This window comes from Meriones unguiculatus, chromosome 9 (genome assembly GCF_030254825.1).
Source record: "Meriones unguiculatus strain TT.TT164.6M chromosome 9, Bangor_MerUng_6.1, whole genome shotgun sequence".
Lineage (NCBI taxonomy): Eukaryota > Metazoa > Chordata > Mammalia > Rodentia > Muridae > Meriones > Meriones unguiculatus.
In genome coordinates this window covers 114,683,680-114,826,976 of record NC_083357.1, presented here as the reverse complement: position 1 = coordinate 114,826,976, position 143,297 = coordinate 114,683,680, and the positions used below count along the sequence as shown (strand labels likewise).

Genomic DNA, 143,297 nt, shown 5'->3' with positions numbered 1-143,297 from the left:
CAGAATCTTTTCTAACACCATGTACCACGTCAGAATTGTTGTCCAACTTCATTTTTCCTGGCAACTTCCCTAGGTAAAGGAAAACACATTTTTGTCTATTTAAATTCTATTTTGCCATTTGTGTGTGTGGATCGCTGTGCATGTAGAGGTCAGAGGAAATTTGTGGGTTCTTTGTCTTTGTGTGTGGGGATTGAACTCAGGTGGTTAGGTATGCACAAGCCGTCTAGTCAGCCTGAAAACCATTTTTATAAGCTTCCCGAGGCACTGTTACATACCTTCCCTTTCTCCTGGGCTCCCTGTCATCTTGTTATTGTGACAGTAAAAGGTGTAGCATGCCCATGTTCTCCTTATGCTGTCCCAGCATTGCTGCCCACACTACCTCTGACCCCACTAAACACTAAATGCTTAAATCATTGTAACCTTTTTACCATCAGATATTCTTTTGGGCTTCCTGTGCAAACTCAGCTTTCAAAACAAAAGTCTATAGTCACTTGAGAAGACCTTTGGTAAATGAAATTCCAAATTAAATTTAATTCTCTGGCTGGGCACAGTGCTCCTGTACTTAACCCCTACACGGGTAAGGTGTAGGTGGATCTCTGTGAACTTCAGGCCAGTGTCAAGTACATGAACCATCTCAAAACATGAATCCAGTTCTCAGCCTTCAGGGGAGGCCAGCAACTTCCCGTCCCTCATCTATACACTGTTGAACTCTCACCACTACAGCACTCCTAGCGAACAAACTATTTTGGTTACCCGCACATATGAAACTCTTTGAGGACATAAAACTTGCAATTCCTGGGGTTACAGAAATAGCTCAGTCTTACATGTAAGGACATGAGTTCCTACAGAACTACAAAAACACAGTTTATTGTATTTTGTTAAGTGTATGAAGTTAACCAGAGCGACGGACTTTAACTTAATCTTTTCTATTTCACACATGTACACATGAATTTTAGTCTGTTTTCACCCCTCTTTACCTTCTCTCATCCCCTCCCTCTTCTTCCCAACAGTCCCTTCTTCTCTCTCTCTTTGGTTGGGGGTAACCATTATTAGGGGTGCTTGCACGGGTGGGAGGCTATTTACTGACGCACGGACATCCTGTCAGCAGCTGCACCACCACATCAACGGTGCCCCTCCAGGACTCACTCAGCACCAATACCAGGAAGGACTGAGTTCTCGCCCTGCAACTCACAATGAAAGAAAGCTGGCTGTGCAAACACGTGCCTGTGATCTTATACACGCAAACACGAATGTACAAACACACACACACCCTCCCATATGCTCATATATCCCCATGTTTCCCCAACAAACATGCAGCACACATACAGAAAGACACACAGACAGACACACAGACAGACAGACAGACACACACACACACACACAGCGCTGTTACTGAAGCACTAGTCCCTCTCTGAGGTTAAATTATACCTATCTGGTTTTTAAACACACTTCTAACCCTGAATTTTACAACAAGGAAGGAGGATTAGAAACTACCGTTTTTCCTGAAAGCCAGTCTTCCATATGTGAGCTACCTGTTCACACACACGCGAGCAGCACGTTAACGGCTCCGCGTGTGTTCATGCTCTCACGGACTGCCTGTCTCACTAGCATGGCTGTCTCACTGGCATGGCTGTCTCACTGGCATGGCTGTCTCACTGGCATGGCTGTCTCACTGGCATGGCTGTCTCACTGGCATGGCTGTCTCTCTGGCATGGCTGTCTCTCTGGCATGGCTGTCTCACTGGCATGGCTGTCTCACTGGCATGGCTGCCTGTCTCACTGGCATGGCTGTCTGTCTCACTGGCATGGCTGTCTCACTGGCATGGCTGTCTCACTGGCATGGCTGTCTGTCTCACTGGCATGGCTGTCTCACTGGCATGGCTGTCTCACTGGCATGGCTGTCTCACTGGCATGGCTGTCTCACTGGCATGGCTGTCTCTCTGGCATGGCTGTCTCACTGGCATGGCTGTCTCACTGGCATGGCTGTCTCACTGGCATGGCTGTCTCACTGGCATGGCTGGGCTGTTACTGAAGACGGCAGCTGTGTCTAACACCAGCTTTAGTTCGCTCGGTGTTCAGTCCTAGTACAGTGCCAGTCCTAATCACTGATTGGTTGTTTGTGACAAGGCATTAAAATTACAACGAAATAAAGATTAAAAAAACGGAAATTAAGAGAGCTATATTTTGAAAAATGAGAACTTAACATTTTAAAACATCGTTGATTTTAAACTTATTTTATGTGTTTTTTGCCTGCAGAGGTCAGAAAAAGCTGAGCCTTAGGAACTGGAGTTGGAGGTGGCTGTGAGTCATACATGGTGCTGGAAACTGAACCTGGGTCCTCTGGAAGAGTAGTCAACACTCTTTATTACCGAGCCATCTCTCCAGCACTAAGAAATGCTAAAATCTTTTTTTAAAGTATTTTTAAAAACAGAAAAACTAGGAAATGGCTTTTTAAAAATCCAGCAGGAAGTGTAAGCCCAACCCTTGCTGTCTATACACACCAGCACCCAGATTTGGGGTATTACTTTATCTGCAATCTAAAATCCATACCTCAGGGTTCCTCGTGGGACCTGAGTGCCCGGCTCTGCATTTCTGTGCTGCTAGCAGCAGCAGCAGCGAGCATCAACGCCCCCGCGCTATGACTATAACAATGACCACTGCGATGCCTGTGGGTGTGGGCTGGCAGCACCAGCAATCAACGCACCTGCGTTATGACTATGACCACTGCGATGCCTGTGGATGCGGGGGTGGCGTCCCACTGCAGCGGCCTGCTCTGAGGCTTCTTCATCCTGACTACTGTCCAGCCCATGCACAGGCTCAGAAGCAGGTATAGCATCTGAATCTGGGAGGCAATGTCAAAAGCTACAGAGACATGAACATCAGAGTCAATAAAGTCCCCCCATTCACAGCATTTGGCACACTATATTGAGACAGCATGCCCCTTTTTAAACCACAGAAATAAACTAGAAATTTTAATGCGTTAAATATTTGGCATAAAATTTGTAATTGGTTATAAAAACAACTAAAACAAGGGCAATACTACCATTTAAAGACGTAGACACATGGCTATATAGTCCTTAATATCTGTAGTAGTCCAACATTAAAGTCATTTTTTCTTCTCTTTAAAACTTTTATTGCTATGTACAATTTTGACAAAAGAAATAAATTTTAAATATAATTTCGGCAACATGGAAATATCAGTATCTGTTCGGCAGTGCTAATGATGTTTGATGGAGGAGCTATAATATGGGAATATTTTGTAAAACTGTTAATGAGAAGCTATGAAATTTCCTAGCCATCGTGACATCTATTATGTCAGTGTCCTAACGGCAAATGGCGAGCTCCATGAACTAGCGCCATGTGCCCCCAGGTGGCTGGCGCCTGCACTGCAGGAGAGCCTCACTGTGTAAAGAGCCAGCAAGCAAAAATTTTTGTACCCATACGTATAAACATCTATAAACGCTTCGGGTTCTACCCATAATTATCTTAAAGTGTAAGCTGCTTGCTTACAATAAAAGGTATTACTTTTTATCAGAGTGTATTTGTTATCACAATTTAACAAACTGCAATCCAAATAGCTAATGCTTTCTACTTTCACTGCTTTGAGGTAAGAGATTCCTGGGGTATAATGTTTACGTTTCTGAGCTGCACATCAAACATCTATCAGCAACACACATATTATACCTATTTTGACAGCTTTCCTCCTGCTGTCATCTGTATTGAAACAGGCCACTTAACAAGCATGACATCATGGCCACTGCTGTGCCGCCCTCAATGCTCAGCAGCTGTGGTTAGCTATAGGGACCCTGCACAAAATCGGGCCCCTACCTTCCCAACAGGCCAGGTGAGGAGAGGCTCACAACAGCCATTCCTTTCTGACAATACACAGCTCATGGTTGCTGGGAGTGGAGGGCACTTTCCTTAGTGGTACAGGGGCTTGTAAGCTGTTCCTGCTACCAGAGGATACACTACCTAAATCACAGGTTTACCAACCCAGACTTGGGGGGAATCGTTTGGTCTGTTGTTGGTGTGCTGTCTGGGGTAAACAGATGTTTGCTGCTCCCCATGAAAAGTCCACGTATGTGTGCTTATATATGCATGACAGTGTATGCTTCTATAAATGTATGTATGACAGTGTATGCTTCTATATATGTATGACAGTGAATGCTTATTATGTATGATAGTGTATGCTTATATGTGTATGATAGTAAATGTTTATATATGTATGACAGTAAATGCTGATACATGTATGATAGTGTATGCTTACATATGAATGATAGTAAATGTTTATATATGTATGACAGTGCATGCTGATACATGTATAAGTGTATGCTGATATATGTATGATAGTGTATGCATAGAGATGTATGCTAGTGTATGCTGATATATGTATGATAGTGAATGCTAGTGTATGTTGATATATGTATGCTAGTGAATGCTGATGAGTTGTCACTATACTTGAATTACAGACTGTCAGATCAAGCATATTTTTCTTTCATTACAAATGTTTAAGTGTGATGCCAATTAATTTCATTAAACATTTCAGAAATACAGTTGGTTAACTAGAAGAAGAAGTTGGCTGAAGGACTCCTATATAGGCTAAGTAGCAAAAACGAATACCTGAGGGAACCTCCCCTTAATTTTCCAGCTTATTTCTTTCTATACCAGGTTACAAAGCATGAGGAAATACCGTTAGTGGATAGAGAAGCCTGTGTTCATTGTTACTGAAAATAACTGCCTGCTACTTTAAACACAGGCATATATTTAATAAAATCATTTTATTTTATAACATAAAGTATCTATAAATACATAGACAATATACATGTTATTTATACATGGACAAAATGCAGATCACACAGGAACCAGCCAACTCTTCTGATGGAAGGATCACAGATGCTTAGGAACATCAACTCGTTGTTAAAAAACTAGTGCCCAGAGCAAGCTGGCACACACGGCACAGTAGCATGCACAGGACTTGGGAGACACCGGAAGCCCAAGCAGTCACAAAGTAAACCCACGCTGGAATAGCAAAGGGACACAGCTCAGTGGTAGAGCCCTTGCTTCACAGGCAACAAGCCGTTGAATCCCCAGAACTGAAGGGAAACAAAGTCTGTCAGTACAGTAGACTGACTGACCCTCAGTGACCCCCGACTTCAGGAGCTTGTGCTGTGTGCTCTGACTCTGCAGGTGTCACTCCCCAGCGGCCCAAGTGATTGCTATGGCTCGGTCCCACTTCAGCACCCTGCTCCCATTGGCTATCCACATAGACCCAAGAGAAAAGCGAGGGAGAAGCCATGGTCTAGACAGTGTTCAGAAAGGAGAATGCCTCATTTATGTCCAAGGTGAACTGGAACCATGACTTTCACAAGGAAACAAAGAACCTCAAGTTTCTGAAGAAAATTGGGTGATTGATCTGGATGAGTATGGAAAGACATATTGCTAAAGAATAATGACCTAAGAGAACCACGGGGAGAAAGAAAAAGTAAATTCTAACATTGTTCCATATTCACAGTTTGTTGCCTATTAAAGCAAATCATAATTTCAGAGTATAAGGAATACAAAAGACTTGACTTCCCTAAGGAGTTCTTTGTAAAATGTCCCGATTATCAGACCTTTAAAAAATTTTAAATTACGTACTAAAAGTTTTTCTTATAAATAAAAGAATGTAGATGTGAGGTCAGCTCAATTATAGGTGTGCACCTGGTCTTGAATCAGAAACAGAGAACGTCAGTATAGGAGAAACCCCTTTACCTATGGGATGAGAAAACTTGTGTCTGAATCTGGGCTCTGCAGCCATCAGCCGGCTGACCTCTGACTGTGCACTGAACATCTCTGAGCACAGATTCTGTTAGGTGGGGATTGGCAAAGCACACCTACTGTTTATTGAGGGTAAACTGAGGAAGTGCATGTGACAAATGAACAATGAAGAAGTAGGTAGTCTGCATCACCTCTGAGGAAGATCCACCCATTAGAAAGAAAAACAAGAAGATGGCAAACTCAGCTTTGAAAGAGGACTCAGAAGGATACTCACCTTCTGCCAAACTTCCCATAAGAGGTAGCCCTATTCCATCTTTGGAGTACCTAAGGAATTGAAGAGGACAGCATTAGTGTAAATTACAAATGTGAAAAAAAATGTTCATAATCAAAGCAAGCAGAATTTTTTGTGGCCTAATTAGGATTAATTAGCTGTAATGATGAGCACAGTGGTTTGAGTTACCTGGAGAAATGGATGTAATTAGCTAAGGCTGATGCGGCCTGGAGCAGCAGCGCAGTTGTCAGGACCTTTAAGATGGTGCGCATGGGTCCTCCCTTCTTAACGGCCTGCCACAGGGACTGCGCATAGACGCAGGCAGTCACAAAGTACACTAGGACTAGGAGGAAAAAGAACTCATGTAAGCCTGTGAAGAGAAGAGAGGAGTTGGCTTCAGTAAAACAGGGCAGTGGCGGGCGGCTCCCACACCTGCTTCTCAATTTCCCTATGCTTGCTTTTGAAACTGGACTCGGCATTCGTTCTTGTACGAGGAAACATGGAAATTACTAACTTTACCACTTGGGACCAAGTTTTACCTGTAAGAAGACCCTTAAAGAAAACCAGTTAAAGTCAATCTGTGAAGCCACAGTCACTCCAGGCAGGGTGAAGACTCTGTAAATCAGACCTGTTCCACCCAACAGCAGCCAGTGGTGGCTCAGTGTGGAGTTAAGACACCTTTATGAGCTCAGTGCGTCTCTTTTGAGAAGGCCAGCAGCGTTGTCACCACAGCCTAGCGGACCTTGGCCACACTTGCCCAAGTGCAGTCTCTGATCTAGCAACTAGGAGAACCTGTGATGCGCATTCGTGGGTCCCAAGTCAGACGACTGAATCAGTCACTGGAGACGAAGCCCCAGGGTGATCCTGATAATAACTAACAGGTGGGATCACAGTTCTGGAACGTTCCAGCTTTAAGACGCCCAGGACCACAGCCCCTCTCTCTGGTACGTTCAGTAGCCATTGCCAAAGAGGAAACCCTCAGGTGACTGCGCACTACTAAACACAAGTATGACAGCAAACAAAGGGCCAGCAGCATGAGTGGCCAGGAATAAAGCTAAACGAATCACTTGGCTCCTCAGAATTTAAATCACAAAATATAGAAAATAGGCATCAAAGCTGAAGTTGAAAAGAGCTAACGCTATCCTCGGCCAGCAGAGTCACACGGCAGAAACTATGCGCAAAGGAGTGGGTGCAAAGACACGAACAAGGAGGAATGCGGGTGCTGCACTGAAAATAAGGACACTCATGATGTCCCCTCTCCACGGGTCTCCCGCAGTGTTCACAAGGCCTCAGAATGAGCATTTCTGGAATTGAGTCTTTATTTGAGAAATTTCAGAAAAAAATTCTAATACACTTCAAGCTAGAAGTCTGGGAATTTCGTAGTTTTGAATTTAAGGAGTTAATTTAGTCTTCCTTTTCAATCCAAGGGGAATTGGTCCCAGGAACCCCTTACACATGAGGCCATGGATGTTCAACTTCCTCAAATTAAATGATGGATTTATGTATAAAAAAGAATGCATATCCTGCTATAACTATAAATCGCGGTACACTGTCTTTAGCAGCTAATACAATGTAGATGCTACATAAACAGGTCTTATACTGTATTGTCTGGGGAACACTGAGGAGAACAAAGCTGGCATGTTTTCAGCACAGAGAAATTTCACATGATACTGTCCATCTGCAGCTGGCTGTCTCCGTGAATGAGGCATTTGCTGACATGGCTGTACTACGTTAAATTCGCAGTGGCATCTAAGAACAGGCATTTACATTCTACGGAACACCAGTGTGCAACGCTGCGTGAGCACGGAGAGCTCTCTACTGAAGACTGTGGTCGGACTTACATGTGTTCCCATTCCAGTGAGAATCCTGAGATGCTCTGGACAATTAATGAAGAAAAAAGAAAATAAATATAAAAAAGCCGTTTTGGAAAAGCAAACCAGGAGACAGATATCCCAGGAAAAACAGCAAACAAATAGCACAAACTCCTCCATTCTGGGGGCACCAGGAAGAGAACTAAAAGCAGCATGAAGTCCTTCTGCCACTGGGTGTCTCTCCTGTTCTACCACACAAATGATGGACATGGTTCTGACACAGTGAAGAAGCTGGGTCAGTTGGCAGGGGAACCGCCTCAGGCTAGGAGGGGACAGTTTGTCGGTGCCCCTCATAGAAAGAGACTGCACTTCAGAATAGTGGCCTGTAATCCTGAGACTACACAGTACAGGAACAAGGCAGGAGACACAGACGCTGCCAAGATACTAGCAGCTGTGGGTCAACAAAATTCCTTACATTAGCCATGTTTTGACCTTAGTTTTTAATTTTTCCTTCTTTGCATTAAATAATTACACAGCACACAAGCATCTATTTAAAGTTTTATTTATTTATAATACTTTGTAAAGTACCCATTACAGGATCAGGTTTCAGGCCTCATTATGTAACAGATCCATCATTAAAAGAAAATTGTGACTATAAGGACAAAGGGACGTTATTCAGTGGTAAATACATCTCCCAGAAAAAGCTAAGATTATAAGCAAAAAAAAAAAAAAAAAAAAAACAACTATAATTATAAAACAAAAAAAATATTTGGTTGGATTAATATATTAAACAGACTAAAACACTGACTCAAAATTTGTTAATTAAATCTTTGATAAGTGAGTCTAACCTTGAGTCTGTCCACAACACACTTTAAAGATAAAAACGCTGGCTCTCCACTCTGGGATTTATTATTATTTTTCTCTTTTAAACAGATCAGCTCTAAGACATACCTCTGTTTTCTCTTTAGCTATGTTTTTTTCTGCTTCTAGCAGTCACAAGAAAGCAATCTGTGTTGTTCAAACTAAAATTAAAATCTAATTTTAAAACAGGTGGGTAACTAAAAGTCAACACACACTAAAGAAAACTTAGATGAGTCTGTGGCAGATGGTGAGCGAGCACAGGAAACGTGTAGATATTAAAGTCTTAAAGAAGCGTTGATGTGACCGAGTGGGGAGAGTGCTTAGAGAAAGGCCCCTCGGGCCTTCACCTCATGTGAGCCAGGGAGCAGCACCTTCCTGTCCCAGAGCACAGCGACGCCCCACCCTCAGGTGTCAACTCCAACCATGACTCCAAACCACCTGACCATTTTGTCTACCCTCCTGTTTTCTAATACTGAGACTGATGGCGCTACAGCACAGATGTGCAAGCCTGGTCAGGACAAAAACATGCGAGGGGAACTTCATCCTTCTGGAGAAAGAAGCCTTAGACCTTCTTCTTAAGACATTCCCCTATGGGCTGGAGAGATGGCTCAGAGGTTAAGAGCACTGGCTGTTCCAAAGGTCCTGAGTTCAATTTCCAGTAACCAAGTGGTGGTTCATAACCATCTATAGTGAGATCTTCTGGTCTGCTGGCACACATGCAGGCAGAACACTAAATAAATAAATCTTTAAAAATATATTTACTTCCTTACTATCTCATCTGTAACATTAAGCCCCACAGTTGCAATATTTCATCAGTGATGAGTGGGCTGTCCACTTTGGACCATGAAGGGAAAACATAAATGTGCCTGCTAAAATCGGGACAATATAGCAAAGCCTATAATGTTCTTTCAATGAAAACTAGCCATCTGCTTTAGATGATAAGCTCTCAAGATTCCTGGTACTTCAAACAAGAGCAGAAAACGGTTACTAAGATTTTTAATATTCTAATTTTTTATATTTATTTAGAGAATTTCATGAGTAATGTATTATATAATTTCCACCCTCCTTTCCCCCTCACTTGTACCCACAATTCATGATTAATCCTTTAAAGAAGCAATTCCTTTTTTCTACCTGAAAAGCCTTATATCCTTACTTAGTAGTATGATGTTAAGTGGCATCCAGTTTGCCTTTGCTAGTTTAGAAAAGTAAGACTTGCACTGCAAAATCAGGGATTAACTGTAGGTATAATGCTATTGTGACCATGTAAAGATTCAAATGCTGATTCTGTGCCCCCATAGCCAGCTGCAATTCTTGTTCTGAGAATCTCCTGTTTAAACTTGGCTCCCCAATTGTCCCTGACATGTCAATAAAACAGTTCAACAGCCAATCACTGAGCAGGGACGAGAACTGGGCTGGACTTCCTGCCAGCCAGGGGAGAAGAGAGAAAAAGGAAGTAAGAGATTGAGCTAGAGGCAGAGGTCCAAGAGACAGGGAAAAAAAGAGCAGTTGGAGAAGAGAAAGCCATAAAATGGAAGTATCTCGGGGATTTTGGCAAAGAGGAAAACAGACTAGCTTAGAGTATTGATAAATACTGCTCAGTTCTTGTGCCGGGAAACTGCTTAAGTAAATAACATAGTTCAGTCTCTATTGGTGTTGGCCAGGTTAAGAGAGAAACTGCAACACACAGAGTTTTAGAACAACCGCTAACACTAACCTGCAGTTTAGATTTGGAAGGCAGTAACTGAACCGAGAGAAACATGTTGTAGAATTGAAGGAGACGAGCACGCCACATTAACTGTATATTGTAGTAACTTACTTAATTTAAACTTCTCAGTTGTGGAGTCAGTTCTCAATAAAAAGCACAGAAAATCAAATTTTCTTACCCAGACTACATAATTAGACAAACTAACAGGTTTCTAAAAGATCTGGAGACTATTCCTGGAAACAAATGTTGTTCAACAGGACGAACCCTCTTAAGATGTAACAGAAAACCTGTAAATTACCTACAGGATGTGAAACACAGCCTTTAAACATTAAAAGCAACTTCAGAGCTGGCTCAAAAACTAACTTACTTCCCAAAACAAGCTTGAGTCTCAGTGGGGAAACAGGAATTTTTTATTTTATTTTATTTTTTCAAAACTTGATCTCACTACAGAGATTTAGCTGTCCTAGAACTCACAATGTAGATCAGGCTGGCCTTGAACCCACAGAGACCCACCTGCCTCTGACTTCCAATTTTGTATTATTTGAAAAATAAAAGTAATGATAATAAAAACATAGAACAAAAAGCTTCTCTAGATTTGTAATGATGGGTTACAGACTAACAACTTAGACCTATTCACAGGGGCTTTTGAGCCTTTTCATCAATAGAATGAGGTACCTTTCAGAAAGTAAGCCAACACAGACTGGTTTTCAATAACCCCAAGACACTTCGGGCTCTTCTGGATGTTAAATAACCAGTCCCTGCACAGGGGCTCTGCACAGAATCTCACAAATAATCAAAGTTGCAAATATTGTCAGCGACATGACCTGTGCAACTTCCCCATTTTAGAATGAGCTTTGAATACCCAATGAGTAACAAAAGCCAGAAAAAGTAGGAAGGCCAGAAAGCCTAGGACTAACACAGGTATTAGAATCAGAGAAAAGCTGGCAATAATTCTGGATGCTGGGAAACACAAGAGGTGTGGGTACAGCTCAGGAAACGTCAGGGCAAGGATGACTCGCATTTAGAGGCCTCAGCACAGCACATCAAATGGGATTACTTTATGCTGTAGGGTTGAAGTTTAGATGCCAAATTAGGGATGAGGAAAAAAAGAGAACTGCAATGGGAGCCAGGACGAGGAAAACAATGCTTATCAGGACTGGGAGAGCAGAAGGTCTAGCTGTCTGCCAGGGAGCAAGGGAAGCCTGTGGCCCAGCAGGGCACCACTCATAAGGCCCAGGAGTCCTAAAACAAGTGTCACAGGAAATAACGGAGGCTTGTTTCTTTAAACCACGAGGGCTGACAGTCCAACCTCACCCCCATGGTCTCCATCCTCCTGGGTTTCATCAATGCCGGCTTATAGTACTCAGAACACTGGAGTTGCTTGCAGAAATAAAATACAGCACACTGACTTCCAGTAATGAATACTCTATAGCCTGAGGTGCCATTAGCCAAACATCACCTAATTTGTACCCCCAACCATATTGAATGGCTGTTACTTCCTTTTCAGAAGTAATGTTTTATAACTAAGACATTTAGTATCTTCTCTGTCATCCTAAATTTTTTCAAATCAAAAGATACTTTCAGAAAAGGTTCATCCTTCCACACTACATTCATGACCTGTTATTACACGTGATTTGTTCTTCCAGCTGCAGCATAATTATACACTGAACTCAACAGCCGATTAAGTCTAATGTAGCCTCACTCCTCTTAAACTCTCCTGCTTTACGGCCAGCAAGATCCCAGGGCATTTCTTTATTGACTCTTCAAGCTGCCAGTGACTCATGACAAAGTGAACCCTAGTTATCCCAGCACTCAGGGAGACAGAGGCAGGCAGCTCTCCCAGCGCTCGAGACCAGCCTGGGATGTACAGCGAGAAAGGACAACCGAGACACAGAGAAACCCTGTCTCAAAAAAACACAAACAAACAAGGGAACCCTGACCCCTTTTCCTTTGCATATGGCCACATACATGCTTACTCCAGCATGTTAACTGACAGACACACCTGTCAGAGCTCATGGATCGTATTCATGCCAATCACTTCTATGTGGCTGGAATCTACACATGGGCAAGGCACATGACTTAAAATTTCAATGAAGACTTGCAGAAGTAAATATGACTCCGGAAAGCACCACAGACTTGATCATTACTATGTAGGAACTAAGTGAAATGTGTTCAAAACTAGTGGAAGGAGAATTTCTACCAAGTAGCTAGTTTATACTTCAATGTAGATTGCTCAAATCATTAACATTTTTCTTTATAAAAATAATGCCAAAATATACTAAAAATAAGACTTAAACTGTATAAGGAAACTAAAAAACACACAACTCTATTATCCTGTATATACAACTACTTATTAATATTTTATCATTTGTTATTTTCTGTCTTTAATACATTCAAAGCCAAGCTATATAAAATTTGCTTTTAAACTTCAGCTGCTTTTCATTTCTAACATTCTGAAAAGGCAACATGAAGGTATCCATGTACACATCTCATTTTGTATTTAGAGGATATTTAAATGCACATCTTACCAGATTCTCTAGCGCTAAAATGATCAAATGGATTTCCTTCAGCATCCGGGTTTAGTAACATCATTTCAAATGGGATGTCTTCTGCCTGGGCGCTCTCCATGTCCTCTTGGCATGTGTACTTGTCTGCATAAAACACGTGCCACGTTTGGGGAGCTGGGAGCTGGGACACGGTCAGGTTGTGCTCAGTCTGGTTCATTGTCACTTAGAGAGAAAGAAAACAGCATTCTTCAAAGCTAGGCTCTCAATATTTTAGTTAGAGAATCGATTTGAGTTTAAAATCTTTTTTTTTTCCTCAAAAATTTAAGCCCTGGTGTACTATTAAAATAAAGCATAAAGATTGTAAAGCAGAGTAAAATGACCATTTTAAGCAATAAAATCACTATAAAAGTATCAATAACATACCACAAAAGAAAAATGGTTTCATTGGAACTGAGCTTTTAAATATTTACAAAGTTTCCAGTGGGTTAACAACATTTATACTTTATTTTATGTGGTAAAGTACATACTAAGCAGTCATTTCTCCCCACATCATGCCATGCAGGCGCTGCAACCACAGATCTGGAAATAACTCCCTTAATTTAAACCTTTAGCTTAAATCCTTACAGCCAAAAATATGCCTGACCATTTAAAAATGTTTCTTCTAATTGATTTTTCTTTTTAAAAGATACCATTAGTGGTAAAAAGAGAAATGACAGCAAGATTGGCAATACTGGCAGAACCACACCTGGCAGGAGGACACAACAGGATGATAACTCAGGAATGCTGGTACACAGAGGTCTGTATGGGAACATGGATTCAGTATTGTGCTGCCTAGTTTTATGTCAGCTTGACAAGCTAGAGTTATCTGAAAGGAGAAAACTTCAGTTGAGAAAATGCCTCCACAACATCTGGCTGTAAGGCATTTTCTCTTAGTTAATGATTGAAGGGGATGGGCCCAGCCCATTGCAGGTAGTTTTGTAGAGGAAGTTTAATTTAGAACATGGCTGCTCTGGGAAGAGATCACATCCAAAGACCTCCTAGGTCTATATGATCCAGATAGAATTAAAACACATGTTTAATCCCAGGAGACAGAGAGGCAAGTAGATCTCTGAGTTCAAGGCCAGCCTGGTCCAGAGCAAGTTTCAGGTAAAGAAAAGCTTAGGTCCAGGCATGGTGGTACACGCCTTTAATCCCAGCACCTAGAACAAAGAGGCATGCAGATCTCTGAGCTCTGTTCTGTCAGTTTGGTTGAGTCAGAGAGTTGAGAGACAGTGCAGCAGAGTTGAGTTCATGGCAGGTCAGTGCATGGAATTCAGAGGCAGTTTGACCAAGAGAGGTTTACAGAGACAGGCTGGAGAGAACAAGCTAGACACAGCTGAAGACAGAACGAGCCAGAACACATTGCTAGAGTTAGTGTGAGGCCAAGCAGAGCTATTCAGTGAGAAACTGGGAGATGCCAGATTGAGTCAGTCAGCTAGAAGAAGAGTTTGAGCTAGAACAGTTGAGTTGAACCAGCCAGCCAGAGTTCAGAAAGATCAAGAAAGGATGAGCTTATTCAGCAGTCTCAGAGGCTTCCAGGACTAGGCCTAGGTTAGCAGACAGGAAGAATGCCCCTGAGGCAACAATTAAATCAGGTGAATAAAAGTTACTTTTTACACTATCCCAGGGCTGGTGGTCCTGGGTTCTATAGGACAGCAGGCTGGGCAAGCCATGGGTAGCAAGCCAGTAAGAAGCATTCCTCCTTGGCCTCTGCATCAGCTCCTGCCTCTAGGTTCCTGCCCTGTTTTGAGTTTCTGTCCTGACTCCCTTCAATAATGAACACTGATTTGGAAGTGTAAGTCAAATAAACTTTTCCCTCCCCAAGTTGCTTTGGTCATGGTGTTTTATCACAGCAACAGCAACTAAGTATGATGCTGTCATTTTTGTGTGTGCAACATAAAGAAAACCCACTGCAAATAACTCATGCAAAGACTAAGTTCTGTGATTCTGCTAGTACAGTATTTGTCACATATCCTGGACTAACTAAATGTTAACTCTCCTCTTCCTTCAGAATAAAGTAGTTATGCTAATAAGAAAATCTGAACATGTAGGGCAAGATACCTGGAGAGAGTTTTAGTGAATCTCAGGAAATATAGGCAAAGGCATGCAAAAAAAGAACCATCTATCCCTAAAATGCAATAGTATGCCCTCAAGACGCATAAAGTAATGTTTTCTTACGTAATAAAGACCAGATTAAGAACAACACTTAGCTGAGCAAATCAACAAGTGAATCATCTTTCTGTATTTCTTCAATGAACTTGGAGACTCCTGCCCTCACTAGCACAGAGCTCTCCTTCCAACAAATGAGGAAGCATAGGAAAACTTCATGTAAGGCATGCGCTTCTATACCAAGCAGTCTTGAAACAAGCCAGGCCTGGTGGCACTTGCTCAGGAGTCTCCTGAGGAAGGACCACAGGCTCAAGGCCTCAGCTACAGAGTGAACGCAAGCACATCCCCCAGCCCTCCCTCCCAAGCTTCACAATAAAAGTGAAGAGATCGCTGGGTATTGAGGGGCTCAGCAGACAAGGGGACTTGTGTACCCAAAGTCTATCCCTAGGTCCTCAGCCTGGCTGAGAACACCTGTACTCTAGGACTATGGGATATGGATCATTAGGGCTTTGCTGGCTGCCAGCCTCACCCAGACCTGTCTCAAGTCACTTAAGGGGAAACTGACAGCAGGAAACCTGACATCCTTCTCTAGCCTCAGAGTCTGCAACCCATCCACAGGCACACACTCATGAGAACACGCACCCTTAAAAACAGAGCTGAGGCTGTAGCTCTGTTTAAGTGTTTGCTTAGTATGCGCAGGGCTTCAGGTCCAATCCCAGCATCAGGAAGAAAAAGGTTTTAAAACAAAAAGACGCTGGGCAGGGTGGCAAAAGCCTTTAATCCCAGCACGCAGGGAGGCAAAGGCAGGCAGATCGATGTGAGTTCGAGGCCAGCTTACTCTATAGAGTCCAGGACAGCCAAGGCTACACAGAGAAACCCTGTCTCAAAAACAAAAAACAAACAAAATGCCTGACTCTATATCATTCTCACAGCTCGTCAATATTTAATAACAGTCTTATCCGTGATGGTGGTACACGCCTTTAACGAGGAGGCAGGCGGATCTCTAAGTTCAAGGGCAGAGTGGTTTGCAGAGCAAGTTCCAGGACAGCCAGTGCTACCCAGAGAAACCCTGTCTTGAAACAACAACAACAAAAGGTTTAGACTTTTTCTCAACTATAAATATACAGATTCTGAGATGGTACCGTGGTGCATATCTTTAATCCCAGCACTCTGCAGGCACAGGTAGGAGGATCTCTGAGCTTGAGGCTAGTCTGGTCTACATATAGTTCAGGACAGCTACACAGAAAAACCCTGTCTCATCCCTGCCCCAATGTGTATGCATATATGTGTGTATATGTGTGTGCGTGCATGTGTGTGTGTGTGTGTTTGTGTATACTGACTCTGAAAAAAAAATTGTGGCTAAGGCCCACGTTAAATACCTGAAAACTCTTATAAGAATGTAACATGCCATCAGTCAACGGCTCAAATGAGTCTGCTCAAACGTGAGCCACTGTTACGTGACTCTAGATCTCAAGCACAAGTCCAGCTATGATGCTGTTTTAGATTTATACTTTCCCCACAACGACACAACACAGAGCCGGTGTACTTCACTCTGGTGCAGCCTTTGATGCCTCTTTTTAAACTGTGTGCACTCAGCATCAAATGATCTCGGCAGTGCTTCCTAACGTGGGGCTGGATCTGGCTCCCTCTCGCTGTCGTTTGCTGCGAGTCTCTGGACAACACTGTGTTATTGTTTCTGAGACAAAAGACTACAGCACAGCATGCATGTTCAATGAGGTGTAATTAGTATCTCAAATATTAACCAAATGTGAATCAACGAGGGAGTGTTGACTAGCTAGCTGTCCAGCCATTACAAAAAGAAGTGAATGTTAACAAGACACTCAGAGTGAAATACTAATGCCTAAAATGTTTTTTTATTTTTATTTATTTATTTGTTTATTTATTTATTTATTATGTATGCACCAGATCTTATTATGCACCAGAACTCATTAGAGATGGCTGTGAGCCACCATGTGGTTGCTGGGAATTGAACTCAGGACCTTCGGAAGAGCAGTCAGTTCTCTTAACCTCTGAGCCATCTCTCCAGCCCCGCCTAAAATGTTTTTAAAGTATATCAAATACACAAAAATCGCATGTGTGAGATATAAAGCAACAGAGTGTCCTCTTTGTAATGTTGTATTTAACTACTTAATCTGACAACAAATTATTTGGCATCACTTAGTGTTTAAGAGAAATTTATAGTAATTTTCAGTGTCTTTAAATGTCTTGCATGCTTCTTTTGAACTAAAATGAACAAAGTTTCTAGCATTAAAAAACAAAAACAAAAATATCTGGGCTGGGGGCATACCTTACAGGCAGTTCACTTACTGAGCACCAACAGGACTCGGTTCTAACAATCCCTTACACACACCCATACCCCCGCCCCCAACACACACAGAGTAATCTTATGTGTTGGGAATGGCAAGATGGCTCAGTGGTTAAGAACACTTGACGCTCCTACAGAGGACCTTGGTTCAGTTCCCAGCACCCAGTGCTCACAAGCTTCGTAGCTCAGTCTCAGGGGTCCACTAATAACACTCAGCACAGGTACTTCAGATTGCTGATCATTTTCACAGTATGTACCAGCAGTAAGGCTTTATGTGAGCACAGGGCAAAATTAACAAGATATTTAAATTGCTACTTTGTAAAATAAGAAAATGCACCCCTTCCAAAAGAGTCTTAAGTATGTGGCTCTATTACAGTGTCATGTAGGCATAAGGTTATTGTGTAATTCAAATGCTGATTTCTGTACCCCCCATATCTGGCTGCAAGCCTTGTTCTGGGAGTCTTCTGTCTTAATTTTGTATAAACTCTGCTCCCCGGTGGAACCCTGCTATGTCAATAAAGCAGCTTACAGCCAACCACTGAACAAGGGACAGAATAGGGCTGGATTTCCTGCCAGCCCAGGGGAGGAGGAGTTAGAGGATAGGAAGGAGATTCAGCCAGGGGCAGAGGTCCAGTAGGTCACTTGGAGAGTGAACTCAGCAGGAAAGCTACAAAGTACAAGTATCCTGGGATGCATGCTGCAAGGAAACCAGATCAGGTCAGAGGGTTAAGACTAGAGTTATAACTGCTCAATTCTTGTTTTGTGAAGCTTATTATAAACAAATATAAAGAGTCTCAATTATTTATATGATAGTCCGGTTAAGAGTGAAACTAAGAGAAACCAACACAGGTACACAAAAATAACTAACACTCTTTGAAGCGCCCAAGCAGCATTACATTATAAATATGACCACTAACTCAGAAGATTAGAACTGATGAAATTACATATAAAACATTATATGTCGGTCTGCCAACTTGACACAGGCATAGTCATCTTGGAAGAGGGGGCCGGGGTTAAGAAATTACCTCCATCGGATTGGCCTGTGGGCAAGTCTGTGGAGCATTTTCATAAGTGATGATTGATGAGAAGGGCCCAGTCCACTGTGGGCAGTACTCCCATGAGCAAGGGGCACAGGCTTGCATAGGAAAACAAACTGAGCAAACCATGGGGAGCAAGCAAGTAGGCAGTACTCCTCTACCGTCCCTGCTTTAGCTCCTGCCTTGGCTTCTCTTGATGTTATCTGTTATCTGTAAGCTGGAGTAAGCCTGTTCCTACCCAGGTTACAGCTATGTAACATGTCTTATTGTTACCTAGACAAGGAAACTAGGACACAATGTTTTATAAAAAAAAAAAAAAATATGTACTATATGTATTAAAACTGTATAATACATAAGCTTACTTCTTTAGTAGTTTATTTTAGGCTCCTAAATTTAAGAAAATAAAACTTATTCTTCTAAAATTCCTATTTCCTGTTTTCTTTTTTTAAATTTGTATATGTGCAGGTACCCTGAGATGCCAGAAGATATCAGAGTCCCAGGAGCTACAGTTAAAGGCCCTTATGAGCTGCTGAACTCAAGTCCTCTGCAGGAGCAGCCAGTGCTCTTACCCACTGAGCCACCTCTCCAGCCACCTCTGTTATTTCATTTCGTACTTCCCCTGTCTGCGAAAGGATAGGAAAGGGAAAGCAGGTGCACAACAACAAAGGCAAAGGATTCCTTTAGTTCTAGTGCTCTCTCCAGCTCCACCCTAAAAAGTGACACTCCCAGCCTCAGTGCTTCCGAGCAGCAGCGGCCCTGGCGCAGTCCAGCTTGCCCGTCTTACCGACAGGCTGCCACGGGTCACTAGCAGTGCTTTCCCGCTTAGTGCGCTTGTCCTCTGGCAACATAGGAAACTGTTCTGCAAATGGATACACGATATGGTGCAATTCGAACTCTGGGGTGTGGAAAGCCACATCACAGTCCTCCCGCCGGAGGTTTTGAACTAGCCGACAAGGTTTTACTGGGACAAGAAAAAGTCACTGCAGGGTCAGATGAAGAACCATGTAAACAACGTTTATCATGTGAACAACATTCGCTGCGCTTACTGTGACCGAAATTTCAGGGAGTATTTTTAGGTTTATTAATTTTAAGTTTATGTGCATGTGTGTGTATGTGTGTGTCTGAGAAAGAAGCGGGGGAGTTGTCTGTAGAGATCAGAAGAGGGCGTCAAATCCTCTGGAGATGGACTTACAGAAGGCTGTGAGTACCCAGGCAGTGTGCTGAGAACTGAACTCGGGTCCTTGGCGAGAGCAGGAGGCACTCAACATCCATGCCATCACTCTCGCCCTAACTCTATATTCATGTATGTTGATCTGCTTCATTCCTGTCACATTATCCTTACGGACTGAGAAGATGTCTGTGTTTTGGTCACTGATATGTTAGCAATGCCTAGCACTGTGCATGAAAGCACACACTCCTCAGTGAAGGGACAAATGGACAGACACACGCGTGATTCACTGAGCTTTGGAAAACAGTGAGCGGGACCCATGCTACCTGCTGTACGCAAACAGGAGGATTCGCAGGGGAGAGCTGAGGGAACAACTGAGAAGGAAAAAGCCTGTGCAAAGGCGAGGGAAGTAGTAATGGAGCATGGCCAATCAAAGGAGGGAGTGAAGAGGCACTGGAACAGAAGGGGGTGCATGGTGGAGATCTGAGGGCTCTGCTGAGCACTAGAAAGCCTGAGCGCCTCAGAAGAGCAGGAAGAAAACATCTGAATATGTTAATGGTCAGTGACAAAGCAAAGGCAATAACCAAAGGGGCTATTTAGAAAGATCACTGGTGACCAGGAACAGTGGTACACACCTGTAACCCCAGCGCTCTGGAGGCAGAGGCAGGCAGATCTCTGTGAGTTGAGAAAGCCTGGTCTACAGAGCAAGTTCCAGGCCAGAAAGCAGGTGACTTCAAGAGGGATTTAGAATCAAACCCTCAGGACTGAGCAGGTAGAAGAGACTGATGGGCCAGCTCCTAAAACAAAAGGCAGTGAAGAGTGGGCTGGAAAGCTGGGTGGGGGCAGGCAAAGGAGGAGGACTTGTCTATGCGCGGGAAATGCAAAGATGAGCAAATGTGACAGCAGGAAAGCTGGTAGGATTTGTACAGATTTCCAGACAAGTTCAGAAACTAAGGGCTGAAGTACATAGTTATATAATCTCTTTCTATCTGAATCTACCACCCAGATCTCTTCAGCAAACCACAGTTGTCATCTAACAACCTAGTAAGCAAACATCACAGTGGGCAGTGGTGTAAAGGAACTTGCATTTTCATCCCTGCTCTGGTTGCTGCCTCATAGGTATCCAGAGAGCTGATAAGACTGGACAGTTGGAAACAGGCATGCTCTACCTGGCTAGGCTAAGAGGAGACAGCGGTGCGACCCTGCGTGAGGATGCACTTTACAAATACAGCAGAGAAAGGGAAGACGGTATCTGCTACTTCTTCCTCGTGGATGCCACAGTGGCCTGAATGGGAATGTCCCCCATAGGCTCGGATGTCTGAATACGTGGTCCCTAGCTGAACTGTTTGGGAAGGATTATGAGATGTTTGATGTTTGTGTCATCCAAGCACACCCTCTGCCTCCGGCCTGCAGATCAATATGCCAGTGCTTGGCTGCCCCAATTGCCTGATGCCACGCATTCACTCTGCCACCAGGCACTCTATCCCTGGAACCACAAGCCCAACTAAACTCTTTTGTAAGTTGCTTGGTCATAGTGTCTTATCACAGCATCAGAAAAGAAACCAATATAGATGCTTTCACCGTGTCTCCTACAACCAGGTAATTTCAGTGGTGTGATGGGTAGAACTGCAACATGTACGTCACTCACAAATGGCAAGCCCCACTCTAAGCCCCACTCTCTCTCAGTGGGCCACACCCTATCGTGGGACACTGTTGATTCAGGAAAAACCGGAAGAGACTAATGTTTGTAAGTGGTGTGGTACTCTGCCGTCAGACCACTCCGTCTCAACAGCATGCTGTCAGACAGCATCACTTGGGATAAGCTGTATGAACTAACACATGCTTGGTATCTGGAACAGTGCCGACACAGAGTATCTGTGCAACCAATGCTGTTCACTGCACACTACAAGCAGATAAAAATGTATCTGTCATATTAGCTTGAATTACATAAACCACAGAGTATGAATGAAGAAGACTCCTTTATAAATTACCTGGATACCCAAAAACTTTTTGAATGATAAAAGGGGGAAAGCATTCTATCCTTTGAACAAACAAAAGGGTAGCTTTTGAAAAATGCAGCCATAAACATAATAACCAAAATATCATCACAGTTACATGTATGCAGTCACAAAAACATCTTAACAAATACATATATGTACCATGTTGTAGTAGACTTCAACAATAAAGGGGGAAAACTCACATCTAATGGTCAAAGAAAGAAAAACACATACTCACTTGTCAGCTGAGCTCTGGATAGCCGCTCAGTGCAGGTGTAACCAGGACTGCTCTCCTGCAGCTTGAGCCATTCCTGGGCTTGGAACAAGTACAGTTTAGCTTCTTTCCCAACAGCTACTGCTATGTTGTTGATTCTGACACACAGAAGAGCATGGTCACCTTGACATTAAAACAGAAACCATCAACTAGTTTAGTTTTACAAAGGACTGAGACAGCAGGACAAACCCACACCTGCAGCACATACCAATACAGGGATTTTGCAGAACAAGCATTCTTAGGTCTCATTTACATAAATAAATCACAACATGATGAATGGCTCATTGAGGTGGAAGAGCTTACCCATCACGGAGTGTATCTGTGTAACTGTGGTGGTAAGTGGTAACATTTCCCGGAATAAGAGCGGTCTGGGATGCCTGAACGTCCGTCATCATACAACTCCCGCTTCTGATGCATGAGTCCATCAGTCTTATATACTTGCTCCTACTCTATAGCCTTTTGCTGAAGTATACTTTTAACACAACATGGGGATTTTAATGTGAAAATAAGTGCAGGTAATAAGTTTAAATATCTGTGTTTGGGATACCTATTTTAAACTCAAAACACATTTTTATACCTACAACTTTTTGGTTTTTCTTTCTTCCTTTTTTTTTTTTTTTTTTTTTTGAGACAGGGTTTCTCTGTGTAGTCTTGGCTGTCCTAGACTCGATCTGTTGCCCAGGCTGGCCTCCGACTCACAGCAAGCTGCCTACCTCTCTGCCTCTCTGCTGGGGTTAAAGGTATGTGCAATCCTGTCAGCTTATACTTACAACTTTTACAAATTTTTAGAACAATATATTGGATGAGTAATAGAAAGCGAACCTGGCTGCACAGAGAACTAAGTAACACACAGTGTCAGGGCTAAGTGTCAGGGCACTTGCTGCTCTTGAAAAGGACTGTGAGTTGGGCTCCCAACACCCCTGTAGCAGCTCATACCACTGAAATTCCAATTATGGAGCATGTCTCCCTCTAGCCTCCAAAGACACAAGCATAAAAGCGACACACAAGGGCTGGAGAGATGGCTCAGTGGTAAGGAGTACTGTCTGCTCTTCCAAAGGACCCAGGTTCAATTCCCAGCACCCACATGGCAGCTCACAACTGTCTGTAACTTCACAGATCTGACATCTTTACACTAATGTATATAAAATAAAAGTAAATAAATCATTTAAAAGAAAAGCGACACACAAAACTCATGCAGGAATGAACACTTAAACAAAAAACAATATTTTTTTAAAATTTAGTATAGTAATAGTGAGAAGCAGTTGCCTGTTGGGGAAGAGATGCTAAGTGAAGAGAGGTGAAACAGGAGACTCATTTTACAGCTTTTTATTCTCTTGGTACTTATTTTGTTACTAAAATTATTGCTTTGGTTAAAATGATACATGTACATAAAAAAGATTCTTACATAATTTGGTACACTACATCAACTTTTACAAACTCTAAAGCACTATTAACACTTTAAATTGTAGTAAGTCAGAGTTCTTTCAGCACGGCTTCACTGTATTGAACAGGAAATGGATCCAAACCTGGCAACACCTAGGCCTAAGAGTACTAACTGTGCATGACATACGAGAGGGGAACTGTGCATGTGGTACGTCCCAATCTGCCATGAGACTTACACAACTCAATTCTGCTGATGCTCCGTAACATTTCTGAAACAGCATCCAGAGTGGTTCATAACCTATTTTACTTTTTTTGCCCTTCATGCTCACAAGGTAATCCCAGGCAGGGTCATGTGGGGACATGAACAGCACAAATCGCGGCTTCCACGGTCCTTGGTTTACTGACTGGACCTTTCCAGATCCTGGTGACAGTGCTATCAGTTCTCAAAGGACCACCACAATGAAACGGTCAAGAGACTGAAAACACGACAATACAACAAAACTGTTTACTTGGGAGCCCTTCTTCCTTCATCCAGGTATATTCAGGTTCTTGAACTGACACGTTTCTCTCAGATTTTGTAAAACCTTCAGTTTTTGTGTTTTAAAAGCCTTCTTTTACTCATCAACTGTATGAGTTCCCAGGACTTGACACTCTTTCCCATGCCCAATAACTTCTCATTTCTGCTATATTCTCCTAAACCCCTCTTAAGCAGGTACATGAACATCCGCAGTTTCTTCTCTAATGCAACTCCATCACCTAAGCTAGCAATCTCAGCTTCAGGATAGAAATCACTCATTTGAAATGCAATGTCAAATTCATGGTACCAAGAAAACACTCTAAGAGAGCAAATAAACGGGGCAAAATTAACAAAATTAATCCCGAATCCGTCAACTGAGAACTATTGATTTTCCTGGGAGATACCAAGAAGTACGAATGAAATGCAGCTTTCTGACACGCCAGAATGTACCAGTCGCGAAACTTTCTCAACACTTAGACGCATATCCACTAACTGAACTCTAGGCTCGCAGTTTGTAGAGTGGTACCCAGGCTGCTGAGGCAATGACAGACCCCAAACCCGCTCCAAGTGGGTTTTATGCAACCGGTCTTACAAACAACAGGAAGCCAAGTTGCTGGGCTGACGATCACTCACAACTTCAGGGCCCAAATGCATACAAATCAGGCCCAGTGAGGAGCAGGGGCTCTGGGAAGATGCAGCGAAGCGCTGCACAGGGGGCGCTGGGGACTGGAGACCGCTTGCAGGTGCACTAGGCTGCGGCCCGGTGAGAGCGCAGGGCCGCGGCGACGTGGCGGGAGGGAGGGGAGAGGTGCCCGGCCGCCGCCTACCGACCCCGGGCCTGCGGGAGGCCGCGAGCCCGCATCCCTCGGCCCGCCCCGGACCTACCGTGGAACTCGAAATGGCCGATGCTCTGGCCCTGGGCGTCCCGGGCCGCGGCGCTGCTGAAGCTGCCCCGCACGGTCTTGGCCTGGCCGCCCTGCGGCCACCAGCAGCTGCACGTGAGGGCTACCGCCAGCAGCCGCAGGCCGCCCATGCCCGCCGCCAGCTCCGCTCGCGCGCCCGGCAACCGCCTGCGGCCTGCAGCCCACGTCGGCAGCGGAGGGCGGGGCGGGGCCGGAGGCCGGCGGCCAATGAGACGCGGGTTCGCCGGCCCGAGCCCGAGGCAGTAGCCAATCATCGGCCGCGGTAGGCGGGACGTGCAGGTCCGCGGTGCCCCCGCCTGCAGCCATGCTGCTAGTTCCCGCCTGTTTTAAATGGAGCCCTCCAGGGATGTTGTTTGGGGATGCTGTCACCCTAGCAGCCTTTGCGCGTTACGTCACTGCGCACGCGTGCGCTCGTCACTGACGTCTGAGGCTTTCCAGGAAAGAACTGACGAGTCCGTAGCTGAGCGATCGCGGCGAGGAAAGCGCCCTCAAGGCTGGAACGCATTCTTTGCGTGTCCTTCCCCGCGCCTATGCCCATTTTAATGTTACAACGATAACTCACACGTCCGAACGGAAAAGCCCGACTTCTCTTGGCACAAACCGATGCATGTTTAATTCCTTGAACAGAGGTCTTGGTCTGGTTGAATTATATCATCCTCCAGCAGGCCAGATAGCTGCGAATTCCAAGGACCACCTCCGTTCACATGTAATCAGATATCATTGGCCCTTTCTCGGGTGATGGCAGGAAGCGGCAGCCACTACACTGGCTTGCGGCAACTGACCTCCCTCCAGTGTTAATTCTGCTTAGCTACCATCCACTTCTGACTTAGAGTTACAGAACACTTCAGAAAATACCATTTCCCAGCATCACTTTCCTTCAAAGCGCCTTCATCGCTTTTAGTACACAACCCACTCTCTTTAGAATTTCAAATACTTCGAATCTCAACTAACGCCCATCTTAACACTATCAATTTTATATACTCCCCAAGCCCCTGTGTTGGTGAGATTCACAGACCCCTCTGGAGTACTTACCTCCTCATTTGCTTCGCTTTGCTTTTTCTGTTAGATTCTCTTTTCCCAACACACTTCAAGAAGCCTTTCGGACACCCAGAGTCTATGTCAGGTTTCGGTGAAACCAAAAAACCTTACTTCCCCTGTCAGGTCACTGACTACAAAATACTGCAAACACCTGGTTCAACTGAATTTCTCACTCTATTGCAAGGTACAGACAGTCAGAGACTGTGAGCGTCTTGAAAGCACATGTAGGAACTCAAAATTATTTCATTGAATAAGTGCATGCAAATTATCTTCATTCAACAAGATGTCTTTATAACATAGAAGCAAAGGCTCACAACATACCTCCTCACTTAGATAAAGAAACCCACCCCTTACCAGCATTTCAACACTCCAGACTTCCCAGGATGAGAAGGGTATTGATAGTGAGATTTTTTAAAATTACTCTAGTTCTTTTTAAATATAAGAGTAATTCAAACAGCTCAGAAAAACATTCATGGTCAAAAGTATATAGAGCAACATTTTCAGTTCCAACTTCCTAATTTCCTTGCCAATGCCCAATACTGAAAGGTAGACTCTGTTAGCATTTTCAGGTGCATCTTTTCAGATAAACCTCTGCAAATATATATGGTATTAAGCTAAATGTGCCAGGAGACCGTCCCCAGGATTCTGAATTCCTACATAGGAGCTGCAGCCTAACTCAGTAAGCTTTAGCCAGTCAACAGGCTCCCAACTGATCAGCTGTGTCTGTATATGGAAGAAGCATTGTTCTGCATCAGGATTCCCTTTGAGAAGGCACAAATAGAGCCATAACCTGTTAAGTGTTTCCTAGACATTACCTCCAGGATTTATTTCCTGTGTATGGAAATTTTGTTTACATATGTTTATGTACCATATTGTACAGTGCTCGTGAAAATCAGAGCACAGCTTCCCTGGAAACTGAGGTTACAGACGGTTGTGACCCACCATGTGAGTGGTGAAATCCCCGGGGTCCTCTGGAAGAGAGGCCAGTGCTCTACCACTGAGCTGTACTGCCTCTTCTGTTTATACCTTCTGACTGCCAAGGGGGTTTGCTGGGGCTCTCTGAACCTTTCTTCCAGAGTGTTGCTTGGGGTTTCATTGTTTGCTGAAAGAAAACTCTACTAAATTTAATTAATCTAAATTTTAATAGTATTATTGATACGCCCAGAACAGGGGTGAGGAAGGAAAACAGGTGTCCCTGAAGGAAAAGCAGAACATACAATAAGCACTTTCCTTTTGTCTCATGTTGTCATTGTCTTCCTCCTCCTTCTCCTTTAGACCAGGCTGGCCTCGAACTCAGCTTGCCTCTGCCTCCCAAGTGCCCAAGTGCTAGGACTAAAGGAATGTACTACCGCTGAAAGGCTTGATGTCTTTCTTCCTGATCACTAATGTTCTTTCAATGAAGACAAACTTCTAATGCCTTGGTTCGTAAGAAAGAATATGATGGCCTACTGTTCCCAATTGGTAGAGCCTCAGAATTCATAAAGAGCAAGCAGACTATATTAGAATAATTCTAAATGGCAGTGAGCAATCACACAATATGCTTTCTTGTTGATGAATGTTCGTTCTGTGATGCATCCATCCCAGTGAGCAATTACATCATCGGCCTATATGTTAATGAATGGTAAGAACAAAGATTTTTTTTTTAATGGTTCTGGGCCGTTAGGGTGGTTAGGTTGCTGTTTAAATTGAATCAAGGAAAGACTCCAATAGATATGGATAAACACTAGTCAGACATCCCAGGAAAGGGTAGTTAGACCAGGGAGGAAGCAGGCCCTGCAATAGAAGAGAAAGGGGGACCAGGCCTGGGACACAGTGAGCCAACGGGAAAAATGAGTCAGAGGTATCAGGGAAATCTACGAAACACGTTTATCATGATTGCAAGGAGTCTTCGCTGTCTGTGATAATATTAACAGCAGTAAAATATAACTGTGAGATGCAACTTTCCATTTCCATACTGCATACACTCCGGAAATTGCTGCTCAGCTGGGGGTTAGTCTACGGACGTAGTGAAGTACAAAAATGAAAACATCCATCCATAACTCCGAGCCTCTAAGTATCAATAGCAATAATCCCTGTTGGTGCCATTGCCTGGAAAACGTTCCCGACCCTTGTTCCCGAGTGACCCCAACTACTCCCAGCGAGGTAGCCCGGGAACCGAGCCGGCGTCCGCGCAGTGCCACCGGCTCCGCCCCTCACGCTGTGGCCCGGGAAAACCCGGAAGACGCTGCTGACTTCCTTTGAACGTGTCGGGGGTGGGCCGTGTCGCAAAACGTCGTGAAGGCGCGTCCCTCGGCTCCTCGGCCTCCGCGCTCTACGGCTCCGGCGCTGCTGAGCTGAAAGATGTCGGCTGTGGGCCGGGAAGAGCCGGCTTGCGGTCCCGGCAGCTTCGTGAAGCGGGTCCTGGTGACCGGCGGTGCTGGCTTCATGTAGGTAGCGGTGCTGCTGTCCAGAAGTGGCTCCCACAGACGCTAACCTTTTCCGCGGCTCTCCTTGACTCTGGGCCCCCGGCTTTGACGATCGGGTGCGGGGGCTCCGAAAGCTCGGCTGGGACATCCTCCCAGTGCCCCTCGCTTTCTGGTCGGCAAAGACGAGATTGCTCCGAAATTGCGACTGCTTTACCACCTGCCTCCCAGGAGGGGGAAGCAGGAGTGCTGCGGAAGTGTCCCTCCGGCCTGCCTGGGGGCGTTTGCCATCTCTCACTGGTTGAGGAGCACTCGTCAGTTTCTTCCCGTTTTCTTCCTGACCTCTCTGCCAAACTAACCACCAGCACGTACAGGCCTTTCAAAAGGTCGCCTCGACACGATGTGAGGATCGTGATGGGTTCTCTCTTTCTTTCTCTCTCTTTCTTGCTTATTTTTTAAGAAAACGTTTACAAATAGTCCCAACCTGTTTGAGGCTCATACCCATGAGCCCGCCCTTTCTTTTGTGTCAAAGGTTATCCTCAGTTTGACGTTTCACCACTGTCCTCTGAGTACTGTAGATACAGCCTTCTTTTGCTTGGTACAGTGCTGCTATACCTCTCCTGGTTGAGCTCTGTGCATTTTCTTTAGACCCCTTAAAGTATGTTTCTATACAGAAGTCAGTGTTTTTAAGGAAGTGAGGTGCTCTTTAACAGGATTTTACACTCGTGGTTTCTGTGAGATTTGAAGACTCAGGTGCTCAAGCCCTTCTTTCCAACCTAATCTTTTGCTTCTCTGTACCCAGCACAACCCTCTCAGGGTTCTTGGAGCACAGCAGTCAGTGCTGCTTCCTGACTGGAGGTGTTTGCGAGTGTTTGCGATTCTTTCTTTGCTTAGGCTCTTTGCACTCTGCAGTTCAGGTGTTAATTTAACGACATACCAACTGGAGAGTGCTTCTCGGATCGCCATAGGCAACTGGCTGTATTAACACTACCCGAAATTACATCGAATATTTATTGTTTATGGCCTTGCCCTCCCTCTAGAATGTAAACTCTGTGAGGGCAGACATGTTCATTGAGCACCTGCAGAAAGGAAAGTCACCTTCATATTATGAAGGTCTTCAGTAATAGTTGAGTGGATGAATGCATGAGTAATACTATCTTCGTAGAACTCAGTGTCTTCTGCATGGAGAGGGTACAGGGTTTCTTGTTTCCTGACCACTAATAGGCAGTGCACCTTGACACCTTGCTAAGGCACCAGGAAGCCAAGTTTCACTTAAATAACAAGAGAGTTGGTGTGGAAAGTGCTTGAACTTTGCATGGTAGGGCTGGTCCACAATGAATAGCCTAGAAAATGAGGGGAATGGCCACCAGGTATAAACTTCACCTATACAGTTGGTCAGTGCTTGCCATTATTCCTGAGAGCCCAAACTATAAGTGTTTAAAAATATCTGGTGGTTCATCTGGTGGTTCATTTTACTGAGATAGCTCCATTTCATGATCCACTGTTTGGACCTACTGGTAGAAGCAAGCCCAAACTCAACTATTATTAGCCTAGGAAACCTGGGATCATTCCAAGACCCTCCTGAGATTTTAGGCTGACCCAGCCAACTTCTAGTAGCAAGAGAGCAGTTGTAGAAGTCACCACAGACATAGGCAAATGACGGTTGTATGCTGCAGTAATACCTGCATAATTACATCACAGTTCTTGAGAAGGCACAGTGAACTCTCTCAGTACTCGAACTAGATCTTAACAGTTTTTCAGGCTCACTCACAGCATTTGTGGACAGCATCATTTGGCTAAACTGGCTTTTTCTCTTTTCTCAGGGCCAGAATATTTTACATGGCATGAGGGCGGTATGAGAGTGTTCATGGGTGCTGTTGAGAAAGTGTGTTAAAAGCAAACGTGTGTGGCATGTTATGTCATCTCTACTGTCTTAGGAAAGTGTGATGTTATCTCTTAACCTTTTTAGGAATCTAGGGAGGTTAATGTTTGTCACTCACAAAGCTCTTTTCTTCTTGTAGTGCATCCCATGTGATTGTGTCCTTAGTGGAAGATTATCCTAACTATATGATCATAAATTTAGACAAGGTAAGGATTGCAAAAAATGAGCTTCGTGTTCTAAAATAAGACCTGCATTTTCCTCCGTACTACCTTTAGGCAGTAGTGCCAGAGAACTAAGGGTGGTAAGGTGTTCTCCTGTTTTCTATTTGTTTGCTTTGTATTTGTATTTGGTTGTTTCTTCTACTCAGGGTATGTACTGTTACGAGTTCATTCTGTGTTTAATCTTGGGCCAATGCTTTTGAAACTATTTTGCTAGCCTTTAAACCCAGTATTTTTAGTACAGTATTTTTAGCAAAAGAAAAGCTTTACCCTTTAAAAATTCAATATATACTATAATTTTGTGATTACTATTTTGGGAGGCTATTGACTTTTTAAATTTAGCTATTTGATTTTATAATTGCTACCTCCCAGAAACATCTGTGTATTGTTAGAGTATTTCTTTTTAACATTAGAACATAATTAAAGCCAGTTGCAGTGACACTTGCCTGTCATCCAAGCACCAGGGAGGCAGAAGCAGAAGGATCAGAAGAACTTCAGTGTTCTCCTTGAACTATATAGCAAGTTCAAGCCAGCCTAGGAACACATGAGTTCTGTGTCCAAACAAAGAAAAAAAAAATAGTGAAATTAATTTAATCTTGACAATCTTGTAGTCTTTGTAGATTGAAGTCTCCCAGAAGAGTATGATTCTGTTTTAGTTTAAACCAAAGATGCAAATATCTTTCTTATTTTCTTAATTTACTTATTTTAATTTATACTGCTGTTTTGTGTCAGGGAGTCAGCTCCCCTGGAGTAGGAGTTACAGACAGTTGTGAGCTGTGAACTGCCATGTGGGTGCTGGGAATTGAACCTGGGTCCTCTGGAAGAGCAGCTAGTGTCCGTAACTGCTGAGCCATCTCTCCAACCTCAACTAGCCCTTTTTAAATATATTCACTATCATGGTAGCTGAAGAAGAGGTGTAGTAAGTTATAATATGTGTGAAGCAGGTGCTCTTCATTTTGAATTGCGAGTTCCTTTTCTGTTAAGAACTGAACTTTTGTAGCCACTAGCTGCTGAAGGAGAGCGTGAGCAGAACACTTTTTTTAAAGAGGAACTTGTAACAGCCTTTCTCTTGGCGTTTGTTCTTTTGAAAATTAACCGTGACCTGCTTTTTCTTTTAGGATGTCAGAAACTTTAATGGCATAAAAACACAGGAAACATTTTTAGAAGAATTGTTCTTGTATCATAGTGTTTAATGTTTATGACCTTTAAATTGACATGTCGTCCCCCCCATATTTTCTTATTTTAAGCTGGATTACTGTGCAAGCTTGAAGAATCTTGAACCTATTTCTAACAAGCAAAACTACAAATTTATACAGGTATGGAAGTTTTGTTGCAGTTATTCAACAGTGCCTCTTTTGTCATGCAGAAATCAAATCTTTTTGTGCTACAGACATGTTAAAGAGCAGATAGTTTCCAGACGTACTTCCTGATGTAGAGTTCTGCTTTTAGAGGGATATCACAAAAAAGCTGGAGTTTGGGGACCTTGGCAGATGAATGGATAGTTCACACACATCCGAGCACCAGAGTGGCAGTTTTAGTTAGGGGTGATACACACACTTCCTGCGTTATTCCGCTTGTCAGGCTTGTTTTCAGTGCATTTTAGTAGAGCTCTCTGAAAGGTTTCTTTTTCTTTTTTTTTTTTTTAATTTATTTAATTTTATTTTATGTGCATTTTTGAGGTTTGAGGGTGTCAGACCACCTTGAACTGGAGTTACAGACAGTTATGAACTGCCATGTGAGTGCTGGGAGTTGAACCTGGGTCGTTAGAAAGAGCAGACAGTGCTCTTAACCACTGAGCCATCTCTCCAGCCCCCTTCTTTTTCTTTTTGATTTATTTTTCTTAATGCTAAAAAAGTTCCTAGTGGTTTTAGCTTTACACGTGTGTGATAGAAATCAGCACAGTATTTAGCAGAAGTTGGTGCTCAATAAAAATACTGCTTGAAACAGAATTTCATGAATATCTTGAACTTAATACATATGTTCTAAGATGCTAAAGAATTACCTTGCTGTTATACTTGCCTGACTGCTGACTGATGTAAAGACCTTGTCTGTTGAACTTGGGATGAGAAATGGGAGGTGCTGGAGTAAAACATTGTTACAACTGCATGCTCAGGAACCCTCTGCTTTTCGGGTTCACCTTCCCATGCAGGGCGACATCTGCAATTCCCGCTTTGTGAAGCTGCTGTTTGACATGGAGAAGATAGACATAGTGCTACATTTCGCTGCACAGACACATGTAGGTAAGCATTGTTGCTGTGGTCGCAGGAATCAGGTTGGATGAGCAGCATCTTACCAGCCTTTGAAAGAGGACACACCTACTGTGCCAGAAAAAGAGAACCGGAACTCTGTTTTCCTGTTTTTTAAAATGGGTTCTGGGAAGCAAACTTAGCACCTCTACTGGAGTTGAGTGGTGCTCACTTTATGATGGCGCCACCACTTTTTATTCATGTGTGTTGAAGTGGAACATTAAAAGTGGCTTTAAAAACCTTGAGTTGACTCAAATCCTGACTACTGCTTATTTCTTAAAGGAAGAAATGAGGTAGGCCTTTAATAACAGGTTCATGTCGTTCTTCTCCGGGGCAGGTAGACCAGGTAACGTCTGCCCCGCTTGTGCATTTGAGATACTGGTGTAATAGCTCAGCCTTTGTCCTGGGCAGTGACATTCAGCAGAGAGTGGAAGGACAGTGGAGTGAGCCTTTGAAATGTCTTTGTTGTTGTTTTTGTTTTTTTGAGACAAGGCTTCTCTGTGTAGCCTTGGCTGTCCTGGACTTTAGAGACCAGGCTAGCCTCAGACTCATAGATATGGCCTGCATCTGCCTCTGCCTCCCAAGTGCTGGGATTACAGGCATGTGCTACCACTACCCGGCCACGTATTGAAAGGGAGATATTTTAGTAAGAAAACTGAGTAGTGATTTCTTGTGTATTCCTGGCTAGCTGAACCTTTATATGGTGTCATGTTTCATGTGTGTGCATGTATTTGTTATCTTGCATGTCTGTCTGTATGTGTGTGTGGTATGTATGTGATGTTTGCATGGGTATATGCTAGAGCAGGTGTGTGTGTGTGCATGCGTGTGTGCACATGCATGCATGTGCATGCACATGCGTGTATGCAGAAGCCAGTAGAGGATATCAGATGTCTTCCTCTGCTGTGCTCTGCCTTTTTCCCTTGAGACATGGTCTCTTGCTGAACCTGAAACTCATCATTGGGACAAGGCTGGTGTCCAGAGAGCTCCTGGGCCCTGCTTGTCTCCACCCCTGGTACTGGGACTACAGAATTGCAGCCCGTGGTGCTGGGGTTTGAACTCTGGTCCTCATGCTTGCACAGCAAGCCCTCATATTCCCACCTCCCCACTTCTGAGGTGACCTTTCTTCCTTGGTGGTGTGGACTGCCTTGAAGTCCTTATAGTTGGCTTGAATATGGCTAAGTCGTCTCTGGACAACTTTTCCACAGTTTTATTTCCAGCACGTCTCTGTCTTCATGGTTAGCGTGTGCATGCTGGGTAAGCCTTCTGTCACTGAGCTCATCCTCAGCTTGGATTTTACTTTTGAAAAATGGTTTTGATCATCCATGTTATTTATCCTCTTTTGAAGATGTAGCTGAGGAAATGTTTTTATTTCTTTTCCCACTGCTAGTTTGGAAGATAGTCTGTTTGTAGTCACCTTACGTAGTGCAGTCAACTTTTCTGAGTGTAAAATCCAGAAACCTTTTCTCTCCTCCCAGCTCATGCACTTGAGTACTGCTTTTGTCCAATTTTGGTTTTAGCTAAGAGTTTCATTCTGCTGTCTTTAATTTTATATTTGTTCTCAGTTCCACTACAGTACTATTTTCTGTAGTCAATATTCATGTATATTTGAGCTTTGGAAGTGATGATTTTTCTTGTCTTTTTTTCTTTTAAGATATATTTATTATTTATACAACATTATGCCTGCACACCAGATCTTACTTTAGATGCTTATGGGCCACCTTGTGGTTGCTGGGAATTGAACTAAGGACCTTTGGAAGAACAGTGAGTGTTCTTAACCTCCGAGCCATCTCTCCAACCCCTCTTGTCTTTTATTCAATTCATGTTTAATCAAAATTTGTAAGTACATTCTCCATATCAGTTCTTAGGACGCCTTGAGATTCAGCTGATGTTGGCAACTAGCTTAGCTGCCTTACTTTTACCTTTGTTTGTTTGTTTCCATGTGTGTGGGGGAGTATGGGTGTGTATGGGCACTGAGTTCAGTCGTAATGACTTGGTTTCTTCTTTTTCTTTAAAGTATCACTATGAATTCATGGATTTTAACACTCGACTTTTATTTCTCTCTCTCTCTCTCTTTGTTTTTCTTTTTTTGATTTTTTGAGACAGGTTTCCTCGTGGAAACCCTGGCTGTCCTGGAACAGTCTGACCTCAACTCACAGAGACCCACTAGGCTTTGGCTCCCAAGTGCTGGGATTAAATACATATGCCACTTTTTCTTTAGTCAGTTGTGGTGTTGTGGTACCAGCATTCACACTGTTAGTTTTTGCTTTAGTTAGTTGTGGTACGGGCATCCACACTACTGCTAGCGAGTGGAGTGGAAGCAGCTTCTGGTTGCTTCTTGCGTCCCTTTTGGCATAACCTTAGTAGCCTTTGACGTTGTCCTAATCTCTGATGAAGCAGGATGTTTTGCACTTCTCTTCAAGGTTTCCCAGCATGCTCTGCCTTTTTCATAGCCTCACATGGCTTTTTTTCTCTGTACATGCCTTAGTATCAGTTTTGGGTCCAAATTTTATGTAGTGACACACGACGGGATTAAGGGGTTCGTTTTGACTGAATCACTCAGCAAAACCTGTCTCCAAATATAGTCACATTCTAGCATACTGTTGGAGTGGGCAGCAGCATACATTTCAGGGGGAAGTATACCTGACGGGTTTGGACTAAGGGAGAAGTGGTCATCAGTTTGGCTGCACAGCACTGGTTTGCTCTCCTCTGGGTTGAATAAACTGTTGTGGAGCGGCAGCTCTCAGCCTGTGGCTCTCCTCCCCTCCGCAGGTAGACGGCCCTTTCTCAGAGTTCGCATGTCAGACATGGCGCATAGCAGATAGGGATTCTTATCACAGTAGCAGAATCACAACTATGAAGTAGCAGTGCCTAAAGGTTTATGTTTAGGGGTCACTACAGCATGAGGAACTGTGTAAAGGGTCTGGCGTTAGGAAGGTGAGAACCACTTTTGTAACTCACTCCCGGTGTGCAGACATGTGTTCCTCCAGCTGCTCAGTCTTACTGAGAAATACTTTTCCACGGTTTTAGGCATTTATTTCATGATGTTCCTGAGTGCATGCATGTGCACCACATGCCAGCAGGAGCCCATGCAAGTCAGAGCAGACATCAGCTCCCCTAGACCTGGGCTTACAGAAGCTTATAGACACCACGTGGGTGCTGGGACTTAAGCCTGGGGCCTCTGCAGGAACACGTGTTCCTAACTACTATGCCATCTCTCTAGTCTCTCCCTTCAGGTTTTGTTTTTGTTTTTTAATTTTTTGCTAGTCTGGTAAATGAAAGTTTTTTAATTGAGAGGTTATTATTTTTATTATTATAAGTGAAGTTGAGCATCAGAAGCTTACGGTCATTTGTTTAAACTTTTTTTTTGTCTTCTATACATTTTACTGTAGGGCTATTCTTGTTTTTATAACTTATTTGTAGGTTGTTGATATGGACTGTTTACTCCAGTAAGTTCAAGTATTTTTATCACCATATATATATGTTGTTGTTGTTTCTAGTTTAGGATTTTGTTTTGTGTTGTACTCTGTCTCTTCCCTACCCCCATACTGGTTACACTGGGGACTAACATCACACACTGGGCAGGTAATCTTCTGCCAGTGATTTCTATCTCCAGCATGTTCACACACCTGTTTTAACCGTTTGACAGTGGGCCGTGTGAGTAAGGGTACTCAGAGCCCGGTTATGGCTCTGTTTTGGTTTGACAATGGGCAGTTTGAGTAAGGGTACTTGGGACCAGGTTACAGCTCTGTTTTGGTTTGACAGGGGGCTGTGTGAGTAAGGGTGCTCAGGATCCTGGTATGGCTCTGTTTTGGTTTGACAGGGGGCAGTTTGAGTAAGGGTGCTCAGGGCCCAGGTTACAGCTCTGTTTTGGTTTGACAGTGGGCAGTTTGAGTAAGGGTGCTCAGGGCCCAGGTTACAGCTCTGTTGTTGGTTTGACAGTGGGCAGTTTGAGTAAGGGTGCTCAGGGCCCGGTTATGGCTCTGTTTTGATGGAGTGTAAAGAAAGGACCTGTTACTAAGGGCATGGTTTTGGTAATTGTCTATCTTGATTGATAGATGAGGTCAGATAATCATTTCTCTTACTTTGCATGTCTCTTCCCATGGTGCATCTGATTTTAATCATAGTGTGATATTACATAGTGTGCAAACCTAATTATGCACGAGCTGGAAAGTTCACCAGGACACTGTCTGCCTTCCTACATATGCACCCCAAACCAGTTCAGACTAGAGTGGCCTTTCTGTCTTTATCCAGATACATCAGGAATGTATTTGAGTAGAAACCGTCTGACTTTGGTTCTTTGTAGCGGTCGAGAAACTTGTGCTAGTGCAGAGAGGGGTGTACTTGTAGTCAGAGGCAGTTTCCCCGTGCGGGGAGAGCTTGAGAGGGCTCTAGGGTGCTGTGTTCCAAGGGCAGTATTAAAAGGAGTTCAGTACATGACCAGAGTTAAATAAGGTGCCAGACTACTTCTCTGTTCTTTACATACGCCTGTCTTCCAGCACGTGGAAGGTCGAGACAGGAAGATCAGAAGTTATGACTCAGCCAGCGGGGTGGCTCATTGAATAAAGGCTCTTCCTGTCCAAGCCTGAAAACCTGAACTTGATCCCTTGAGCCCACATGGTAGAAGGAGAGAATGGTCCAACTCTCTAGCTGTGACAGACACCCGTGTTCACACAGCACACCATACATACACGCCCACCCTTAGTAATAATTCAAAATAAAAGTCGAGCTCAGCGTATCAGGCTCAGCTGCGTAGCATGTGTGAGGCTAACTTGGGCTACATGAAACCAAGTGTGTGTCAACCTGTGTCGCACTTTCTTAAACGTAGAGCAGGTGTGCTGAGCAGGGGGAAGTGAGCAATCTGATACCTGAGTCAGTCATCTGGTGTTTGTTTTGTCCTGTGAGCGGAATTAGTAATTGTTCTCTCGTCCCTTTTAGATCTTTCATTTGTCCGTGCCTTTGAGTTCACATACGTCAATGTTTATGGCACTCATGTTTTGGTAAATACTGCTTATGAAGCCAGAGTGGAGAAATTTATTTACGTCAGCACAGATGAAGTGTATGGAGGCAGTCTTGATCAGGTAAGCTCAAAAAGTGTGTTCTACATACCGGCTACCAGTGTAGACATCTGTCTTGTTAAGTAAAGTCATGGCTTTTTCTGTGCTCTGATCACATGGGTCACATCGCAGTGCCTAGCGTTTCAAGCTAGTGCTGTGACTGGTTTTCAAGCTAGTGCTGTGACTGGTTTTGCTGTGTGTATGTGTGTTAATGTGCACACATGTGGGTGGAGTTGAACCCAGGTCCTCTTGAATGTGACCAGACTACTGTTGAGCCACAGTTAGACCTTACAATATGTTTTCTCCTTAGAGAGTATGTGTAATTCAAATGTGTCCTTTTCAAACTAGGAGTTCGACGAATCTTCCCCCAAACAACCTACAAACCCTTACGCTTCATCTAAAGCGGCCGCTGAGTGCTTTGTGCAGTCTTACTGGGAACGATACAAGGTAAAAGCTGATTCCGAAACAGTTTTTTTTTTATTCCTGGCTGTTCCGGAGCTCACTCTGTAGACCAGGCTGGCCTTAAACTCAGAGACCCTTCTGGCTCTGCCTGCTGAGTGCTAGGATTAAAGGCGTTAGTTCTTTGCTTGTGTGGGTGTGGGTGTGGGAGCGTGTATTCTATAGTAGGAGTGTGGTGGTCAGAGGGAACCTTAGGGAAGCCAGTTCTTACCTTCTACGCTGTGCGTTCAGGTCATCGGGCCTGGCAGCAAGTACTTTTACCATCTCACCAGGTCTGATTTCTGAAACTCTTACTAAACTGTGGATATAAGTTTTAACATTCTAAGTCAGCTTTGGCACGGAAGACCTAGCTTAAAAAGTTGGGCAGTAAAGGCTTATAGGTATTGAAATCTTACAGTGTGTGGACAACAAAGGCCCTGTTCTCATGGAGCACTAAGCTGAAACATTTAGTCCTGTTTCAGTTACAGAACATCACAGGTCTGGTGAGGTCCGTGGAAGTCCTCCACGGCAGAGGGTGGCAGATGCTCTTTCAGCAGTTGCTCTCCTCTCTATGAGTCAGCAGTCTTGGCTCCGTGTGGGGTACACCTGTTCTCTTTGTGGTGGTCCCTTTTGCTTGTAAGGGTCGATTAGTGGAGAGCCAACCTGATGTCGACCACCTTACATCCATGTAAGTGTAGAGTGCTGGCAGCCATCTTGGGAATGACCGCGTGCAAGGCCTCGGTGTTGAGCCTGTCTCTGTGCCTTCATCTCTAGACATCTTCCCCTGTCTCCACAGCCTGCTCTCCCTATTGGACCCTCAGCCTTTATCTGATCTTAGCTGTCCTGGCTGGCCTGAGATTTACTGTGTAAACCATGCTGGCCTCACACTGGTGAACCAGTCTCTGCCTCCTGAGTTCTAGTATTGAAAGCAACTCAGCACCAGGCCTGACTTAAAAGACGAAGACAGGTCTCACTACATAGCTCAGTCTGCCTCAGTATCAAGGGTGTCAGGAGTACAGGTGTGAGCCTGTCCTTATAAAACTGACCTCTTTTTGGAGTGAGAGTGGGGGTTCACGGAAGCTTTCTGTGTCTCTCCTTCCCAGCGGAGCCTGCAGTCACCAGTGAGTGCCGCTACAGAAGTAGCTCCTTGCCCTTCAGAGTCAGCCAAAGCACGGATCTTTTTTTTTTTTTTTTTGTGGGGTGGGGAGTCTCATAGCTGGGGTGGGCCTGGGAGAACTAGGAATTGATTGGAATTCATGATGTGAAATTCCCAAATAATACTTTATTATCTATACACTTTTTACATGCTATATGTAATATATAATTACACACGCAGCTCAGATGGGCCCTAGTGCGCTCACGATGTGTGGTTTTGGTGGCAGTATTTGTGAACTTTGTTGGGCCCTCCCTCACACTGATACTGAGTGTGCTCTCTTAAGTTCCCAGTGGTCATCACCAGAAGCAGTAACGTCTATGGACCACATCAGTATCCAGAAAAGGTAAACTGCTCCTAGTTCTTGGTGCTTGTGGTGATTGTAACAATTTAAAATAAGCTCGCAGTAGTTATTGCTCTGATTAATTTATGCTGTAGTCGTACGTGATGACATGCTCTGTGGTGGCCCGCAGTGCTCACAGGTCAGAGTGTGAAGACTTGAGTCAGCCTGGCACATTCCAGCTGATTCCACATGCCATGCCTTCAGGCCCTTTAACCATGGTCTTTAAATTGGGGGGTGTAATGAAAACACAGGCTTTCTAGGAGTTTGGTGAGAGGATGTGTGTGGACAAGCATTATCTTCCTTGGACTCTAACGCACTATGGAGCCCTCCCAGCACTGCCCCACGGAGCACTTAGGACTGAGCCCTCCCAGTACTGCCCACGGAGCACTGTAGACTGTGTGCAGTTGTGTCGGGGTATGTGAAGTTAGGAGCTAATTAGGCAGTAAGGGGGAGAGCTGGGATTTGCTTGGTGGATACTCATACCATAATGAGATCGATGCCTGCCTTGAGGTAAAAAAACCACCAGAGGTGGCGTATGTTGGCTGCAAACTGTCCACAGAGGCTTTCTCTGTATTCTCATGATGCCTGTGTTTTCATCATAAGGTTTTTACGGAATCACAAACTGCTTTAGTGTTCGCTTATTTACCAAATATTATAACTTTTTTATGAACTTAGGTTGAAAGTTAGAATGTATCCATACATAAATATCTTAGTAATGATTTTTAGCTTATGAATTTAAATTCATGTTAATGTCATTTTCAAAGTCTGAAATGACATATGAATATTCTTCTAGGTTATTCCAAAATTTATATCTTTGCTCCAACACGACAGGAAATGGTACGTTGCTCTTTACTTTTGCACTGATCTGCATCTACTCTGCTGATAGTGGTTAGTAGCAGCCCTTGAAAACCAGCGCTCTGCCAACTCAGGAAGGCGTTCCCCATTTACTGTGATAGTTTGTCGGTCGCTAAAGCGCATCTTCGTAACTTACCAAGGTAAACTCCGAGATTATCTGCCATGGAACTAGTTAGAAGAGAAAATTCTGGCTTCTATGTACAGTTTTATATTTATAAATGATTAATTTAATATATTTATATGTCACTTTTTTCCCCTTTTCTTTCCCATAATTTTTAGGTTCTGGGGCTTGAAAGTAGGCCTTGCATGTCCTGTAGCCCCTATGCCCTCTCCAGCGCCCTCCCTAGCCCTGTGATTCATTGTAGTTGATTTTTAACTCTTTGAAATTGCTCAGACTGGCCTTGAATGTGGGGATCCTCTTGCCTCAGTTCCCCAAGCGGCTGGTGTTACAGTTCTGTACAGCCCCACCCAGCTTAGGTATTTCTTCAGAATTTTTTTAGGAATCCATGTTTTCCACTTTTTAAATCAGAATTCTTCAGAAGCTTGGCCATCATTAAGGAACGAGAGAAAAGAGTTAGGGGAATTGACTTTTTCATTCAAGGATTTCCAGGACCTCTGGAAACTGGCTTTCTGGGAGTCACACTGGTCATTACTTCTTCTGGCTTGGGAACCTCCATTCTGCACCTTGTAATTCTGCCTGGTTTAATCTGTTTAGCTGTATTCATGGATCAGGGCTTCAGAGAAGAAACTTCCTTTATGCTGCGGATGTAGCAGAAGCGTTTCTCACTGTCCTCAGGAAGGGAGAACCAGGCGAAATTTATAACATCGGGACCAGCTTTGAAATGTCAGTTGTCCAGCTTGCGAAAGAACTAATCCAGCTGGTATGTATCTGCCATAAGGGGAATCACAAGCTTGTCATCAGGTAGTGGCTGCAATCAAGAACTTGCCAATATCTGTGCCAGTGACCTCCTGCTGCTTTGATGAAACAGCCCAACCACAGGCTACTTAAGGAAGAGCGTGTTCCGCTTGGAGTCCTTGAGGACTGGAGTCCGTAATGGGGGAGGGGGGTGACATGGCTTGAAGGCGAGAAGAGGAAGCTGGCTAGAGCCATTTTCCTCTGTCCACAGGTAGCAGAAGGAGGAATAGGAAGTAGGGTGGGGCTGAAAACCTCAAATCACGCTCCCAGGGACATACTCCCTTAGGCCAGGCCCCACCTCCTAAAGCTGCACCACCAGTAGAGGACCAAGGATTCAAATACACACGCCAAGAGGGGACATTTCTCGTGCAGACTACCACTGAATCAATAGTATACTGTTTACTTAACTGAAATGAGCAGATGGGAAAATAATTCCTAATTCTGTGTTCCGAGCATCTTCATGTAGTTCTTCAGGGAAAGAATATTAGTGCATCCTCTAGCTGTAAGGTGTACCTCAGTTCCAGAGATGGAAATGTTATTCTTGGCATCAAAGAGCAGCGAAGCATAATGTAGCCGTGAGGCTGCAGCAAGACTGGCTCACCTTAGGTTTCTCTGCGTCCCCCGTGCTGTGTGTGGGACGCGGTCAGTGTGAGCTCTGCGGGCAGAGTGTGGGGTGTAAGGGTAGAACACTCTCGTGCTGTCCCTCCTCTTCTTCCTCCCTTCCCGCTGTGAGGCGCTTGTCTTTCTCGTTGTCGTCCATCAGCTAGTAAATGCAGTGTCGATCTGTGGTCTCTGTGGAATGGGGTTCACACACCTGCTTCATCTTGACAGATCAAAGAGACCAGTTCAGAGTCGGAAACAGACCGGTGGGTGCACTACGTTAACGACAGGTGAGGCGCGAGCTGGAGCGTGGGGAGAAGGCGGTGCCGTCTGAGTGCGCATGCCTTGCACGCCTGTTGGAAAGCGGTTTAACTTGTGAACTGTCCGACAAACTTTTCTTCCTACTTGCCAGTGCCATAGACATGAAGGATAGCACTTTTTAGCCGTGGGCTCAGAGAGTTGTAGGACTCCTTCCCAGTGTGGGACTCTATCCGTTGTGAAATCCAGATATTATCTCCATCTGAAAGTGTCAGAAGGTGTCGTTATAGTGTGGACAAAGCCTCCTGCCATAGGCTCGGCGCTCGAGAATCCTGGGTTCCTCGTACTCGTGCTGGATCTGTTCACTCATCAAACACTTACTACTTTTCTTCTGTGTGTCAGGCTCTTCATTTGCACCCAGATTGTGGCTGAAATAAGTAAATTATAGACAGGATTTGCTGTAGGGAGTGTCAAGCATTGGTCGTTGGGGGTTTTATGTGTTTTATAAAATATTTCTATAATAAGCATGTCCCTGGGATGATTTTGTTCTAATATGAATTATGAAGACATATGAAGTGCATTGTCTGTCTTAGTCAGATGTGCATTCACACTGTCATGTTAAATCTTTGCTTTCCCAGACCTCACAATGACATGAGATATCCAATGAAGTCTGAGAAGATTCACAGTTTAGGATGGAAGCCCAAAGTGCCTTGGGAAGAAGGAATAAAGAAAACAGGTGTGTAAGGGAGTGACCGTCTGGGAGCAGTGCATGCCCGTGGGAAGGAGGCAGCTTGTTGTCAGAGCTACAGACCAGTAGGGTGCTGCGAGGAAGGCCTGCACTTCCCGCTGTTCCTGCCCGATAGTTGTGTCCTGAGCATCTTGAGTGTGATGGGTTTAACTTGTCCCTGCTCTTCCTCAATCTTGTGTGTTGAGGATGCCCAGCTCACTGTCGCTGGGCACTCAGGTCTTTCCTGTGTGTTCTTGAGAGGTGTGTTTTGTGACCACTGATTGCACACCACCTTTTAGTGCAGCTGCAGTAGTGGTCCGAGTTAAGATCTTTATTTGAAGAAAATGCCTGTCAATTCAGTATGTCCAGGAAAACCTAGTAAAATAAGTGTGTGTGTGTATGTGTGTGTGTGTGTGTGCGTGCTGAAGCTGTTTGGACCGTGTGTGTGTGTGTGTGTGTGCGCGCTGAAGCTGTTTGGACCCTGCAATGTCTTTAGTGCCAGCATTCAGGAGATGGAGGCAGGAGGGTCTCTGAGCTAGAGCCCGTTTACACAACAAGTTTTAGGCTCAGTAGAGCTGCACGGTGAAACCCCATCCCAAGAAAAAAGAGCAAAACGAAGCAACAAACAAATCTGTTTGGAATTGTATTTGTATAAAGGATCTTCCTAAGTGTATAAAAACATCTTGATTCAAAGTTTATATACGAAATACTTGATTCAGACATTAAAGTGCAAAGGCCGAGATAACTTCCATTCTTAACCAGACTTGCACTGCTTACTGGGAAAGCCTTGAACTAATAGTGAGCAGCATAGACTGACCCTATGCTTATCACCTCAGGTTGAAGAAGGCGTCTGCTAACAGAGCAGGGCCTTGGGAATGCTGGAGAATGGATGCTTCTTTCTTAATGTTTCACTGCTTTTCATTTCCTGCCAGTTGCGTGGTACCGGGAGAATTTCCACAACTGGAAGAACGCAGAAAAGGCTTTAGAGCCATTCCCAGTTCAGCCTCCATTTCTGTAACTGCAGAGAAGAGGACGCTGGCCTACCTCAGCCAGTGACAGGACCAAGCGCCCAGACGTGACCTCTCGCCTGCAGGACAAGGCTGCCCTCAGTGCTGGGCTCCTGCAAAGTTGGCAGGGGTTTCACGCTGGTGCAGGACTGGGGAGATTCCCTTGGCCGGCTGTCCGGAAGTCAGCCCTCCCGGAAGTGAGTCAGGACAGAGCTGGGGCCCTGAGAGCAAGGGCAGGCGGCCCTGAGTCAGTGGCTGAGTGGACAGCTTTAGGCCTCCCGGCTCCCATCCTCCCCAGCACACGCAGTCTTTGACTTTAGGTCCTGCCTGTATTTTTTAAGGTCTGATAATGTGAAGATGGAGCAAAATGAAAGACTCTAGCACTTTTAAACTTGATATTTTATAAAATTAAGTTAAATGGTTTTTAAAGGTACAATGTAACTCCTCACATTTTTGAAATCAGTTGTTGATTATATATAACCTGTATCAGAGAACTCATCATTTATTTACTGTTTACAATTACTTTATAAAAGTATATATTTTAATATATTAAATGCAGATTGTGGTTTCTTTTAGTGATGTATTTTTATTTAATTGTAATTTTAAATAGTCATGCATTATTTAATCTCCTTGCCCTAAAGATTTCATTGTAACTTTAAAAAGTAACTGAGCTGATAGTGGGTGGACAGAGTTGAAAGTTGCTCTGTTCTGAATGCAGATTTCGTACCCATTGACCTGCTGAGAACCTGTCTGTCTTAGTTTTGGTTTTCATTGCTCTGCAGAGACACCATGACCACTGCAGCTCTTCTTTTTTTTTTTTTTTTTTTTTTCAATGCAGTTTATTCAGGAACCTTGAACAATCATCTGACCCTGGGGAAAGCCAGCCCACAGCTTAAATAGCCTCTGGGTAGCCAACCCCAGCGTGCCACGTGGGCAATGCAGATAGGTCCACATACATGGAAGCAAGCCAGATCATTGGCCTTAGCCAAATGTGGAGTTGTTTGTGACAGAGAGCACTCACCATCGGGAAGGTGGAAGGCGGAAACCAGCTCCATCTTTAAGGCATAGCATTCCGCAGCTCTCTACAGTTCCCCCTTTTTGTTTTAGACGAATCAGGCAAGAGTAGAGGTCTGATCTCTGATATTAGAAATAAATTGGGACTTTGTACTGATGTTCATTTAGGTGTCATCCACCCAAAGAGCATAAGACCCATCCGATACCTTTTTCTCAGAGGCGGGACCTGGGGCATCAACCCGCATGCAATCAGACATGCTCTTCTCTGGGTCGAAAGCGGCTGACCCTGAGTGCAGTGCTTAGCCTTGCATCCTGAGCGTAACATTTTAGCTTTTTATGGTAGCCAACCATGCTTGGGGAGACTGTCCAGCTTCAATGGCTGTAAAGGCCTGAATGGTCGAGGCTGCATTACGCTGTTGTGAGACTCTAATCTTGCATATACACCACAGGCAAACCAAGGAGACCAACACCAGAAGGCCTGCTAACGCTCCCATGCCTGCCCATTCCTTCAGATGATTCATGGCTGCAGCAATCCATGATGATAATCCTGTGGCTAGTCCTGCGTCCACTCTGGTAGAATTTACTGTGACAATGGCCACTCTCAGCTGCTCCATTGTAGTATCGAATTCTCCAGTCCAATTACCTAAAATATAGCTCGACAATTGTTTAGACAGATTTGCAGCACAGGAAAAATTCTCATGTTGTATACTAGTGACACAAAGTCCAGCATACTTTCATTGACAGCCAAGTTGAGCGATTTGCCATAGGGTATCAATTTGCTCCTGCACGAGGTCAATCCTCTGATTGAACACCATCAAGCCTCCTTTTAGTTGAGCATTAATTTCTTTTTGTACATCTAAGGCATGGCAGCTCTTTTTTAATTCACTTTACATTCTTGTTATAGCCCCATCCCACCCTCTCCCCCATCTCCCCCACCCCTTGCCTCTTCCTCAGAAAAGGGGAGCTCCCTTTCCCATCCACCCCAGATCATCAAGTTGCATCAGGACTGAGCCTGTCCTCTTCCCCTGTGGCTTGGCAAGGCAGTCCCACCAGGGGAAAAGATATCAAAAAGCTGGCTAGTGAGTCTGTCCAATGCAGTCCCCACTCCTCTTACTAGAGCACCCACATGAACCCTGAACTACGCATCTGCTACATCTCTGCCTGAGGCCTAGGCCAGTTCATGCATGGTCCTTGGTTGATGTTTAAGTCTCATCAAACCCTCTGGGCCCTGGGTAGTTGCCTATGTTGGTGTTCCGTGGGGCTCCTATCCTCTTTCCTCCCACTTTTCCACAGACTCCCTACTCATCACCCAGTGTCTGGCTGAGTCTCAGCATCTGTTTTGAGGTGCTGCTGGGTAGAGCCTCAGAGAACACCTGTCAGGCTCCTGTCTGCAAGTTTAGCAGAGTATTGTTTATAGTGTCAGGGGCTGGCACTCTCCGATACGGGGGGTCTTTGGTTGGGCCTGGCATTGGTTGGGCAGTCCCTCAATCTCTGATCTCTCTGCTCTATCTTTATCCCTGCACACTTGTAGGCAGGGTAAATTTTGGGTCAAAATTTTTGTGGATGGGTTGGTGTTCCTTTTCCTCTGCCAGGAGACTAGTCAAGTTAGTGAGTGTCCTCTTCGGCCTCTGTGGCCTCTGCTGCTAGGAGTCTCTGCTTGAATCCCCCTCATATCCTCCCAGCAATCTATCTGACTTAGGTCTCCAGCTTATCACAGAGATCCACCCACTTGTAGTTTTCTTTTCAGGCCTCTGTCCTCTCTTTTTCCCCAGATCTGATCTCCACCCTCTTAACTCTCTGTGTCCCCTCTCCTACCTTGTTCCCTCTGTCTATTCTATCTCCCCTTCCAAGTGAAATTTATGCCTCCTCCCTTGGATTCTCCTTGTTAATTATCTTCTTTGGGTCTGTGCCTCACGGTATGCTTATCCTGTACTAGAATCCTCTTATAAGTGAAAACATACCATGTGTGTCTTTCTGCACCTCGGTTACCTCACTCAGGTTAATCTCTTCTGGTTCCTTGTGGGTCCTGGGACCGAAGTTAGGATGGATGTCAGCTTTAATGGCAAGTGCCTTAACCTGCTGTGCTACCTCACCCTCGTAGGGTTGTATGTGTGTTTTAAGGCTGGCCCCTCTGGCATGGCTTAAATACAGCTACCGTCCACTTCTCACTTGCCCTGGTGTGCAACTCACCCATATATAAACCAAGCTGGACTCTTCCCTCCCCTTTCCATTGTCTGGCTGGCTGCAGGGGGATATTGAGGGAGTGCGCTGGGAAACATGGGGACTGAGAGTCTGGCTGGCCTGCCTTTGTGGCTTACTAAGGCCTTCTGGTTGTACCCAGGCTCCAGCTCACATGTTCCCTTTCTGCCTGGCATCCGTAGACTGCAGCCGACAGTGTGTGAGTGGGCACAGTAGTTAGCACGGGCTCCCGTCACCTACATCACCGGGTAGGTATCTTCAACAGCAAATCTACTTTCTCACCATCTCGAGGCAAGAAATCCAAGTCAAGACCAGAGTTAATATATGTGGCTTTCTCCTTAGGGCTATGGATTCCTGTCCTTGGTGTCCTTTCATGGTTCTTGCCCTAATAAATCTGCCCTAATTTCCTTTTAAGTTTTTCTTGAGGCAAAGAAATAGAGGAAGAAAAGTGATGTTCTGTGGTCTCTGCGAACGCAGTCAGGCTTGTATGCCATGGCCAGATGCTGGCACCACACCCTGACAAGATCTTTTTAAGTTGATATAATCAGATTTGTAGATTTATCTGTTTTTTTTTTTTTTTTAATTTCAAAGATCAGATGCATATGCTGCACAAATTGAACATTTAAGTGAGAAACAGAAAATCATCCCACCACTGAAAGGTCGCTTGTTAATACTTTGATATATGTGCTTTTTTTGGTGCACATATACATAAATTTTAAAAAAATATGGGATTATCCAATATTATCATATTGGAGCCTTTTCCACTGATGGTATATCACGGACACTTTTACATGACATGGGATCTTTTAACATTTTTATTGACTGTAGAATGAACCAAATGAACTCAGTTGAAAATTTAAAGGAATTTTTCTTTGCCAAAATCAAACAACAACAAAAAAACTTCCATAAGATGTTGGTATAATATTCTTATATGGAATATACCCTTATTCATTCAAATGCCAATTTCTCTACCCCACTATCTGGTTTCAATCCATACATTGCATTGCCATGCTTATTCTAGGCATCACTCATCTCAAGTCTGTGTGAACATGCCACCATTTGTTCTCTGTACTTTTCAATGAAACAGCCAGTGCTGAGCAATGGAGAGAATAGGGTGGGCATCCTTCTCTAGAGTGGAGGAAAAGGAAGCAGGAAAGGAAGAGAGCAGAGGTTGGCAGGACAGAACTTCGAACCACGTAGAGGGATGAACTGGACTAAAAGCAAGTATAAAGGGTGAAATCTGAATGGTAGGAAACTATGTGGGCTTGGAGGTTTAGAATGAAGTAACTCTTGCCCAGCATGATGAGGATAACTAAATACATCCTACTCTCTGTGTGTGATTTGGCTAGTTTAGAATAACTACTGTTTAAGTAAAAGATAAATCAATAATACATATTAATAACACACAAGAAGAAAATGCCCATTTTTAAGCAAAAGATCTAAGCTTTCAATATTTATAAAATGCATATTCTCCTTAAATCAATCTGCTGTTTCTAGATGTTTCTTTTATCCTCATTGAATTCCAAATGTACAACCTCTGACTTGTTCTGCAAATATTTCAGTTATCATAAAAAAAAGTAATGTACCCCATAGCTAAAATTAAATTGGTTTTGAATTCTCAAGAGCTGTCATTGTGGCTGCTTAAGCCAAGATGCTAATCAAGTGGCCTTGGCTGCTGCAATATTCTAATCACTGCAATCTGACTTTCCTTAATAATTGTGAAGGTCAAAACAGAAAGCACTATTCAGAAAAAAAAAAGTTAAAAATAAAAGGCAAAGAAGACATTTTTATCCCCATCATGTGTCATGATAGATTATTAAGTTGACTTTGTAAAGTAAAAGAAAGATTTTGCTCTATGTGACATTGAACTTGACTACAAGACCTGGAAATTCTGTGTTTCAAATCTTTAATCAGCCTTGTTTCACTTAGTTTTATCCTTCTGAATAAAGATGGTTCCTCATTAAAAAATTAGGTTAGACATTGTTTTTTAAACATTTTGTTTCAAAATGAAATTGTTAAACTTATTTTAATTTGGGAGCCATGGTAAGAGTCTTAAAGGAAAAGAAGGAACAAGATAAAGGTCCTTTATCAGACGTTGTAGTTCTGATTTGAGGGTGCCAGAAATATGATCCTGATTTCATAGGACAAGACATGGTAATGAGAGCATACAAGCTGTGGAGACCAACTGTGAACGGAGTTCTTCAGCAGTCGGGAAAACACAGGGTTCAGACCAAGAGATTTCTACAGCTGCAAAGTAACATTGCTATTTATCCTCTCTCAAATTTTTATTATGCAAAATTAAAAGCAAACAAAATTCAAGACATTTCTGTCTGTATTTACCAATGTTAACATTCTGCTTTATCTCTGTATTGTGTGTGTTTGAGATTTTTACAGAAGCCATGCATGGCAGTACACGCCTTTAATTTCAGCACTCAGGAGGCAGAGGCAGGCAGAGCTCTGAGTATGAAGCCAATGTGGTCTATATAAATGTCCTGGCCAGCGTAGGGTGCCCTGTCTCAAGGGGTGGAGGGGATGATATTTCAGCACCAGCCTCCTAAAAGCTACCATGTTATATAATGAGAAGGATATTTTTACTTTTAAGAATGTTAACTAATTTCACACTATTTAATAACTTGCTCAGTCTCCTTCTGAGTCTATTATCTATAGTTTTGTCTCCACACCTAGATCTAGTAAAAGTCCATACCTTCCTACTGATAGGCCTGTTTGTTTTGTTTTGTTTTGTTTTGTTTTGAGATGGGGTCTCAGACCACACTGGCCTCAGACTTGCTCCATACCCGAAGACCCTGAACTTCTGATCCTCCTGCTTCCACCTCATGCCTGTACAGCCAATGTTTGGTTTTGTGTGGTGCTGGGAATCGAACCCGGGGCTTTGTACATGCTGGCGAGCATCCTACCAAGTGAATTACATCCTATTACTGGACATCTTTAACCCTCTTGTTGTCTTTTTAGTCTGTTAAATATAGATGTTTAATACAGATGTCTGAGAGATATAGTACTATCTTCTCATCATTTTGATGTCCTTTTTTAAATTGAAAATTCGCAGACAACAGGCTAGATATATTAGCAAATATGAAATACTCTTGTTTGTACCTAGTTATTCCTTCATGGTATTGGTAATTTGTTTATCCAGTTTCTGAATTTTTCTTCTATGTTTTAGCAAGACCCTTCCATGAGTGTTAGTTTTCCAAAGCTGTGAAAAAATGCTCAGGGCGATCAGAGGAGGAAAGGCTTATTTTAGCTCACAGCTTGGAGGATCTGGAAGGTGTTCCACTGGCCACACTGCATTTGGGCCATTCGCAAGACAAGACTTTGTGGTGTATGGTGTGGCAAAGAAGGCTACTCACCTCACGGTGGCTGGGACATAAGAGTCACTGAGAGGGGAACAGTGTCCCCATATCTCCTCCAGGGACAGACCCCAGTGACCTGACTTCCTAAGCATGGACCACCAAAACTTTGATACACAGACCACAGCGCTTGAGGTTCAAACAATGCCAACAGGTAGCCCTGCGTGTGTGATTTCACCATGACAGGAGGCCCATCAGGTGACAAGTGGACTTCTAGTTAGACTGAAGTGTAAATAATTCCTATCAGGCTATCTTCTAGGCCCACACTTAATTATACCTAACGATGGGTTTCACTATGGCATTATGGTATTTCCATTAGATTCAGAGTGTGTTTATATACCTTGCTACCCTCTGTTCTGCCGCTCCCACCTCTGTTACTACCTTCCAAAGATAGTCCCCTCTTCTACTTCCATGGTGTGTGTGTGTGTGTGTGTGTAGAAAGAGAGAGAGAGAGAAAGATCCAGAGAAAGACCCAATGAGCTTTATTAAGGAGTGTAGGTAGGTGAAAGTTTTGTTTTTTAAACAGCATCACAGCATATTACCAGTAGCTATATCACAAAAGACATGTCTCTCTTTTCCTCTGTAGCCTGGGAAGGGGAGTTACAGACAGTTGTAGCCACCATGTGGGTGCTGGGAATTTTAAGAGGAGACAGCTCACAACTGCTGAGCCATCTCTCTAGCCCCAGGTCCAGATTTTCAGTCAGTGGCAGTCCTAGAAAAATCTCAGCTAAGCTTATATAAAAGATTTTTATGTGGTCGGAAGAGTCTAGAGTAGTGTAGCAAGATTTGGCATTGAATTGAGGACCATTTGTCTCAAAATGTTATGTGATTGCTCCTGGATATCCCTGGAGAGATCAAAACCCAAATCCATGTTATAAAGCTACCAAGCGTTTACGTATAACTATATCTATCATCTCCTGTACTTTAAGGCTTCTCCAGCTTGCATTAGGATACCTGATACAAAATAAAAGAAATATAAACTTAGTTACTGGACTGTATTGTTTAGAGCATAATGACAAAAACAGTCCATACAGCTCCATAGGGATACAAGTTTGAATTTTTTCCAAATATTTTCAGTGCATGGCTGTAGAACCCTCTGATACAGAGCTGATTGTCTCCTTAAGTTTACACATCATAAATTATAGCACACTTGTTTGCGCTGGGAGCTGATTTAATTTAGGGGTGAGCATGATGTAGTATGACAGCTCTGACTAGGGACCCAAAACCACATTGTAGTCCCTGTTTTGTCCCTAACTGAGCATCCCCGGGACTCACTGGCCTCTTTGGGCTTTGGCTGTGAGAGGAAGGCCTCTCTCCCACTCCCCACAGCAACTTAAAGTCTGTTAATACTGCACACTGACGGGATTGAACGTCAGTGTACATTTATAAACTAGTGCTTTGACAATCCCATATACGCATGTCTTTTGTTTTCTCCCCTTATTGCTGTGGTAAAGGCCAGGACCCAGAGAAACTTCGAGATGAAGGGTTAACTCTCGGCTTATAGTCCTTCATGAAGGAAGCCACGGCAGGGCCCGGAGGCAAGAACTGAGGCAGAGTCCATGAGGGAATGCTGTTTATTGGATTGCGCTCCATGGCTTGCTTAGCCTGCCTTCTGATACACGTACACCCAGGATTATCCGATCAGCGGTGGCACCACCCATAATGATCTGGGACCTCCCGCATCAATCACTAATCAAGACAACGCTCCACAGACTAACCAAGAAGGCAATTCCTCAACTGAGGCTCCCTCATCCCAGATGACCCTAGCTTGTGTCAAACTGACTAACAAAACAAAACAAAAATAACACAATGTAGAAATGTTTTGGTCATGTTCACCCCATCACCCTCTCTCATCCCTGTTTCAGTCATGTTGAATCCTTTCTTTTTCCCCCAAAGCTCCTGTTCTACTTTCATGACTTGCCTCTCTGTCCCGTGAACATAGAAGAACATTTACTCAAGTGTGGGCAACTACAACTCCCCAGTGGCTACTGGTCAGTGTATCTTAACAAACACGAGGCAAGGAAGCAAATGCCAATCTGTTCACTTACATAGATAGTCCCCACAATAAGGGCTATGTGCATTCAGACTCAGCCTGCCGAGGATCAGTGGTTGAAAATTATTTTAATTCATATGCACATGGGATGATTCTAAGGCTGGAGGAATAGCTAAGGATAAAGAATGATAGACTAACTCTAGAGAGGGACAGGAAGAGCCAGGAAGGACTTTAAAGAGAACAAAGGAAGGTGTGACAGTTTGTGATCATGTCTGTGCAGTGTCTTGTCTAAGAGCCAATTGCATTCTTGCTGGACACTTCATGCCCAGGGGCCTCTTAGAAGTCCCTATCTCTTGTCAGATAATGGAAATTCAAGAAATGCTGCTCTTGTCTGAGCCTGACGATACAGCCTGGAATCCCACCTACTTGAAGCGCCTAGAATGTTGGAACATATTTCTGGTAGCTGGGAACGAAAGGAACCCTGTCCTCTGCAAGAGCAGTGTAAACTCTTAACCACGGCACCATCTCTCCAGCCCTGGCCCCACCCCACCTTTTCTTTTTTCTTTTTTCTTTTTTTTTTTTTTTTTTTACTTATATTAACAAGGGATTTAGGAAATTCTTGTGTTAAGTTTATTCTATTTTACTTCTTTGAGTGAAGAATTAGGCTTTATCTTTTCACTCTATAGTAGGAGGCAAAGGCAGGCAAATGGGTTGGGAGATGGGGACCTGGAAACAGTTGGAAGGCTGGCCCACGTCACCATTGCTTGCAAGCCACACAATTAAGCGTTTAAGAGTGCCCAAGCCTCTAACACTCAAGTTCTGGAATCCAAGTTTTCTGACCTTTAGGGCATCATGCAAAATCCATAGAGGTGAGTTAGATTCTTGTCGGTTGGGCGTGGGAGGATTGAATTAGAACATACAAACAGCTTGGTAGGTTGTTCTTGAGGACAATCTACTTAATTGTTTCTGGACTGGTAAGTACACCCAGAGGCTTTATATTGACATATGCGATTGAACAAAAACAAAAAACAATAAGGTTCTCATCGACCCGTGGTTTAATGGCTTTAAATAAATTATCTTCTTTTGGATTGATTCAACATGCTGATGATATTTGCAATCTATTAACTTTTTAACGATTCTCCCCTCAGTTATGCCTTTAACATGTAGCTTTGCAGAAACCATTTTTGCATTCACAAGTGAAGGTATTACTTTCCACACACAGAAAACTTCAAAATGAAGAGTCACACACACACAAAACCATCCAAATGGGAGCTTGGGGCCTCGCCCTGGATTCTGCTTTTAAACTTAGACTCTTGTACCTATTTTTAATTAAAATAGGGTCTTCTTAAAAACGCAGAGTGCTGGGCATGGTGGCATGTATCTATAATGTCAACACACGAGAGACTGAGTAATGGGGACGGTGTAAGGCCAGGGCAGGCTGCACGGCAGGCACAATACCAGCTTGAGCTAACTTGCAGGACGCTCAGGAAATGAGGGGTGGGGTTAGATCTCAATGGAAAAGCTGTTGCCCAGAACACTGCAGGCTGTGGATTCAATCCCCAACAGCAAAAGTATAAGCAAATGAAGTTACAGATTAAAAGTGTGTGATTCGAGTACAGAGCTGCTTCGTGATCCAGCTGTCAGGGTGTGCCGAACCGTCTGACTGGCGTGGACTGAACGACGGACATCCTCAGTTCGTATTCAAAGCTCTAACCCTGGGTGTGGCTTTCTGGACATAAGGCTTTTAGGCGATAATTAAGATTGATGAGGTCCTAAGAATGGGGTCACAACCTGTCGGGTGACCTTATCTGAAGAGGTCGCTTTCTCTCTGTATGCACAGCATGCATTGGAGGTTGTGAGGGAGGGGTGCAGGGGGACAAGGTGGGTAAGAAGGAGACGTCCATTAGCAGAAACCCAATCAGCTGGTGTTAGAATTTGAAGGTAGACCTGAGAAAAAATTAATGTCCCTGTGTCAGGCAAACACTCCGTGGTGTCTTGTTGCGACTGCCCAAGCTGACCTGTACAGCAGGGTTAAGCAAGTCATGTGCTCCGTGTTTCTGGGCCTCGGCTTTTAGATACACAAAGTTTGTAGACTGGCCTAAATAAATCCAAGCTGCCTTTCAGTTCCGGAATTGCTGATTCTAACTAAAACTGCCATCCTCCAGAAAATAACCAAAAGAAAAATTTAATCTGAGTTTCAAGTTTTCAGGAAAATCACAAATTAGCGCAAAGAAACTGTATACGTTTTACCCAGATCCACAACTGTTAGTATCTTCCAAATTTTTATGTCTACATGTGTTTGTCCACATGTAATATGGTGTGAATTTGTTATTTTTTTTTGTCTTCTGAGCCACTTGAGAGTTAATTCTCCTGAACATGTCCCTGTGCATCATTAGCCACATAACCATGGCTGCCAACCCCAGGAAAGTTAACAGCCCAGGTTCATCAAATGCCCCCACCACTTTCTTTTTCTCCGGTGTGAAAGCCGCTTCTTGCTGGGGAGCTGGCTCAGAGGTTAAAAGTACTGGCCTTTCTTCCAAAGGTCCTTAGTTCAATTCCCAGTAGCCACATGGTGTCTCAACAACCTTGAGTCTGGTGCCCTCTTCTGGCCTACTGGCACACATGCAGCCAGAATACAGGCATAATACAGGTATAAATAAGTAAATAAATATTTAAAAAGGGGGCTGGAGATGGCCCAGAGGTTAAGCACCTCTTCTAGAGGTCCTGAGTTCAATTTCCAGCACCCACATAGTAGCTCATAACCATCTACAGTGGCATGCCCTCTTCTGGTGTGCAGAATACCATCTATATAATAAATTAAAAATGATGCCAAATGTTGCATTGGGATGTCATGCTTCTTTAACATCCTTACCTGGTGGTGGTAGTGTGTGTGTTCCCAGCTTTTCTTCTGGAATGGCTTTTGTTTGGCAATTGTTTGAGGCTGCTTCATGGTAAAACCCAAGATAGTTGTGTCTGGCTGGATTTTATGCAAGTATGTGGTGTCTCCAAATGCCCTTCATTGCTCCTCTTAACTTTTATGACTATGTCAGGGCATTATCTGATGTCTTCATGGTATTTTTATCCTTGTAACTATTAAGTAAGATACAAAGGGAACTTGTGGAGCCTGGTATCGGCCTCGTATAATATCACCACCTACACTGCCCACAGGTGACCTTCTCCCCTTTTTGTCTTCACCTTTTGTTCCCTTTTATCCAAACAGAGTCTTACGTATCCCAGGCTGGCCTTGAACTCTATATTTTGCTGAGGATAATCTTGAACTCTGATCCTCCTGCCTGTACCTCCCGAGTGTCGGGATTACAAGCCTGTGCAAGCGCACGTGGCCTAATGCACGGTAGGCAAGCCCTCAGCAACCGAGCTCCGTTACTACCAGCGCACGTGGCCTAATGCGCGGTAGGCAAGCCCTCAACAACCGAGCTCCGTTACTATCAGCGCACGTGGCCTCATGCGTGGTAGGCAAGCCCTCAACAACCGAGCTCCGTTACTATCAGCGCACGTGGCCTCATGCGCGGTAGGCAAGCCCTCAGCAACCGAGCTCTGTTACTAGCTCCCGAGTGAGTCTTTACTACCACGCTTGGAAAACGGCAGTTTCCAGGCCACCACTTCTTCCCCATTTGCTCCACGGCACCATTCCTTCAGCGCTGTGAAGGCGCCTTCACCCTGCTCTTGACGCTGCTTAGCTGTTGCACTAACGACTTGGAGCCCTTTCCAACTGCTCCTGTGTCCCTTTGACATACTCCCATCAATTAAACAAAACTTCCCAATGATAAATACTAAAATGAGAGGAAAATAAAGTGTTGTTGGGTTTTGTTTGGATGTGCTATAGGGTCCCAGGAAAAGGGTTAAGAACAGATAATCAACAGATAAGACAGCAGTTAAAAAAATTTCAGACACAGTTTCTTTAGTTTTAGTCCTCTTAGATCCGCTGGCTAGGTCAGTTTTCATAGTCGTCATAAGCAATTGGATTGGGCTTAGCCAAACTCCTTGGGCTGACTGGGAGGACAGGAGCAGAGCCTATAAAAAAGTTTTTCTTCAAGCTGGAATCTCCTTTTGCATCCTTGTCCTTAGTTTGAATCTCAACTTCTTTGTCACTGACCCTCCATGGTTGCTGTGATGGTCCTCTTCCTACAGCCAGCTTACTTTGTTCACGGAGCCTGAGAAACCACTCAGAACTTTTAGCACTGGACACTGGGGACCCTGAGTGACATACGTCCTCCCAAAAGGCTGCACCTTCTAAACCCCCACCCCGAAAACGGGTGTTCAAATGTTTGAGACTATTGGGGCCATTTCTCGTTCAAACCACCGCATTTCCCGGAGTCTTGGGGACCATCATGGAGGAAGAGGTGAGACTGGTTACAGCTGTCCAGACAGGCAGGCAGGCACAGAAAAGAACAGCGGCTGGTTGTCCAAAGAGTCAGAGGAAACCATCAAGTCTTCGCTGGAGTGTTCTGAGGAGACCGTGAGAAGTAGCTGGAAAATACGTGTAAATGTCTTTTCCTGTCTCCTCCTTCCATTCGAAGCATCCCTGTTTCCTCTCCAGATCTTTCTTTTGGTCTCTCTCTCCTCCGCACCAACTCACCTCTTTAGCTACCTGGATTTGGCTGAGCTGTTTATTGGTGTTTGCAGTAGGGGAGCTGACCGCGGTGAAGGTTTTTCTTTCACACCCGTCCATCAACTGCTAGCCTCGCTTCTCTAGGCGAAAGAAAAGCTCTCGCAAGTGGGCTCAAGGGCGGCAGGGGAGCAAACTGCCTGGAGATTAGGCAGACTGTCAGGAAGAGGCCGGGCGCACGGGGAGGGGAGGACGCCGGCCCAGCAGGTTCCTCGCAGCGCCTGGCAGAGCCGTGGCGGGGCCGGGGTGGCGGGGCCTGCAGGTCCAGAGCGTGTCCGGGACGGCGGGACCGCGTCCCCGTCTGTCCTGCGCTGGCCGAGCTCGCTCTCCGGGGGACCGGGGCGGCGCGGCTCTGCTAGAGCAGAACGGAGTGGAATTAATGGTTGACGGCGCGCGGGCGCGGCCGCTGGACCTACTCAGGGATAGTTGACTCGAGGGGACAGCGGACGCAGCGCCGAAATAGCTCAGTTGGGAGAGCGTTAGACTGAAGATCTAAAGGTCCCTGGTTCGATCCCGGGTTTCGGCAGCTAGCTTTTCGTTTTAATTTGACGGGATCCATCTATCCGGGCGTCCGCAGGAGGTCCTCTCACACCCGCAGACCTGGGGTCAACGCGAACCGCGTGCGGCTTTCTGGACCACCCCCGGAGGCCGGCGCGGAGCACGGGCGCTTCCGGGTGTCGTCGCGGGCGCCGCTGCGCGTGCGCAGTGCGGGCCCCGGGCGGAAAGCGGCGCCTCCTCCTCCCGCGCCGCTGTTTTGAGCCCAGACGGGGTTCTCCAGCCGGTGGTCTGCGGACGGAAGCGCAGCCTGTAGGCGTCGTTTTGGAGCTGGTTCGGAATGCCCCGCTGCTGAGTCCAGCGTGAGGAGCAGGAACTGTCCCCTCCTACGTGGGCCTCCTGGTCTGGACTCCCCCTCGGAGTTCCGAAGTTGTATACGGTCTGGTGTTGTCCGCCTCTGTTTTTAGTCTCTCCGTGTGTGTTTTACCTTAAAATCTAAGCCTAAAGCCGTAACCCGACAGCTTTTATTGCCTTCTCCTGAGTTCGCTCATAGATGCCGAACGCTGTCGGTTCCTGGGAATCGGGTGTGTCCTGGGAGTCCTGCGCACTACAGCGCTCTCTAACTAAGGAGGCCGTGGAGGGTAAGGGAAGACAGGCCGGCTTGGCCCTTCCGTCATGCTTTCAGAGGGATGCATACCGCCATCTTTAACTGTTCGTGAGAGTGAGGGCTCCGCGGGACACCTTATAAACACACCCTGGAGTGGACATTTCTTTCTTAATTGTCCTGCGTTCTCTATTCTCTTGAGGCCAGAACTGTGACATACAGAAGCGTTTATAATCATCCACACAGTAAAACTAGATGAGCAGTGACTGTTTAATCGGGACCTTTCATGTAGTGAGAATGCACACTTACCAGGACCCTTTTATTAGCTTTGGACCATACTTTACCTTTTCATTGGACCATGCTATATGATATCATCATGTCTCAATTTGTTCGCTGTTGAAAACTCGACCAGAAATGCAATTGCTTGAATTTGCCTCAGAGGCTAGGAATATGTAGATCTTCACAGTCATCCTTAACACGCGTGACTGCGCTTTGCCTTGCTACAAGTTCCTCACCCTCATTGGGGGTCTCTAAGGAGGGTGTGCACATGGCTGCTGGCGACTGCCATTTCTTTGTTTGGTTGCTTCTCTCTCTTTCTTTTTGGACTCACTTTTTGTGGACCAGGCTGGCCTCGAACTCACAGAGATCAGTCTGTCCCTGCCTCCTGGGATTAAAGGCATGAGCCACTATGCCCTGCCAAGACTGCCATTTGGAAGAAGGCTGGCAGGCGGCTCAGGGAGTGACATCTCAGTAAGGTCTGGGGTGCATCCAAATTAGCGCCACATGTTCCAGTGCTGGCGTGACTAGTCAAGCGCGTGGCTCCCAAAGCGTCCTGACAGACCTGAGAACGAACCTTCAGGTAGGGGGCCTGAGTTACCAAGCACAAACTCTGTGAACAATTCTGTCCTCCAAAGCTGGAAACAAAGATGACAGTAAAAGAAGGAAGGAAGGAAGGAAGGAAGGAAGGAAGGAAGGAAGGAAGGAAGGAAGGAAGGAAGGAAGGAAGGAAGGAAGGAAAGAAGGAAGGAAGGAAGGAAGGAAGAGAAAGGCATGTTACATATATTTGTGCTCTTGGGAAAAGCCAACACGATCCTCAGACATATTTAAATGAAGCCTAAGGCAAAAAAAAAAAAAGTTCTTCTTTTACACACACCACAGATCTACATAGAAAATCTTTTTAATTTAAAATTTGTTGAGAATTCTATGCACTGTATTACATGGCTCTCACCCTTCCTTCTCTCCTCTCCATAGAGAGATTTTTAAATGTTTTTTTTTCTTCAGGAAATTCATATATATCTACACTATATCCACCCCCTGTGATGGTCTGAAGAGTGGCTATATAAGGTTTATTATTGCCCTAATAATCATGGCGGTATTATCTAACCCGCTATCACAAATAACACGACATAGACACTGTTAGCTTTGTAATTGCCTTGTTTTCCGTGGGCCGGGCAGGCATTCCACCTACACTTGTCAGTATCCTCACCGTCCACCGCCCAGCCCCATACAGTGCTGCCCGCCTTAGCCATCCCCACCTGGACTACCCTCCGCCCATGATCCTTGGACCCTGATGTGGCCATAGACGAAATAAAACTTTTTAGTTTTTTCACTAAAGCTAATGACAGGAAGCAAAGGAGGGCCGAAAACAACATGCTACAACCATGTGTACACATATGACATAAGGAGTGTCCGTAGCCATGTGTACACATGACGTGAGGAGTGACCACAGCCGTGTGTACACATGACATGAGGAGTGGCCATAGCTGTGTGTACACATGACATGAGGAGTGGTCACAGCCGTGTGTACACATGACATGAGTGGCCAGAGCCACTCAGCCCGTGTTAAGTTAGGTCATAACCCCGTGAACCAGGATCGTAGCTACACGTGACATGGTGGATAGTCAGCAAGTCTCCTAGCAGCATGAGAATTCTCTCCGTCTTTCAAGCTACTTGCTGTGTTTTGATTGCCATTTTAAATGTAATGTTCGAAGAATTTTCTGGATAAACAGGTTAGAAAAGCTTTCAGGTAACAGAGGTGAAGAACTGCATGGAAGTTTTAGGTCCAGGGAATTAGAAACCAAACAGTCCAACACATAGAAACAGGGCTACGTGGCAATGTTGTACCTAATCCCCCAATTATGAACTCAGTTATTCCTGTGGGGTTATTCTTTTGCATAGGTGTGCTGGATGGGCGGGGCTCCCCTTTGAAGAGCAGCCGTTGGCCATCACAGGCCCTGGCAGCTTTCAAAACAATCAATATTCATCTCATGCCAATGCCCAGCCATCAGATCTAGACCTCTGTCATAGGACATCCTTGATATTACACAGTTGTCAGAGTGACCCCAGCCAGAGCCCTTCACATCCCCTTAATAAGCTGAGTTTAGCCATCCATCCTCAGTAAGCCAATTAAGCAAACAAATAATGGCCAAAGCAGAAAAGGGTTTATTCAATGTGCTCACCCTGGGAAGAGGGACAGAGGGAACCAGTTACACACACACACACACACACACACACACACACACACACACTCCACTTCCCAAGTCTATCTTTTGGGTCCTGACTCAGGCTCAGGTTTAAGTAGAGTTGGAGGAATGCACAGCTAAGCAGTCCCTGCCTTTGTGTGGTCCCATCCGTCACTGACTCTGCCTTGTCTCAGCTCCTGTCTTTCCTACAAGGTGGCCTGACAAATTGTCAGAGTGTGTGAAATGTCTTTCCTCCTCTGGCTGCCAGGAGGCCCAAGCCTGCATGAGATTCCCCATCTTGGGAACCATTGTTCCAATAGCCAACAGGAGAGAGTGGCATAGTGTGGCTTAGAATATTCTCATTCTGAATTCTCAACAGAGGAATCTCAAATGACTGAGAAACATTTAAAGAAATGGTCAACATCCTTAGCCATCAGGGAGATAGATGCGAATCAAAATGACTCTGAGATTCCATCTGACACTGTCAGAATGGCTAAGATCAAAAACTCAAGTGGCAACACATGCTGGAGAGGATGTGGAGCAAGGGGAACCCTCCTGCATTGCTGGTGGGAGTGCAAACATGTTCAGCCACTATGGAAATCAATAGGGCAATTTATCAGAAAATTGGGAGTCTCTACCTCAATGCTCAGCTTTTTCACTTTTGGGCCTATACCCAAAAGACACTCCATCTTACCACAAGGACTCTTGCTCGTACATGTCCTTTGCAGTTTTCTTTATAATAGCCAGAAACTGTAAACACCCTACATATCCCTCAACTGATGAATGGATACAGACAATGTGGTACATTGACACAATGGAGTATTACTCAGACGTTTAAAAAAAATGACATCATGAAATTTGCAGGCGAATAGATGGAACTAGAAAAAAATATCACCCTGACAGAGGTATTCCAGACCCAGAAAGACAAATACGGCGTGTATCCATTTATAAGTGCGTGTTCTCCATTAAGAAAATGATAACCGAGTTACAGTTCAGAGACCCAGAGAGGCATGTGCATCGCAGCCATTGCTCCAGGTTGCTGCAATATTCTGAGCACATCCTTGTTGACAGGTGTCGTTACCCTGGTCTGGGAGAGTTTCTGTCACTTACTTGCCTCAGGCCTGGTTCCTTTATTTTAAGAGAAGTAGTTAAACATTATGTGTACGTGTGAACGTGTGGCTTTGTGCTCATGAGAGCAAGCAATACCGTTGGGACCAGAAGACATCCGATCCCATGGAGCTGGAGTTATGGAGTATTGCGATCTGCCAGAGATGGCTGCTAACGGGGCTCCTCTGGGGACCAGGCTGGAGTCCTGTGTAGGAGCAGGGTGAGCTCTTAACAACTGAGCCATCTCTCCAGCGCAGAGCTGCTTCTGGGAGTGCTTCTGAGCACACAAGGACCGCATGGAGTTGGAGAGCTGGATTGACTTGAGCTTGTCCATCTAGCCCCTGTGGGGGTGACGGGGTGGGGCCCGACGCACCCACATTAAGGAAGGCGACTCAGGCCATGCTGGCCATGCTGTGCCATTTAAACTAGTAATCTGTCTGTCGTGGGAAGTGGATGGGGTCGACTTTCTGGGAATAATTCAAGAATTTTCTGGTTTTCAGTTGCCTGCAAAAAAAATCTGAGTACCATGTACATAGATTATCTCTGGCTTTCAGAACAAAAGAGGACTCAGATCCCCTGAAACTGAATATATGAATGGTTATTAGCCATTGTGGGTGCTGTGTAATGAACCGGGAATCCTTGGAAGAGCAAAGAGTGCCCTTAACAACTAAGCCATCTCTTCAGCCCTGCATGAATGAACTGTGAAGACATTAAGCTAAGTGAAAGAAGCCAGCATGGAAGACCATGCATCACATGGTATAATCCCAAATAGAAAAATATAGAGAGGCAGAAATAATGACAACGGGCATTGAACCTTTTTGACTGTAGTGAAAATAGTCTAAGACATATTGTGCCATTGGTACAATGCTTTGAATGCACTAAAATCATTGATTCACAGTTTGAATTGTTGGTGTGTGTGTGTATCTCAATGGAACCATTACAGTTCCCTAGCCCATCCTCCAATACTATCAGTTAGAATTTCTAAAGGGTTTTCAATACAAAATAGTGTTTTTTGGAACTCATTAAGGATATTTAGGTTCCAACACAGACAAAACAGCAGGTGTCCTTGTCCATGGAGCTAGGTCACCTGCATACTTAAGACAGGGTAACTGATGGTGAGTACTTACTGTCTCTCAGCTCTGAACAATCACCTCAAGACCAATGAGCCAGTGGCTGCTGAGGATACTCTAGCTGCAGCTTCCCATGGTGGACAGCGGCTCTCAGTACAGAGACTAAAGGTGCAAGACAGCAAGAGCCTTACCAGGTGGCCGGAAGCCCCTACCTCCCAATACTGTTGTATCGGGACTTGATCCTACACATGCTAAGGGATGAAGATGTAAGCCATACTAGCAGCTGATCTGACCAGGGGCTCATGAAGTACCAGGTGCTGAGCCAACCTCTGCTTCCTCCTCACAACACAGGCTGATGTTCGTGTTTTAGAGGCACAAGAGAGGCTCCCGGCCTGTAGCACACAGCCCCTCCTCGTTGGTGAGGTCTGAAACCAGACAGAAGGACCGACCCCATTGTCTCCGTTCTAGCATTATCTCACAATGACTTCCCTGACAGCCTTTCTTGAAATAGCTTCATGTTCTAAAGGATGGGCTGGATTCTGTCCTATGATTTTTCAACCAAGTTTAGGTGGACATGGCTAATTCTCTTTAAATCTTTATCATGTAATTTGCTCCGGGAATTAGGAAGCAGAATTTGTCTTTCTTGAAGAATAATTATCAAGCAAAGACACAAAGGTGATGTCTACAACTCCATCTGGCCTTACAGCCAGCATCGGTTTTGCTTCCACACTGGGAAGGTGTGGGTTTTCATCCTCTTCTTTCTATTCCAGAAAACTAGTGCTTTAGCACAGTCCAGAGCCTAGTGTGCCTGTTTTCAGAGAGAGAGGAGAAAGCTGAGCTAGGTGGTTTATTCTGTAGACTCATTAAACATTGTTATTAGATAGCAGGGCCCAGTGTTTGGGAGACAACTTGTCAGGGGTACAAAAGGCGGAAGGAATGTGTAGTTTCTGACGCTCCAGCCATTGCTGACCCCTTTGATGCAGGAGCCGATGCTGTTTCTCTCCCTATGGCCACCAGAAGAGATTAATTTTGTCATTACCCTTTCTCAATTCCTGCCTTTGACCAGAGAAAAGAGGTTAATTGTGTGCCATTTCTCAGGAGAATGAGGTATCAGCATTTTAATTCTTGATAGTTTATGAATTGTGGGCAGCTAATTAAAACTTAAAGATTAGAGGAGCTATTTTGGCTAAGAGGCCATTTGCAGGGTTGTGGAATGAACAGAACAAAGGCTTGTCTGTTCTTTTCATTCCCCCAGTGTGAATGGAACTCCAAGCTGAAAGAGCCCTGAATTGTTTCGCATAAGGAGTGTTCATTGTATTGATTCTAATTTTAATTTTGCAGCAAATGGCACAATATCTGAAAGCTATTGAGGGGTTAACATGAAGATTATTGGGAATGTTCAATAGTAAGATTTGTGCGTTAAGGCTCAGTTAGACCTTTCCTGACCTCCAGCAGACATCATAAAGTCAGGTAGGGGCCTCTTAAAGATTCTATTCGATGTCCTTCATTGTGTCTCAGCGCTTTCTATGGGTTTAGACCTTTTTTCTCACAGCTAACATTCAGTTCCTTCTCTAGACAATGGATTCTGTCAGTGGGCTTTTTCTTGACTAGTCTACCGTGTGCTTGGCTTTCAGGCAATTGCATTTCCTTGGGTATGATGTAAAACAAGGTGACCAATGGACTCTGCCACAGCTGTGCACACACTAGAAAAAGGACATCTTCAGCCCACACCATCTTCATAGATTTGAAGCTAGAAAAGTTGCAGAGTTGGACTTCAATTCCTAGGCAAACCCCACTCAGCAGTGGCCATGGCTCAAAGAACAATTTCGGTTGTAAATTTCTTAGACATTCATTTCAATATGCTGCATGTGCGTGTGTGTTGTCTCTGTGTGTGTGAATATGGGCATTGCACATGCCATGGCATGTGGGTGGAGGTCTGTGGGCACCACACAGTGGTCAGTTCTCTCTTTGTACCATGTGTGTCCTGGGGATTATACTCTGTTATCAGGCATGGTGTCAACCTTTATTCACTGACCCATCTCATGAGCCCTCTCTACTGTATGTAGCAAAAAGCCACCGTAGTGGTCTTCTTTATGTGGGGTGTTTAGGCCTCTTCCTCTCTTCCACCAATCCCCCAACCTTAAGCAGGAGAGAGAAAGGTTAGTAGGGAGAGGTCGCCCAGACCCCTTTACGTCCCCCGGCGAGTTCTCTTAGGACGCTATACCAATCTCTGTCAACCACAGACACACCAGCAAGTTCCTCCATGTCACTGCGCCCTGAAGTGTTTCTCTGTCTGTCTGCTCCAAACCGCACCATCTCTGGTCTCTCCAAACTGCTCCACGCCACATGCCAACACTGAACCCCACACAATCTCTTTCTCGGCCTCATATTTATACTCTCAGAGTCCTAGACCACGCCTCTCTCTGTGTCGCATGTGAAAGGTTGTTACCAGCTGGCAAAAGCCACCCTCCAAGTGAGACAATTACCAGGTGCAGACAAACCACAGCCCAACTAAAATCCCACGCTTGGGATTAAAGCAAAAGCATATTTACATAGCATACAAAGAAACTAAAACTTCCATTACAACATTCTTTATTTTATTGTAAAACATTATTTTTATTTCAAGTTTATGGATGTTCTCCCTGCATGTATGTGTTCCATCTGAGTGTAGTGACATTGGAGGCCAGAAACTGGCATTGGATGTCCTGGACCTGAGTTACAGGCAACTGTGAGCCATCATGTGGGTGCGAGAAAACAACCTGTGTCCTGTCCAGGGCCTCTCCAGCCCCTTCACTTGATGTCTTGAGACCGAGTCCGCCACTGAGCCTGGATTTTACTGCCTCAGTGAGGCTAGCTGGCCAGCAAGCTCAGACCTCCCTGTATCCACATCCCCAGCACTAGGTTTTGATGCAGTCATATGCCTCTGAGCCCTGTTTTTATGTGTTTCTGGGAACTCGTTCACTTAGCTCCACATGTCTGGAGGCAAGCACTTTCCCAGTGAACCATCTCACCAAAACCTCTACATGCTTTTTGCTGTCTTCTCAGGTGAAATGAGGGCAAATGAGTTGAGTCCAAGTGTTCAAATGCAAACTTCTTGGAGGGCTAAACCAGGTCTTGCAAGATCCTCCTTGTCATCTTCTCTTACCAATGAGTTAAAAACCTATCAAGCCATCCTACATGCCTGAAGTTGTTACTAGGGAAGAGACAGAGGAATAGTCTCCAAACCCTATTCAAATTACAGTCTAGGGCTGGTGAAATGGCTCCACAGCCAAAGATACCTGTTGCCAAGCCTAATGACCCAAGTTCAACCCCCAGGACCTACTTGCTGGAATGAGAGAAACATCTCCTACAAGCTGACCTCTGACCTCTCTATACATGCCATAGCACCCAAGCCACACACCCCAATAAATAAATAAATGTAATAGAAATTAAAGAATAAATCACAGCTTAGTGGGATGAAATACAGTAAACAAAAAAACTGTATGAGTAATTAATTATTTCACCTAGGTATATTGATAGAGGGAAGTTATTTTGGGATATATAAGAGAATATAATGACCAGATGTGTCTAGATGGGGATATAATGGAAGCTTTCCTGACATGACATTGATGAAGAAGAAATAACCAGTTGAGAGTGAGCAGGAAAGAAATTTTCATTTCAGTAGAGGAGTGGGGAAAAGGACCTCAAAGTGAGAAAAAATATGGTGTATTCTAAGAACTGAAATAAAGCCACAGAGTGGATGCTTATAGAAATTGAGGGTGGTGTGGATCAAGAAAGGCTACAGAGGGGGCAAGAGGCCACTTACTGTGGCCTGGAGTCCACACTCAGGATTTGAGACTTCAAAGTTCCACCAGAAACTGAAAGCTATTCAGATATTTAGTTTCAGGCAGAAATTTAAAGCAAACTTGTATTTTAAATAGTAAATCTGTCCATGAAAACCAACCAGCTGAAGGGGATGGAGAGCGAATATGAGACCTGTGCAGAGGCCACAGCCCCCATTTTGGTGACCAGCGATGGCAGGTTGAGTGTGATGCTCTAAGGTGACAAAGTGAGCAGGGATTGGAGAAGAGCTATCTAAAGGAAATATTAGAAAAGCATCAAGAATTCTCACACCAACAACAGGACACAGTTCTGGTGCCATTTCCTAAACTCTGGTTCAAAGACATGTGGCTGGAGAGAGCAATCATGAAATAAATGCCTCCAAATTTTTGTTTTGTTTGATTTTGAGACAGGCCCTTTCTATATAGACCTGTGTGTCTTGGAACTCATTGTGTAGACCAAGCTGGCCTTCCTTTGGACTTTAGATGGACTTCAAAATGGTCTGTGACTTCCATGTTGAACTGGCGGCTAGAAAATGTATTGTTTGGAGTGCTGCTAAGGGCAGTGGGAAAGATTCATTTGAAGGAACTGTTCAGAGCAAGGACGGTGGCAGCAAATGCCTGGTCACATGACTTTTCTACAACGTTAAGTTATTAGGTACAGGAAAAGGCAGATGAAGGAATTACGAGTATTTACACTGTGGTAATGACGGGAAGTGGAATTTGGGAGGGAACTGAAGCCAAGGTGGAAGGAGCAGGAAGAAAGCAAGGGTCCCGGGGGACTGAGCAGCACTTGCAGTGGACTTGGTGTTTGTTTCAGTGGCTTCCGTGACAGATAACTGCAATGTCCCAGCTTAAAGCAGCAGAAATGATCTTCATGCATAGTTCTTAAGACAGAGGTGTTGGTGCAGCTCTGGAGGTAGAAGGCACTCTCTGCATCTCCCACTTTGCAGCTCTGGAGGTAGAAGGCACTCTCTGCATCTCCCACTTTGGTGGTGACAGCCTTCCTCGGCTTATCACTCCAGCCTGCCTGTCCTCACAGTGATGTGCTGTCTACAGCCTGCGCTCAGTCTCTCTTGGGTGAACACGTGACTCATTTAGGGTTCATCTGGACAGGCTGTGACTATCCTCACCTCAAGAGTGTTGATTAAAACTGTTATAGAATAGCATTCTCAGGATTCAGGCACCAAACCCGATATGAGGGTTATCATCCAGCCTGCTACAGGGTAGCTGAATGCTGCAAAGATGGAAGGGTGTCATCACAGAGTTGGGCTTTACATGGTACAGATTGTGAAAGGTTACAGATTGGAAGTGACATGGTTTCAGATGGCGGTAATCAGGAACAGGACCCTGAGCTTGGTATTTAAGGGAGACTGAGTAATTCTCTAGCAGTAGGACACTGTGGGAGTCAACAAAGACCCGGAACCCACAATAGAGAGAAGGCAATTGCTAAAATCTTTAGGGAATGGGGAAAAGCGATTCGATGACAGTGTGAGAGATGCGGTCAGGGGCGAAATTAAACAATAAAAATGGAAGGCGGATGCCCTGGAAGCCGATTTGAACCTACGCCATCCTCTTAGCTCTCCACACTGCTTACCCCGTTATAACTTAGAAAATGACCACATTGTGAAGGGAGCGCTAACTCGCTGGTGTGCCTCCAGGTACACGGTTTTCATTTGAAATACTTGGGTTCGTTTGATTTCATGTGTGTGTGTGCATACATGTGTGTGAGGGTACAGGCACATGCGTGTGCTGCCTATGGAGGCCTGAAGAGGTCGTGATCTCATGCAGCTCGACTTAAAGGTGGTTGAGTGAATAGGGATGGGAGCTGGGCTGTGAACTCAGGTCCTCAGGACTGAGTGGCAAGGGCTCCTAACTGCTGTACCGTGGCTCCAGCCTGAGGTATATTATTTTACACGCATCATTGTGCAAACTTCGTGTTTCAGGCTAAACTCTTGAAATTTGTTCATTTTGTCTTTCTTTGGCTGATCTCAGAATTGCAAGGCTGGTAAACACAAATCACTGCTGAAAGCTTTACTGTTCAAAGTCCCTCTCCCAATAGCACACCAGCAAACCATGAATCATTAGCACAAAAGCCCTGTCGAGTCCCTTCCTTTGCACCCCGTGATTTCTGCTAGACATATTGTCCTCTGGGTAGCAGCACTGTCCAGAGCTTAGATTGCACGGAGGAAATAGCTTACCCAGTTTGTCCCTCAAGCCCTTATCTGGCCAGCTCTCCTCTTTCCCAACTGAGCTTTGCCGCTGAGCTCAGCCAGTAGTACTTGCCAGGCACGTTCAGCGAGTAGGAATCACTTACACAGACCTGGTTAGTAACCTGGAGCCGGGGTCAGCAGAACAAACGGATGCAGCTCCTACATTTCCCGCATGAGAGGAAGGAGTTCTAAGGCTAGTGAATGGGCAGGAAGCACCAAGAACCCTAGATCTCGGTTACCACATCATGCTGTAGACATGGTTTCTCTGCAGTCTGTGGGACCTCAGTTTTTAGTACCAGAACCCTCAGAACTCTGGAGTTAGAAGGTTTCCTCTATGATCTGTCTGCACATTGGAAACATCCCACTTGGAGGTCACACAGCACACCCCAATACCATGCTCCACTCTCCAGCTACCCCCCAGGTGAAGGCACGGTGCTGTGGAAGTCTAATGTGGGGATAGCCTAAACCTCAGAGGTGGTCTAAAGGATGTCCAATGTCTGCATTAAAAAGCACAGAAAAACAGGTAAATTTGATTTTAATGTATTGTTTAAGGTAATATACCCAGCATATGTCAGTTCACTATTTTCCCAATTCAAAAATTATGAAAGTTATTTTTCCAAGCTTTTCTTCAAAATCTGGCATGTAGTTAATGCTTAAGAGTATACCTCCAGAGGGGAAACAGTTAATGCTTAAGAGCATACCTCCAGAGGGGAAACTGTGGTCAGGTTGTAATGCAGGAGAGAATAATAAATAAAAAAGTTAATTACAAAAAGTGAAACAATGTTGACCAGGAATATTTTAACATACACCTGCATACACACACACACACTCATGCACACACACCGATCATGTGAAGCACACTCATTACTTGTAGAGAAGTAGCTGGAAGCCTAGAACTCAAGGTGAGCCAGTGGCTGAAGGCTTGAGAACGCTGCTAAGGTGAATGGAAGCTTCTCTGTGTGGTCACCCTGTAGCAGGCAAGCGGCCTCACACAGGGAGCCGTCTCACTGAAGTGTGTTCTGTGCTGTGAAGCTCACTGTTGCTTGGGGGGGGGGGGTCCTTTGGTCCTTTGACATAAAAACGTTTACCAGTCTGACCTGTAATTCCATGGCACCTGGGAGTAAGGGCTGGACATGGTCTGTGTACTGGTCTGAGACAGTGGCAAAGCAGAAGCCAGAAGGGCCCTTCAAGGCTGTCTAAGGTTTTATCCTCAGCCTTTATCCTTCTTCCAGCAATCCCTTAGGCAGTACCTTCACTGGACTACTCACGCTGTGACCTTCCACCCAGTGTCTCTGTTCTCCCCTTACAGAACACACAGCTCCAATAGCCCTTTGGGTTTTGAAACAGGTCTTCCAAGTTCTTCCTGAGATTTTTTTCCCTCCATGTTGGAATGCCCTTAATGTAAAGCAGATCCAACTAGTGATCCCATACAAATTGAGGTGTTTCTTTCCTTTAAAATTCATTTTTGTTTTAAATTGCATCCTGCAAGCAGGCAGCAAGAATGCCAGCTGAATAAACTAAATTGAAATATGTAACCGGAAGGGATGGGAACAATGGACACTGTTGTGACTATCTGGTCACTTCTCCAGCACAGAACTTTCCCAGGGCTCAGCTTATCACCTGATCTTTCTCTGAAGCCAGATATAGCTAGTGACTGTGTGCTGACATATCTGTCCTGAACTTATAGAATTATTGAAGGGACAACAACAACAAATCATAAGATGGTCTCTTCAGTGTCTGATATGTGAGAACAAGCTGTTTGTTATTTTGATGATACTGGAGCCACACAGCTTCTAGCACCAGGATACACAGCGACCCACAGTGGTTTCTTTTTCTTCATGTCATAGAGTACAGCACACTGTGCATGTTCTGGACATATTTGCAGACATGTTTACATGGCTGTATGCTAAGTGAAAGCAGGACCAGGGAGCAGTATGGAAGGGCCCTTCATTTGACCATTTTTCAGGTGAGCAATCTCTTTTGTCAGCCACGAGGTCAAGGGCAGAGGCTAAAACTTGTAAAGTCTTGACTGTGCGGAGGAAGAAGAGATGAATTCAAACTGAGCTGATGGCTTAGAAGAGTTTTGCACTTAAAAAGTCAATGCAGCAGAGAGCAATCTCTACAGTTGTTCAAAAGCAGCACACACTTTGATATGGGTTGGAGATGTCTACTAAGGAGACGTTCTTTTGTAGCTTACATCAAAGGTCGGGGAGGAGGCTCAAAGGCTGTTGGGACTCTACTCTTGGGATAATGTTTTTCACTTTTAAACTTTTAAGTTTGAAATAATTCCAGACTTGCAGAAAAGTTGCCCTCCAAAGCAAAACATAAAATGTAGAGAGAAATCCTGTTTACTTTCCAGACCCAGTTTCCCTGGTCACTATTTTATATAACCATTGTATTACTATCAAAACTTGGAGTGAAGAGTGATACAGTGATATTAACTCATCCAGGGATCTTGTTCAGATCCTGTCAACTTTTCTTTTAATGTCTCTTCTGATTCCAGCTTGCCCCGAGTAGTTCTTCTCTGAATATCTTCTCATCTCTGTGGTTTGTCCTGCAGTTTCTGTAGCCTGTTTCTCTGTGTTTCTCTAAATTTCTCTAAATTTGTTTTGCTGTGTGGTTTCTCATCCATCACTATTTATTTAATTGTTCATATTGTTTCAGACTTGGTCTTGAGGGCTTCCTTTAGGTTGTTCTTGCATCCCTGAGCTATCTTGCAAGTTTCTTTCCTTGTCTTCTGAATACACAAGATGTTTAGCCCTGCCCCTCTCCAATCAGCTAATCCAAAATCAACCATTTCTTCAACTGCTCTAGTCTGTGTGAGGGGAGACTGATCTCCAGAAATGAAGGTTCAGGGGCTGGGAAGATGGCTCAGTGGTTAAGAGCTTCAGGGGCTGGGGAGACGGCTCAGTGGTTAAGAGCACTGGCTGCTCTTGCAGAGGACCAATGCTTGTTTCCCAGCACCAGTGTGGCTGCTCACAACCCTGTATACCCCAGTTCTAGCGGACACAACAGTCTTATTTTACCTCCACAGACACTAAACATGCATGAAGTGCACATAAATGCATGCGCGCACACACAGACACATAAAATAAAACTTACAGTAGGTGCAACCAAGTAACCGCAGAAGGCATTAACCTTCAAAGGACAGCTTTGCGTAATGCCAAACAAGCCTTCACTCTCCTTACCGTCCAGGTGAAAAAGGCAGACATGGTAAGGCAATGGAGAAGGCCACATGTCAAGAGCATCAAGCCTCTGCTCTTCTTTTAAGACTAGCCTGGAGCCCATTTTTGTTTCCATAACAAAATGGATAGATTTTGGTGCAGATTTTCTAAACTCAGTTACAACAAGCACAACAAACCTTTGTTCTTTTTCTCCTCAAACTTAACTGAGCAACCACTGTTTCTGACACAGTACCTGGGATATACTGATGGGTAATGTGCCCACTCTCCCTATGTGGGGTAAAGACTACAGAATGACGGACATGAGAACCACTAGAGCTCAGAGACCAAAGCCTGGGAAGCTGTTTATCAGGTACCTTGAGTAGATAATGAAGCCAGATACAAGCCACTTTATATTTTAAATTATACTCTTATTTACTTTGTGTGCATGTTGTATGTATGTGTATGTTTGGGGTGCATGAGTGGAAGTCAGAGGACACCTTGGGAGTGTAATTTCTCTCCCTCCACCACATAGGTCCTAGGGATTGATCTCAGTTCTTCAAGCGTGGTGGCAGGAGCCTTGGCCCACTGAGCAATCTTCCTGGTCCTATAAATCACTTTTAACTGTAATTTTGCGCGCTTAATGGCAAATACCATCACCATGGCATGGTACGAACATTGCAGTGGAAATAACTAGCTGATTATAGATGTTTAGGGCAGAGCATTTTTGGCTCCTGCCCATTGAATGCCAGGAGCAGGTACTCCCTGGATCAAAAGCAAGTGGCCAGTGCTGCCAAGGCCACGTTCTCCTGGGTTGAGAAGTCACATTGAGGCTCATGGACACTAAGACTCTTCCTGCAGTTCACTATGAGAAGCAAAGAGGAGCAATTAGTAATAATTAAGAATCATGCGATCCCCAAGCTTTAGGAAGCACAAAACTGTAGCAGATGATTTTAGCAGAAGATTAATTGCATTTTGTGACATGCCAAGCACCCCTGTTGCCTTCTGTAAGAACGTCCAGGATTGTGCCACGTAACAGCAGCACTTTATTAATTTCACATCTTTGGATTGGGATGAAATTTTTATTTTTTTCTTGACTTTGATAAATGAGTTCATTGTACAATAAACAAGAGGGAAAGAAACCATTACTTCATTTATGCCCAATTGATGCCATTCAATTTCCAGGTTAACGATGAACATGCCCTTTATCAAGGGCTTTAATGTTAGGAAAGCTACAGCCCCTCCTTGATAGCTTTAAAAAAGGAGCTCTGGGCTGCTGTAACAGAGCACCATATGCTGGGTGGCTTTAAGCAGTACAAATGTATTCTCATCAGTGCGGGGGCAGGGCCCAGCTGCTTCTGCAGCTGCACGGAAGGCATTTTCTTTCTGTCTGGCTTCTGGTGGCTCCAGATTTTCTTGGGCTTGTTGAAGGCATCCCTGCAATCCTGCTACTACCATTGCATGGCCTTTCCCTCATGCTTCTTACTGTTTCCTTGTGTCCTTTCTTCCTTCCTCCCTCCCTCCCTCCCTCCCTCCCTCCCTCCCTCCCTCCCTTCCTTCCTTCCTTCCTTCCTTCCTTTTTTTTTCTTTCTTTCCTCCTCTTCCTCCTTCATTTGAGATAGGATCTTACTGTATCCATGGCTGGCCTGGAACCCACTATGTAGACCAGGCTGACCTTGAACTCATAGACAACAACCTGCCTCTACCTCCAGATTGGGATTAAAGACGTGCATGCACCACCAGGCCCAGCTGTGCCTTTTCTTTTGTAAAGACGCCAGTCATCATCCCAAGGCATAACCTATATCTAGGGTTGTATCATTATATAATATAATGTTATATTATATAGGATTGCATCACTATATAATATAATAGTATGTCATATAGTATTATATCTCATCATTATGAGGTCCTGAACTTTAAGTGCAAAGACCCTGTTTCCAAGTCAGGCAACGTGCATAGCTTTTCCAGAGAGACATAAAGCAATATATATTCATCCAAGATAGAAAGAAAAGCAATTCAAGGAAAGAGTCTAAGTTCAGCTTTGTGAACAAGGAGACCCAGAGGGGACAGGGGTTCCACAAGAAGAACGACAAAGCTAAGAAATCTGAGCCCTGCAGAGACTGATGCACCAACCAAGGACCATCATGGAAGAGGACCTAGACCTCCTCCTCAGATGTAGCCATAGGCATCTCAGCCTCTAGTAAGGGAAGCAGGGGCTATTTCTGACACGAACTCGGTTGCCTGCTCTTTGATCACTTCCCCCTGGTGAGGTGGCCTTGTCAGGCCACAGAGGAAGAGGATCCAGGCAGTCCAGATGAGACTTGATAAACTAGGGTCAGATGGCAGGGGAGGAGAACTCCCCCTTCCAGTGAACTAGGGGAGGGGGGTAGAAGAGAAGAAAAAGAGGGTAGGACCGGGGGAGATGAGGGAGGAGGCTACAATGGTGATATAAAATGAATAAATTGTAAAAAATAAAAAATTAAATAAAATGAAAAAAGAACAGTATTTCTTAATAAAATTGGAAGAATGCTTGAATTCCTCAACAAAGGCCAATCTCAGGAGTGTAGGGTGTAGAGCTACAATCTGGGGGAATGAATGGAGGACAGTGTGGACAGGATGATGAGGTGGGGAAGGGCATCACTCAAGATTAAAGAAAGAAATTAGGGATGCAGGCAAATGACCCCTGTGCCTACCAGCATTCCCTAGGCCCGAATCCGTGCATCTACTCTAAGGAGCCACTCAGGCTGGAGGAGTATGGCAGGGACAGAGGCAGGAGGGATGTGGAGAAGGCCGACTCGGCTATGTGGTCAGCAGCGAGACGATGGTGGGACGTTTTTGTTCACAGCACAGTCACATCAGATATACCTTACCACCCCTGACAGGTGATGATTTAAATACACCCTCGTCACCTTGGAAGTTCAGCTGCGAAAACCATGGTTACAATGGACAGAAGCTGTGAATAAAAGTTAAATCATTTCTAGCATCTTAAGATAGATCACTTGTGAGTGGGAGCTTCCTCTCCAGTACTTCGGGTGCTGTGTGATGCATCTAGAAAATTTACTACTGTGGAAGATGAAGATTGCTTAAATTGAATGGGGCTGGGGTGGTGGAGAGTATGTGGCTTTTCTCCTTGATAAATTGCTATAACATCATCCCTCAGGCGGCTGAGGGAGTTTCTTTTCTTTGGATATCATTAAGTGCCTGTCTCTGACTCCCTTCTAGCCTTTGAGTTCTTACAAATGTAAGAAATTGTGAAAGACTTTGCTCTGTCATTTCTAGGCCAGTCCCTCCCTCCCTCCCTTTCTTCCTCCTTCCTTTTTTTTTTTCCTTTTCTCCTTCATTTCGTTCCTTGCCACATAACCCAGGGTGGCCTAAAACACAGAATCCTCCTACTACATCCTCAATGCTAGGATTATGGCTGTGCACCACCACACCTAGCTTCTGCATAATTTAAAAAATGAAGTCATGTTTAAAGTGAAAGCTAGTGTTCAGTGCAGCATCATTATTCCCATTAGGCAAGGAGCGAACATACAAGGATATGGAGCATGTATTTATTCATAATGGATGTTATTCTGACTTTAAACAGGGGAATCCAGCTGTCTGAAGCAGCATAAATAAACATGAAGGACAGGGTGCCAATTCCAATGTCAGGCATAGAAAGGGCAGGGCTGGGTGATTTCATTCATGTACCAAGTCTATAAATTGTAGAGTTCTTGAAAGCAGAAAGGAGAATGGGAGTTACTGGATCTGGGAAATGGGAGAAATGGAGAGATGTTGATCCAATTGCACAAGCAAATGCATTGCCCCCTACTGGACTATGCCCCTGTGGGCTATCATTACATTTATGTGGACAGAACAGACTGTTTTTCTAGGGGCGAGTTGACGTGGCAGCCCAAGTCTTTGGCTTGTAATACTGTAGTTGTTTGTTCTCCTTCCCATGGTGAAACAAGCCATTGTTTAAGAGCCCTAGCAACGTGCTCACACCCTGGATTGGCTTCTACCAGGTTGAGATGTTCAGATGAATGAATTTGAGGGATCCCATGTACAGCCTGAGGACAATAGTCAATGATACTGTATTGTGTACATGAAACTTGCCAAGAAAATAAGTCTTACTTGTTTTTTTTTTTTTTTTCATAAAAGATATATTTATTAGCTTGGTTTGGTGCCCATTTCACTCCCTGTTGTCGATTATTCATGTTTTTTATTGAGTTATCTTTTCATTAAACAGTTTCCTAAACCAGCTGTATACCCAAATTACCACACAGAGACTAGGATTTATTTAATTAACCTAGGGCCCAATGCTGGGCAATAGTTACTCCATTCTAAACCTCTAAGCCTGCATAGTTTCCCCCATTCAGATTTCCCACATGATACTTGCTTTTAGTCATATCTTAGGTCTGGTTCATCTCTCCTCATGGTTCCAAGTCCTCTCCTGCCGATCTTTCCTAACTACTCCCACTTGCTTCCTTTTTCTCCCCTCTAGACCAGGATGTCCCACCCTATTCTCTCCATTGCTCAGCATTGGCTGGTTGTTTTATTGACAGTACAGAGAACAAATGGCATGTTTACCCAAACTTGAGACAAGTAGCACTTAGAATAAACATCATAATGCAATGTCTGGATTGAAACCAGGTAGTGGGGTAGAGAAATCAGCATTTGAATGAACAAGGGTAAATTGTATACCAATAACTCCTTCATTCCATTAGTTGTGGATTGCACCATTCCATGGGCAAGGGTCCTGGAGAAGTACTAGGAGAGCCGGGCACTAGTGCTCACCTCTGTGGATTCCAGACTACAGATGCAATGTCCCCAGATACCTCATGTTCTTGCTGCCATGACTTTCCAACAGGGATGGACTGTGTGGCCTCAAACTGTGAGCCACAAAAATACTTCCTTACATTGCTTTGTCAGGTCGTTTGTCTTAGCAATAAAAAAGCAGCCAGCACAGGGTAGAAGCGCTTTGCTGGTATACTTAAACAAAGGGTTGCTTCACCGCAGGAAGAAGAACAAACAAGTCTAGACTTAGGCTGCTGCCCCAAGTTACTCTTAGAAAGTCGCCTTTTTGTCTACGTCAACACGACAGCACTGGGAGGCACACCCTAGTGGTGAGCAATGAATTGTTTGTCAAGACGCTGCAAACTCGCCACAAAACTCGGACACTGGCTTCAAAGTGCCAGCACGCTCTGACAGTGTTGGAATACCCCCCAAGGCAGGCACAAAAGCCAAAAGCCCTTAGTAGTTTGCGAAAGAAAATATTATGCTTTGGATAGGTAAATAGCTGAATTATTTCAGTTGGCTGAGCATGGGACGGCAAAATGAAGTTCACAGATGTTACTTTGAATCTAAATGTACCAAAATCTATCTTGTGGTTAGGGAAAAGAATTTTTCCATAAATTATCTTAATTTAGTGTTTTTTTTTTTTTTTTTTTTTTTTTTGTTAGTATTTTGAGACTGGGTTTCTCTGTGTAGCCTTGGCTGTCCTGGATCACTTTGTAGACCAGGCTGGTCTCGAACTCACAGAGATCTGCCTGTCTTTGCCTCCCCTAGTGCTGGGATTAGAGGTGTGTGCTGCCATGCCCAGCTTGATGTTCATTTTTGATAGAGCACTTTAAACTAAACAAGTATGTCACTCATAGGAGACATATAAGAGGAAACGTGGCATTTGCCTTTCTGGGCCTACGTTACCTTGGCATAACTTTTCCAGTTTTACTTATTTACTTGCAAATTTTATTTTCCTTTGAGGATAAGTAAAATTATATTGTGTATAACTATTACATTTCCTGTAGCCACTTCTCAGTTGATCTAGGTTGATTCCTAGCTGTTGTGAGTAGAGCAGCAGTGAGCATGGGTGTTCAAACATCCTTTGATAGGGTAGAGGGTCTTTAGGGTTTACTGGATTTGTGGTAGTTATATTTCTAGTTTTTTTGAGAACTCTCCAGATTGATTTAAAAGGTTGCTGCACTAGTTTATACTCCCACCAACATTCTAGCATCTGTTGTCAATTGTATTCCTGGCAACGGCCATTGTGACTTGGGTGAGATGGACTCTAAGTAGTTTTACTGTGGTAGGTATTCCTGATTTCAAATTATACTACAGCACCATGGTAATAAAGACAGCATGGTACTGGCATAAAAACAGACACATAGATCTGTGAAATAGAATAGGGGACCCAGATATAAGTCCATGCAACTATAGTTACCTGATCTTTGACAAAGATGTAGAAAAAAATCCATATATATTAGTAAAGACACCATATGATGATAGGAAACCTGGATTTCAACATGCAAGAAATAAAGCCAGATTTTTATCTTTCATTCTGTGCAAATCTTAGTTCCAGATGGATAAGTACCTCAACAGAAGACCTAGTACCCTGAAGTTGCTAGAGGAAAAAGTGGAAGTGTGTTTTAACTTCTTATAGGCACAAGTAAGGGCTTTCTGAACAGGACTCCAGTAGCACAGAAAAACAAGATCAACAATCATCAGATGTGATCTCATGGATCTAAAAAGCTTCAGTACAGCAAAGAGCCAGCTGAGCGAAGGGGTGGCCCGCAGAACAAGAGGAAGGCTCTAAATGATCTCCACCAGCTATACCTCTGGCAGAGAAGTGTCAATAACAAAGGCTCAAAAACTAAACAGAAAACAAAGTCCTCAACCAAAAAAAGACCATGAAATTAAACAGAAAGTTCTAGAAAGAAATACAATTCACAGGAAAAGTACCCACATCCTTAGGCATATTCTTTTTCTCCCCCCTCCCAGAAAGGTCTGGCTTCAAACTTTCCATATAGCCAAGGATAACCTTGAACTTTTGATTTTTCTGCCTCTACTTCCTGACTGTTGAGGTTATAGTCATGTGCCATCCCATGTTGCTTTTGAAATGATGGGGATCAAATCCAGGCATCACAAGGACTAGCTAGGTAAGTATTCTACCAACTGAGTGAGCTGCATCCTCAGGCAGCTGGAAGGTGTGTGCCTGAAGGATATCACATAGGTGACATCCCGTGCTTTCACAGAGGCATGGAAAGTGAAGGCCATCACAGGACAGAGCAGTCATGTTGCCATGGAGGAGAATGATGTGACCACATCTTTTGTAAGAAGAGAGGCTGCCACATGGAGAGATCTTAATGACTTCAGTTCAAAGGCAGAATGTAGGAGAGAAAGAAGGAAAGGGTTAGCTCAGAGGAAAAACCTACCTCTGACTCGGAAGGAAAAAGAGGTGTGTCCTGGAGTACCTTTCCATACAGTAGGGAGAGCGAGTCCATAGGCTAGCTGGCCATCTCAGTGGTTCTGATTCTCATAAAGGCACACCGCTTCTCTGTCCTCATTCAGTTAGTAAGTTTATCTGTCAATTATTGTGTACTTACTATCTGCCTGCCCCTAACTCTTAGTTGGTAGAGAGATTAATTAAAATCAACTTTTATACCAAGATGCCTGAGATAAAGGTAAACAGACGGAAAAGGATAAAGACCAGGAAAGAACGTCTGAGTTCTCCTTGGCTGTGAGAAAGGAGCATTGCTCAGAGATTTGGGAGGTCTGATCTCTTGAGCTCTGTGGTCTGTTATTTGAGTATTCTGAAATAGTCTAAATGGTCTTTAACTTGTCTCATCTAACACTGTTGGGATGGTGCAGCTCAAGGAAGCTGTGAGTAGTAGCAGCTGGCAGGACTCCTCAGTGCTCCTGGTCCGGACTGATGAATAATCACCCTTACAGAGTTTCCTTCTCCAATATGGAGTGCCAGAGAGATAAGCGAGCTCTGCACATCACTGGAAAACAGCTAAGACCTTTGTTATTTAGTTATCTACAACTTTCTTCTTCATTAACATGACCCCAAACTCTCCTTCTGAAGCCCAAAGTTTGAAGATGTGATATGGTTGTCAAAATTGAAGCTTAAGAATTTTGATGTCCAGTTGGCTTGAATTGTGCCCCTTCGAATTTATATTCTTAAATACACATCTCTGATGCCTCAGAATGTGATCTTTTTTTGGATGCAATTCACTAAACCAAGGTGATACCGGAGTAGGCTGGGGTCTTTGTCTAATATATTGGTGCCCTTATAAGAGGGGAAATCCAGATGCAGAGACACAAAAGCAGAATGCTGTGTGATTCCAAGCTCGCTACTACCAGAGACTTCCGGAGGGGCTGGGAACAAATCCTTCAGAGACGTCATCCCACGCTCCCAGCCGTTCAACCTGAGACAAGAAAACTTTCTCTGTTCAAATTACCACTCAGTTGATGGCTCATTGTTTCCGCTGCCATGTTACACAATTGAGATGATTTCTGTGGCCTCAGACTTCCTTAGCAGAAATGGATCATCTAGATTACCCATGAGCCTAGAAAGTTTATCTGTTATTTTCAGTACTATGCTTGAGTTTTAAGCACTTTACCTGTGACAGCTCCTGGTCCCATGTATCTTACTTATTCACTGGCTGCTGGGCCTTTAGAGAGGAATAAATGTTTTCATGAGGAGCCCATTCCTCCTCCATGACAAGAGGGCTCCAGCGAGTTCTGGTCCAGCCTTCAAGTCACTGCACGAGGTGAGGCCCATTTCCAAGGCCGAGTTCACTTCCATAGTGCTACGATCTCATGGCTATAAAATATTGTGATAATATGCATGTCTTTATAACGTGATAAATCAAAGCCTAAGAGATTATCTTGGTTTATACTACTTTTCTGTTTGTTTTTCTTTTTTTATTATAGGATGCTTTTAAGAAATGAAAAATTCATAACACTAAAATTTGCACATTCTATGCAGCTATCTGTCATGATCTACAAGAACATAGTTCTTTTCTATGGCTTATCAAATGAATAGAATATTTAAGAATTACCTTCTTGGCAGCGCTGCTAAGGGGAAGTGATCCAAAAGCAGGCAACGGAGTCCATGTTAGAAACAGCCCCTCCTCCACTCGCCAGGTGCCCCATATGAAGACCAAGCTGTCCATCAGCCACCCATGTGCAGGGGGCCTTGGTCTAGACCATGCATGCTCCTTAGTTGATGGCTCAGTCTCTGAAAGCCCTCATGGGGCTGGGTTAGTTGTCTCTGTTCGTCTTCTTGTGAGGTTTTTGTCCCTTCCATGTCCTTCTATCTTCACCCTGCCCCTCCCCCCCCACTTCCACAGGACCCCTGGAGCTCTGCCCCATGCTTGGCTGCAAGTCCCAGCATCCGTCTCCAGCTGTTGCTGGCTGGAACCTCCCAGAGGACAGTCAAGTTGGGCTCCTGTGTGTAAGCAGAGCAGAGTAGCATATTAATAGTGTCAGAGGCCAGCTCTCTACCATAGGGTGGGTCTCAGGTTGGGCCAGTTTTTGGTTGGACTTTCTCAATTTCTGTTCCTTCTTTATCCCTGCACTTCTTGAAGGCAGGGTAATTTTTGCATCAAAGGTTTTGTTGGTGGGTTGTTGTTCCCCTCCTTCTGCTAAGCCTTTCTGGCTAGGAGGTGGTTGCTTCATCTCCATCCCTTCCCCCTCCCCACCAGTAGGACTCTCAGCTAGAGTCATAGCCATGTCCTCCAAAGAGCCTACCCTGTCCCAGGCCTCCAGCTTGACAAAGAGACGTCCCCCTCAGTTTCCCTTCTTGTCCCCAGCCCTCTCACCTCCCACCCGTTTTCTCCACATCTGATCCGCACTCTTGTTCCCCTCCCCATTCCATCTCCTCTCTCATCCACCTCTGCTGTCTGTTCTATTCCCCCTTCTGCATGACATTCAGGCACCCTCTCTTGGGCCTCCTTGTTACTTAGCTTCTTTGGGCCTGTGGATTTGTGGTATGGTTATGTTGTAACATAGGTGTGATTTCTACTGATAAGTGAGTACATACCATGTGTGTCTTTCTGGGTCTGGGTTACCTCACTTAGGATGATCTTTTCTAGTTCCATCCATTTGCCTGCAAATTTCATGATTTCCTTATTTTTTAATAGTTGAGGATATGCTCAGTTGTGATGTGACTTGATGTGCTGGGGAGGGTTGATAAGAGGGGAGGGGCCTCTCCTTTTGGGAGGGGAAGAGAGAGGAGAAAAGGGAAGGAGGAGAAAGGGGACTGGGAGGACAGGAGGGAGGGGGCACCCTTGGGATGTAAAGTAAATAAACTGAAATAAAAAATACATAAATAATAATAACAATAAAAAAAAAAGAATTACCTTCTTGGAGCTTGGCTGGAGGAAAGTAGAGAGGAGGGGGCAGAGGCCTGCAGGCAGTGCTGCGGGGAGGGGGGGCTTGGGGCTGGGACCTCGGGGTGAGCGCTCGGGGCGGGGCTGCTATTAGCCTCAGCCGTGAAAGGGGTGGGCTGTCATTGGAGGTTTGCTGTTTTGTCTAGGCTGGCCAGCCAGGAGCTTTCCAGATTCACCATCTCCCAGCACTCAGGTTATATGCCTGGCATTTTACGGGTGCTGGGGATTCAAACTCAGGTCCTTATGCTTTCACAGCAAGCAAATACTCACGAAGTCATCCCCTCAGCTGTTCCTATGCAGGCTTATCCGTACATTTGTAAGTCAGAAATCCTGTAGTGGAGTTGTCAAGGAGAGCGGAGAGCCTCCTGCAAATGCTGGGGCATATGCACTGGAGCCGGTTCAGAATGGGCCAAAAGGGGGTTCTCTCCCTCCCACAGATCTGTGTTTTGAAGCAGAAGTCATTCAATTGCATATCTGCACCACTCATTAAATTGTAGAGATGCAAGTAAAAACCACCCAAACACTCACGGGTCAGAGGGCTCAAAACCACGTGACAGAATGAGCAGTGAAGGGCCCACAGGGTTTAGGAAGGGTGGAGCGTGAGTGTGAATGTGCAAAGTTTGAAATTAGAAAGTGTTTTAACACCTTAGCACAGCCTTCAGGGTGGACTATCAAAAGTACATAAGGAAGGGAAAAACTGACTTCACAGCCTGTTCCTGACACTTAATTCCTCTAAAACAAACAAAACAAACAACAAACAACCAAAAATTCCTCACACTACCAGAAAAAGAAAAGAGCTTAGAGGGAGAAAGCAAAACCCCTTGAGGACAGAGGTCCAGCATTTAGGAAACAATTTGGACCCAGGAGGAAAACAAGCTAATCTCACAACGCCATGATGTGCACTAACTACAGAAGAGATAGAGGACATCAGACAGGGGAGTCGGTCCAGCCGGGGGCTAAGACATGGGGAGGATTTTCACAGTGAGAGGCCTGTGAGAAAGGAGCAGGCAGCTTGCTGACAACAGAAGACAGACACGAGTGTTTCCTCTGTGTTAATCTTAGCGACAGTCCTAGGACACTGACTGTCCTGGTCAGTGCCTCACCTGTGTCAAGCCATCCTTTCCGGCTTTACGTGAGGGGAAGGCTTGCATTGCCATCCTAGCTGTCAAAGGCTTGCACCCTCATGTGAACCACGTGTGTGTGTGTGTGTGTGTGTGTGTGTGTGTGAATATTCTCGTTGTCTATAACTCATTGCCCTTGACATGCATCCAGTCCTGAGGGCAGCACAGTGCTACAAGAGGAATGTCCACAGAGTGTCTTTTTAAATGGACTATGGCCTCAGCTGTGAGAAGGCAGCTTCTCCTGCTCTTGGGTCACTTATCTCTGTGAGGTGTGATGACGTCTCTCCACAGGGTTTCTTTATTTTCTTTCTTAAACATTTTTTAAATTTGGAAATGACAGGATTTGCCAAACTAAGCTTCCAGGAGAAAAATATATCCAAAAGCACAAAAGAAATCCGTGTTCAAACACTGGCAAGTTTCCCTGGCTTTCAGAATATTCTTTATAGGAATTTTTGATTTTTTTTTTATATTCTTACTGGCAAAAAATAGTTTTGGTATACCCCATGCTATGCCCCCCTGAATTCTGCTATTGAGTGCCCTGCAGACTTTCCCTTTTGTGATGAGTGACACAGTGTTGTTAATTGCAATCCTTTCAGATCCTTTGTCTTACACCTGCAATGCCCCATCATTTACACCCACCTCAGGGGCCTTTCTGAATTCCTTTCTAAGTCTTGCTAACAAACAAGGGTTCTGCTAAGCATTTATCACTCTTAGATTTACACAGAAATCTCTCTTGTGTGTGTATATATACACATCTTATCTTTCTGCCTCTTCTGTCAGAGTCTGAGCCTGCTCCACAACGCACAAATTTACAAAATGACAAAATAAGAATGGACTAGACCCTGAGTGACTCAGCTGTGTATTGTGAGGTCTGTGGGTCTGGAACTGTCCTCCCTGGCTGAAGCAGAGAAAGAAACACCATATGGAGATTCACAAGGCTGGAAGGTTCAATATAAACTGGAAACGATGAGGAAGCACCACTTTCTGGCTACTAGACAGGCAGAGAAATTCTTCCAATGAGAAGTGTATTACATGATTTTATAAATATCAGTGTCATGTGATACTTCATTAGAACAGACTTTAAGGTATGCTGGCATCGTGACACCAAGGGTGATTCAGTTTATGAGGAGCCTTTCTCTTTCTCTCTCTCCAGGATTTCTCTGTGTAGCCTTGGGTGTCCTGGACTTGCTTTTTAGACCAGTCTGGCCTTGAGCTCACAGCGATCCACCTGCCTCTGCCTCCCTGAGTGCTGGGATTACAGACATGAGCCACCATGCCTGGCTCTGGATAGCTTATTCTCAAACGTTCCTTTGTCTTCCTTCTTCAGTACGTCCTGTTGGGTAAGCATCAGCACGACAGGCAAGTTCCCTATTCTCAATTGCAGTCAGCCTCCTCTGCTGAGGGAGCAATGTTAAAATAACCAATTTCTATTAGAAACGCTTAAGTTTCAGAGGAATCCTTTAGATTTGTTTGCTTGCTTGTGCACAGACAAGGTCTCAGACGGCCCAGGCTGGCTTGGCCTGCTCTGCAGCTGAGGATGGCCGAGACTACTGCACCTCCGCACCCCCAGTGCTCAGTGGTGCCCCACCATGCCTGGGTTATGAGGTGTTGGGGTGGCACCCAAGGTTTCACGCGTGCCAGGCAAGATCTTTACCAACTGAGCTACACCCCCAGCTCCTCCGTGTGGTTTAAATGAGATAGTGGAAGGTAAAAAGCAAGTTCTTGGCATAGAGTAGGAGACTAAGAAATCTAAATTTCCTGAGGCTGGAAAGATGGTTCAGTGGCTAAGATCACGTGGCTACTTCTGTGGAGGACCTAGATTCAGTTCCTGGTATCACCATGGTGACTCACAACTGCCTGTAAGCCCTGTCCCAGAGGATCTGATACTCTCCTCTGGCTTCCATGGACTCCTGCATGGACCTAGGGCATATACATTCATGTAGGCTCACACACACATTAAAAAAAAATCCTAAAAAAAGCTTTTCTTTTTTTGAAGTATTACAATCAATTCCTCAGACAAGATAAATATTGTAAAGCAGCATTTTGACAAGATCAGGACCTTGGGGCCAGGGAAACACAGTTTTCCTCCTGCTTTGTTAACGGTCTCCACTTCCTCTTCTATAACACACATAATAACCAGCACTTACATGAGCACTGTGAAGAAGCCGAAAGCGTGCTCTCTGAAGGTAGCGTGTTCAGGCTGAGAGGCGCTGCATGGACGGCAAAGGGCAGCTTCTCTCAGGAGCTGATGCTGTAGTGATAGGAAGCAGGGGAGCATATTTCAGGCAGGAGAAACAGCAGTGCAAGGGCTAAGATGGAAATGAGCAGGTCCATCTAGACGATCGTCACTGCAGTACTCTGCCCACTGCAGAGGGGAGAGAGAGGCCGGCAGGGGAAGGGTCTTCTAGTCCAGCAATTCCCAAAGCATCTATGGACAGTCTTGAAAAACAGTTTTAAGGCTAACATGGGATCTAATTGCACATCGTCTCTGGGCAAATGGCCCCCCTACATTCACACCTGACTGAACTCGCACTTGAGCTTGTGGCAATGCCAGGCTTCTAAATGCTGAATCCCATTCTCTGTCCTCATGTACTCATTGGAATGTAGGCCAGCAACACAGGGGTTGTGATCTGCTGACCACTCTGAGAAGCACATGGAGAGATGTCTGATTTCACTCTAAGTGCTTTAGAAAGTATTGATGGGGAAGGAAGAAAGAGGAGTCAAGGATTCAAGGACTTGGAGGTCACTCGTAGGACTAAAGGACAAATGTGATGAGATGGAAACATTTGCTTTGAAGGATTCTAGACCTTCGGGAGGACTGGTCTGGGAGGAAGCTGGCTGTGAGTCTGGGCTTCACTATTCTGAGCAGGGCCCGGGAAGTAGTTCTGGGCTCTTGTGACAGCCTTTGTGTAAAGCTTCAGATTGCCTGGGTCACCTGGCATGTTCTGCAATGAAAAGGAGACAAGAAAACCTAGTGAGAGAAATGCTGAAAGTCCATCAGCTTCAGGTTCCCAGAATTTGGGCTGTGGCATCTACAGAACTTCACCACTGCAAAGAACACAGATGGAAATCCCCCAGCCTCCAGTGGTGCCAGGAAGTTCATGAGGTGGAAACAGATAGGATGCATGCGGTTCAGAAAGCATGTAAGCCCGTCCAACTCTTAGGTATCATGATTGCAGTAGAGTCAAGTTTCTTTGTGTTGATGGTGTCCTGGATTGACTTGTCACCCTCCAAAAGATATATGTCTCAGATCCTACAGTTAGGAAAAAGACCTTTTTTTGTGGGTGTAATTGCCTTAGGCTGAGCGTATCCTGGGCTATCCTGTTGCTTCATTATCCCATGACCAGTTTTTTTTTTTTTGTTTTTAGAAGAGACAGACTCCAGGGATACAGACATGAAGAAGAAAAATACTTGGTGGTTATGGCAGGGGCTGCAGTATGGCCCACTCAGGAACAGACACACCAAGGGCAGTCAGCAGCTGGCAGAAGCTGCAAGGGACAGGCTTACCATAGGACTGAGAATTAATGAGACATGCCAGTGCTGTCAATGCCTGGATTTTAGACCTTGGTTGTCCAGAAATTTGAGAGAAATGTCTATTGTGTAAGATTCTCAGTTTGTGGAAATTGACTACGACGGCCTAGGAAAGGAATGAACGTGGTCTGTCAGCTTGACACTGCTGCAAGCCTTCATCCTCATACTGTGGCTTGCTGCTCTGGCTGTGCAGTAGAATCAGAAAGCGAGCTCAGAAACTGCTGATGTGAGTCTGGGGGAGATGGTGTGGCCAGCAGCATGCTTGCTGTGTAAGCGTGAGGAACCCAGTTCAGGTCCCCGGCACCCGTGTGAGGAGCCAGGAATTGTGACACACCCCTGTAATCCCTGCGCTGGGCAAGGCAGGAAGAGGGGGTTCCCTGAGGTGTGCGGGTCAGCCAGGCTACCAGCTGGTTCAGTGGGAGACTCTGCCTCAAGGAAACAAAGCAGAACGTGATTGGGGAAAACACTGTGCCGATCTTTGCCTCCACTTGCACATACATACATGTACACATGCCTTCCAAACATATATACTATAATATATGTTTGTGCATGCACGAAGCATGCACACATGAGTGAGCCACCCCATGCACACACAAATTTACACGGCTGATGCCCTGTACGTATTATCACAAGTCCGATGTCCAGAACTCTGGGGTACAAACTACCATTAAGTTAGTCACAGCTGAACAACACAGAGGTAGCACAGAAGGCAGGCAAAGGGATACCTTTATACCTTTGGACTTTCCCCTCCCTCCCTTCCTCCCTTCCTCCTTCCCTCCCTCCCTGCCTTCATTCTTTCCTCAAAAAAAAAAAAAAAAAAAAGACAGCATCTATGGCAGGCCTTAAACTCACTGTGTAGAGCAGGGTGGCTCCAGCTCACACAGATCCACCTGCTCTGCCTCCTGAATGCTGGGATCAAAGCCGTGTACCGCCACACCCTGCTCTTGTGGACTTTGCGCAACCTTAAGCAGTCCTTTGACATTTAGTGTTAGATACGTTACATCCATGTATAAGGTATTCTCAGACCCCGGCTGGAGCAATTTTAAGTCAGCAATTTGTATAGCTCTCACAGCACCAAGACAGCCCCCTTTCCACGATGAAGGAACAAATGCTCTGACTGATGACCACCATTGCCTGTCTGCACATGCCCATGGTACCCCAGAAGAAGCATGGGGGGTGGGGAGGGCATCCCTTCCTGGATTAAAACCGGATGAAAACTCCAGTGCAACCAAAAGATTTCCTTGCAAGCCCCACTTCAGCTTGTCCCACGTCCTTCCTTCCAGAGAAATGATGGCAATTGTGAATCGTCGGTCGCACACTCTTCCTGTTACACTGACATGCTGGACAAGAGAAGAGGCCGTTATTATCTGGAAGCAAGAGGATTCCTAACTGTGCAACAAAGCAGTTCCTTGTATGGATGTTCCTTAATAAGTGTTTCTTTATCTGGGGGGCTGCGTGATCTCCTGTGGCTGTCTCTCTCCCATGTCAGCGAGCAGTCATGAGGGAGCAGCCCTTGGCCAAGCTCAGGTCTGTAAAGCGCCTTTGATGGAATGCTCACTGCATCTATTGACGCGGTGGGAAGTCTGAGGTCACAAGCTTGGCTGAGACACATGAGCCCAATAAAGAGGCTGGTTTTGGCCTCCTGACACAAAGCCAGACACTTTATCAGCTTCATTGTACACTTAGGGTCATGTGTTAACAAAGAGGATTTCTCCAGTTATAATCCCCCTAATGATGGCTTCTCCCAGCCCTTCCCCACCAGGCCCCGTGGCTTGGCGGGCCAGAGAGAATAAAGGCAACACGGTGCTTGGCTTTTGAACTGAGTTCAAGGCAATTAAAGTCAAGGGCTAAGGAGAGCAGGAGGAGGCTTAGAAGCAGCGGCATAATAGGCACCATGGCTGGAGCGGTCTGTAAATTAGCTCAATTAGACAGAGCCTGATTTAACGGGGAGCACTGGCGAGAAGCCCTCCCCTCATTAAATTTGATGTTACAGGAGCTTCTGATGAAATTAAATTTGTGTTAGTTGTTTGACTCACATAAAATAGCATGTGCACAGGCATGTACACGTGTGCACACATGTAGGTTCTGTGATTTAGGTGAGAGTCTTGAGAGGAGAGAGGAAAGGGATCGAGCTAAAAAAGAAAAGGGAAGAGAAGGAAATTTGAGTGAGTGACTGCTCCAGAACTTAGTAGCGGAAGACAAGGAGAAAAGCCAGACAGAAAGCAGGTGGGAGGCCTGGCCAGGTCTTCCAATTAAGAAGGCATGGGCCTTGTGCGCTGGGGGCTTCTGCTGGCTTTGCTGGGTTGTGGAGTTCTGCCTGGGGTTCGGGCTCAGTTTCCCCGTGTCTGCATGACCTTGAGTGGTGTGCTGAAGAAAGAGTGCTGCCCGCCTCTGGGCTCCGAGTCAGCCAACATCTGTGGCTCTCAAGAGGGCCGCGGGCAGTGCACAGAGGTGCAAACGGACACCAGGCCCTGGAGCGGCCCTTATATCCTTCGAAACCAGGATGACCGTGAGCAGTGGCCGAGAAAATTCTTCAACCGGACATGCAAGTGCACAGGTGAGGCCCTACCAGAGCCAGCTGTCACCGTGACCTTGAGCTTGCTGGGGACTCCGAGCTGGGAAAGGGATGCTTTCTGAGGGCGAGCTGAGGCTGCTGCACGCTGTTAGGCTAGCTCTTTTTGGTGGTGAGTCCCTTCAGCAAGGTGGACAGATTGGACACATCGGTCACACCTTGTACGTGTACTTACGAAAACTAAATCAACATACGTGGCCACGCCTGATTTCTGAATGCTTGCCAGCATACCTTCGGCTTGTTTGTTGGGAGGGGAGGCTACAGAGATGGAGAGCTTGCTTTGAAACTAGAACAAGTCTTTTCAAGATGGATCTGGCCTCTTCTGCAATGGGTTCGCACTTGCTGAGGCTCTGGGTGCGGCTTGGCATCCGGCAGGGGGAGAGGAGGCAGGTGCTGCAGAGCTCTGCTCTCAGCATTTCTCAGGGTTTGAACAGACCGCAAACAGGGTCCATCGGCCTTGTTCAAGCCAGGACTGGACTGTAACTTTGCCAGAGTTGGGAAGAAGATGGGGCAAAGCAGCTTCCTCGTTAGTGAGGTGATATTAGGGACCAGCAGCTTCCTTCTACCAATGTCTGAATTCCAAATGAGCAATATCAGACCTTCCTTTACAACCAGGGTCTCTCCCAGTACTCATTTCTATGAAATCTCCATTTTTTTTCTTGGCTCCTCTGGGGTTCTTAAGTCTTCCTCTATCCTGATTTTTGGCTCCCAGAAACTTTGCACAACTGTGGGAAACACTCAGTCTGGCAGGGCATGTGAAAAAGTAAAAAACCCGCAAACAGCCGCTCCAACAAAGCCCTCAGACACCACTCCTCAGCAGCCAGCTGCTCATGGCTTTCCCTTCTGGCATAGTTCTGTCTTCTCACTGTGCTGCTGATACAGGAGAGTACGAACGATCCAGCTGTGTCAGGGTCTGATACCGCATCACAAAGGGAGGGCGTGAGAACTCCCCAAATTCTGCCCTTATGGTTTTGTTATAAAATATGTCCTATTATGAAGTTCTGAGATATCAAGTGCTCCAACACTGAAGTACACCCCAGCCCTTGTAATCATAAATTATGTGATTCAAAGGAATTTTTACACCCAGGTTGCTCTAGATATTAATTGTGACAAAAGTTATGATAGCATATTTTATATGTATCATCCATTTTTTTCTCAGCCATTAGAGCATCTGCTTCAATAGACATTGCTTTATAGGTGTTCAGTCCTACAAGGGGCATTGGATTCCACACTTGCAGTATGGGAGACCACAATAACATGGGTAACCTTTGTCTTAATCTCTGAAGTCATCTTCGGCATGACTTTGGCATGTTTCCATGTCAATAGGCAGCAAAATGCTGTGTCTTTCTAAAGCCGAGCTTCTCTGCATTGGAGTCCTGGGCAGAATGCTTTAGTAAGTCAGGTAAAACAGCTAACTCACTTTATTCCATCTTTGTAGTTTTCATTTGGATAGTGAGAGCATGTTTGCTTTTCAAAAGCAGAAGTGGGGAGCAGAGGACAGAGCAGAAGAGAAGGCGTCCTTGCTAGGCCTTTCTGTTGGAAGTATTTTGAATATTCCTCAAGAAGGGACAAAAACGTGGGTCAAAAAGAGCTACTTGGAATGAAACAGAGGCAATGGGTCAGGCGTCAGGTGTGTCCTCAAGCTTCAGATGTAGAGCATCACTGTTCCAGACCCCTCTCAAGGGGCACAGCCTGCATCTCCAGCTGCTGACTAGCCATGGCCATCCTCCGGGGCCTAGCTAGCCTCCGGCCGGTGGTTTATCTCCTCTCTATGACTTCTTTGTCTTCGGCTTGCTCAGGACCATTGCTTGTTCTGTACTGTGTACACACGTGAGTTAAGGTTGCCTACGATGTGCTGTTCGTAAGAGGTAGTTTGATATATATACAATTTAATAAGTGTGTATAACACGTAGTCTCACCTTCCATGCTCCTCTCTCAACAATCAAGGTAATGCGTGTGTCCGCCACCTCCAAGAAGTCCCCTGAGTTCTTGCTTTTTTGGTTTTGCAAGAATACTGACCATGGGCCTCAGCTTGGTAGCACATTCCTAAGTGCACAGCAACACAATATGGAGTGGCTCTCCGGAACTTACTGCCACGAGTGACTGTAACTCCATACATCTCCCCTCCCTGCCCACAGGCCTGGCAACCAGGCTCTTGTCCTTCCAGTAGCTAACCACTCGAGATGCCTCAATTGGAGGCCCAGGCATCACTGTACAATGGAGATTTATCTCACAGAGCACAACTCTCTTGGGTCTATACACAGGGTTGTAAGAAGTAGGCAATGACCCCACCATCACTTTTTCTTTTGTCAATTTACTATTTTTTTTTTTTTTTTGAATTCTGGGTATTGAGTCTAGGGCTTACACGCACTGAGCAGACGTTCTACTGCTGAGCTACATCCTCAGTCTCCTTTAGGCCCCGTTCTTGTTGTCTGGGTGGTCTTTCTCTTCTCCCGAATCTCGAGACTCAAGACTAAGTCTTAGATGCTTGCAATGGAAAGTTGCTTTGATTCCCTAGTTGTCGTCACTCGATCACTTGTGAACTGTTTCAAAGACAGACACATGTTCTTCTATTTCCCCCTCTTACAGAGCAAGGGATTCGCCTGCCTGAGTACTGTCTTTGTAGTTTTCAGGTGCTCTGTGGAATTTTACTTGACTTTTCCCAAAGGCCCTTGGCTCTGGGAGCTATCTAAATCACTGGGACTCTCTTGGTCAACCTGAAGTGTCTAAGAGATAGAAATTAGTGTCTGGCCAGCAGAGTGCTGGGGACTCTGCATTTGCTGATTCATTGAGAAAACAATGACTCCACGCTTTCCACTGCAGGCTGGAAAGAGAAGACTTAGCCTCGTAGAGGAAAACTAAAAAAAAATTCAACAAATTCCATGCCCCAATTCTCTAGAGAAAATGTCTCTATTCTCTACTGGGCTAAGTTAAGAGCAAACTGCTGAATGTGACTGTCAGAAGGAGCCAAGCTCCGGGAAATGCCGGCGTGGCCGCGGTGTCCTGCTCACCTGACAGTCGCCATTTATGAGCAGATGGCACTTGCAGCTGTGTGTCTGGGCTTTTGAAATCCTTGGGCACCAAATAGTTTTTGAACAGTTGGCTGAGAACTTCTTGTTTGTACAAGCGACTAAGTGCCTCATTTTCCAATCTCTGAAATGGGGATAATGATGAAACCACACTTGTAAAATCCTTTTTGAGCCCTGCAGATGAAAGAATCTGCGTGAGTATAAAGTATTGTTATTAAAATAATAGAATCTCTAATTAAAAGGAATGGGCTGTGCCGAGTTCCTCGTAAACTGGGTAATCGCGGTCGTTAAGCTTACTTAGTCTAATAGCGCTCTGAGCTTGAGCCTAGCAGTGCATGTAGGGACTTGTGTGCAGATGCTCTCTCTCCTCCTCCTAGCTTTAAGTCAGGAGAGCAGCTTGACTCTTTAATTTCTGCTCAAGGATGATTTCACTCAAGGCGGTACAGATTGGAATCATCCCTTCCCCCACTTTCCCTGTTTCCCAACAACAGCAAAAAACCCATAATCTTCTTTAATGTGTCCCACTTGTATTTCTTACCATGAAGGAGAGGAGGAAGTCATTTAAGCTGGTGCTGATTCAGCCAGGAAAAATGGAAGAGAAACACAGCATGTTACATTTTTTTTTGTAGCTGTTTTCAGTACTTTGATTAATTCTTTAGGCCAGGTCTGTCTGTAAGCTAAAAATAGAAAGGACCTGATGTACACGTAGAAAAGAAATATATATATATATATATATATATGTATATATATATATATATATATATATAAACTGAGTAAACTTCTGGGTTGTAAATGATAAGTAGCAAGTATTTTCTGGTGAGCGGTTGAGTGTGTGTGTGTGTGAGATGTGTGTGTGTGAGAGAGAGAGAGAGAGAGAGAGAGAGAGAGAGAGACTCTACCTCCATTCCACTTCTGAGCTCATTGTATCTGGGAAGCAGTGTGGGTCTTCTGAATCAGAAATGCTTCTTTTGTCTTTTGTCATCCCACAGAACTTGGTTTCTTTCTGTGTTTATTTTTCCTGCAGTTACAGGTGTGTTGCTGTCTCACGGAGCTCACGTGCTTCTCTGCTCTCTGGTGGTGCCTAAGTTATGTCTGTATTCCACAGTGCCTAACAAATGGCTCTTTTCTCCAATTTTCAGTGTTCCTTCCATCACTAACTCACATGGCATTTATTTACACTAAGTGTGTTGAGCCCATGATGTGTGGACATGGCAACGGACACAGTGTTCAAGGGTTCGCAGTAGGACTACGTGAGGACAAGGCACAGCTCTGCCACTTGAGAGGTGGAATTTTCCAAGACTAGCAACAGCAGCACTTAACACGGAGCTTGTGCCCCAGACACAGTTCTCTGCCTTTTGTAACAGGACATTTATTTTTCACAACAGCTCTGTGGAGAACTCTTATTTTGACATTGCAAGCTCAGAGAGGTTCAGCTCAAAGCCACGAGCACTGGCAACTTGTCTGAAAAGATAAAGAGCTGTGGGGACAGAGAAAGGCATTTTGAAACTCATTTTAAGACTTTTTTAGAGTAAATGATCTTTATTTATCCTTTGGCAACTTCATATTTGTGCACTTCACACTTTGATCTTATATACCCCAGCTTCTAGGAACCCCAACTTTTCTCTCTTGCTCTCCTTAGGAAAGAGTATTCTTTCAGAACAATTTTAAGTTGAGATAAAAATTAAAGGAAAAAGTACAGAGATTTCCCACATATCCTCTTCCATATGTGAGTCCCCTCAATTTCACACCCTGTTTACTTTTGACTAATTAGGTTGTAGACATTCTGTAAATTATGTGCTGCAAAACTAAACGAGGAAGACAGCTGTTGATGATAGTGTTTCCAGGCATGGCAAAGCAGTGCTGTGTAGACATTACCGCGTAAGCTATGAGTAATTCAAGTTCTACATCAGGACTGCAAGAGTCAAAAATATTTTTGTCTTTTAATGTAAAAATGTATCACTGTCCCTGCTATACAATTTAAGTGTGTTATTTCTTGCTATTTAAGAATGCTTTTAGGATTGTTTTTGGTCTACAGAAAAAGCAGAAAGAAAGGATTGAGGTGATGGCTCAGCTGGTAAAACATCCGTCAGGCAACCATGAGGACCTGAGTCTGGGTCATCAGCAACCACGCAGACAGCCAGGCTCACTGTGTACTTAAAAACTTTTACTACTGCTACTATTATTATTATTTTACTTTTTAATGATTTTTATATTTGTAGGAAGCATTAGTGATATAAACAGAAACCTGGAGACCTTGTTTTATGACTTTTTTTTACTTGTTTTATGGTAGAGACTATTTTAATTAAGATAATGTAAAGCCAGCTATCTACTTTAAAGTGTTAAAACTTTCAAGTGTGAGTCTCTGGGAAGTTCCCTGTGTTCAAATTTTTTTGTTCTGTTGCTCTCCTTGTGGAGACCCTGTCCTCTCCAGCTCTTACTATTTCCCACTTCTTACATAAAATTCCATTTACTCTGCCCAACAGTTAGCGATACAAAATGAATAAAGTGTAATTAATAAAAAAATTAAAAAAAACCTTTCAAATGTGGATCCTGGTGCCTGTCACTTGGAGCTTTGTGACTGAAGGCCTTTCATTAACGCCCAGCATCATGAGCTGGACTAAACTGTCTTCCATTTCCCTCAGGAAGATTTATTTTTATTTTGCATCTATGAGTATTTGCTGCTTGCTTGTGTGCGTGCGTGTGAGTGAGTGCGTGAGTGCATGTCTGGTGCCTGAGGAGATTGTGGGGCTGGAAATGCAACTGCAGCTGCCTACAGTTGAGAGCTGCCGTGTGCATGCTGGGAATTGAACCTGGGTCCTCCGCAAGAGCAGGGATTGATCCTAATCTCTGAACCATCTCTCCAGCTCTCCGTGTGCACTTGGAATCCCAGCGCTGGGAAGGTAGAGGCAGGGTAGTTAGTTCTGGAGCTTGTTGGTCGGCCAATCTAGCTGAACTGGGGAGTCAGGGTCAGTGAGAGAGTGTTTGAAAAATGAATCAAGAGTGACAGAACAGGCTTGATGACTTCTAGCATTCCCATATGCACACACACACACACACACACACACAAACAAACATACTCACACACACAAACATACACACACACACAAACATACATACTCACACACACACGCACACACACACACACACACACACACACACTCAGTGAACAGAAAGCACACACATCCTCTGTGCAGCACTGTGGACCTCACATTGGTCTTGGTGTCTTTCCCTTTGGAGAGAGGACTGTGCCCTCTCTGAGTAGACTTTACAAACAGCTGCAAGTCTGACTGACCCCTCAGTTGAGTAGGAAGTGTTCTTCAGACATAAATTATTATTTAATCACTTCTCACAAATTAAAAATAAAAAGGTATTTGTGTGAATGATACCCCAGTGGTCGTACTGAGAAAGAAAGACTCTTTCTCTTTCTGTCCTGTTGATGGTGGGGGTGGAACCCACCCCTGAGCCAGCCTTCTTGGTGGTTCAAAATAAACACGTAAATATGGCAACTCCAAGTGGCTGAGGGAACACGGCTCAAGTCCTTCTGACTTGCTGGCGGTGCAGCTCAGTGGGGAAGGAGGAACACGAGGATCCTGGGAGCATGAGAGGGAGGCCGAGGCTGAGCAGGGAGCTCCATCGGCACACGGAGCCACCACTTTCATCTTCTGGAGAGAGGTACTCTGATCTTCTTGTGGGAGGAATGGCTGAACTTTCTAACGTCACCACCTGAGGACTAAGGAGTCGGTTATGCCTAAAGCGCGAAGCCCACACGGCACCCTGCGATGGCAGGTGAGAGAATTTAGTCTTAGTCCCTACTCCCCAGTGACCCTTTAGAGTCCGCTGGCTTCCTCTTGTCCCCAGGGTGTGAGAAAGTAGAGATGTTTGTGTGCAGACAGCAAATTCTGAAGGACTTGCACGTCTTGACATCACGGCAGCTAATTCACTTCTATGATTTGCTGAACGACATTCATTTTTGTATTAACATTGTCTTCTTTGTGCAACAACCTAGCACTTTCAAAGTTAGATGCTGCCCAAATGCTGGGAGTCAGCTCGTTTGTATTATCATTATAGTCATTATCATTTTATTCTTATTACTATTATTCTTACTATTTTCCAGACAGGGTCTCTGTAGCCCTGGCTGTGTTGTCCTGGAACTGGCTATGTAGACCAGGCTGGCCAGCCTCAAACTCACAGAGACCCACCTGTGTGTGCCTGGGTGCTCTGACTGATTATTAAGCCAAAGGATGCACCTTTGCTGTCCAGTGGTGTGGGTCGGCATAGACATTAGAGCTTAGCAAGGCCGGCTGGGGTGTGGAGCAGACGTTAGAAGAGATAGCTCAGGGACACCCAAGAGCAGGCGACCTCCTTTGCTGGGGCTGCTGCAACAAACAGTGCAGAGTGTGACAGAAGGGACAGAAGTTATTTCCTGCTACTTCAGGAGGAGGAGGCCCGGGCACAAGGCCCCAGCGGGGCTGGTGTCTTCCGAGCCCTCTCCCCTTGGCTTCGGGACCACCTCCGAGTTCTCATGGGGTCTTCCCTCTGTGTGGGTTGGGGGCTGCTCCAGTGCCCTCGTTTTTTCCTTGATTACCATGTCGATAACATGATTTTCAAAACTAGACAGCGCTGAGGCTCTGGGTACAGAGCTTCCTCCTCCTCCTCCTCCTCTTCCCTCCTCCTCTTTTGGGTTAACAATAGATGAATGAATGAATGAATGCATGAATGAATGAATGAATGAATGAATGCATGAATGAAAGAAATGATTTCCCTACAGGGCCTCCCGGAGGCCCTGCGCTCTGCCCTGTGCTTTATCACCCCGCCCCGCCTTTCCCCCTCCTCGTCTGTTCTCTTCCATTCTACCTGGAATTCCACCTGAGAATTTTCTCCCAAAGCGTGTCCCCTCACCGCCTCTCCCCGCTCTTCGCGAAACAGGGAACTTCGCCGGGTATGACTGCGGAGGCTGCAGGTTCGGCTGGACGGGGCCGGGCTGCGACCGGAAGAGGCCTCCGGTCCAGCGGAGGAACATCCACGCCCTGAGCGCCCAGGAGAGGGAGCAGTTCCTGAGCGCCCTGGACCTGGCCAAGCGCAGCGCCCACCCCGACTACGTCATCACCACGCAGCACTGGCTGGGGCTGCTGGGGCCCGACGGAGCGCAGCCCCAGGTGGCCAACTGCAGCGTGTACGACTTGTTCGTGTGGCTGCATTACTATTCTGTCCGGGACACGCTGTTAGGTGGGTTTCCCGCATCCTTACGGCCCGTCACTAGAGCCTGGTGCCCGGGTGGGGCTCGGGGTGCGAACTGCCAAACGCCGGTCCCCCGGGGCTCACTCGGGCCGTTTCTTCCTGTCCTGCACACACTTCAAACCTCTCCCGTTCATGCTCCTGGTTCAAAGTCTAATCCTAGCTCTCTGTGAAACTTAATCCTCAAAGGCATGAGCAAAGTGGAGGCAAATTCCTTCTGATTCCAGAAAAGAAAAAAGAAAAAAAAAATCAACTTTGGCTTCAAAGCTGGCTCTGGCCTTTTCTTCAAATTAGAGAATTAACTGAACTTAAGCCAAGGAGCGCAGCATTTTCTTGCTCTGAAACTGCAGCGTCTGGACTGGAAACGCAGGGACTCCTGAACCCACACATCTTTAGACTTTCACTGGAAGTTCACTCCAGTGAAAGGTTGCTCCCTCGTAGGACAGGTGGTTTCTTCCGGTCGCAGTTGTCACCATGGACTTTGATGTGGGTTTCATGGTTCGAACCCAGGCGTCCAGGCTTACACGGCAAAGTGTCTTTACCTGCTCACTGGTCACAACATCATTTTACTCCACACACACACACACACACACACACACACACACACACACTGTGGTCCGAGTGTTCCCTGCCTCCACAACAATAATGAAAAATGACGCTTGCGAAAAACTGAGTGTTAAAACTGTGGGGACCAGGTGGGCCCAAAGGCACACACTTCTTTAATCAAACAGCTTTGTTCCCAGTTACCGCGGCTTGGGGAGAGGCCACTGGACCGCTCCGCGACGCCTTGATCCATTCTAGATTCCTCTCATAACACTTGGCTGTCTCTGCTGCTGTCCCTCCTTCCGGGTCCCCTCCCTGGGGCCACGGTGGACAAAATCATTGAGCACACTTGGGCTGATACGCTCTCACTGGGCCCCTCACTCTTTCACGCCCATCCCTGGATCCTGCCCTTTGGCATCCCTCTCACTGTTTTGTGTAGAAAACTCGAAACTTTTCTGTAGCCAGGAAACATTTTTCAGAAAGGCTGCGTGGCCAACAGCAGTGACAGAAGCTCTGCTTTTAGCTGCTGTTGTTAAAACCTGCCTCACAGGCCAGCATCCATCTTCCTTTCTCGGTAGACGAGCAGTTCCTCCGGCTCTGCACAGTTACTGGATTCCTGTCATTACTCTGAGGAATTTTCACTTTATGAGAAGAGAGCCTCTCAAGAAGGAAGGAAAACTACAGTTTCTGGCCCTCTCTAGGAAGTAAATTTATATTCGTGTCTGTTGAGCTCTCTGAAGCTGTTCCAGGTGCTTTGAGAGAACTAAAGCAGGATGAAGTTTCTGCATAACCCTCAGAAGCTGCTAGGAAAGGCAGGAAGATGAGCGGGCAGCAAGAAGGGCGTTAAATTGCCCAGAGCGCTTCACTGAAATTGGCAGTTCCAGTGGCCAGCTAAATTGGTTCCAGCACACTTTTTTTCTTTTTTTTCCTTCTCTTCTGGTCTCAGTGACCATGCTTGCCAGCTGGTGGTTCTAGCTGATTGATGGGTGAGGCAGAAATCTCGAAATTCTTTTTGGTTGTATAAAGGCTGCATTAGCATGAAGTGTGGTTGAAGTTGCTACATCATTAAGTAATCTCTCCATTGTAAATTTATGCAATTTAAAAGTGCATGTCAGAAAATCTTTAAAATGCATTTCATTTAGGTCTTAGTGACTGACACTTTTGGACAGCATTTTATTGTAATGCATTGCTGAGTAAAAATTAAAATATGTAACAGGACAGTGGCGCCTGAATGACTTGAGTTTCTGAGCTCTGTTAAAAGTCAAACTTTTGAGAGATGAAAATGACTATTTTGTGCAAGTGTTAATTGCTCTTGAAACTCTTTTATCATGATTCTCATTGTTGCTTTTTAGTAGATAAATAGTTCTTAAACTAAGACACCACAGATTTCTTGCACACAGACATACCATGATAGGGTTTAACTTTGTATGTACTCTGTTCTCTGATCTCTGTTTCTCAACTGCTGTAGGTCCGGGACGTCCCTACAAGGCCATAGATTTCTCTCACCAAGGGCCTGCATTTGTCACATGGCACAGATACCATTTGCTGTGGCTGGAGAGAGAGCTCCAGGTGGGCCAGATTGTGCACTCAGTATCTAAAACATGTTTGCATTTAAGGAGTACGTGATGTTTGGGACGCCTATTTCAGTAGTAGCTAGTCAAGGAAATTAATAACAGCATTTCAGATAGCTTTCCTTTCTTTGCCGAGTACTCAAAGAACCGCTCTCGACAGATTCCCTGTGTGTGATGACCCAGTGTCGTGAATGTTGCCATTCTGTCGTACAGTAGATCCCTAGACAATCGCCTCTTCCCAGTTCTTCCTACTTGCTACTCATTTGGCATTTTTTGTTTTTCTGATGTTACGTGTGAGTGAGATTCTGTTTTTCATCTGGTTTATTTCACTTAGCACAATGCCCTCTAGGTTCATCTACATCATTGCAAATGGTAGGATTTCCTTCTGTATTAAGGCAGAACAATTGTATTTTACATATATGCACGGATGTATATTCAGGCTCACGTATTTATGTGGACATGTGAATATAGCTTTATATATTGACATTTCTTTATCCATCTGATTGGTATTCCTAGCTTGAGTATAAATTTGTCCACGAAGCAGGCCAGTCTTTGCCTGACATGCCTTTGTGTAGCATGTGACATGCCTAAAATGATGGGACATACCTTTGCTTCTAGAGACTCACTGGCAATGAGTCCTTTGCTTTGCCCTACTGGAATTTTGCAACCGGGAAGAATGAGTGTGATGTGTGCACAGATGACCTGCTTGGAGCAGCAAGGCAAGACGACCCAACCCTGATCAGTCAGGGCTCCAGATTCTCCACCTGGGAGATTGTGTGTGACAGGTAATGCAGTGCAGCTCTCTGTTTGTTCTTCCTCTGGGTGATAGACACTATATTTCTTTACATTTCTCTTTTTATGGTACATGGAATTATGTTTACATGTTTCTGAAGGCAGTTTTTTCTTGGAGGTCAGGAATTTAAACACTAAAGCTCTCAAATTAAAAAGTAAATGTATGAAAATCTTATCTGTGAGTTGAGTGTACCTGGGCATCATTCTGAGACCAGGAGCACCATTTTACAATCAGCAGCTCTAGTATTCAGACATTTGCTGAGCATCAAACCATCCTTGGCGATGCAAACCTGCTGGGAACACAAGGACGAATACGATCTAGCTACTCTGCATTTACACAGACCAATTTGTGGTAAATGAATTACCAAGCAGTTTGAGAAGTGCTATAATAGGTGTGTGTGTGTGTGTGTGTGTGTGTGTGTGTGTGTGAAGCCAAGAAGAGAGTCGGGACAAGTCCGAAAGGGTGTGTAGCTGATGGTTCTGAGACAGAAAGGGCTGCAGACCCCGGTTAGGCGTGGGGGAAAGAAGGAGGGTGTGGAGAGGGCAGGTCCTTCATGGGGGAGCATCTTGCGTGGGTCTAGAGAAGCCTCTGGACAGAAGTTGCTGTATCTGGGTCACAGGACCCTGAGGAATTGTGCAGGACCCAAGTACAGACCTTGGGAGGTGGGAAGCTCAAAAACGTCTCTTAATCCTTGAAGGCTTCATGAGCAAATAAGTGAGCCAGAGTCCTGAAGAGTTCTACCTTCAGAGTGTCCTTGGGCTCAGTTCCCTCTGGGAATCCCACCTGCCCTTTAGGAATCTATTTCAGAATCCCCAGGAGTACCTCACACCTTACATGGTACCAAGCCCTACGCACTCTGGCTTTTCCTACTTATGGCAATATCTAATTTATGAATGAGTCGCAGTAAGAGGCCAACAATAGCTAATAATAAGATAGAACAACTATAATAAATTCTAAGTAAGATCTGTGTGAAGATAGACTTGTTTTCTTTCAAAATACTTTAGCTTCTCAGTGCACTGTAAGGACATCTTAGAGCAGAGTTGACTGCAAGTAACTAACCATGAAAAACAAAATTGTCTCAGAAAAAGATTCCCCAAGGGGCTCCTCTGCCTTCCTTCCTTTATTTTTTTTCTTTCCCAAATCCCCATGTTTTTAAACTGTACTCTGCTTTCCCATCCCACATAATTTCCTACATTGGGGCCAGCCCCAACCCCAGGCCAGCATTACACTGGGGTCACCCCTGCCCTGGCCAGCACTGGTCCTGGGTGCATAGATGTTCTGAAGGGCCTGCCCTGGGGTGTGTGTGTATTCTGAGGAGCTGGACACAGGAATTCATCTTCTGTATTCTGCTCACATCCTGCAGTTCTCAGTCAGGCCTCACCTAGTAGGACATTCTAAATACCCTTGCACAATATCACTCATCCCCATAAACACCGTTTTCCACTGTGCCTTTGTCTGTGACATGAAAACAAGTTTCTGTGGTCATGCAAGTCTAAAGGCCATTGAGTTCAAACTGTGTTTTTAGAGAGTACTTGAAACATCTCTTTGCCTCCGTAGATGAAGATGAACATATTCCTATATATCTTGGGGAATCTAGACAGGCCTGACTCTGGGAGTCTTATTTCACAGACCATCTCACTGGATCACACATTGGGAAATGATGCCTTGGGAGGTCTTCTGCTGGCTGATGTTTGGGCCCTGACATCCTCCATCTTTGCATGTGTTCTCCTTCTATTCTCAGTCTCCAACTATTTTCCCTCATTCTTTGAAGCCCCTGCGGTGCTCTCTTAGAGCCCGTGTCCACCCATGAACTAACACATCCGCTGGTGGGATTCCAGGCTACCTTCAGCCTCACATTAGTTCCCAACTGTCTGCACACAGTTCCCAATCTGCTTTTTATTTTCCACTTTCAAAACTTATTATTTTGCAGCCTAGAGGGAAGGCTTATTGGTTAAGAGTACTTGAGGAGAACTGTGTAACTGAAACTAGAGTTTCAGTCCCTGCACACACGTGATAAGCGGGGCATCCCAGGCAGGTCTGTGAGCCCAGCTTCGAGGAGGTGGCGAATAAGAGGCTTGCTCGTGCTAGCTGGCTTCCTGCCAAGGAAATGTGACCCTGTTGTAGAAAATGAAAGTAAATGGCTAATAATGTTTATTATTAAAGCCTGTAAATGTTATAGTGGTATTATCTAACCTGATAGATTTTAGGCAGGGCAGATGCTAGCCTCCTAAACTACCCTTTCTCTCACTCCCACACCCCATGCCAGCTGCTCTCATCATTGCTATCTGGGCCACTTCCCATCCACAGTCCATAAATACTTGATCTCGTTTCTCCTCTGGGATGTTTCTCTCCATGCCACGCCATGGTGGCTCGGCCTCCTTTTCCTTCTCCTAAACCTCTCTCCTCCTTTCTTCTAGTGAGCCTCTATTCCTCCAAGCATGTGAGCCTTGGCCATGCTTCCCTAACTTCTGCCCTGTCAAGGATCACAAATGTCATTTTGGGGCATGTGTCTGCTTATAAAAGACAGCAAGCAGACCTCAGGGGCCAAAATAATTAACAATAAAATACTGAGCATTAGACCATGTCATTACATGACCCCGCAGGTTTGTGGACACCCACACACATGTATGCATACACTCACATAAATAACGATATGAACTAACATTATTATTTTAATTATATAAATTACGGGGTATAATAGTGATAACCGTGTATGTGTATATGCATATGTATATGTATATGTATATGTGTATGTATATGTGTATTCCGTGTAGGACATCAAATCAAGGTATTTAAGACTTTCCTCACCTTAAATATTAAAAAATCTTATTACTACATTTTATTTGTGTAATCTTATCTGCTTTTTTCTGGCTTCCTGTTTGTCTCCAGTTGGTCAAAATGCTTTCCCCAGCTCTGCACAGGTATTCCTCACAGGCTTGGTTCGGTGTAATGGAGATAGTATGTTCTCACCGCCTTGCTTGTAAACCCTGTTCCTGTCTTTTGAACGGGATAATAATTACTATCACCTTTGCTCTTGTACTCATGTTTTGGGCACCCACATATTTGAAATGTCTCTGTTCATGATTACCTTTAAGGGTAATATAATTTTTTACACCCACTGGACCTTGTAAAGTAGCTAATGACCATGACCCTCACTGATTTTCTTGGATCAAATTCATGATACCAAGTTAAGACATATTGTTTTTAAACCTGTAAATCTAAGCTTGGATGACTACAACCGCCGGGTCACACTGTGCAATGGAACCTATGAAGGTCTGCTAAGAAGAAACAAAGTAGGAAGAAATGGTGAGAAGCTGCCGACCTTAAAAAATGTGCAAGATTGCTTGTCTCTCCAGACGTTTGATAACCCACCCTTCTTCCAGAACTCTACCTTCAGCTTCAGGTGGGCACTGACCTCTTCTACAGCACCTCAGACCAGCGGCCCTCAACCTTCCTAATGCTGAGAACCTTCAATACCTTTCATGTGTGGGGCCCCCAGTCATAAAATTGTCTTTGTTGCTACTTCCGAACTTTAATTTCGCTACTGTTAAAAATCGTAATGTGAATATTTTTTTGGAGATAGAAGTTTGCCAAAGGGGTTGTGGCCCACAGGTTGGAACCTCTGCATAAGCCTATCATACTTGTAGTAGTAATGGGACCGAAAGGAACCCAAGTATTGGCAAACACCTGCAAATCTAAATATTAGAGAAAGTCTTAACAACAGGATAAGGAGGGGCTGCTGTTGAGAAATGTGCTCTTACCAATGCTGTAGTTTCATTAGCTTCTACATAGGCTGTTCAATGTCATCCTAGTTTCTGATTTCATTATACATACAGGCATTAGCTTAGGAACCAAGGCACCTCACTAACTATCATACTTTAGTAATGTTCATAGTCTTCATCATTCACTTCTTACTTAGTTCCTTAAATTTTGGCATTAGAAGTTCATCAGTCACAGATCTTAGTACTGGTGTTTGACTTAATACTGAGAGTTTTTCTAATTTACCTCAAAGTATTGCACAGCATAATAACCTAATACTTGAAACTTTAATACCAACCAACAGTTTCCTCTCATCATAAAGGAATGGTGCTAAATATGTATGCAAAGAAGGTTTTAACAAAAACACATGAGGTGTCCAAGAAATAGAAGGTGATCTGTCCTTATCTCCACAAGCCCCACACCCCATTTATGTACTGCATAATCAACTGTACCAGCGCTTGGAGCTGGTACTGGCCGTGGACAAGGCCCTCAGAGTGGTGTCAAAAGTAGGCAAAGGGCTGTAGAATAGTGGCACACATCTTTAATCTATTTCAATGAGAAATACGAGTGGAAGAGTCTATATTGACTCAAAATTCATTTACTGAACTCAGCTCACGTGTGGGGAAGGATAAAGGCCCTGGCGATAAAAATATGAAGGAAGCACAGTCCCTGTCTTTTAAGGGTATAGAAAACAGGAATAAAGGTAAATAGTTATGCTGTGCACAAAAGAACCATGTAACGCAGCAGGGGCAAGGGCAGCATTGGATGAGCACCTTCTGTCATGGGAGATTGGTACAAAAGGCTGAGGTGAGAGAGGTGGTAGTCAGCAACAGACAGGACCTCTCCCACCCTTGTCCAAACATAGATTAGAAGATGCTGGGAGTGTTGAGACCTTGGCTGAGCTTTATGAACTCACCCACATTCTGCTTACTCTCAGGAATGCTCTGGAAGGGTTTGATAAAGCTGATGGAACACTGGACTCTCACGTCATGAACCTTCATAATTTGGTTCACTCCTTCTTGAATGGAACGAATGCTTTACCACACTCAGCTGCTAATGATCCTGTTTTTGTGGTAAGTTCAGAGAATCAGAACATATGGAGCTGTGTCTACATAACCTACTGGATCCACTGGCTTTTCTGTGCAGTGATGGTTTGGTGACGCTTCATTCTATGTCACAGTATGGTCTCTGCATATATACATTGATTTTAATCCACAGGGAAGTATAGCTAGGTAGCATATGAAGCCCTTACTCAGAAATCAATCCTTCACGAATGGTTGGATATAGATAAACTTAACCAGGAGTTCACAGTCCAGAGGACTGTTAGCAAAATTTTGTCAATAATCTCACAAAATGTGTATCATAAACTAACATAACTGATTTTCCCTGGCTAATGAGTAGTATTAAAGACTGTTAACTCACACAAACCACCTTCACTTTGTTGCCTGAAGGAGACAAAGGCTTCAGTAGGCAGAGGAAAGAAAGAAGCAATGCTGGCTGGTTGCGGACCGCAGATGCTCTCAGCCATGGTGGTGATATAAAGCCCAGGTTTGGGATCACTTACTTTATGTGGCTTCATTCTTCTACGACAGGAGACAGCCGTTAGAGACAGCCGTTAGAGACAGCTGGCGCTGTGTGCTCAGGGTCCTTATGGCTCTTTCACATCCTAAGCACAAGCAATTTCTTTGAGAAATCTGACTTCAGTCTTACTTTTAAACAAGGAAAATGTGACAATACTTGGGGGTTATCAATTTAAAAATTCCAAGCTACCCTAGTTCTTAAAGGTAAGTTTGCCAAGGACTTCTCTTGAGATAACTTGAATGAGGACTGTGTCAGCTGGGGTCACAGTATTCAGCTGCCCATTACAGTGTCTTTCACTCTGGGGACGTGGCTGGAAAGCAGACTCCTTTTCTATGGCTTAGTTACCCATGGTCAGACATGTTCTGAAGGAAGACGAAAGTTGAAAATGGTACAATTAGGTATTTTTAGAGATAATTCACATTCATACCAATTTTATTACAGTATGCTTTTATTGTTCTATTATTTTATTACTTTATTACTCTCTTACTATTCCTGGTCGTCAAGTTAAACTTCATCACAGGTATACTTGTAGAGGAAATACATAGCATATTTGAGGCTTGCTATTACCTTAGGTTCAGGTACGAAATGAGGGCATGGAGCCTATGGCATCTATTTCCTTCCATTACTGATGGGTTATTAAAACTCCTTACAGGGAGAGAATGAAGGTTGCTCAAAATGTTTTAGCCAATGGGCGTTAGAAACTGTTAAGCTTTGGGTTTGTGCCAGATGATTTGTGGAGAGAGGCAGGGGAGTTTCACTCCAGGTCGATCCTGTCAGGAAGAAAGGGGGATTCTATCATTGGTACTCAAAGCACTTGTCCACAGCAAGGCAGACTAGACACTGTTTATTGGTAAATCAGCAGGCAGTCATTTGTAGCAGACAGCAAAGAGGACACTGGGTATTGGTCTGTGTTCAGACATGCCTATGGGGTTGCATTGGCTTGGTACTGATCTGTCACAGTCACAGAGGGCCCTGTCTGCTGCTGCTGCTGCTGTTCTGTGGAACAGTTTATGTCTGATAGAGCGCATCCAGACCTAGCTGACAGTGCCAGGACAGCTCCTAGGTCAGGCTGCGTTTCCTTTCTCAAGAAGAGAGCACTAAGGTTGGCTGAGAAGATTTACAGAACAGCGACACAGGTTTTCAACTGCTGACCTCCAGCAGGTGCATGCTTTGGAGACCCTCAGCTCGCACTGCCTGCTCGCCTGCTGTCTTCAGAGCTGCCTGTCTTACTTAGGTGGGTGCTTTAGCATCCGCCAGAAGAAGAAATGTCTCCTTTCGCCCTTTAGACTTTTGATAGTAATCCCGGTTTCCATTCTTCCAGAATTTTACCAACGTGTCTTAGCTTGCTCAGAGTTTTGTAACAACACACCATTGACTTGTTAGCATAGACAACAGCCGCTGTTCTGGGCAGGAGTCACCAGTGGAAGAGCAACACACCTATCATCAGGTGAAGGCTCCTGTACTAGGTTCTCTTATCTCTGCCACCAGTGTCTGACAAAGAGCAACAGAAGGGGAGAGAGTGTAGGGGGATACAGGTGATGGTGGTGGAGAAAGCATGGCGGCAAGGCTTCCAGGGTGCCAGTCGAAGTGCATCCACAGACAGGAAATGTGTAAACAGGAAGCAGGTCCTGCCTGTAAAACCTCACAGTCCTCCAGTGAGCCACTTCCTCCAGCCAGGCTCTACCCCATAAATGTTCCATTGTAGCCTCCCAACCAGCGCCACTAGGTGTGAATTAGGTATCCAAACAAAGACATTGACAAGGACATCTCACATCCAAACTATTCTCCTGGGCCTGCAGGCTGTGATGTTGGGTGCTGGAAAGCGAGGGGAAGTAAGCTCTCTTCTGCTATTGCTGAGAAGGACACCCATCCTGTCCATCAGCCCCCCCCCCCTTTCAGACCTCAGCAAACCTTAGTTTCCTCCTCTTAGGTCACATTTGTAAATGTGGGCACATGGATGAGTGTGAACTTGAGGGGACTCAGCATTTCCTCTCTTCACCAGTTTATAGAAGTTTGTCTTTGTACATTCCTGGGGGGACACTGAATTTTGCATCACGTTGATTTCGCCCTGACTTGTTCAGTCTTGAGGCTATCGCTGACAGTATGGGGCCTTTGGTTCCCATCTGCAGGTCACATGCTTTCATCTCACAGCAGGAAAATGCTGTACTGCTTAAAGTAACTTCGCCTCAGGATGATGGGCCGATGCTGCAGACACCCCAGAGATAACTGAATGTCATCATTAAAAATAATATTTTTGTTTTAGTCTACGGGAGAGTTGTGTGTGGGTTTGAATTTCCAAACCTTGTTTGAAGTTCCTTGTCTTCCTCTCTGCTGGTGCAGATCGGCGGTCCCTAAGGCAGCCAATGCGCAGTCCCAGGGATTGCCCTTCACTGGACCTGTCATTCCAAAGGGAAGGGGGGAGGGAAAGTGTAGTTTCCAGTGGTGTTCAGCTGGCCCCGGGGGTGGGAAGGCTGCAATTTCCCAGGAATAAACGGACTCAATAGGGGCCAAGATGAACTTCAGAAAACCCCAAAGTCAAAGGAAGAGGGGCGTGAGCACTCCTTGTAGGAAGTGCTTCTCCTTCTGGGTCTGGGTAGCCATCCTACCTGATGGCGTTGTCAGCAGTGTGGACTGTTGGTCTCTGTTCCTGACCAGCTGGGGCTCTGCGGTGCGTTCTCCCCGCTGCTGGCGCTGGCTGGGGTCTCTTACTCCATGTTTTGGATCATTTCCTAGGCCGTCAGCACATGCCCAGATTTCTGGTACCCACCCCCCTTCTTTGCTCCTCACTGAGATGGAGTGTGCGCCATCAGCTGCGTGTTTGGACACGCACTCCCTTCTTGGAAGGGGAACGCTGCGACTTCTCCTGTCGGTATTTCAGGTTATCTTCAGTGGGACTGTGAGGGCTCTAACACATGGGCACGAGATCGCAGACCGTCCTCTGCTCCTAAAGGAAACATTAGCAATGCCAGCAAACAGGTTTTCCGTAGGACTGCTGTCTCTGGGAGGAAGCCCACGAACCCCATTAGAGCCTACAGGCACAGGCCACATGCTTTTGTGAGTGACCGCATAGGAAAATTGGGTGGTTCCCGGGCCTGAGAGAACTCTGGGGCACTTGCTTGATTATGCAGTTCTCTTCTCTCTCCTCTGCACCTCCTCCATTGCTCTCACTCCATCCTTGCCCCCCTCCCTTGCTCTTGTTTATTTATTTATTTAGTACCAAGAACTGGACCCGGCTTCTAGTGCATGTTAACAGACGCTGCACTGTATCCCCAGCCCTTATCTGTGAAATGGGAGCAGCCGTAGACAATGCTCACACTACTGAGGGCAGCATCCCAATAAAATGCAACATAGAGAAATAGCCAGCAGGCTCATGTGGTACTTTTTGTCCTTTTCTTATTTCACTTAATGCTATGAGCTCATATGTATGAACACATGTGCTTACCGCCCCCCCCCACGCTTACTTTGCTGGCTCTTAAACGAAGGGAATAGCATTCCTAAACTAAGGGAATAGCATTCTTCATTTGCACTGGGGTTAAAGGGCACTCTTCCTACCCTCTCAACTTTTCCTCCTACCTTTCTTATTTTCTGTTTTGCAATGGGGTCGTACTATGTCACTTACTATGACACTGGCCTTGAACTCAGAATCCTTCTGCTTTCTCTTGTGGAATATCTCTACACTCATATTCTTTTTCTGCCCTAGGTGAGAACCCACATGGTAACTTTGCTAATAAAAAAACCACTGCAGCTTACATGAACTTCAAGGATACTAAACTAGATATTTAGTTGTCTTGGTCTTCACATTTTTAATATCTTCCATATTAAAATTTGGGGGAGGCGTGGTAATAATAATTGTATACATACCAAAAAAATAAGTAAATAAAACATAAAGTCAGAGCCTTTCTTTGAAGGTAGAGGGAATAGGTTTCAGAATACACACTTACTTAACGCTGTTTATAAAGAGCTTTATGCTGAAGCCAATTCAGCTTTAAACGATTTTGCGTACTGAGATTTAGGTTAAACTATTTTAGTTGATGGAGTTATAGCCACAGGAATTTCAGATTCATGTAACTTATGCAACTATGCTGTATACTGCTTTTTATTAGAACTATTTTTTTTTGTGTGTGTGAAATCTCTTCAATCAAGAGAACTACAAAGTTGTATAGGATCCCAATAAAAAGGAGGAGAAGGCAGAACGTTAAGATGGAGAAAAAGAAAAGAACCTCTGAAGCAATGTCTGGAGTTCTAATAATTCTTATAAGTTGCAGCAAATCCACACATTTATCATAGAAAATGAGGTTAGGACACAGGGAAGCTAAGCATTGCTCTCTTCTGAATTAAATTTCAATGTAGTTCAGAAAATCTGAGAAATGGTGAAACCAATACACTGTAAAGTTAAACAGTTACCTGCTGAGAAAGAAGCTCTCTGGAAATGAGGGACATTCTTCCCAGGGCCTCCGGACACTTTTCCTGGCAGCGTCTTAGATGAGGGCTGTGCAGTCTGTCTCTCTATTGCAGATGCACCTATGTTGTCATCCTGAGCTGAACAGAAAGGAGCACGGAATGATGTTATGTGCCTGTGATCTCAACACTCATGAGGTAGATGCAGGAGGATCAGGAATTCTAGGCCATCATTGATTACATAGTAATTCCAGAGCTAGCCTGGCCTACATATGACTCTACATTAAAAAAAAGTGACTGAACAGTCTTTCATTGTACATATACACAACCTTTTAATGTAATGTCATATTTTAAGATGCAGCTTATGTGGTTTGGGAGATGGATTCTAGGCGGAAAGCCTACCAGCTGAGCTGCACTCCCAGCCCGTCCTCCACCGTTTAAGGTCAAGTCTGCTGTTGTGCATGGAGGTGGGTTTCCCGTCTTGGCAATTGTGAATAGCATGATGAGAAGCTGCCGGTATCCTTCTCATTCTCTCTCCTCTGGATGTGAACCCTGTGGTGGACTCTGGGAGCACACAGCAGTCCCTTTTCTCATTTTTGAGAACTTTCTCCATTGCTTTCCATCACGGGTTTGCTAATTTTACACCAACACCAAATGAGCATTCATCTTTCTCCACAGCCTCACCAGCCCTCGAGAAAGAGAGCTGGTCTCTCTTTCTGGCTCCAAAGTTATCCTTTTTCACAGTTCACGTGATGAATTCTAAGCTCTTTGAGTTGGTAAGGAAGTCCATGAGGTGACTAGGTAATACTAGCTAGCTTGTGTGTTGGTTTTCCACCAAATATACTACAATTCTAAGTTGACTAAGACTCCAAAGCTAGTCTTATCACCTCCCCATCTCTCTCCGCCATCTAGGTTTTGTCAGCTGACATAAGTTAGAATTATCTGAGAGGGAGAAACTTCAATGGAGAAAAATGTCTTCTCAAAGTAGACCTGTGGGCTAGCCTGTGGGGCATTTTCTTGGCTGATGATTGATGTGGGAAGGCCCAGCTAAGGACAGATGGCACCATCCTTGGGCAGGGAATGCTGGGTGCATAGAAAAACACAGCGGGCCAGGAGAAGCAAGCTAGCAAGCTGTACTTGTTGGTGCTCTCTGCTTTGGTCCCTGCCTGAGTTCCTGGCTTCTTTTCATGCTGGCTACCGCTGTAAGCCGAAATAAACCGCTTCCCTTCGGGCTTTTTTTTGTGGTCACAGTCTTTGTTACAGTGACAGGAACCTGGCGAATAGTGTGGCTCTGTAGGGATGTGAGTGCATGGCTGTGTGCATGTGTGGCCCAGAGAGCAACATGAAGTGTCTCAGCTATTTTTCACTTACTGTGTGAGACAGGGTCTCCCAGGGCTGGAGCTCAGGATTCAGCTAAGCAGGCCGGCTCTGGGGCCCTGGAATGCACCTGCTTCTGAGCTCTCTGGACAGATAAGGTGTGTGCTCATTAGCACCCGGCCTTGTATGTGGGTTCTGGGATCAGGACTTCATGCATGCTAATCTCCTCTCTGCCAGTGGATGGCACATCCAATCCTCCCTAAAATTTTGAGGTTTGGTAAGTTATACAAGAAGGGTTTATTTTGCTCATGTTCTGGAGGTCCGAGGATGTAGCGCTGAGATCTGGAGTTGAAGGCCTCAGGTAGTGTTAACTCATGGTGAAGACAGAAAGCATTTCTCAAGAGTGGAAGCACAGAGCTGAGGAAGCCGCTCGTACTTCAGTAATGTCTGCTCTAGTGGCTGGACTCTGGTCCTCTTAGTCAGCTCAGCACTCACTGCCGGCCCCGAAGAGTGTTAGCTGCTCTGGAGAAAAGTCGCACAGGACTTAGTTCCCGCTACCTCTCAGCACCTTTACACTGGAAATTAAAATTCAACCTGAGTTTTGATGGAGACAAACCACGCTGAAGTCACAGCGTTTATAAACAATCTTATGATAAATAATGATAAAATTATGATAAATAATGTAGACTAGGTAAGGTGACAGGGTAGACTCCTGGAACAGAACGGTAGATACAGCAATGGGCATTTGATAAAAACCCTGAGTTGCACAGAAGGCTGAAGGACTGTCCCGCCTAACTAAGTGACAGAGGCACCCTCATTCTTAGTCCCTCCTTTTGTCACTGTGTTCTTTGTCCCTGTGCTGTCTTGCCTTTTCCTCTTTGTTAAGTTGAAGTTTTAATTTGAATTTCTCTTATAAATGAAGCTCAATATCTTTTCTAGGCATTTAAAAACCTTGCTAACATTTGCTCCTATGTGGCCTGTATGTTCATTTCATCATGACTTCTATAAAATTTTTAAAGAAATCACAAATATCCAATAGAATCAGAATTAATGAGATTGATCTGTTTTCTAAATGATTAACAAGTTGCTACATTCTTTGTTTTGATGTTTTTAATGGAGATCCTAATAACACATTCATGTAATTTTTAAATTTTCTTTTTTTTTAGTTTATGGGAATCTGGTGTGGTCATTGACAGCACCCCCAGGCTCCCCTTACAGGCTCAGGGCTTTGCTCTTAAGGCCGGGCGTAGGCCAGTAGAGTGCGCGCATACTGACATGGGTCCCCGGCTCACCCTCCAAACCCTCTTTTCCATATTGTTTCCTGTGAGTAAGAAGCTGTTTGTTATGAAGGGTTTGTTCAGTGACAGCTCCTCTTCTAGAGGTGTGAACACAAGCGTAACATTTTAACCTCACGACACTGCTAAGCGAAGCCCTGGATGAAATGTGGAGAGCTCACAGTTCGGGGAGCTGAGGAGTACGCTGCCAGCGAGCAAGTGCCAAGGCAGAGTCTCCCACTCACACGTTTCCTCCGTGTTAGTCTTCCAACGATTTCGCCTTTGTCAGTTGAGACAGTTCTTAACTTGATCCCATCACAATTGCTTTTATTATAGCTGACCTGATTTAGTGCTGCTAGGTCATGCTCAGCACAGTTAACACTAATTGGTGCAGGGCATGTCTGAATAATTTTTCGTGGCTTCTGAAAAGATGGGGCCATTAGTTTTACTGTATTTATGCTTCGTAAGTGTGGTGTGGACTTTCAAAATATGCAGTATAATGTAAGGCTGCGTCTTAAGTAGCATTGTGTGTGAGTAGATTCTGAAGAGCTGAAGTGCCAGCGAGGATGGCTGACCACCGTGGGCAAAGGTCTCTGTGGCTTCAGTCTGGGGGTGTTGCTTTGTCAACACCAGGCTTTGTGAGTAGCCACACATACGTTGAGAACTAAGGCCTGAACTAAGTGTGCTTCCTTACTGGTCAGATGAAGTATGGCTGTCGTGCTCAGCCACAATTTATGTACACACCTGGGAGGGTCTAGCATCAAGGTCAGCTCCCATCTCCTAGGGTTTTGATGATTCCACAACAAAAAATGGCCTGCAGCTAGCTGTGGGCAGACTGGCTCTGAATGCCACCACAGGGCTCTCTCTTCAGCCTTCACTTCCTGTGCTTTGAACTGGCCACCTCTGTGAAAGTTAATCCTTAATAGCAGAACTCCATCCCGCCTAACCTTTGTGCTTGCTCAGAATTTTCAAAATTGTACACATTTTCCCCTCCAGGAATTAACTACTGAGTTGCCAGTTTCCTTTACATGTCATAATATATGTATAGGTATATATGCATAAATATTTGCACACATATATTTCATATATGGTACCATCATGCACATTTAATATGATTTCTTTATTTTATTTTTCATGTGTATGTGAGTCCTTGCAAGTTTGTCTGTGCACCATGTGCATTTTGGTGATTTTGGAGGTCAGCAGAGGAGGGGTGTGTGTGTGTGTGTGTGTGTGTGTGTGTGTGTGTGTGTGCGCACAGGCACCTGTCCTGTAGTGTATCATCGTGACAGGACCTCTTAGTAAGTCAGATCCCTCCTTCCACAATGTGGGCCATGGGTTTGAGCTGAGCCATCTTCCCCACCCTTCTGGTGCTCAACTGTTCTTTTTCCTACGAATGTGCGTTAGTTCATTTAGGATGCTGTAACAACAGTGCCAGACCAGGCTCAAATAACCGGCGTTGATTTCTCACAGCTCCGGAAGCTAGGAAGTTCAAGGGAAGGCATCGTGTGTGGTGAGGGCCGGCATCGTGTGTGGTGAGGGCCGGCATTGTGTGTGGTGAGGGCCGGCTTCGTGTGCGGTGAGGGCCGGCATCGTGTGCGGTGAGGGCCGGCTTCGTGTGTGGTGAGGGCCGGCATCGTGTGTGGTGAGGGCCGGCATCGTGTGTGGTGAGGGCCGGCATCGTGTGTGGTGAGGGCCGGCATCGTGTGTGGTGAGGGCCGGCATCGTGTGTGGTGAGGGCCGGCTTCGTGTGTGGTGAGGGCCGGCATCGTGTGTGGTGAGGGCCGGCATCGTGTGTGGTGAGGGCCGGCATCGTGCTCGCAGAGGCTGTGCTGTTGCTGCTGTTGCACCTTCTCATGGCAGAAAGCGAGAGAATGTTTGCTGGATTAAAGGCATGCACCACCATCACGTCTAACCTTAAAGATGTTAGAAAAGGAATTTTTATTTCTATGTCTTTTACCTCTTAAGTTTTAAATCAGGGCCTAGTGCCTGTATGCCCGTGTGCACGCTTGCTTCCTGGCTTTTAAACAATCCCATCTGAACTCACCTCTGAGTTCCAAGTCTAGAAGCTACAACAGTGACATGTCAGCACCACAGCAGCCTCTCTGATGGGAAGGATATCTTCCGGAAGGCTGGCTTGGGAGCTGGTCTTTCTTTGATAATGTCTGCACTTATTTGCAGCTAGACTCAGCTGGCCGTGACTTCTCTTCTCCAGGTGTAGAGAGGCTTCTCTCTTCTTCAGTGTGGCAAGAACCTGAATTTCTAGGCATCCGAGCTCAAGCCCTTCACATGAGCTCAAGCCCTTCAGATGCAGGCCTCAGCCTTATTTGCATTTGTGGTATTTTCTTGCCTGGGAGAACAATGTGCGTGACTGACTGCTTTTTTCCTGCAGGGGTTACATTACAAAGATTTTTGGCCATGCCCTCACATTTCCTTCAGCTTCTGAGGTGAGATTTACTCTTTCCCTCCTCACTTCTTGTACTTATCTTTATTTTACTAGAACAAAGCAGAAAAGAGCTGTGCAAAAATTTGTCATGTTATTTCTTAAATACTAAATTTTTAATACCAAACTACAGTTATGTCTCTGGGTAGTGCTTAAGGGTCCATAATAATATACGCTTACTTGACTTTTGCTCCTCAGATCTGAAATAACATTTGGCTATTACAGCAATAATGCCCAACCTAATTTTCAGCTTGTGTCTAACAAAGATGCAACTAGAGTCCCAGAACAAGCACAGGTTTCTTGCTGAGGAGCAGGGTCCGCGGCCTTAGCAAAAACCCCCGCTGTGCGGGCTGCGCTGCTTCTCTTTGTAGCCTGTGGGTAAGTTACTACTTGCTGTATGTTTATTGTAATCTCGCGTCGCTTCAGAACACGCCGCTCCTGTCTTTTGTTGTGTTCTGTAAATTGGGCGCTCGGCGTGTCGTTCCTGCCAGAGCATTTATTGTATGTTTTATGGTCCTTATGAGACCTATTGTCTTTCATTATTTTCCTCCTTTCTTTTATCTCTGCCAATTATAAATTGCTTTAGAGTTTTGTCTGCTTTCTTTAATTATATGCTTTGCACTGGGAGGGTTCTACTGTATGCTGCAAGTTATTAGCCTCTTGCAGCACAGATGCTGAATCTTCTTTGTGTCTTGAGTTCCTCTTGTCTTTTTTCCTACTCACAATTTTATCTCTGACTTGGATTCAGAGATCATAAAACTTCATAAGTGGCTTAGGAATGCCAAAGTCAAATTCTATACTTTTTCCCCCTTTTCACTCTTGAGGATATGCCTGAAAACTGATTTCTTACTGTGTGTCTGGTCTTGAGAGTTAGATGAGTGATTGAAGCAGGGCGATTGATTGTATGGTTAATACGTGATTTAAGAACTCTGGCTTTCGCGTGCTTTAATCCCAGCACTTGGGAGGCAGAGGCAGGTGGGACTCTTAGTTTGATGCCGGCTTTAACGGGCCGAGGATGGGCTGGAGATGATGCTGGCTCTAAAGGCCGAGGATGGGCTGGAGATGATGCTGGCTCTAAAGGCCGAGGATGGGCTGGAGAGATGGCTCAGCAGCCACAGTGTGTACTGCTCTTGCACGTGACCTGAGTTTACACCCATGTCAGGTGTTCACAGCTGCCTTATGAGCCCAGCGGCAGTGGTCTGCTGTGTCTGCAGGTGCCCTAGCACACATACACATCCCTCCTGGCCCTTAGGCACAGGGGCACACATAGAATTAAAGACAAAATAAACATTTTACTGTGAGATGAGCTCTGGCTTTGGAGCTGGGTTTCCTGTGTTCAAACTCTCGCTCCATCAGATACCAGCTGTGTGGACAAATCTCTTCTTTTTTTCTTTAATGCATTTTTCATTTATTTATTTATTTTCTTTTTCTTATTAGTTACATTTTGTTAACTCTGTATCACAGCTGTATCCTGCTCCCTCTTCGTAACACTTCTGTATCCTATGCTCTGGTTTAGATTGTGCTTCCCCTCACTGCAGTACTGAAATCCTAACCCCTAATCACTCGGTACATAAGTTCTTGAAGTGTAATTAGCTCATATTAGAAAACAGAAGGTCCCCAATCCGTTATGCAAGGCGCCTTAGCCTACTTCTTAGCACTATAACAGAATTCCACAGTCTGGGTTAGTTGTAAACAATAAAGGTTTATTTTGTTTATGGGTTTGAAGGCTAGAAAGTCCAAGAGCCTGGCCCTCTGGCAAGGGCCTTTGTGTTGTATCACAGCATGGTGACGGGGTTGGGGTGGGGGCAGCGTGTGAGTACGCTTCAGACAAAGGAGGGAGAACATTCTTTTTGAGAAAATGGCTTCCATAGCCACTCACCCCTCAGTCACACCACTAACCCATCCACGTGCTCAGAGTCTTCATGACTACCTGCAATAGAAACTGGATTTCAGCATGAGTTCCCGAGAGACATTAAACCATAGCAAGTGATGTCCATAGAACCAGAAGTCTGGACACGGCCAGTGCACATATCTGAAGATGATGGCAAAGATGGAAGGAAGCAGTTCTGCTAACATCTGCAGTTTAGCACTGGGGACAAGGAGTTTGTAGTGTTTATGGGCCCAGACTGTCATCCTGCCTTACAGTAGCCCGAGCATTTAATGAACGTAGCATCCATTAAATCAGGTTGTTTTGAGGTTTTCATATGTCATTATTCATAAAGTTCTTAGGGTAGTGTTTAACATAGAACAAGTACTAACAATATTAATTAGTGTGTTTATTAAGGGCTAATTATGTACCATATGCCTTCCTAAATGCTCATCTTTTATTAGCTAAATCTACAAAGTTGTGAAGACAGAGGTACAGTAGCCTGCATCTACTCATAAAATAGGAATTCCTTCATTCTTCTCCTGTAAGTCATTGCTTCAAGTTAAGCTGATAATAGCTGAGGTGCCGTAACTGAAGCCATAGCCACCATCTGCTAACGTTTCCCACACAGCGAAGCTGTCAGAGGTTCTGTGTTGTCCTCTCCATCAGGCTTGACACTTCTGTGACTGTTTAGTTTCTCACAATTTCCTGTGAGTTTGGGCAAAGACTTTGCAATGGCTTTACTGAGCCAGTGCATACAGGATCTCAACTCATTTGTAGTCTGATGGAGGTAGATGCTGGGGCAGTTGTGGTCTCATGGGCCTTTCTTCCCTTTGGCATCTCTGTGTGGTGTCTCTGTGTGGCTGAGTTGGGCTGCCTCCACAGATGGTTGCCTCCAGAGAGGTGGGCCTCATATATGGTGGCCCTGAGCCGACCATCCCTAGGTCATAGGAGGAAGAACAAATGCTCTCCTTCAGCACCCTGAACTTACAGTCTAGGAATGACAGAGGAAGCTCTGCTGCCAGATGGGAAATCTCAACTGAACTCTAGCTTTTACTCCCTGTTAAAAATCAGGGCTGTGCTTTCTGGGATTGCACTGGTGATGTTTTGAGACATATAATGATTGCAGTATTTGAAAAGGATTTTACAGCTTCTTTGAGAAAATAAAAATGAGTGTTCTGTGTAGTCAAACGTTTTTATACTTTTTATTGCTGTGCAATACAAAAATTCAAGGGAAGGATTTGTAAAACAAGTAGGTGAAGGGCAAACAAAATCTGAAAATCCACTGTGATGTTTTTATTTTATTTTATAATAATGGCAAATGCTACCTACCTCTTCTTTTCTGCTAAGCTAAAACATCAGAATTTTGAGGAAAATATGTATTTTTCATATTTTCTCTTCTTATGAGAGTAATAATTACCATGATAGACTTCAGGTCTCAGATGTTTCCAAAGCAGAGTGAAGTTGGCAACATGAACTCTTACTTGTCCACTTGATCAAAGGGTGTACGGTCTCCTATGAGGAGGTGTGTCCTCATGTCACTGCACAGTTCTTAAAACGCCAGCACACATGTCACCAGGGCCACACTGGGGGCTCCAGATGTACCCGTGCTAAGAACTACGCTCCACGTGGAGAGGCTGGGGCTGGTGGCTTGATCAGCACTGTGTCTGTCTGTTTTGCAGGTCCTCCACTCCTTTACGGACGCCATCTTCGACGAGTGGCTGAGAAAAAACAACCCTCCCACAGACGCCTGGCCCCAGGAGCTGGCACCGATTGGTCACAATCGGATGTATAACATGGTTCCCTTCTTCCCACCAGTGACTAATGAGGAACTCTTCTTACCCGCAGACCAGCTTGGCTACAATTATGCCATTGATCTGTCAGGTAAGGAGAACAGTTCTAAGTGGCTGACTCACTCAGCTTCTAAGAGAGCTTTTGCCCTCTCTCTTTCTTCTTAATGTAAAGCAAGACTTTACATTAAAGTTAATTGAAGCATTCAGGCCGAGTTAAGTTTATTGGCTATTTTTGTGAATACCTCAGATTTAACAAGGTAAGTCATTAAGCTACCAATTAGACAGCAGAAAGGGGCTGGCTGCGGACCATTTGGGAACACTAAGTTGTTCAGGGATATCATTCTACAGAGGCTCTACTCTTTTGCTTGAGTTGACAGTTTTTATCGGAACTATTCAGATCCATGAAAACTTCCCCATGGCTATTGGAATGTGTCACCAATGAAGTCAAAGTGACTTTTACTCATGTGTGGACAAGGATCTCGGAGTGATCTCATTTGCAGGCAGAGTTGGGATTAGTAAGACAAGCTTGAGATTGCCACAAGCTACAAAGACCAGGCAATAGCCGTTGTGAAAAGTAATAGAGCGTAGCATTGTAGAAGACTGTTATTAGCGCTGTAAAGCCTTCGGGAACATTCGCCGCCATGGGTTTAAAGGTCAGCTGTTGTTTATTTGTTTGGCATTACTTTCCAACTACACCAGGTGTTTTGAATCATCCTTGACTGCACTAATGTGGTACGGACAGGTTTACCCAGGATGACATTGAGCCTCAAACTAGGCTGCACTCAGGTTATGATGTTTTCAAATCCATGCTTCCTCACTCTTTTAAATTGTAGATAATTGAAAAACTGACTTCAGCTGGTTGAAAATAGGAAAGGTTATCTTTATTAGTACACATGGACACTGTTTTCTCTTTTGAACAGGTCCCAATATAGCTTCACAGGTTCTTCACAGAATCTCAGGGAAGAAAGGAGAGATGAAACAGAGATATTTTAATGTGTTGAGGAGCTGCAGAATAGAACCTGCTGTTGGCTTCCCCCCATCTGTGTCTGTCATAGCCCTTATTCTTAGCCCACAAGGTGACTGAGATGACCTCAGAGTGCCTCTTGTTGCTCTCTGACATGAGACTCTCTTGGGTTCTGGCATCTGTCTGGTTTCCCTTCTGCTTGGCACTGGCTGCTTCCTGTTCTTATTAATTTGGGAGGCTTCCTTTTAAAACTTCCTTCTCTTTGCTCTTGGATTAAGCCTAATGACAGTTAAAAGATTTGGGCACCCAGTTCTGCCCTTATTCCCCATGTCCACCTGTCAATTAGCAGATACCATCTAAGTACCAAATATGCCTAAATCTAAATATGCCTAAAATCTATCAACTCACCAGATGATACCAAACCATGGTAGCTGATTGGTTTGGCCAGGAACTGCATACTTCTGCTTGGGGGGACGTAAGCAAGGGATGTTCTTGCCTTCAAACTTCTATGCTCATTGGTGGTCAGCAGCCCAGACTGACAAAAGAAAGATTGACAGGAGAAATATGATGCTTTTCTTTATATGGCATGGGCCTCTTTCTTGGGCACCAGGAAAGACCCGTAGAGGCCAATGGCCCGGGAGCTTGGATACCACTTCAAGCCAGGAGTGAGAAAACACAGAGATGTGGCTGCACAGAGAACAAACAGCTTGCCTCTGAAAAGTGGCGAGCACTGGAAGGAAATCTGTGGGAAGCAATGGCAGATAAAGCTATTTTTGCAAGTCTGCAGTTTCGTGCTTTCACAGCTGACAATTTCCCCTGGGGGGTGGATTTCTTGCAGTCCTTGTTTCTTTTGGGTTTCTGTCTTTAGTCAGCCAAGAAAGCTCTACAAGGCAACATTCGCTGAATGTCAAATGCCTTTATCTCAAAATGACCCTCTATCTGCAGGCTTGTGGGTAGAGATACTTGGATCCTCTTTCGACCAAGGGGAGGAAATGGTGAGGGACTCGGAAAAGACTTTGGTGTGTGATGGATCTAAAGCTGGACTTGAGGAGCCTGGTAGCCACCAAGTCGCAGAGCAGGTGTTTCAGACTGAAGGAGAGATGGGCAGGGAGTGCACAGGTGGCTTAACTGAAGGCCGGAAGAGGAAGGCTTGATCCCTGCGTGCAGCATGTTGGCAAGCTGAGTGAGGTCAACCACAGGAGAACCAAGGACTCTGGGACGCCTCCAGAATACCTTTAATTTCCCCGGAAAAACTGCCTAGACTTTCCGTAAGTAAGTTAGTCTTCAGCGCCAACCAGATGGCTCTTCCCAGAGTGCAACTCTCCTGCGTCATGGACTTGGGTGCCTTTTCTTCTGCTGACACACCCGTGCTTGGTCCGTTTCTTTTGTGGGTTCCAATAGTCCTAGTTTCAGAGTGTGGGAAGAAAGTCCTTTGTCCCTCCCCCTGCTGTCCTGGAAGGGCCTGGGCAGAGACCCCGGGACTCACAGAAGCATAGGAATCACCGCACGTTCATTATAACATCTCAGTTTGTAAAACAAGAAATGTGCTGTAGACAATGGGAATGACAGTCACAGACGAAGGTGAAGGTGCTTTAATACCGCCAAACTGCATTAAAAATAGCTGTGATGGTGCAAATCTGTATTATATGCATGTTAACACAATTTAGAAAACATTTTTTAAAGGTGAACAGGATTTGGGCAATAAGAGGCAGTCATTTTGAGAGCCCCATTAAGGAAACGGCAGAATGAAAATCTGTGGTTTGTTGGTTTGTTTTGGGGACAGGATCTCAGCGTGTTGCTCTTGGTGTCCTGGAGCTTGCTCTATTCTTTGTAGACCAGGCTGTCCTTCAAACTCACAGAGGTCTGCCTGCCTCTGCCGCCCAAGCACTGGGGTTAAAGGTGTGTGCCAACATGCCTGCCAAAACTACTGGTTTTAAGAAGTGTCCAAATGGGTCCTCTAATAAGGGGAACAGGGACTATTTCTGACATGAACTCAATGGTGAGCTCTTCGACCCTCCCCCCCAAGGGAGGAGCAGCCTTGCTAGGCCACAGAAGAGGACATTGCAGCCAGTCCTGAAGAGACCTGATAAGCTAGGGTCAGATGGAGGGGAGGAGGTCCTCCCCTATTAGTGGACTTGGAAAGGGGAGGGAGAAGCTGAGGGAGGGTGGGTGGGATTGGGAGGGAATGAGGGAGCAGGATACAGCTGGGATACAAAGTAAATAACCTGTGATTAATATAAAAAATAAATTAAAAAAAAGAGCTGTAACTAGGTTGGGGATTTAGCTCAGTGGTAGAGCGCTTGCTTAGCAAAGGCAAGGCCCTGGGTTTGGTCCTCAGCTCTGGAAAAAGCAAAAAACAAACAAACATACAAACAAAAAAAGCTGCCAGCTCACAAAAGACCTGCACAAGATCATACAAGAGCTTCACAACAGGAAGCCAGTCTGCAGGTTTACACTGAGCCGGGTAGTCTCATAACCGAGGTACTGTTGACAGTTGATAGATTCTGGAAGAGAGAGAGCGAGTCTTCTCTAAGAACGTGAACCCTGATAGGTGTGCCATGCTCCAGAGGAGGAGCCCATGTCCAGGTGTATGACATCACAAATTGGACCCAGCATATTCTTAAAAAGAAGAACCTGAAGCTGGGCGTGTGGGTGAGTAGAGGGTGGATCTGAAAGGAGCTAGGGGAAAGGCTGGAAGATAAATTCTAAAACACAATGCAAGAAATAAAGAATTAATAAAACATTACATCATGAAAAGAAACAAGTTCTAAGTAGTAACAGGTGCTCCTGGGTCCTCCAGGAGAGGAGAGAGAAAAGACTGTTGGAGGGATACAGCCAAGACGGCCTGGCAGGTGTGGGCCTGGAGAAGGGCGAAAAGGTGATCTGTCGTTTAGATGAGGGTCAGGTGCGGATAGACAAGACGGAGCGGAGGGAATGATCTCCTACAGCAGCTGATAGGTTAAAGAAACGTCACATGGACATAACTCTTTTAAAAATATGTTATCTTCCTGCACAGTGCTATCCAGGGTGAGCGGAAGATTAGATTTCCTGACTAAATTTACCGTGGGAGAGGCTTAGATTGTATTCACAACCGTTTGAACGGATACAAAGAGTCTGCGAGTGCTGCTGAGGGCTCGTATCAGGAGAGCCCACCTGTCTCTTACACGTGCTCCTCACCCACCCCAGGGTAGGGACAACAGCAGAATTTCCTACTGAGGGTTGTTCACTTAGCAGAAACCCAAAGATCATCCTAGTGTTCGTGTCTACATGAGTTTCTAACTTACCAAAGCAGTTAAGCGTTTCCTTAGAGGTTTTGTTCAGCATCTAATCATTTATTGTAACGGATTTACAAAATGCAATAAATAACCCCTTCCTTGAGAAACAGTTGTGGATATGATAAGCAGTGAGTGAAAGAAAATAAAATTCTAGCAAAGGGCAGTTTTGTTTTGCAAACAAGTATATATGAGAAAGGGAAGAGTTTTATAGGAGTGTTTGGCTGAGGGACTCGTAACCACAGAACCTGCTTATCTGCTTTTGTTTCAGTGGAAGAAGCTCCAGTTTGGACCACAACCCTCTCGGTGGTCACCGGGACACTGGGAACTTTCTTCGGTCTCTTTGGGCTGCTGGCTTTCCTTCAATACAGAAGGCTTCGAAAGGGATACGCACCCTTAATGGAGACGGGTCTAAGTGGCAAGAGATACACAGAGGAGGCCTAACGTGCCCTGGGGAAGAGGCCGCCACAGTCCTGAGCCAGGCAGTCACTCAGTACGTGCTCACTGGCCTTGGTGACAATCTCCAACACGTGACGCCCCCAACAGAAGTTACTTAGTTGTAGTTGCTGCTTTGTTTATTACACACACACAAAATGCTTGGGTCTGTCACCATCATCAAAGTAAGATGTGGCTAGTTATCTGTGACCTTTGATTAAAAGCACTTATGTTGATGAAGCATCTTTCTGTTCTTAAAGCACCTCCAGCCATCATCACTACCACCATCACCACCACCACCGTTATCACCACCATCGTCGTCACCACCACCACCACCACCACCACCACCACCACCACCACTACCACTTCCATTACCATTATCATCACCACCATCACCACCACCACCACTTCCATTACCATTATCATCACCACCATCACCACCACCATCATCACCATCAATTCAGTCCTCTTTAGTGAGTGGAACTTTACACAATCCAGTTTAGAAATGCCATCTTTGATGGTGGACTTCCTACAAGGTTCACTGGCTGTGTAAATATTGACCCCATGGGACAAACAAGCAGGTGAGGGAATAATTGTAATTTCTGCATTCATTAGCATATAATCTAGACCTGCTGGGGGATATAGAATCATGTTCTTGCAGGGAAGGCTGACTGGAGGAGACAGGTCAGGAGATAGTTTGATAAGAGCCCCATGACACCATGTTGGTTCACTGGTGTTGAACCAACTCTTTTATTAGGTAGCCTCACTTGAAAGGTCATTCCTTACATTTCTTAGGATTGTTTGGAGTATTGGCTGTAGGGGCGATCATTCAAGAACACTATAGTCAGTTGGGTCTATTCAAAAGTATGGCAGTCAAATGGGCACATTCTGCTAAGGGATTGTCAGATCGTGGAAAATACGAATGCTCACTATGTCAATCACTAGCACAGTGTTCAGGTGTATCGCGACAGTCCTGGGGAAATGGCTCAGCAGTTAAGAACACTGGCTGTCTGTAGAGGACTCGTGAGCAGTTCCCAGAACCTGCATGTCTCTAACTCCAGCCCCAGGGCAGTCGCTACCTTCTTTGAGCCTCTGCAGGCACTGCTTGGACATGGTAACTAGTTGTGCATGCAGGCAGAATACCCAGACACATAAAAATTAAGCTTCTCACAGTGGTTCCCACTTCTGAGAGGTTAAATATTACTGATATTTCAAGTAAGAGACCCATGAGGTGGGTAAAGCCACTTGCCATGGAGCCTGGTGACCTGGGTTTGATCCTGAAAGCAATGTAAAGGATAGGATGCAGTGGTGCCCCTCTGTCGTACCTTCTACGGAGATGGGGGCGCAGAACAGCCTGCCAGAAGCTGAGGAGCCAGCTGGGCTGGAGTACGCAGGGCAGAAACGAGAGACCCTGCCTCACAAATAAGGTGGAAGGGGAGAGCTGCCTCACAAAAGTTGTCCTCTGGCCTACACACAAATAAGTACATTTTAGAAAGAATTCAAGCCAGTTGTCATAGGGCTCACGCCTGTAATTCCCAGTCCTGGGAGGCTGGAACACCATCGCTCTCAATTCCTGGACAGGCTGTGAACAGTATGTCTCAAAAGAAAAACAAAAACAAATTTTAAGGTAAAGTTCATGTGTTTAATGTGTGACATATGTGTGTCAGGAGTGGGGCTGATGTTCAAGGGCCCCCTGTGGGCTTGTGTTACCCCCTTTCTGCTGGCTCAGGTGTGTGTAAGTAGGGAATGGTGTGAGGTCGCTGAAGCTGCCCTGTGTGTTGTGGGTGAGGGGTGGGAGGCAAACGTGCTTTACCAAGAACCAGGCAGTTTCCCTGGAATGACTGTTACAGGGACAATGCCCAGCTGGAACGGAATTCGAGTCCAAGTCTCACAAAGTTGCAGGAATATCCCAGAGAAGACGCAGCAAAACCACTCCGGATCCCCCCAGCATCCCTCACGTCGTGAAGGTCTGCTTGGGCGCAAGCGCATATGCACATACCTGATTTCTGCCATTCAGTGTTAATGGACCCCACAGTGCGTCACTGACACGGTCTTCCCTGAGAGGCTTGTGTTCTGAGTTCAGGGGTGTTGGCTATACATTTTCATACCCTAGTGTTAAAAGTGAAAGAAAAATACTCAAATGAAGATAAAATTGCGCATGGCAGATATGCTCTAGAAAAGTTATGTATAAATCAATTACATATTAAAAGTACCATGGGAAATCAGGTTTTTAAAGGTGAATGTTCATGAATAATTCCATAAGGCATATTACCATGGCTATCTTACCTTTCAGGCATATCCGAATTTTCAAATACCATATCATCGTAAGGTTTTATTAAAGTGAGTTATATCAAAAATAGAGATAAATAGAAATCATTTATTCTTAGCTTCTTTTATCGAGAGCACATGGAACTTTTTATAAATATTATGGTTTATGTTTTCCTAAAAGAAACAATTTTCTAATTTTGTACTTATAAGAGGAATACAATTTTCTGACCTCATAATAAATCAATTAGGAATGCTTTTTAACAACTCAAAGGTAGGATACATTTACACAGTGAGGAGTTGGTATTTACTTATATTGAATATTATGTAAATAAGCTCAGAGAATGTCACTGAGCATTTCTGGGGCATTCTTCTCAATGACAGGGACACATCCAACCTTAAGGAAAAGGAACAAATCACTTTATATGCTCACATGCTCAGTGTCAGAGGTGTGTGTGTGCGTGTGTGTGTGCATGTGTGTGTGTGTATGTGTGTGTATGAACTGCAGCTTCTATAGACTGCTCTCATGATGCTGGCATTCTAAGGTAAAATTACGTTCAGCAACAAACACCCTTTGTGGATTCAGTTCTCTTCCAGATCCAAAATTCCCTGCTTGATGTGTGTCTTGTTCAGGATTTACTAGTTAATCATAATACTTTCAGTGAATGGTTTTAATTTTATGTTTCATCTTATATTAACAAACAAGGAGAAAACTTCTTAGGGAGGGAAATAAAAATAGATGTTTCCAGTTTATTGCTCTGCTTGGGGGGAGGTCACTGACTTCTAAGTTGTGTGTGTTCATGTCAGTCTTTTGGTTGCTCTATGCAAGTATATTGCACTGCATATACATATCACACATGTAATAGTTACTTCTGAAAATGCACCGCTGACCTCTTGGGTGAGGTTTTAAGGCTGGGTCTCTGTGGCACAAGCGGCAAGGAGACTCCAGCCCTCCCCGTGCACACTGTTTCTTGCCCTGTCATCACAGTTCCGTCCTGGGTGGTGGCATTAGTTCGTCACTGACCTTGGAGAACAGGTACTACAAGAGTTAGCTTGCCACTCCTGCGGGCAGCTCTTCAGGGCCGGGGATCCAGGGACCCCAAGCCTGCAAGGCCAGCCATCCTGTTGGAGAGTTTCAGAGAGAAGTTAGAAGCAATGGGGTGGTGGGCATGCAGTTCTCTTGGACCTGGTTAGAGGTCGGGTCATTGGCTTTCTAGCTAGGCATCTCACCCCACTCAGACAACGCCAGCTGTTGGCCGAGGCCTGTGCCTCAGTGAGCTTCTGCCCATGGGGGATCAGTGCCTTCCTCAACGCAATGGCAAAACCCATGGTTAATGTCTTCCATATTCTCCATGGCTTTGCTCATCCTGAGTACCCCGGAAATAGTTTTTGGGTGACTGAATGAATAAACCAACCTCATAGTAGAATTTCCATTCAGAGCCTCTGGGGTGCGTTTTAATAGGTACTAGATTGAACAGGTATCTCTGCCACGAAGTTCCACCACAACTTAACCCTTCAGGTAGTGAGTGATGCCTGCATGAGGTGGATTTGACTCCATGCTCTCTGACACAAGAGGGCGCCTTGGCTTTATTTGATGAGTTTCCCCGACTCTTGGCAATGGCTGACAGAGACTAAGTAGAGAACTAATACGTCTACTTACCTCTCTCTAAATCTTTCCACGTCGCCGGCCTTCCAACATCTGCTGCCTGAAGTCTTCCCCAGTGAAAGTGACTAGAGGTAAGTTTCTCACTCAGCCACACCTCACTTAGGAACACAGCCCTGTGTTCAGGCTGTTGAATCTGGAGTGACACTTGGAACAACCCCATAAAGACTAACTAGAGCCCCTGGCTATCTGTGGCAGAATAGTCCCAGGATCCGGAGCTCTGGAGGTACTACGATCCATGGATGTTCAAATCCCTTAGATAAAAATGTCTAATCTTGGCCTATAATAGCTCACATCCTCATGCCTGCCTTGCCATCTCTAGATGGTTCTCAGCCCAGGGTAAATGTAAGTAATTGGCAAGTAATTGTGGCACGTCATTCTATAGGCAGTGATGACAATGAGGAAAATAGTCTGTATGTGTTCAGCAAGACCCATTTTTTTTTTCCTGTAACATTTCCATTGTTTGTTGGTTGAATTTACCAAGCACTAACCCACAAGAGGGCCAACACTACTTACTCTGGTTATAATGGCAGTTGGAGCAGAAAATAACGCTTGTGAACTTAATTATGCTTTGGCAGGTCATTAAATGAAATCTTAAAAAATAGCACTCAGGAAAATCGTGAGCCAAGGTGTATGTCAAGGTTTCCTAAAACAAAACAAAACAAAACAGAATGGCAAACGTTTTCCAGTCGAGGTTGGTGTATTTTGTATTAGAAGCTACAGTTATTGGGGAGAAGCCAGAAACCGTTTGTGCTTTTTGCCACAGCAATGCAAGGCTGGCCTTTGGCACGTCATGTGTAAACAGTGTCATGTAGGAAGGCTGGAGCTTGGCTCTCTTTATTAAAATAGTTCAACCTCACCGCCAAAGTCACCCTCCTCGATGACTCACTTATTTTTATGCCGTTGGTGGTTTTTGAATTAGCAGTTACCGCACGACTCTCCATCGCTGGTGGATGGATTTAGTTACAATAAAGCAAAACCTGCCCTCTTGTGTTCGATTGGAGAATTGCACAATGTTGTTTGAACGTTCCTACAGCGCTCGTCCTTTTCTGTGTGACTTGCCTCACCCAGGGGGTGGGTGGGTGGGGAACGTGGAAGATTCGATGTAAATTCAGAGTCGGTAGTGGATGGAGCACACAGGACTGCAAAGGAAAGAGCCTCCTGTGCAGACTCGCAGAACTTCACTTTGTTTAAGGATTTATTTTTTATGTGAATGGGTGTTTTGTCTGCATGTCTGTCTGGGCATCCCTGGTGCCTGAGAACAAACTTTTGGATCCCTTGGGACTGGAGTTACAGACGGTTCTGAGCCATCGTGTGGGTGCTGGGAATCCAGCCGAGGTTGCTGGAAGAATCATTTCTCCAGCCAAGAATTTCATTTTTCAAAAACAATGTTTTTATTAACCCTTTAAGAATTTCACTCAATGTTTTGTGATCAGAACTTCATTTTCATCTCTTTTGATGCTAAACATTTGCCAGCAAACCATCAAAGTTTGGGCAGGGGATATTTCAGGCTTCGGGAAATTCTTTTTTAAAAATATGTAGAGGACATGATTTAGTTGCTACTATTTATGTATTTGTACTCACTCTGGAGGTGGGAAAAGGCTTTTCTTTTTTCTGTTTGAAGATATATTTCTTTTATTTGGTGTGCACGGTGCTCTCCCCGGTGTATGCGTGTGCACCAGTGTGCAGTGCCCACAGGAGCCAGGCAAGGGTGTGGGTCTCCTGGAGCTGCAGTTATAGATGGTTGTGAACCTTCACCTCGGTGCTGGGGACCGAAACCTGGTCCCTTGCAAGATCAGCAAGAGCACTTAACCACAGAGCCAGGTCACCTACCCCAGAAAATGATTTTTCTTTTGAACACTGCCATCTGCTGCTGGGGTCCAGGACTGAAATACTTGGGAGGCTGAGATGGTAGGATCGCAGGTCCGAGCTTAGCTTGGGCAATTTAGAGAAGGTGGCTAGGAGTGTACAGCCCTGAGCTCTCTGGCACTAACAAAGGAACAAACAGAAAATATTGTCAAGGAAGAAAAATGGAACAGTTTTACAACAGATAAATAAATGACTGGAAACTGGAAACACGCATGTGAATTAGGCATGCAAGTGCAACAACAGAAAACGCCCTGCGCTGGAAGGTTGGCTCTCAGCATACATGACTCCATGCTAGGGAGAGTAACTGCCAAGGGCAGCTTCCAGCTGCATGGCTGAGAGGCAGACGTGTGCAACACAGAAAATGCGCCCTTGTCCGCTTTGTCTACACAAAACCACAACTTTTATCTCTCAAAGGGGATAAAAGAAAGCTTATTATAGAACCAAACATGAGTGACCATAGCCTCAACAGCCTTTAAGTGGCTGTCAAGGAGGGTGGAGAAGGCCCTAGATGACCTGGTTCTGGACTTGAAACGTTCCAACCCCTCAACATCTCTGAAGTTCTAAGGGTCAGTCAGTCCTTGTAGTCACTGCTTCTTTCCCACTTGTTTATTCTGAGAAATTTTGTGTAAGTCAGAACATTAGAGACTTAAGTTTTAAATACTTTGAATTCTACTGGAAGATGTAGTCTTCCTTTGAGGAGACCCACTGATTGCTTCTTGGTTCATACACGCAGAATTATCTGGCACATTTGATGGAGACTTCATTTCTAAAGCAACAGTTTACGATTGACACTTCTAAATGAAATTGTTTTAATTAGCTGCCGCCTCCATCTCCTCCTCCTCTCCTTCTCTTTCTTCCCCTCCGCTTCTTCCTCTCCTCCTTCTCTCTTTCTCCCCCTTTTTTCCTCTCTCTCCCTCGCCTTCTCGTTACTCCCTTTCATTTGAAACAAGGTCAGGCTATGTAGCTCAGGCTAGCCTTGAATGCATGATCTGGTCTTACCACAGCCAACGTGCTGGAATTACAGGTGTCTGCCCCTATGTCCTGCTTCTCTTTGAATTACCTTCCTATTTAGACATCCCCACCTTTCACCTCAACGAAAAATGCTCTGCTGTAATAATCCATGTGTTGGTGATGTTACCAGACTCATAAGGTCAGAGGTTGGGCCCTGGCTGCAGAGGACGGCAGGCCCAGCCATCTGCCTTCAATAAGCCAATGACTAAACAAAGTAACAGAGGAAAACTGAAAAAAAAATAAAATTTATTCAATGCAGCCAGACTTGGAAGAGGATCCAGGAGGACCAAAACCATCTTCATGATCCTCTGTAGGTTGCCAGAACTATGTGGCATCTCTTCCTGGCAGAGAGCCTCCCTTTGGGGCTGCAGCCTTCCCATTCTCTCAGTATGATACTTCTGGGGAAATTCTAATTTCTTAGGAACCCTTGCATAGGCTGCGACCCAAAGGGAGGGTATGTCTCTGTTCTTGTCGGCACAACCACAGAGAGTTTTTCAGAGCAATTTTTAGAAGCAAATGGAAAGCCCTGAAAACAGCAACGTAGTGGGCGTGGTCACCAGTGCCCTTAGAGACAGCCACGATCCCTGCCCCCCTTCCTCCTCCTGCCCCCAACTCATGGCCTTTCTACTAGTCCAAAAACCTGTATCCGAGCTGCCTGTCTCCTCTCACTTTCACTCATTTTGCAAGTCTGAGGCCTGGAACATTTTATGAGTCATTTTCTTTCTTTCTGCACACTTCCTTCCTCAGGGGTGCCTACTTAGCAAGATCCAGGCTTCTTTGTGTTTTCAGCGTTTTCACTTGAGAGCTTCCCAAGCCTTTGATTCGGTGCTCACTGCGATGTTTGCTGTCAGCCACACGTGAGAGGATCTGGTGCAGATGGGTGCCGCTCCGTCTGCCGGGCACTTGACAGCATTATCAGACCTCTTCGACAACCAAAGGGCTCTTACAACCCGGGAACATGCAAATCTGTTCCTTTTTCGAGAGCCGTCACAGCTGGCGTTTCCCAGCTGAGATGCACAAAAGCTGGCAGGATGAAAGTCATTGCATGCGAAGCCCTTGTTTTCAACAGCAGTCCCTCAGAACACCTGAATGCCAGCGAGCTCTCTTTACGGCCAGGTGGCTGGCGTGGACTTTGGTTTTCCCTTTGCTTGGGCGATGATGTTGCGGAGAGCCTCCAGCCACACTGCAGCCTGCCCACTCCTGTTCAGCGTTAGCTGGACTTGGTGAGGCTGTGGGCACGGCCCTAGGTGTGTGCACGGCCCTAGGTGTGTGCAGTCACCACTGGAAGCCTCAGCCACTGGGGTTTCTATCTCAGCAACATCCATCCCTTCCCCACCCCAACTCCCTTCCTCCCAGCACTGAAACTGAACGCCACTAAAACATATCAGTTAAGGGGGTTGATCCTGCCTGCCCCATCTAAACTGCCAGTAAGTGAGTTGCTCTTAATTATCTCCCCATATGAATTCTTGAGAAGTCTAAGATAAAGGTTCTGGGCTCCCAGGAAGAAATGATATGTCGTGAGCCCTGTCTCATACCAGTGTCCAGTCCCGCCTGGGCGTCATCCTTGCTGGCTGCTGGCAGAGGCAGAGTCTGCCTCGTTCATCGACTGTGCCTTTCCAGTGCTGCAGCAGCTCCAGATCTGTCCTTAAGAAGGTGGTTGTTCCAGAAGGGTGGAGATCCTGATAGCTTCTTCAGCTTCTGGGCAGGTCAAATATGCCAAGGGAGTTTTCTTTTCTTTTTTAGAAGAGCTTTTGTAGTAAAATCATGATAACGTAAAGTTTGACATCTGAACCATTTCAGGCGTGCAGTTTAGGAGCAGTAACCACACACTCCTACAATGCTGTATGATTACCGCCTCCCGGTTCCAAAACTTTCTCACCACCCCCATTAGGAACTCTGTTCTCTCAGTTCTTGGGATGGTACCCCGTGTCCTAGGCATGCTACGTAAGTGCTGTGCTCCTCATGTATGTCCCGGCCTGCGAACAGGACTCCTATACCTGCTCCACACCAACTCTGGCTCCTCCAGCACCAGGCAACCTCTAACCTTTAGGAAGCCCCGCCCACTTCTGCCCTGAGATGCAGAGGGGTTTTTTTTTTGTTTGTTTGTTTCTTTATCTCTTGATAACCTGTTTATCTTTGTTCTGTGCCCTTGGCCACAGAGTCCAGCTGTGGAATCTAAAACAGAAAGCTGAGGTGGAAGGGGGTCTTCCCTGAGGCTTCTGGGAGAAACACCCAAAGGCTTGGTCTTGGCTCTGAGTGGTAGGTAGGGTGTAAAGATGGCCAGAAAGCCCACCCCCTTTTGTTGTATGTGTGTCCTCCAATTCTTTTTTTTTATATTTTTGTAATTTATTTTTATTTATTACAATTTATTCACTTTGTATCCCAGCTGTAGCCCCTTCCTCTCTCCCTCCCATACCTACCCTCCATCCTTCCTTCCCTCTTTTCTTCCCATGCCCCTCTCCGGTCTACTGATAGGGGAGGTCCTCCTCCCCTTCCCTCTGACCCTACCTAGCCTATCAGGTCTCATTAGTACTGGCTGCATTGTCTTCCTCTGTAGTCTGGTAAGGCTGTGCACCCCCCCCAGGGGGAGGTGATCAAAGAGCCAGCCACTGAGTTCATGTCAGAAACAGCTCCTGATCCCCTTACTAGAGAACCCACTTGGACACTGAGCCGCCATAGGCTACATCTGAGGAGGGGTTCTGGGTTATCTCCATCAATGGTTCTTGGTTGGAGCCCTTTTATCTGCCTCAGGAAGGGATAGTGTATGTTTACTCTTTTCTTTCTCTCTTTTTAAAATTCAAGGCAGTGTGAGTGGGGTTGCTTCCTCCGTATGAGAATGTAACTAATAAATACAGGCACTGAAGACTAGAGGAAATGGAGTTCTTGCCTTGTTTGCTTATTTATTTCCAGACACTGTAATCCCTGCCTTCAACTAGATAAAAAGATTTAAAAAATATGAAGAGAAGTAGAGCCAATCTGTGAACACGACATGCAGGATTCCTCTGAAGAGAGGCGCGGAGTGCATGTGGTTCAGCACGTGGCCTCTGGAGGCAGGCAGAGCACAGGGATTACCTTCTGGCTCAGCCAGTTATGCTGACATGTTTGTAAAACCTTTATTTCTAACTGCTCTGGGTTTTAATTTCTTTGTTTGCAAAAGGATATTAATAGAACACTGCCTGAGTATTAGATTAGCTGTAAAAAATGTCAAAACAACACACACACACACACATATTGTGTTGTAACATTGATTAAGAAGGCCACACAAACATTTTGGTATAAAAAAAGATTTATTGTGGAAAGGGGGAGGGGAGAGGGAGAAGTGGAGAGGCACCCCAGAGAAAGACAGAGGGAGGGAAAGGAACCATGGGAGTGAGAGTGAGAGAGGACACAAGGGGTGTCATCTTGTATCCAGTGTGCCTAGACCCACCTGGTGGAGGCAGGTGATGACGTCTGAGGTTGCTAGGCGATCTAGAAGCAGGTTAGTGGAAACACCTATATGCTGCTAACATCCCTCCCCCTTTTTTTAAATTAAAAAATGAGGAACTAGGAAGGACATTGGGCTGCTTCTCATATAAGTCAAGTTAAAGTCTATAAATACAGGTTCATTGGAAGCAGCTCTTGGCCACCATGCAAGGGGGTGGGGGAGGGAGAGAAAAAAGCAAGAGCACCAAAATGTCCAGATTGTAATGGAAAGTTTCAGTGTAGAGGTTGGGGTATGGCAGCCATGCCCTGATGCAAGTAGGGAGCAAGGGATGTCTGAAACCAAACATCCCAGCCTTTTGTTGATAATAAATGGATAAGAGGAGAAGTAATCAATCATCCTTGGCTACTTCCTGCTGACATTGGGGCATCGATGGGGAGGGGCTGTAAAAGGCTGGAATGCTGGCCAAGTCCAGGAGGAGCAGGCTGTCCTACTTGCTGTCCAGGATCTGAGAATATCTTTGGCTAGAGGGAAAATGCAGGTCCAGCTTGATGAAGCCTGTGAGGTCAGACTGGAACACTGTGGGTGGCTGCTTTGCCGCTGTCTTGGAGGTAGGAAACACCTGGACCTGACAAGATGCTGGGCAGAAGACAAAGGTAAGCAGGTTAGGGAGAAAACATTTTAAGTACATATTTGAAACTTTCGGACCCATGGTTTTGGTAATTAGGGGAGGGTTGGGGAGGAATCCCACCCTCTGAGACAAGCAATAGGTGGGAACCTTAGGCCGTTGAATGGCAATCTTCATCTGGAGTCCATTCGACCGGACAGGCAGATTCGGGTGGATTTCCTGTAGCTTACAGGAATCCTTCTGAAGTTTACAAAGAAGGTAAGTTTTAAACATGTTAGCATGTTTTAAACATGTTAAACATGTTAGTATCACCATTGTAATCTGCAGTGAAATACATATTGCAAGACACACACCCCCCCCAAGAAACAAAACAAAACAGTAGACACATCCAATCCATTGCCCAGAAAGCCTAGAGATGAGATGAACCCATCAGGCAGGCAGCTGGTGGCAGGAGAAACAGCACTCATTCCCGCATGCAAGAACTAGCACAGGCATAAGCTGTTACACTTAGATTTTACATTAGCTTGTTAATCTGAATAGACTTATGTAACCTTGAAAGCTAACCATCATAAGCAATATTGTAAATCAGCGTTGAATTATATATACAGTGTGTTGTAAAAATATAACTTTGAATTTCCAAAAAAAAAAATCGATACCAATTTGAAATAAGACGTTGTTTTGTTAGTCTAAAAGAAAGTAAAACAATAAATGGAGAGTTCATTAGGACGAAGAGGCTTTAAAATGTCACTTTACACAACCTGGTCACATGGCAGGTTGTAATAGATACATATGTGAACATATATATTCTTAAAACAAGAGTTTGAACTTAAATTCTAAACATCATACCCAAAATGCAAATTATAAATCATTATTTAAGTGATAAGAATTCACAGTATAATTTTAAGATGTATGTTTTTATTTTGAGAGCAGAGTGGACAGAAACCAGAGAGAAAAGGTCTTTTTAAGAATTGGGAAGTAGGTTCAGGAGACCATTGCCCCCAGGGGCGAGACGTGCTCCATGCCAATTGACTAACTCCATGTTTTCCTCCAATTTTGAAAGTCATTTAAGGTTCTTAAATTATTTTTTTCCCTTTTTTCTTAAATTTTTCATCAATTACACTTTATTCATTCTGCATCCCCCCATAAGCCCCTCCCTCCTCTCCTCCCAATCCCACCCTCCCTCCTCCCTCTGCTTGCATGCCACTCCCCAAGTCCACTGATAGGGGAGGTTCTCCTCTCCTTTCTGATCTTAGTCTGTCAGTTCACATCAAAAGTGGCTGTATTGTCCTCTACTGTGGCCTGGTAAGGCTGCTCCCCCCCCCAGAGGGAGGTGATCAAAGAGCAGGCCAATCAGATTATGTCAGAGGCAGTCCCTCTTCACATTACTATGTAACCCAATTGGACTCTGAACTGCCCTGGGCTACATCTGTGCAGGGGTTCTGGGTTATCTCCATGAATAGTCCTTGGTTGGAGTATGAGTCTCTGGGAAGTTCCCTATGTTCAAATTTTCTTGTTCTGTTGCTCTCCTTGTGGAGACCCTGTCCTCTCCAGCTCTTACTATTTCCCAGTTCTTACCTAAAATTCCGTTCACCTGCCCAACAGTTGCCCATCCGGCTCAGCATCTGCTTTGATAGTCTGAAGGGCAGAGGCTTTCAGAGGCCCTCTGTGGTAGGTTCCTAGGTTGTTTCCTGTTTTCTTCTTCTTCTGATGTCCATCCTCTTTGCCTTTCTGGATGGGGATTGGACGTTTTAGTTAGGGTCCTCTCTCTTGATTAGTTTCTTTAGATGCACAGGTTTTAGTGGGTTTGTCCTATGTTGTATGTCTATATGAGTGAGTATATACCATGTGTGTCTTTTTGCTTCTGGGATAACTCACTCAGGATGATCCTTTCCAGATCCCACCATTTACCTGCAAATTTCATGATTTCCTTATTTTTCATTGCTGAGTAATATTCCATTGTGTAGATGTACCACAATTTCTGCATCCATTCTTCAGTTGAGGGGCATCTGGGTTGTTTCCAGCTTCTGGCTATTACAAATAAAGCTGCTACAAACATGGTTGAGCAAATGTCCTTTTTGTGTACTTGAGCCTCTTTTGGATATATGCCCAGTAGTGGTATGGCTGGATCTTGAGGAAGCGTGGGGGCAATGGTCTCCTGAACCTACTCAGACCTCGGACACCACCACTGCTAGTTCTAGAACTGACGCAGGATGTTCCAACGAGGGGTTAAGGCTTCTCATAATATTTCCTATAAGCCCACACCTGTTTGTCTATATCCCCCATTTTTATTCATTATTAGCCAGATAGAGCCAAGTAATTGTGGTAATGATACTTGCTTTTTTGCCCAATGCTGGAATGCTAGTAAAGTTAGGTATGCCCTGGTTACTCGCATGCCTCACTGGGTGCCTGTGCCCATTGATGCCCCTCACGCTATGACTCTCTTCAGACAGAAAAGGGATCTTGGAACTACAGCCACCATTGTTACTACCATCTCATTGACGGCTGTTGGAGCTACCACCAGGGCATTAGCCATGAGTCATACTGGGCAGACTGCTCAGACCCTGAATAATCATTTAGCCAATGTAGCTCATGCCTTAGTTGTACATAAAGGAATTAATGCTCAACTAAAAGGAAGCTTGATGGTGTTCAATCAGAGGATTGACCTCTTGCAGGAGCAAAATGATACCCTATGGCAAATCGCTCAACCTGGCTGTCAATGAAAGTATGCTGGACTTTGTGTCACTAGCATACAACATGAGAATTTTTCCTGTGCTGCAAATCTGTCTAAACAATTGTCGAGCTATATTTTAGGTAATTGGACTGGAGAATTCGATACTATGATGGAGCAGCTGAGAGTGGCCATTGTCACAGTAAATTCTACCAGAGTGGACGCAGGACTAGCCACAGGATTATCAACATGGATTGCTGCAGCCATGAATCATCTGAAGGAATGGGCGGGCATGGGAGTGTTAGCAGGCCTTCTGGTGTTGGTCTCCTTGGTTTGCCTGTGGTATATATGCAAGATTAGAGTCTCACAACAGTGTGATGCAGCCATGATCATTCAGGCCTTTACAGCCATTGAAGCAGGACATTCTCCCCAAGCATGGTTGGCTACCATAAAAAGCTAAAATGATACGCTCAGGATGCGAGGCTAAGCACTGCACTCAGGGTCAGGCCGCTTTGGACCCAGAGAAGAGCATGTCTGATTGCATGCGGGTTGATGCCCCAGGTCCCGCCTCTGAGAAAAAGGTATCGGACGGGTCTGATGCTCTTTGGGTGGATGACACCTAAATGAACATCTGTACAAAGTCCCAATTTATTTCTAATATCAGAGATCAGACCTCTACTCTTGCCTGATGCGTCTAAAACAAAAAGGGGGAACTGTAGAGAGCTGCGCAATGCCGTGCCTTAAAGATGGAGCTGGTTTCCGCCTTCCACCTTCCCGATGGTGAGTGCTCTCTGTCACGAACAACTCCACATTCGGCTAAGGCCGAGGATCTGGCTTGCTTCCATGTATGTGGACCTATCTGCATTGCCCCCGTGGCATGCCTGGGTTGGCTTACCCAGAGGCTATTTAAGCTGTGGGCTGGCTTTCCCCGGGGTCCGAGGATTGTTCAATGTTCCTGAATAAACTGCATTGAAAAAAAAAAAAAGAATTGGGAAGTAGATTCATAAGGACAAGACTGTGGGAGCTTGGAGCGGAGCAAGTTCAGAAAGAAAATATTTGGAAGTCATTTGCCTGTGGCAGTGGATGGTTGGGAATTTGGTAGGCCTTTTAAATCTTTTTATTGTTGTTGTTGTTGTTATTATTATTATTATTATTATTTGCACTCTTGCAGGCCGGGAGGGGGAAGGGGTGCGCACTCGCAGCTCCTGCAGGCGGGCTGTGGAAGGGAGGAGGGGTGATTGGCCTCTAGCAGGTGCACCTGGCCAGGCCAAGAAGCGAGCCCTGTGTGGAGGAACTGGCTCTGGGTAGAATTTAGGGTCAAAGTCACAGACACGTGGTGCAGACACAGCTCAGCAGTGGTGGGATTCGCAGTCTGAGGCAGCCGGTGGCAGGAGCAGGCGTGAGTGGTGGCCTCTGCTCCCATCGGCTCTGAGGTTACAGGCGTAGGTCACACACCGAGGGAGGGCAGGCGGCACGAAACAGGGTTTGGAGAGAGGAAAAAGGCGTAAAGCGTAGAAGGTTTTTCACGTCCCCTCAGTGGCGTGGGCAGCGTGACGAGGCAGTTTAAAAGCATCCCGATGGGAAGAGCTCGAAGGTTGGAACGCGGCCACGCCCCACGGGTGAAGAGAAAGGAGTCAGCCGGTAGCCTGACCCCTGGCTTCCCAGAGGTCGGCGGAAAGGGCAGCCCTCGCCATCTACACCGCCGGGAAGGGAAAGCCACCAGTCAGTCACGCGGCACCTAGCGATCCGTGCAAACGGAAGGCAAATCTGTTCGTGCGGCCTGGTGGGCGGAAGGGTACCTGCCCGGACGCTAGCGGGAGAGCCTCACCGGTCTCGGCACCAATGCTATAACATCGATTAAAAATGCCACCCAGCAGGGCAGAGGCAGGGGAGGCCCCTCCGGGAAGCTCCATCCCCACAGGCACTCTGGCCTTTTGCGTGCTGGGCAGACATGAGGGTGGACAGTGTTTACTGGGAGTGAACTTTAAGCAAATGACACTGTACTGTCTTATTGCTAAGTTCGTTCATTTTTTCAGAAGGGCCTGAGGGTCCCAGCTTCCGGTTCCTTCTCTGAGATAAGGGACTCAGAGGCTGGGCTCAGGGAGGGCTTAGGAGGTTTACCTCAGATAACCAGCCTGGCTCTTCTTGATTTTGTCTCGGGCTGACAGCGAAACAGGAAGGCATTGCCGTGTGGTACTGTTTTTAGGCAGACGTGAACAAATGTCTGCTCACTCTGGAAGGGAACCAACAACAGGCCAAAGTCCAGCTGGGGAGGCTTTATTGGGGTCGCTTAGAGGTTAGGGATTACGTACAGGAATAGAGATGTGTTACCGAAAGGCTTCCTCCGCCCGTGCGACCTGTGGGCAGCTCAGCTGTCTAAGACAGCTTAGACACCACAGGTAAACTGAGTCAGGGTGTAGATCTGGCGGCTGGCTGATCACCCAGCAGACTTCCACCAAGGGTAACTTCCCAGGTCAGAACTGGTTGTTACCCACGTCACTGATAGAGGTAAGCTGAGCACAGGAAGTGGATTGCTGGTGGCCAGGCCAAAGCTGCTGGCCTCCTGGAGAGCAGGACTTACCTAATGTGGGAGGTGTGGGCTACAGCTGATGGCTCTTACTGTGTGGGGCTTCCACTGGCGGTGGCAAGCACCTAAAAAGGAAAGACCACACAGACACACAGACTCACACACACACAGACTCACACACACAGACTCTCACACACACACACACAGAGACTCACACACACATACACACGCAGACACACACACACACACAGACACGCAGACACACACACAGACTCACACACACAGACACACACATGCAGACACACACACACACAGACTCACACACACGCAGACACACACAGACACACACACGCAGACACACACACACACACAGACTCACACACAGGCAGACACACACACACAGACACACACACACACACACACACACACACACAGACTCCAGCAGGTAGGTTCCAAAGAGCTTCTTCCTTCAAATTTCTCTTACTTTACATATACACATACATACATACATACATACATACATATTTATACATTGAGTGGGTGGAGCAAACTTCAAACAGTGCATTCCAACCCAACCTTATACACACATATATAAACCCAGACAAACATCTCTGTGGATGGAAAAAGATTCCAACCCAACCAGCTACTCTACATATACACATATAGACATATAAACTCCAAAGAGAAAATTCTAACAACTTTTATTATTTCTCCTACATTTTATATATGACAACAAGATCTTTCAAACAGTACAAAAAAATCACAATGTGGTTACATCCTATTTTTCTTTAAATGAGTGATACATGGAAGAAAAACATGTTCCCCAATGCCCTCACATGATCAGATGTTTTATACATATGGGTGAGAAACAAATATGAAAAACAAATTATTCCCAAGAACCCATATACATTTGGGTTTTTTTGAACATCTTTTTTTTTTTTTACTTTTTTAAAATTTTTATTAATTACACTTTATTCACTTTGTATTCCCCATTAAGCCCTTCCCTCCTCCCCTCCCGATCCCACCCTTATTGTTATCCCACCCTAAATAAGGAAATAATTTCCTTATTTTTCATTGTGTGTGTGTCTACATATGTGTGAGTCTGTGTGTGTGTGTGTGTGTGTGTGTGGTCTTTCCTTTCCTTTTTAGGTGCTTGCCACCGCCAGTGGAAGCCCCACACAGTAAGAGCCATCAGCTGTAGCCCACACCTCGCACATTAGGTAAGTCCTGCTCTCCAGGAGGCCAGTATCGTGAAGAAGGGGGTGCCCTTCTTCATGAATGCCCCTCTCCAAGTCCACCGATAGGGGAGGTCCTCCTCTCCTTCCTTCTGATCTTAGTCTATCAGGTCACATCAAAAGTGGCTGCATTGTCTTCCTCTGTGGCCTGGTAAGGCTGCCCCCCCTCAGGGGGAGGTGATCAAAGAGCAGGCCAATCAGATTATGTCAGAGTATGTCAGAGGCAGTCAATCTTCCAATTACTATGTAACCCTTTTGGACACTAAACTGCCATGGGCTACATCTGTGCAGGGGTTCTAGGTTATCTCCATGCTTGGTTGGAGTATGAGTCTCTGGGAAGACTTTTCCGTTTTCTTCTTCTTCTGATATCCTTCCTCTTTGTCTTTTGGGATGGGGATTGAGCATTTTAGTCAGGGTCCTCTCTCTTGATTAGTTTCTTTAGATGTACAGTTTTTAGTAGGTTTATCCTATGTTATATTTCTATATGAGTGAGTATATACCGTGTGTGTCTTTCTACTTCTGGGACAACTCACTCAGGATTATCCTTTCCAGGTCCCACCATTTACCTGCAAATTTCATGATTTCCTTATTTTTTCATTGCTGAGTAATATTCCATTGTGTAGATGTACCACAATTTCTCCATCTATTCTTCAGTTGAGGGACATCTGGGTTGTTTCCAGGTTCTGGCTATTACAAATAAAGCTGCTACAAACATGGTTGAGCAAATGTTCTTATTGTGTATTTGAGCCTCTTTTAGATGTATGCCTAAGAGTGGTATGCCTGGATCCTGAGGAAGCGCTATTCCTAGTTGTCTGAGAAAGCGCCAGATTGCTTTCCAGAGTGGTTGTACAAGTTTACATTCCCACTAGCAGTGGAGGAGGGTTCCCCTTTCTCCACAACCTCTCCAGCATGTGTTGTCACTTGAGTTTTTTGTCTTGGCCATTCTGATGGGTGTAAGGTGAAATCTCAGGGTCGTTTTGATTTGCATTTCCCTGATGGCTAATGACATTGAGCATTTCTTTGTTTCTCTGCCATTCTATATTCCCCCATATACATTTGTAACTAAGCAACTTGCTATAAGTTAACAAAGTGTGAGGAAGTAAGGTGATTTCTCAGCCAGATTTTTTTACTGGCCAGCTGCAATTTGTGGTTACAAAGAAAGAATCAATTACCTTAAAGGGTAATCTTATAAAAATCTTAAAAGAATCCATAAACCTAAACTTTTATATAAAAAAAATCAGCCATTTCTACTTTAAATCTACTCATTAGTAAGTTTTATTAAATCATCTCAGGAAGCTGAGGGCAAAATGGGGATAAGAAAATTAATCATTGTCTCAGTCACCAGCTTGGCTTGAGAGAGTCATGTCAGCCAGTACTACTTTGGGCTATTTATTGTTCTTGCTCACTAACCTCAAAAAGTCCCTGGCTTTACTATTAAAAGCGTATTCTTCTTAACTTCAGATTATTTCCTCAGGTTTTCTACATCAGAGCCACTAGCAAAACCATGTTATCCTGACCTTACTAAATAATCTATTTTTTCTTAAGATTTTCTGCATCAGAGCCATTAGAAAAAAACATCTTTACCTGACCTTGCTAAACAATCTATTTTTTTCAAATTCTTTCTAAGGGTAGTGGTCATTGCTAACAATCCACATCTGTTCTTTTCCAGGGTGGTGGCTGCACCATCAATCTGCTCCAGCAGCAATGCCTGAAAGAGATCAGGCATTGTTATCGTGAGTGCCTGCGGCACTGCCCAGTGAGGGGCCGGAAGCCCCTTAGAGTTTTCACACGACTCATATATTATGAGCGACGTGGTGACCACAGGGGCAACAAGCAGAGCCATGCTCCATGACAGTCCTCAGGACACGTGGTCCTCAGGGTTATGCCTCTCTGAGACGCATCCATCGTGCTTGGCTAACCAGTGGGCTGCTTTCCATGAGTTCCAAAGCTGCTTTGCTGTCCCTCCTGCACGCCTCCCAACACTCAACAGGTCAGAAACTGTCTCCTTTAGGAAGCTTGGGTGGCCTGAGCCTCTGAGTCGATATATCGATGAGGAGAGAGCCCTCATGAGAGCAGTCACTTACCCAAACACCATCGCTGAATGCTGCTGCTTTGGGGACCAAGTGTTTGACAAACGAGCGTCGGTAAACATTTCAGATCCAAACCATAACATCTCGGTATTTCAGAGAGAAAAAGTACATAACGAAGCAAATAGTACATAACGAAGCAAAACAAACAAGCTGACAAAAAGAAAGGTAAATAAAATAAGTTTCGCAGACAATACATTTAGGACAAATATGGAGATCAAGTAGGGACAGAGGTAGCACCAATGAAACAGAGGCAGAATAACTGGAAAAGAAAAAACAAACAAACCAGGAAGCATGTTAGGAAATCCTGAAAATACGTCATCAG

The 143,297-nt window shown here is 45.0% G+C and overlaps 3 protein-coding genes, 1 long non-coding RNA gene and 1 other non-coding gene across 9 annotated transcripts in view; 3 read left to right on the top strand and 2 right to left on the bottom strand.

Annotated features, from left to right (window-relative positions):
- Positions 1-24,861, bottom strand: part of Gpr180 (G protein-coupled receptor 180) — a 28,234-nt gene extending 3,373 nt beyond the window's left edge. The window contains exons 1-6 of one of the 2 annotated variants that reach the window (XM_060391601.1): positions 24,647-24,861; positions 21,826-21,984; positions 12,933-13,133; positions 6,217-6,370; positions 6,031-6,080; positions 2,704-2,861 (exon numbers count right to left, since the gene is read on the bottom strand). In XM_060391601.1, coding sequence (XP_060247584.1) covers positions 2,704-2,861; positions 6,031-6,080; positions 6,217-6,370; positions 12,933-13,133; positions 21,826-21,984; positions 24,647-24,794 — 870 coding nt within the window. In that variant the 5' untranslated portion in view covers positions 24,795-24,861. Of the gene's footprint in view, positions 1-2,703; positions 2,862-6,030; positions 6,081-6,216; positions 6,398-12,932; positions 13,134-21,825; positions 21,985-24,646 lie in introns of both variants that reach the window. The other variant, XM_060391600.1, reaches the window with a different exon arrangement.
- Positions 24,862-27,990: 3,129 nt separating this feature from the next.
- Positions 27,991-44,396, top strand: Tgds (TDP-glucose 4,6-dehydratase). 2 transcript variants are annotated; one of them, XM_021627758.2, is made up of 12 exons: positions 27,991-28,148; positions 30,146-30,212; positions 31,472-31,540; positions 32,374-32,464; positions 37,406-37,548; positions 37,873-37,971; positions 39,402-39,461; positions 40,252-40,295; positions 41,029-41,194; positions 42,061-42,119; positions 42,726-42,823; positions 43,747-44,396. In XM_021627758.2, the coding sequence occupies exons 1-12, from the start codon at positions 28,063-28,065 to the stop codon at positions 43,830-43,832; spliced, it is 1,068 nt and encodes a 355-aa protein (XP_021483433.1). In that variant the 5' UTR covers positions 27,991-28,062; the 3' UTR covers positions 43,833-44,396. The 2 variants fall into 2 exon arrangements, with proteins under 2 accessions (XP_021483433.1, XP_021483434.1); XM_021627759.2 differs by lacking the exon at positions 27,991-28,148 and adding an exon at positions 28,161-28,526.
- A 13,076-nt stretch (positions 44,397-57,472) lies between these two features.
- Positions 57,473-57,545, top strand: Trnaf-gaa (transfer RNA phenylalanine (anticodon GAA)). Its single transcript has one exon. It is a non-coding gene; the product is annotated as a tRNA-Phe (tRNA).
- Positions 57,546-79,012: 21,467 nt separating this feature from the next.
- Positions 79,013-97,321, bottom strand: LOC132656533 (uncharacterized). Its single transcript, XR_009594311.1, has 6 exons — positions 97,211-97,321; positions 92,895-92,928; positions 92,339-92,530; positions 85,372-86,169; positions 82,374-82,542; positions 79,013-81,160 (listed from the first exon to the last, which is right to left on the bottom strand). It is a non-coding gene; the product is annotated as an uncharacterized LOC132656533 (long non-coding RNA).
- Positions 88,166-123,711, top strand: Dct (dopachrome tautomerase). Of its 3 annotated transcripts, none has more exons than XM_021663324.2 (8): positions 88,459-89,312; positions 97,283-97,582; positions 99,603-99,703; positions 100,324-100,490; positions 103,722-103,901; positions 105,195-105,330; positions 118,817-119,018; positions 123,435-123,711. In XM_021663324.2, the coding sequence occupies exons 1-8, from the start codon at positions 89,018-89,020 to the stop codon at positions 123,605-123,607; spliced, it is 1,554 nt and encodes a 517-aa protein (XP_021518999.1). In that variant the 5' UTR covers positions 88,459-89,017; the 3' UTR covers positions 123,608-123,711. The 3 variants fall into 3 exon arrangements, with proteins under 3 accessions (XP_021519000.1, XP_021518999.1, XP_060247581.1); XM_060391598.1 differs by lacking the exon at positions 88,459-89,312 and adding an exon at positions 95,922-96,142; XM_021663325.2 differs by lacking the exon at positions 103,722-103,901 and having other exon boundaries at positions 88,166-89,312.
- The last annotated feature ends 19,586 nt before the right edge of the window (positions 123,712-143,297 follow it).

Coding starts and splice junctions, on each gene's coding strand:
- Tgds (XM_021627758.2), top strand. CDS start 28,063: ATGTCGGCTGTGGGCCGGGAAGAGCCGGCTTGCGGTCCCGGCAGCTTC. Junction 37,549..37,872: donor ATGGAGGCAGTCTTGATCAG/GTAAGCTCAAAA, acceptor TTTTCAAACTAG/GAGTTCGACGAATCTTCCCC. Junction 39,462..40,251: donor CACATCAGTATCCAGAAAAG/GTAAACTGCTCC, acceptor ATATTCTTCTAG/GTTATTCCAAAATTTATATC.
- Dct (XM_021663324.2), top strand. CDS start 89,018: ATGGGCCTTGTGCGCTGGGGGCTTCTGCTGGCTTTGCTGGGTTGTGGA. Junction 89,313..97,282: donor CCGGACATGCAAGTGCACAG/GTGAGGCCCTAC, acceptor TTCGCGAAACAG/GGAACTTCGCCGGGTATGAC. Junction 97,583..99,602: donor TGTCCGGGACACGCTGTTAG/GTGGGTTTCCCG, acceptor CAACTGCTGTAG/GTCCGGGACGTCCCTACAAG.